Source organism: Chelmon rostratus, chromosome 4 (genome assembly GCF_017976325.1).
Source record: "Chelmon rostratus isolate fCheRos1 chromosome 4, fCheRos1.pri, whole genome shotgun sequence".
NCBI lineage: Eukaryota > Metazoa > Chordata > Actinopteri > Chaetodontiformes > Chaetodontidae > Chelmon > Chelmon rostratus.
In genome coordinates, this window is record NC_055661.1 from 4,928,965 (window position 1) to 5,052,750 (window position 123,786).

Consider the following 123,786-nt stretch of genomic DNA (forward strand, 5'->3'; position numbering starts at 1 on the left):
CCTTTGATTGTCAAGACACCTGCAGGCCTTGGAAGAAGGTCTCTCTTGTGCTCATCTTCCCAAAGCAACTTTCTAACTTTTCCAGATACAGTTGTTGGAAGCTTTTCTTTGCTCACTTGAGAGAGGTGTCAAAATATTCTGTTTTGTTTTGCTTTTGCTTTTGTAATTTTATTTTCTCTCATCCTTTTTTGATTTGTATAATTTCTTTTTTATGTTTTCTTCATTATGTACAGACTTGTTCTACTGTCATTGTTTTGTGAATGATTATTGTGTTTTTTTTATTGTTAATGTTAATATACCCGCAAGCGTTGGAATATGGTCACGATTGTGTATGCCTTTCCCAAGGACTTCTGCAATTTGTCACCCCGGTCAGGGTGGACTTCCCCAATCACCGGCAATCTGAATGAGATCCCAGTCACTGTGCATCGTACATTAAATTTTCCAAAGGAATTCTGCAATGTGACACCCCGACAGAATGGACCAGCCAAATCACCAGCAATCTGATCAAGATCCTAGTCAATGTGCATCGTATGTGCTGGTAACCTCTCCACAGTGATGAACCTCTACGGTGTGTACAGCACCTGGGTTGAGAAAAAGCTCCAGAAGACTGCTGCAACTGCATCCACACAACAGACCAATCATATTGAACAGCATGTACTCATGTAATATTTTCCCAAGGAATGCTGCAGGTTGACACCCCAGACAGGATGGAGATCCACAATCACCCCCAATCCAAATGAGATCCCAGCATCTGTGCATTTTGTGTTTCACAATCCCAAGGTATACTGCAATTTAATCCACCAACAATTTCTTTTTTACTGCTTGCTGTCAATTTTGTTTTTTGAATCATCATTATTTTTGATCCTGTGATTGTCAAGACACCTGCAGGCCTTGGAAGAAGGTCTCTCTTGTGCTCATCTTCCCAAAGCAGCTTTCTAACTTTTCCAGAAATAGTTGTTGGAAGCTTTTCTTTGCTCACTTGAGAGAGGTGTCAAAATATTCTGTTTTGTTTTGCTTTTGCTTTTGTAATTTTATTTTCTCTCATCCTTTTTTGATTTGTATAATTTCTTTTTTATGTTTTCTTTATTATGTACAGACTTGTTCTACTGTCATTGTTTTGTGAATGATTATTTTGTTTTTTTTATTTTCAATGTTAATATACCCGGCCGCAAGCTTTGGAATATGGTCACGATTGTGTATGCTTTCCCCAAGGACTTCTGCAATTTGTCACCCCGGGCAGGGTGGACTTCCCCAGTCACCGGCAATCTGAATGAGATCCCAGTCACTGTGCATCGTACATTAAATTTTCCAATGGAATTCTGCAATGTGACACCCCGACAGAATGGACCTGCCAAATCACCAGCAATCTGTTTAGATTCCAGTCACTGTGCATCGTATGTGCTAGTAACCTCTCCACAGTGATGACCCTTTACGGTGTGTAAAGCACCTGGGTTGAAGAAAAGCTCCAGAAGACTGCTGTAACTGCATCCACACAACAGACCCATCATATTGAACAGTGTGTACTCATGTAATATTTTCCCAAGGAATGCTGCAGGTTGACACCCCGGACAGGATGGAGGTCCTCAATCACCCTCCTCAATCACCCCCAATCCAAATGAGATCCCAGCATCTGTGCATTTTGTGTTTCACAATCCCAAGGTATACTGCAATTTAATCCACCAACAATTTCTTTTTTACTGTTTGCTGTCAACTTTGTTTTTTGAATCATCATTATTTTTGATCCTGTGATTGTCAAGACACCTGCAGGCCTTGGAAGAAGGTCTCTCTTTTGTGCTCATTTTCCCAAAGCAGCTTTCTAACTTTTCCAGATACAGTTGTTGGAAGCTTTTCTTTGCTCACTTGAGAGAGGTGTCAAAATATTCTGTTTTGTTTTGCTTTTGTTTTTGTTTTTGCTTTTGTAATTTTATTTTCTCTCATCCTTTTTTGATTTGTATAATTTCTTTTTTATGTTTTCTTTATTATGTACAGACTTGTTCTACTGTCATTGTTTTGTGAATGATTATTGTGTTTTTTTTATTGTTAATGTTAATATACCCGCAAGCGTTGGAATATTGTCACGATTGTGTATGCCTTCCCCAAGGACTTCTGCAATTTGTCACCCCGGTCAGGGTGGACTTCCCCAATCACCGGCAATCTGAATGAGATCCCAGTCACTGTGCATCGTACATTAAATTTTCCAAAGGAATTCTGCAATGTGACACCCCGACAGAATGGACCAGCCAAATCACCAGCAATCTGATTAAGATCCCATTCAATGTGCATCGTATGTGCTAGTAACCTCTCCACAGTGATGAACCTCTACGGTGTGTACAGCACCTGGGTTGAGGAAAAGCTCCAGAAGACTGCTGTAACTGCATCCACACAACAGACCAATCATATTGAACAGCATGTACTCATGTAATATTTTCCCAAGGAATGCTGCAGGTTGACACCCCAGACAGGATGGAGATCCACAATCACCCCCAATCCAAATGAGATCCCAGCATCTGTGCATTTTGTGTTTCACAATCCCAAGGTATACTGCAATTTAATCCACCAACAATTTCTTTTTTACTGTTTGCTGTCAATTTTGTTTTTTGAATCATCATTATTTTTGATCCTTTGATTGTCAAGACACCTGCAGGCCTTGGAAGAAGGTCTCTCTTGTGCTCATCTTCCCAAAGCAGCTTTCTAACTTTTCCAGATACAGTTGTTGGAAGCTTTTCTTTGCTCACTTGAGAGAGGTGTCAAAATATTCTGTTTTGTTTTGCTTTTGCTTTTGTAATTTTATTTTCTCTCATCCTTTTTTGATTTGTATAATTTCTTTTTTATGTTTTCTTCATTATGTACAGACTTGTTCTACTGTCATTGTTTTGTGAATGATTATTGTGGTTTTTTTATTTTTAATGTTAATATACCCGCAAGCTTTGGAATATGGTCACGATTGTGTATGCTTTCCCCAAGGACTTCTGCAATTTGTCACCCCGGGCAGGGTGGACTTCCCCAATCACCGGCAATCTGAATGAGATCCCAGTCACTGTGCATCGTACATTAAATTTTCCAAAGGAATTCTGCAATGTGACACCCCGACAGAATGGACCAGCCAAATCACCAGCAATCTGATTAAGATCCCAGTCAATGTGCATCGTATGTGCTAGTAACCTCTCCACAGTGATGAACCTCTACGGTGTGTACAGCACCTGGGTTGAGGAAAAGCTCCAGAAGACTGCTGCAACTGCATCCACACAACAGACCAATCATATTGAACAGCATGTACTCATGTAATATTTTCCCAAGGAATGCTGCAGGTTGACACCCCAAACAGGATGGAGATCCACAATCACCCCCAATCCAAATGAGATCCCAGCATCTGTGCATTTTGTGTTTCACAATCCCAAGGTATACTGCAATTTAATCCACCAACAATTTCTTTTTTACTGTTTGCTGTCAATTTTGTTTTTTGAATCATCATTATTTTTGATCCTGTGATTGTCAAGACACCTGCAGGCCTTGGAAGAAGGTCTCTCTTGTGCTCATCTTCCCAAAGCAGCTTTCTAACTTTTCCAGATACAGTTGTTGGAAGCTTTTCTTTGCTCACTTGAGAGAGGTGTCAAAACTTTCTGTTTTGTTTTTCTTTTGTAGTTTTATTTTCTCTCATCATTTTATGATTTGTATCATTTATTTTTATGATTTCTTTTTTGTGTACAGACTTGATCTATTGTCATTGTTTTGTGAGTAATCATTGTACTTCTTGTTGTTAATGTTAATATACCTGCAAGCTTTGGAATACGGTCACCGATGTGTATATTTTCCCAAGGAATACTGCAATTTGACCTCCCCAATCATCCCAGTCTGAATGCGATCCCAGTCACTGTGCATCGTACATTAGATTTTCCAATGGAATTCTGCAATGTGACACCCCGACAGAATGGATCTGCCATATCACCTACAATCTGATTAAGATTCCAGCCACTGTGCATCGTATGTGCTAGTAACCTCTCCACAGTGATGACCCTTTACGGTGTGTAAAGCACCTGGGTTGAAGAAAAGCTCCAGAAGACTGCTGCAACTGCATCCACACAACAGACCCATCATATTGAACAGCGTGTACTCATGTAATATTTTCCCAAGGAATGCTGCAGGTTGACACCCCGGACAGGATGGAGGTCCTCAATCACCCTCCTCAATCACCCCCAATCCAAATGAAATCCCAGCATCTGTGCATTTTGTGTTTCACAATCCCAAGGTATACTGCAATTTAATCCACCAACAATTTCTTTTTTACTGTTTGCTGTCAATTTTGTTTTTTGAATCATCATTATTTTTGATCCTGTGATTGTCAAGACACCTGCAGGCCTTGGAAGAAGGTCTCTCTTGTGCTCATCTTCCCAAAGCAGCTTTCTAACTTTTCCAGATACAGTTGTTGGAAGCTTTTCTTTGCTCACTTGAGAGAGGTGTCAAAATATTCTGTTTTGTTTTGCTTTTGTAATTTTATTTTCTCTCATCCTTTTCTGATTTGTATAATTTCTTTTTATGTTTTCTTTATTATGTACAGACTTGTTCTACTGCCATTGTTTTGTGAATGATTGTTGTGTTTTTTTAATTGTTAATGTTAATTTACCCGCAAGCGTTGGAATATGGTCACGATTGTGTATGCTTTCCCCAAGGACTTCTGCAATTTGTCACCATCGGGCAGGGTGGACTTCTCCAATCACGGCAATCTGAATGAGATCCCAGTCACTGTGCATCGTACATTAAATTTTCCAATGGAATTCTGCAATGTGACACCCCGACAGAATGGACCAGCCAAATCACCAGCAATCTGATTAAGATCCCAGTCAATGTGCATCGTATGTGCTAGAAACCTCTCCACAGTGATGAACCTCTACGGTGTGTACAGCACCTGGGTTGAGGAAAAGCTCCAGAAGACTGCTGCAACTGCATCCACAGAACAGACCAATCATATTGAACAGCATGTACTCATGTAATATTTTCCCAAGGAATGCTGCAGGTTGACACCCCAAAGCAGCTTTCTAACTTTTCCTGATACAGTTTTTGGAAGCTTTTCTTTGCTCACTTGAGAGAGGTGTCAAAACTTTCTGTTTTGTTTTGCTTTGGTTTTTGCTTTTATAGTTTTATTTTCTCTCATCATTTTATAATTTTTATCATTTCTTTTTTTATGTTTTCTTTATTATGTACTGACTTGTGATTTTGTCATTATTTTGTGAATAATCTTTGTGATTGTTTCTTGTAATGTTAATTTACCTGCAGGCTTTGGAATACGGCCACCATTGTGTATATATTCCCATGAAATATTGCAATTCGAGACCCCGGACAGGATGAACCTCCCCAATCACCTACAATCTGATTAATATCCCAGTAACTGTGCATCGTGTGTTACTTGATCCCAGGGTATACTGCAATTTAATCCACCTACAATTTCTTTTTCACTTGATTGCTGTCGACGTTGTTTTTCGAATCATCATTACTTTTCATCCTTTGATTGTCAAAACAAGTGTAGGCCTTGGAAGAAGGTCTCTCTTGTGTTCATCTTCCCAAAGCAGCTTTCTAACTTTTCCTGATACAGTTGTTGGAAGCTTTTCTTTGCTCATTTGAGAGTTGTGTCAAAACTTTCTGTTTTGTTTTCCTTTTGTTTTTGCTTTTGTAGTTAGATTTTCTCTCATCCTTTTATGATTTGTATCATTTCTTTTTTATGTTTTCTTTATTATGTACAGACTTGTTCTATTGTCATTGATATGTGAAGCATCATTGTGTTTCTTATTGTTAATGTTCATACATCTGCAAGCTTTGGAATCCGGTCACGATTGTGTATGTTTTCCAAGGACTTCTGCAATTTGACATCCCGGACTGGGTGGACTTCCAGTGAAAGCGGAACCCCTTTTGTGGTCTGGCAGGTGGCCGGCGGTGACAGCGGAACCCTTCTGGAGGTCTGGCAGGTGGCCGACGACGATGTCAGAACCCCTCTGGAGACTGGCGTGAATGTGGAACCCTTCTCGAGGACGGCGGCGAAAGTGGAACCCTTCTGGGGGCCGGTGGCGAACAACAAGGCTGGAAGCCGGCGACGGGGCAGCTGGACAGGAGGTCAGCGACGAGGCAACAGGACAGGAGGCCGGTGTCCAGGCAACAGGACCGAGGAGGCCGGCGATGGGACAGCATGACAAGCCTGTGAAGATTCTCATTCATCCAGGTCATTGTAAGCTTCAGGGCCTTCAGTCGTTCGCAACTGGTCTTGTCGGTTTTCTGTCTCTAGAGCTGTCCTATCGAGTCTGCTGCGCATGAACTGATGAAGCCTACTCGGATGAGAGGCGAAACATTTTCCAAGACAACCAACAAGTCCAGTTGCGAATGACTGAAGGCCCTGAGGCAACAGGACAGGAGGCCGGCGACAGGACAGCATGACAGGAGGCCGGCAACGGGACAGCATGACAGAAGGCTGGCGTCGGGACAGCATGGCATGAGGCTGGCGTTGGGACAGCATGACAGGAGGCCGGCGTCGGGACAGCATGACAGGAGGCCGGAGACGAGGCAATAGGACAGGAGGCCGGCGACAGGACAGCATGACAGGAGGCTGGCATCAGGACAGCATGACAGGAGGCCGGCGTCGGGACAGCATGACAGGAGGCCGGAGACGAGGCAATAGGACAGGAGGCCGGCGACAGGACAGCATGACAGGAGGCCGGCATTGAAGTTACAGGACCGAAGGCCGGCGTCTGGACCGCAGGACAGGAGGCTGGCCAAGGGACAGCATGACAAGCCTGTGAAGATTCTCATTCATCCAGGTCATTGTAAGCTTCAGGGCCTTCAGTCGTTCGCAACTGCACTTGTCGGTTGTCTGTCTCTAGAGCTGTCCTATCGAGTCTGGTGCGCATGAACTGATGAAGCCTAGTCGGATGAGAGGCGAAACGTCTTCCAAGGCAACCGACAAGTCCAGTTGCGAATGACTGAAGGCCCTGAAGCTGACAGCATGACAAGAAGCCAGCGACGAGGCAACAGGACAGGAGGCCGGCGACAAGACAGCAGGACAGGAAGCCAGCGATGGGACAGCATGACAGGAAGCCGGTGATGAGGCAACAGGACAGGAGGCCAGCATCGGGAGAGCAGGGCTGGGAACAGGCGACGAAGCAACAGGACAGGAGGCTGGCAATAGGACAGCAGGACAGGAACCGGGGACGAGGCAACAGGACAATAGGCCGGCGACAGGACAGAATGACAGGAGGCCGGCAACGGGACAGCATGACAGGAGGCTGGCGTCGGGACAGCATGACAGTCGGGACAGCAGGGCTGGGAACCGGCGACGAGGCAACAGGACAAGAGGCCGGCGACAGGACAGCATGACAGGAGGCCGGCAACGGGACAGCATGACAGGTGGCTGGCGTCGGGACAGCATGACATGAGGCCAGCTTCGGGACAGCATGACAGGAGGCCGGCGTCAGGACAGCATGACAGGAGGCCTGGCTCTGGCTGAGGTGGTCGCTGCAGCTCTGGCACAGGAGGCAACTGAAGTTGTGCAAGGGAGGCTCGGGCACAGGAGGCGAGAACAGCAGCAGCAGCTCATGTTCAGGTGGCAGCGGCAGCAGCAGCGGCGGCTCGGGCTCAGGCGGCTTCGACCACCTCCAGAAGGGTTCCCGCTTCGCCGCCGGCCTCCAGAGGGGCTCCGCCTTTGTCGCCGTCCTCTAGAAGGGTTCCACCTTCGTCGCCGGCTGCCAGAAGGGTTCCACCTCAGTCTTTGGCCACCTGCCAGACCTCCAGAGGGAGTCTGCCTATGCCTTCAGCCACCTGCCAGACCTCCAACAGGATTCCGCCTTCACCGGCAGCCACCAGAAGGGCTCTGCCTTCTCCACCGGCCACCTGGCAGACCTCCAGAAGGGTTCCGCCTCAGTCTTCGAACACCTGCCAGATCTCCAGAGGGAGCCCGTCTCCATCTTCAGCCACCGGCCAAAACTGTTTCGGGGTATTGATGTCATGATGTTAGGTATATGTGTGTGTTATCAGTTATCAGTATCGGTTTTAAAAAACAGTGATCGTGCATCCCTAATCACGATAACTGTGTACACCCCCCCCTCGGCCGAAACTGCAGCAGCATGCAAGCTCCTACACACTGTGGTCTCACAGCTGCAGACATCGCACCCCCAGGTCTTCCTCCTCATCTCTCTCTCTATTTCAACCACGCTTACCTGTCTTCAACTCTCCCCACATTCACCCAGTATCTCAAATGCCACACCAGAGACAATAAAACACTGGATTTACTCTATGCAAACACAAAGGATGCTGACAGTTCTTCACCCCTCCCCCCACTGGGCAGATCTGATCACAACCTGGTTCATCTGCTACCTTCTTACATACCCTTGGTGAGTAAACAACAGCCAACCATCAGGTATGTGAAGACATGGTCAGATGAATGCAGTATGGCACTGAGGGACTGTTTTGACACCACCGACTGGGAAGTGTTGTGCAGCCCTCACGGAGAGGACAGTTTGACAACGTGCATCACAGACTATATTAACTTTGTGTGGACAACATTGTGCCCTCCAGGAAAGTGTTTCCCAAACAACAAACCCTGGGTGTCCCTGACAACTGAAAACCCTACTGAATGAGAAGAAAATGGTTTTTAAGTCTGGGGATAGAACTGAGTTGAAGAGGGTGCAGAGGGAGCTCGAAAGAGAGATCAGGAAAGGCAAGGAGAGCTGTCGGAGGAAGGAGAGGTTTGGAGGGGCCTGAAAACCATCTCGGGCCACAGCAGCAACAACGGCAGGGGCCCAGAATCTGGAGACTGGGAATGGCCAAATGAGCATTACCTCTCAGCATCCCCTCCCTTCCCCCCAGTGCATCCCATCCCTGACACCAGCAGCCCATCCTCACACCACTTCACCCCCCCCCAATACACATCACAGACTACAGACCCAGCCCCCCTCCTCACCCAACAGGAGCCACCCCCCTGTTCCCCACCTGGTCTCGACATGACAGCAGATCAGGGGAGGAAAGCCCAGGAGGACAAATGCGAGGAAGGCTATGGCCCTGATGGCATCAGCTCCAGACTGATCAGGGCTGCGCAGATCAGCTCTGTGGGGGTTGTTCAGAGCACATCATCTATCAGCCTTAGTCCGGAGAGAGGTCCTGCCCTGTGGAAAAAATCCTGCATGGTTCTGGTGCCTAAGACTGTGCATCCCAGGGACCCTAACCACTTCAGGCCAATAACCTTAACTTCCCACCTGATGAAGACTCTGGAGAGGATTACACTGAATCACCTCCATCACCTGGTAAGCAGCGAGCTGGACCCCCTACAGTTCGCCTATCGTCCAGACATTGGTGTGGAAGGTGCCATCATCTACCTGCTCCTGGACAAACTGGTCAGGAGAGCTGGCTCTGTCCTGCACTGTCCTCTGGACACCAGTGAGGTTGTAGGTGAAAGCTGACATCCATCATTGACAACCCCTGCCACCCTCTGCATGACACAGTGCACTGTAAAAAAGTTAAAAGTTGAGAAAACTTAAAATATCAAGGCAACATGATGCAAGAGATTTTTGAGTTTTCTCAACTTATGCCTACTGTTGTTGACTTACCTAAGTTTCACAAGTTCAAAGAAATTCTGGTTTCAATGCCATGTATTTCTGCCTTCACCAATTCTGCCTTGCAGATATTCTTTTTGAATAAACATACAATTATTCCTTCAATGCCGTATATTCCTAAAATCCACCAAACACAGATATTCTTGTTGAATAATCAGAGTTTTTTTTACTCCAGGGTTGAAAATTTACATATGTAAAAAAAGGAAAATGTATGTTGCTGTCATTAATAATAATAAATAATAGATTTTATTTAAAAACACTTTACATTGTAGAAACAATCTTAAAGTGTTACAATTTGGAATTAAAACCATAAAAACAAATAAAGACACAACAGCCAAAAGACATTGACATTTCAAAGATTAAAATGTCTCCTAAAAAGAAAGGTTTTTAATCCCTTTTTAAAACTTTCAACAGTCTGTGGAGCCCTCAGGTTGTCCACAGGCGTGAAGCGGCGGAACAGAATGCCCTGTCCCCCATTGTGCGGGTCTTGGTCCTGGGGAGGAGGAGGAAAGAAAAAGAGGAGAAGGGGGAAAGAAAAAAGAAAGAAAGAGGAGAGGGAGAAGAAAGCTGTCGGTTGCTCAACCACAATTCCCTTTCCCCCCTCCCTTCCTTCCACCCGCATGTTTGGACCTCCCTTATATTTTGACGTCAGATCCACGGACACCCCTTTCCCGTCCTCCCGTCCCCGCCGCTCCATTCCACGCCCCTAAACTCCACCATCACCCCTACCTCCTTCCCCCCTTCCTCCCACCCCCCTTCCCCCATCCGTCTGTCCTCTAAATTTCTGGAGAGCAGGATGGTTTACAATTCGGCATCAATTAAATTAATTAAAATCATATTAAATCATATTAAATTCAATAATTAAATTAAATTAATAATTAAAAATCTAATAAAAATCAATGAATTCTGCATCTGTGAATAAAGATATACAATAAAAAACATTATGGTGGTTATAAAGAAGAAGTGCTGCTGTCTGTCATCAAATACTGAAACAATACTAAAATCGTGTTTGAACACGATGAACTTCAGCTCATTAAATTTGTTTCCAAACGCTCAGTAACAGCAGCTGCTTCTGTACTGGTCAGTGGTGGAATGTAACTAAGAGCATTTACTCAAGTACCGCTGTGAAGTACAAGTTTGAGGTAATTGTACACTGTAAAAACGGTCACTGGGTTTAATTACTATTCAGTCAATAAACAATAGTAAACTATACGCACTAAACATACAGTGCTGTTATCAAATACGGTTGCCTCTTTGTGGTCAGAAAGGAGAGACGATAAGATGTTCATGGAACAAATATAAAATGAAGGACTGACAAACTTCTCAGACGTGTTGTGATGGCGCTCCCTCCTGCTGCAGGTATTTGAACGGCCTCTGGCAGCAGAAAGAAGTCTGTTCTGTGTTTATGTCCCTCAGAAATGAAAAATGAGGCAAGTGGGTGCAGAGAGCAGGGGCAGCCACTGGGGGGCGACACATACTGACAGGTTTCCACCCGAGAGGCGCTTTTACACCGACACACACCACTGTCAAGTTTCAATGATTTATTCATCACATTTAACTCAGTTTTGTCTCAGTTTTGCAATACGATTAGCTACCTTTTGTCAGTAAGCTAACGTCATACTGCCACTCAATTAGACGGGACAAAATAAACAGCAGAGAGGGAGACATTATTAATACGGGAAAACAACAATAATACGTTGAAAAGAAATCTGATTTCTGGTTTGAAGCCTTGGCTGAATGAATTTAAGTCTGAATAAAACGAGGTTAGTGGTGAATAGCGTGTGTATCATTTTCTAGCTCTATGAATGCATCACGGTCACGTTTGCAGAGATTCACAATTCACGTTCGTCAATTCACACAGTCGTGGGGTCGAAGAAGCCATAGACATATAAACGCAGACGCCTCATCAAGCGGGTTGGCCCGTTGCAGCGATACGTCAGCGTGTCCGCCATATTGGATGAGGCAGATCTGCCCGTAAACCAATGCAAGGATGGACCGATCTTTATATATAAGTCATCTACATTTCTGGCTGATCTCCTCAGACATAGATGATAAGGTGGAGTCTGTGCTAATAGAACCTACAGTTCTTACAGATCATCAGGCCGTCACAATTAAGGTCAATATGGCAGCAATGAGATACAACTCTAATGGCGACTATTGGAAATTAAATAGAACATCATTACAAAATAAGCAATTTCAAAATGAAGCCTTAAAAATAATTGAGAAATACTGGAGGCAAGCAAAGTCACTAAACAGTTTTGGGGAATCTTGGGAATTAATGAAATATGACATTAGAAAGATAGCTATTGCATCTGGGAAAAAAAAATTGCCACAGCAAGAAGAGAAAATGAACATCAGATAATTACAACATGAATAAAACTATCAGAGAAATTTAGTCTGTCTGGAGAAGAACTAAAAGAAATGTCAGCTCTACAATTAGACAGAATGTATGAGGAAAAGGCCAGAGCAGCCTTTGTCAGGTCTTGAAGGAAGTGGCTAGAACAAGGGGTGAAGTGCACCAAATACTTTTTTAATTTGGAAAAAAGGAACTTTGACTTATCTTCTCTTTGTAAACTTACAATTAATAACCAGGTATGTAGATGTAGATGATTTCTACCAGAAATTATATGTGGCTGATATTGGAAATAAAAGTAACATTAATTTATTTCTTCAAGATATTAAAAAGGACATTAAAGGTATAGATGACGGCTTCAGGACTATGTGCGACCTCAGGGTGAACTTAACAGAGGTACAAACATGTATCGGCCCACTAAAAGATAGCAAATCTCCCGGTAATGGCTAATATCTGAGTTTTACAAAGACTTTAGTCAGGTATTGGCCCCCGTTTTTGAAGAAGCCATAGGGAAAACATAATTGGAGACCAATTAGCATATTGAATAACGATGCAAAGATATTTGCCATGGTATTTGCAAAAGGTTAAAGTCTGGACTGGATGAGATTATCGACGAAGAACTATCTGGGTTCATGCCTGGAAGAAATATATGTAATAATGTAAGATTTAGTATGTATTAGATATGATTGATTACAGTGAGTATATATTGGGTGATGGTTTTATTTTATTTGTTGATTTTAACAAAGCATTTAACATGATAAGTCACCAATTTATGTGTGTTGGAAGGTTGGTTTTGGAAGTTATTTTATGAAGGCCGTTGAAACACTGTTTTGTGGTTGGAACAGCTCTGTTAGGTCGGCCCACAGGACGACTGCTAGATTTGATATCTGTAGGGGAATAAGACAAGGATGCCCCTTCAGTCCTTTTTGTTCCTCCTTGTAACTCAAATTATGGCTGTGCGCATCAAAAATGGTTTATTTCACGGTATAACAGCCTTTGGGAGAGAATTTAAATTAGCCCAAGTGGCCGATGATACCACAGTTTTTTTTATCTAATAGGTCCGAGGTGATCAAAGCTGTTAACTGCACTGAAGAGTTTTCTGTTGTGTCGGGTTTAAAAATGAATCTGAACAAATCCATGTTATTACCACTAAAGGAATGCAATCAATCTGAAGTGAATGGTATCTCTGTGAAGAATACAGTTACATACTTTGGTGTCATCATTGATAAAAATGAAAAACTTAAACTTTGCCCCTATAGTGGAACAAATAACGGAAAAGTTCAATATGTGGCTGATGAGAGAGCTCCCACAGAATGGTAGAGTTTTACTCTCTAAAGCAGAGGGGATATCTCAAGCTGTATATGTGTCCTCATCACTTGCAATGCCTGCAGCAATATACAAAAAATTAGACAAAACTTTATTCAATTTGCTTTGGAAGAACAGATCTCATTATCTGAGGAAAGATATTCTATGTAACATAAGAAGGGATGGTGGTCTTGAGGCGCAAAGTAAAATGGTGAACTAATTTGATCCAAGAAAAGACAATATATGGAATACTTTCCCTAAACATATCTTTAACTCAGTTGGTGGTGTTAAAGTGTGATTATAAGATTGAAAAATTGCCTGTTAAACTGGCAAACTGTCATAAACAAGTGCTGCTGGCTCCTGAGCATGGAGCTGACACCGTGTCCTCTGCTGCTGCTGCTGCTGGGACGATCCAGGGAAGGGAGGGGGGTACTACCAAGGTCAACACCTATAGAAGATTGATGCTGTTTTCGCTTAAATGCACTAGATGTTTCCAAGTTGTTTTTTTCTTCAGTAGTGTGACGTGTAGGGTGCAGAGAGACGCAGGAGCGAAAACGGAGAAAGTTAACAATGATTTATTCACTCAGAAAACAGTCAATATAAGCTCACGAGGCAGGAGGTCCACAAACAAAACTCAAAACGGAGGTCCAGAGAGTGCTGGGCTGTGCGGGCACGGGAGGCACTGAAAAACAAGAGAGAGGAGACCCAAAATTACTCCACATAAAGATGTACAACACAGAGAAGTAGGTTTACCACAAGCAAGTTTTAGAGCCGACTGGTACCACAATATGACAGTGTATACTCTGGCGTCGAGGAGTGTCTCAGCAGGCTAGAAATAGGTGTTCTGATTACGGAAGTGATTTCAGGTGTGTCCAGTCACTCCTCGACGCAGCGGGGGAGAAGGGTGCCTCCAGAGACATGAAAGAAAGTTAGCCACACACACAACAATACAGGAAGTGGACCTTAAAAATAAGTGCACCGGAAATACAAACCACAGCACAGTAGGGGTCGTTGAAAGGGTAGTGAGGATGTCCTGCATCCCTGGGAACACGTTCTCCTTCCACCTGCAACATACAAACCAGAGCTGATACAGTTCCCTCTGTTCCTCAGTAATGTCTTTATGTTCACTTGTTCAACCTGGCAGTTTTTCAAAGCCAGTCAGGTGTTTTCCATTATACACTAACTGCTTTTCCTGTCCACCAAACTGCTCAAGAAGGGCTCACCCAGTGCAATTCTTTCAGGACTTAAACTGATTTTTTGTCATTTAACGTAAAACTTCAGATATCTGACATTTTGTGCCATTATCCTGGGAATTTAAAACTGATTTTACTTTTGCAGCATAAAGAAAATTTTCACCACCATAGAACAGTACCTCTACTTTACGACACTTTATTAATGTCCACATTTAAATGACAGGATAATGTGTTCATAATGCATCAGAGCTTCGGTTTCAGTGTCCCCAAGTGGCCAAAATATGTAATTGCAAATTATTACAACAGCTCAGGGGATCTGACACATAATCATCTGTCATAGCAAAGTCCTTTTTCTCCTTCCCACCTATTCTGTGGTTGCCTCCAATACTGATTTGAGAAAAACATTTTTAATGAAACTTGGAATCAATTTAAAAATGTTAAATACAGAAACAAAAAAATAGGCAATATCTGTCTGAGCTTGATGCAAAACTACAAATGTGTACATTAAGTATTATATTCCAATATTTAGTGAAGCAGCTGTGATCCATATTGCAAAACATATTGTAAAACCACTGGATTTAAGACTTTTTAAAGACTTTTTTAATGAAGGGATTTTGTCTAAGATAGCCCATGTGATAAAGTGTGTTTGCATTAGGATACAATCTGATCAGTTAATTTAGAGTGAAATCACCTCAGGATAATCTGAGCAGGGGACTTTTTGTATTTCTCTGCGAGGGTCTTCGTCTTCGTCAACATCCTTGTAAGCTTCAGTCTCGTCCTCTCCGGGCTCAGAGAGGGAGACCAGTGGAACAATATCACTTGCATGCTGTGATAATTGATAAGGAGGTGGAGTGGGTAATTTACCATTAATGGCTGTGGTAATCCACTTTAGACAGAGGTGCCTGATGCATGGTCTGCAGCAACATCCACATAAGATTAACAAAGTCACTGCTGCAACTAGTAAAAGAAACACGGACATAATTAATGTTTTCCACTTGCCAAAGATTCTGTCTAGCCATTCGGTTAGCAGATTGTCTATCCCTGAGTGTTCTGCTAACTCTTCAGACATAGTTTTAAGGCCAGAGATTGCTCAAGTTATGGAGCCATCTGGGGCTGTGTTATTAGGGATGAATACACAGCAATCTTGGGAAAACATAGCACACACACCACCTCTTTCAGCTTGGAAAAAATCAAGGGCCATTTTATGATTAAGTGACATTAGTCCAATCAGTGACGCTGACAGTAGTAACACACCAATCATCAGGAATTTTACCAACACATGAGCATCAGTTCTCTCTAGACCGGTGTGGTTGTTTTTGACAGGGGTAAAGACTTGTGGGAACGCCCTTGGTGGGGCCAATGGGTAAGGTACTTCTAAGCGTTAACAGGTCTGTTGTCAGAGCTCAAGGACCGTTTAACCAGATGTTGAGCAGCAGTGGGGGGAGGAACTGGTACTGAGTTATTGACAATACTTTGGATTGATGGTGCTTTTGATGGTTGGCTCTCCCACCTCAAAATTTGTGTTACAATGATCAGTTTTAATGTAACCAATACAGTTATAGCCACTTGAGTGCTACACCTAGTCTCCATAGTGGAGTCTTTTTTGGAGGGTCAGTTGAGGTCTGTCCAGACTCTGGTAGGGTTTCACTTCTAGATTTGTAGTCATTGTCAGTCAGTGAGGTTCCTAACTCAGTCCAAACCTCAGTCAGTGTTGTCTCACAGTGTGTCTTATGGATCCAGTTGCTCCGTCTGTTGGTGCAGTAGTAAATGGACAGGGCATTTTCCTACCTGTCAAAAATCTCATGTGGGCTGACATTCATTGTTGCATTTGGAGTGGATCTCAGGTTAAATAGCACTTCCATCCAGATTTGTTTTGTGTCTGCGCAGACTTTAGCCAATCCTTCTTTAATGGTATGATTAGCCCTTATTTTAATTTAATTTGGTAGGTGTGGCTTCAATCCACCTTGAGAAAACATGGATATACACAGACTAAGAGATTCCTCTTTCCCTCAACTCTGTGATCTGCACCCATGTCAGTGAAATCAATCACTATCTCCTTCCATGGGGCATCAGGAACTGGAAAACGTCTGGTCCTGCCTTGAGTGAAACCTGTGGATTAACCTGATTACAGATTTCACATGACTACTCAAAATATTTGGTGATGTATTTCAGGTGGGGGTGCCACCAGTGCTGAGAAACGAGAGCTGTTACTTTGAGCTCGCACAGTGACCTCTGCCGTGGGCGTCTTGGCATAGCAGATTTAGTCGTCCAACCGGTGCTACTATCTTGCTGTCACGATTTCAACTGAGCCCTTGTGGCTGCTTTTTCTTTCTACGCCTGTTTTTCAGACGAGAGAGCTTCTTATTGCAGCTCTCTGATGTTTTGTACATATAGGTCCCAATATGGTTTATCACTTACTGGTTTTTGTGTCATTTGTCAATATACATTGACACAGACAGACAGACAGACAGACAGATAGATAGATAGATAGATAGACAGATAGATTACTTACTTTATTAATCTCCAAATCGAAATTTACATTTCCAGTAGCTCAAAGGGAGGAAACACAAGGGCATGAAACAGAACAACTTTCAAGTAAGGAGGCAAAAATACAATACAGAATGCAAACTAACAATATAAGAAAAAATAGTGAGATAAAAATAAAAATACAGAACTAGGCTATACAAGATAGACATCTGGCGGTTAAATGTGAGCACAGCCGGCATATAGATATGTGTGTTATAAAGTCCAGCATTTAGATGTGTGTGTGATAAAGTGTGTGTGTCCATGGTGTGTGGTGTGAGTGTGTAGTTAATCCGGAGTTGTTGTGTCGATTATTGCTTCTATCGCCCTCCCCGAGAGGTGTTGAAGAGCCGTACGGTGTGGGGGAGGAACGATCCTTTCAGTCTGTCAGTAGAGCAGGACAATGACAGCAGTCTGTCACTGAAGCTGCTCCTCTGCCTGGAGATGGTGCTGTGCAGTGGGTGATCTGCCACAGATGTCAAACTGTCCAGCTCTGTGCCAACTACAGAGCCTGCCTTCCTCACCAGTTTGTCCAGGCGTGCTGCGTCCTTCTTCTTCACACACACTACTGCATACAGGAGCGCACTCGCTACCACAGACTGGTAATAAATCTGCAGCAGCTTTCTGCAGATGTTGAAGGACGCCAGCCTTCTGAGGAAGTACAGGCGGCTCTGTCCTTTCCTGCACAGAGCGTCAGTGTTGGCAGTCCAATCCAGTTTCTCATCCAGCTGCACTCCCAGATATTTGTGTATTATATGGATTAAGCTACCCAGCAGTATATAAAGTCATTAAAATCAGCTTTACTTTTACCAGCTGCAACATTAAAGTGATGAACACATTAGTGTATCGCTAATTAAAATAATATAATATATATCATTCTGAAATGGGTAATTCTGCATCATGAGTACTTTTACTTATGGTGTAATAAACATATTTTGTACTTTTACTTAAATAAGATTTTGAATGCAGGACTTTTCCTGTACTTATAATTAGGTATTTTTGCACAGTGGTGTTACTACTTTTATTTCCAGATCTGGACACTTATTCCACCACTGTATGTTGGCATGTGTTTTTTTTAAAAAGTAACATAAACTGTTTAGTGTCTCCACAGGGAGCTCTGTGAACTTGGGGCTGAAGCCTACAAGTCTGAAAGTGAAACACATCTTGTGGTGTGGAGGTAGAAAGAAGTGAGTTTACCAGACCTCTGTAGCTGCTTCTCATCCCATCACCTCTGCTGCAGGCTAGTCAAGGCTGCTTTAGCTGCTTCGATTGAGCCCTATTTTTAAACTGTCCATCATGAGGCCTACAGTGTCATAAGAGTGCTGTACTAACTGGCATTACTACACAAGAAATCACACATACTTTATTTTTTATAATAACTGGGAATTCTGTTATATGTACACTGTTCAAGGCAACTTTCAAAACTTTAAAATAAGACAACGCCAATGAAACTTCACATATGCACAGCAAAATGTTTTTTGTTTGTTTTCTGAGGTGTTTCTGAGCTGATTTGCCATCATCTATGAAGAGTTTTAGTTTTATTCCTCTTTCATTTACATTCTAGTATTGCGTTTTGGGAGGATACTGTCCCTCAACAGCACACACGCCTTTAGTGGTCTAAATTTTACCATGTTTCCAGTGTGAACACACAACATTTTCAAAATCTGATTATAATGAATATGTAGCGTTCAAGCACAATGGGGTTGATATTTCTTTCTCTATTTAAAAAAATTGAAAGACAGTTGAATCATTCTGTCGTTGATGAAGTGGATGAAGTTTATTGATATTAAAGGCTCCAGGTCTTCAGTACTGCAGCATAGTCTGACAGATAAAAAAGGAAGAAATATTAGTAAATTAGGAATTAGGAAATAAACAGATTACCTTCACAGGTCACATGAAAGGAAACTTTTATTCTGAGGTGCTGCAGTGACTGTTTTAATATTACTAAAACATTGCTATTACACCTTTGCATATTCTTTGTGCCAGATGAAGGATACTACTAATTTGGGAGAGCTCTCAATCATCATGAAAACACCAAACCAGTGCATATATACTCACATCAGCAATCCACTCGGTGAAGAAAGAGGTGCGAGTGAACACCGTGGGCTTCTTGATGGTGTTGCATCCTAGGGAGGAGACGAAGCTCGTGACCCCGTGCACGTACCACTTGCCATCAGCACCCCTGCAGTTCAGGGGGCCTCCTGAATCTCCCTGCAGACACAGACAGACAGTTGAAGGCAACAGGAGGATTCAGGGTGAACCTGCAGGTCTTATCTTGTCATGATGACCAGATGAGGGGAGCGGTGCGTACATGGCAGCCAGAGCGAATGTCACCACCACCACAGATCATTGTGAGCTTCACACTGCTGCCCCACCAGTCGTTGCTGCTGCAGATGTCGTGTCCGACCACAGGAAGGAGAGCCTGCTGGAGCTTAGAGGCAGCGGGGCCACCAGCTGCAAGAAAGGCATGAAAGTTATAAATCTAGAACAACCTCAGGCGGTGCATGAAAGGGTCACTCTGTGCATCATCATGTTAGTTTATAAAAAAAATGTTCCTTTTAGAGCCTTTGACATTTCATAGTTCTGCAGTTAAAGTAACGTTGTACTACTGAGGCCAGGGTGTCAGGACTTTTATTGTTGTTATATTATAAAGCTATATTTTTGGATATTTCTTCTAACTGTCTGCAAAAAGAAAAAAAGAAGAAGAAGAAGAATAGAAAACCCTGCAGTGAAAAGATTAATGTAGCCTTTTGTAATGACAGCTGCTTTAGGGACAAATATGTTTTATTTGAAGGCATGAATGTTGTAGGAAATAAGGAGAAAGTGCTTCTTTATTTAATTTAGTTTGAAATGAGATAAGCCACATGTATTACGTCTCTACAGTGTGAATTTCTTTTATTTATGCTGCACTTATAATTGTTTGGCTGTTTGAACTCCATACTGTGTTGTTATTCTGAAAGCAAATCTGGCATTTTACATTTCTAAGTTCAGAATAAACTGATAGTAAACCATTGGAGTACAGTCACATCATGGGCTGTCTAATGCATTCTACATCAGAATGAGTGTGCTGTCACAGTCCAGACACTTACAGTAGAGTCTTCCCCAGCCAGTGATGTAGCAGGGGTCGTTGTGAGGAGCGATCTCTCCGCTCTGTGGCACACAGGAGGGCTGCACCTTGTCGTTCAGAATGGCAGGTGAGGCCAGTTTGATCATCGCAATGTCGTTACTGAGCAACAAGAGAATCGTGTTAAAACAGAGAAACAGTGTCATGTCCCGCCGTGTCTGATGTGTCTGTTCACAGTGTTTAGTCTTGTCAGGCACTTCCTGTTTTATTGTGAAACCCTAACTCTCCTCTCGTTTCAGAAGTCACCTGATGTGCTTCCCGCTTGTCTGATTGTCTGCCCCGCCCTGATTGTCTCCACCTGTTCATTGTTACCTCATGTATATATAGTCCACGTCTCCCTTTGTCTTGTGCCAGACTGTCTTGTACGTCATGTGCTCCCTGTATCTCGTCTTGCTGTCAGTCCTGCTAAAAATACCTTAGTAGTTTATTGCCTTGATTACCGTAGCGTCCTTAGTTCTCTTTTTGAAAGCCTTAGCGATTTTTTTTCTTGCTTTTGACTCTGAGCCCTGAGTTTTTTTCTGTATTGCCTTCTTGCTTTTTGTAAATAAATCAGCCATAGCGCATGCTTTTTGTTGGAACTGTGTTTGGTCTCCTGCCTTTGAGTCCTGACTCCTTCGAGCCCGTGGGCCTTTCAAACAGCATGTGGAAAGAACGTACTTAATAAGAAGAAGAAGAGGAAAACAGACAAGATATGGTTGGCATCAGTGTGCTGGCATTAATTAAAAGCATTTGTAAAAAAGATGTTACTAATTCTGTAGATCATCAGGCAGGAAGTTCCAGAGCAGAGGAGCAATGACTGCACAAACCAGGTCGCCTGTAGTCCTGAACCAGGTCTTACAAACAGCCAGCAGAGTCTGGCTCATGCCTCATAGGGGGGCAGCAATTCAGTGGTATAACTGGGAGCTAAGCCATTAGGTGCTTTAAATCAGTAAAATATCAATTTGAAAACTGTTAACCAGTGAAGAGGTTAAAGCAGGGATAGTTTTGTTGATCATTATAAAAGATGATATAGAGGGAAAGACCAGGTTTGAGAGATGTTCCTCAGTTGATAAAAACATAATTTAACAACTTTTGGAGCCTGTTTTTCAAATGAAATGTCACATTCGATTATTACGCCCTGGTTTCTGTCTGCAGGTTTGACTTTTGTTGCCAGGCAGCCAGTGTTTTGTAAAATTGGGATGGACTTTGAGGACCAAAAAGAGGGGAGCGGTGCGTACTTATCCTTTCTGGAAGAAAGGATAAGAATCAAATGGAAATGTCTTCTTCGTTGGTTTGTAAAGGGACATACATTCATGAGCATAACAGTGGGCAGAAAAATCAATTAGTGTAAGTTTGTGAAATGTCACAGCTTGTTTTTCGATTTGACACGAGCTAAAAACAGCTGCATGGAGGGGTTACACGCTCTTACCCACAAGCCAGGCAGTTCTCGTTCCACTGAGGGTGAACCACGATGTTCTCCACACTTCTTATCTGCTCATAGCCCTCCCCTGTGGTGAGGTCGTAATCGCCCAGCACCACACGGTAGGTGCGAGGTCTGGCGCGAAAAAGAGGCACACGCAGAGTTTAGACGAAACCATCACCTGACATCACGAGAGTGAGAGTGAACCGTGACCCACCCGATGCAGTGGCCAGCAGTCATGACCCAGTTAGGACTGAGCAGAGTGCCCCCACAGGTGTGATAGTACCCAGAGCCGCTGAGGTACTGCAGAGAGATCTGTGGAAGAGACGTTTAGAGCCACACATCACTCAGAAGCATTCAGCAAGCATCTTATTTCAGAAATAAAGCTGTTAGAGCCATCATCCTGGTCTCTTTTGAAAGGTGTTCACTATCAAAAACTCAATGTGGATCGATCTATAGTACATAATATATCTTCTATCAAGGCATGCATGTAGTTTCATTTGTAGTGGTCATATAGAATATTTTCTGGAAACATTTTGGAAATTGAAATAACCAGATTGCTAATTCTGATAAATTATTGTACTTAATCACATACCTGTGCTTCGTTTAATGTTTGTAATTGTCTTTCATGAATCACTGTCATTTCATTCCTGTTAATTCATTGTAGCCAGTATATAAAGCAGACCTGCTCATTTATCTGCATCACTGTCTACAATCAACTAAAACAATGCAAAATATTCTGAGACGTCTACTTTAAGAGATATGTTTAAAGTAAAATGTGAAGTAGTTGGCAAATCATTGTCACCTCTTCTGTCATATTGCCTGACTGTCATCAGCTCACCTGCCAGGGCCAGCTGTAGGGCCGAGCATCTTCCCCGTTCACAACACGGCTCACCAAGGGCGCGTGGGAGGGTGTGCCACACCCGTAGGCTGGGCCGCAGAAAGAACTGGCAGTTACAAAGGCTGACTGAGCACAGCAGTGGTTTTCCTATGCAAACTTTAGGGGGGGGATTCATTCTGAATGAATGAATTGCAGCAGCAGGTTGCAGGTTGCATATTCAGAAACCCTAAAACCCATGGCAGTGTGTGTATATTGGATTCTGGGCACAAAACCCTTTTAAAGATTCAACTCACTGCTGCAAAAACGTTCAAAAGTAACATTCAGGTTTTGCCCCCACAGTTTGGGGCTGAGGCCACACTTAAAGACTCGAGGCATGATCGGTTTGAAATCACTGGCATCATTTTCCTTTATCTTCTTGCTGTCCCCTTTTTCTAATCCCTCCTGGACATAAGGTTGACCAGCTTGTCAGGACAGTTATGATAATGCTGTGTGTATCAGTCTGTACATCTTAAATCCACAGCTGTAAGTCTCACAAGTCTAACCCTGCTGGTGGTAGACATGTCCCGTTTCAAAACCACATGGATGAGACTCACCGTAGGCAGCAAACAGCAGGACAAGGCCAACTTTCATCATGATTCCTCAGAGTGGACTGTCTCAGTGTGTTGAATGGCTTTTATACTCTCAAAACTGAACAGTAATCAGAGACAAACACACACAAACACACACAGTCCAGTCTTTGACCTGGGAATCTACCTGCTGCATGTGTTTCACCTGTCCTTACACAACCCCTCCAGAGCCAGAACAAATCAGCACAGGTTGACAGAAATATAACAAAAGACTTCTGGTGCTAACTTTCACTCAGGTATACTACAAGGGGAGAGCAACGTAACTATCCTGCAGTCATCAATAAACACATTCCTACAATTTAATGGAGCTTTTGTTGCTGGACCTGAAGAAAAGCTCAGAAAAAGAATCCACAATGCAGAACGGACCCAAAGTGACCTCATGTCATGTCAATCTTCAAGCTATATACGATGTTTTTAGACTTAATTTGAATTGATTAGTCAAATATACATGACCTACCACATGATCTAACATATAACCTGAACTCACTGATGTGCTCGGCACTTACAATATACTTATGCTTTTTTACATGAAGGTATGTGTGTATATGTATGTGTTTTCGTATGTGAATATGTGTGCTTGTACCTTTTTTTCAATAAAGTTTTTTGAAGTTAATTGAATTAAATCCACATTATAAGGATACAATAATACAATAAAGCAAGTGAACGCATGGATAAATAAGAAATGTTTAATCACAATAATAGAGAATTAGTTTTAGTTACATCATAGTAAACCAACCCTAAAATTAACTGTAATGAAGTAAAGGTTCATCAATCTTATCTGGCTGTTAAACTTTTATTATAATTCATGTCACTGCAGCTGAGCTGTTTTCTGTCCCCCTCCAGTCTATTACAATCCTTTACCGCAGCGGTTTGATCACAAGTTTGAGTGTGAAGTCGACAGACTGCCACTTTCTAACTAGTTAGTTTTTTCACACCAAACTCTCCGTCTCTGCTCTGTTTGGGACTGCCTCTCTACTCCAGGGCGACTCCTCCTGAAAAGCTGAGGGAGGTGGTTATAGGAGGTTGCCGGAGGTGGTGAAGTTCACATTTGTGTGGACAATCAGCCACAGTTCGTTTCGGAGGACAAGGTAGGAAAAGGTGACTCCTCCACCTCTGATGAAGAGAAGCTCCCCAAGCGTGTGGGCAGCAAACTGGACACTCACCAGCTTGCGTGTAGCTGAAATTGTAGCAGAGGAGATGCACTTGCAGCACTGACACACCCATCATTGCATTTAAACAAGCCTAAAACTGCAGCTTCTTAAATGCTACGTGTGGACTCATCAACCAGACCTCTGATTGGTGAGGAAGGTTCAACTAGATACACATACTTAAGATGCCATTGTTACTAACTCTCCTGTGGAGACTAATGTGTGAATGTTAAAGTGAGTGATTACATCAGTTGTACTGTAACTACTTACAGTATTTGTAATGTATGACGTAATTAATGTTTGTAGCGTTTTTCAAATTAAATTAAACATCATTAACAATTCATTGATCATATACTGACTGCTTCATATGCAACATACACACATTGACATGATGTTGTCAGAGATTGTTCTTATTAATGGATTACGGATTATTAATGCATTTTTCCGTGTTTTGCTTGTTTAGGCAATAAATTATTCCTGTTATTGACAGTTGCATCTAAATGATTAAGATTTCAATGATTAAAGGATTAACAGTGACAGACAGTGTTAGCGTCACTGGAGGTGTAAATCCTGGCTTGCTATTTGTCCCAGAACTGTGTGTCCTTGACATTTCTGTCAGGGAAATCTGTTCAGCAGGCGCAGGTGGAAAGAACGAAGTCGTGCCAAGACCTCGTCCAGGGTGGCAGGAGGGGCCAAAACACACATCCTGTGAGAGAAAAGAAAACACACACAACACTGCAGTAACATGTAAAGTACATACAGACCCTCCAGCAAGCAACCCTGACTGAACCTGACTTTACTCTTGTTTGTGACAGGTTAGTGCTCAACAGGTTTTACACAGTGATCCTCGGGCAGGAGCGCATACTGTAGCAGCTACTTTCCCTCAGGGGACAGGCTCACTGCACACAGACATACAGGCTTCCATAATAATCAGCAGCTCAGAATACAGGCTGTAATACTGCTTCACAATGCAGCCTCACCATGAAAACATAAAATAAAATAAATGTTAATTAATAAAAATTAAAGGTGCTCTTTAGTTCTTGTGAACGATTAGACCTTGGAGCTTTCCAACACTTTCCAGGATGTCCTCAATTTGCAAAATGTCTTGATTTTCCCAAAACCTTGAGTGAAAGAGCAAACTCTTTCCAAAAGTTTACTTCAATTTCAAAATGTCCTCAGTTTCCACAGGTGACACTATTTTCCAAAACTATGCCCGTTTTTAACAAATGTCCTAAATATATATTCTCTTGTAAGAAAAATACTGACACTCTGAAATTTCCTGATTTTCCAAAATGTTCTCATTCCAAAACATCTTGATCTTCCCAAAAACTTTCAAAGTGAAAGTAAATACTATTACTAAAAAAACTACTTGTCATTGCTTGAAAGTAGTTCTTGTTTTTATTTTGCATGCCTTTGTGTGTCCACCTTTTGAGCTGCTAGAACTGCAAATTTCTCTTTGGAGATGAATAAAGTATCTATCTATCTATCTATTCTCTTGTACGAAAAATACTGTCACTCTTCTCATGTTCCAAAACATCTTGATCTTCCCAAAAACTTTCATCAAGTGAAAGTAAATATCCTGTTTTTCCCAGAAAATTTTCACTTTCCAAAAGTTCCAAAAATGTCCTCAGTGTGGTCATCAAAGAACTCAAATAACTCCGACACACACAGCTGCTTTTCTTACCTGATGTGGTAGTTTTGATCTTCTTGTCCGTTCTCACAGCCCGCTCCCAAAAACAGACCTTCCTCTTCCAGCAGCCTCTGACAGTAAAACACATCTGGCTCCACTCCCAACACCTGAAATCAATATCAGAAAGTGTGTGTGTGCGTGCGTGTCCATAACTGAACATATTTACTTTTCACTCTTGGTTTACAAACTTCATTGATATGATTAATTATAGCATCAGGAAATAGTAAGAACTTCAGTTTAAAGTAGTGCAGCCATAAACTGCAGTAAAACATGAGGACTTAAGGTCCAGGGGAGATGGCTTCTGCACAGTTCTCTGACCTTGGCCTCTTCTATCATCTGAGGTGGTAAATGCAGACGGGCATAAAGGAAGACTCCCGCCATCGTTGGCGGGCAGCTCATCCCTGGCAGATCGTTCAGGAACTCACAGGCACGCTGAGCATTCTTGGCCAGAGTTGTCTGAATGTGATGAATCTCCTTCGATTGAGAAAAAGGACAAACATCGGTTACCTTTTGGAAAAACATAAGCACAGCTGGGTCTGAAGAGTCCCTTAAAAACTCCATGGTTATGTTTAGGCAAAATCCGGCTCTGATTTAGTACGGAAAAGGTCTGCATCAATCAGGATCTTTCCCTGACCTTAACCTGACCGCGGTCTGGATTCTGGTGTCACAGTGCTGCACTTTGAACACCTGCCATCAACCCTGACCACCTCCCTGCGACTGCAGCGCGGTACATAAATGTTGTGTTTCACTTCACTGTTTGACTCTGAACACAATGCAGGCAGCGATTACCTTTGTCGCCGCTGTGTCATTGTGAACGCAAGCTGCGTATAACAGAATTTCTTGGCGACATGGCTGCCTGAGGTAAACAGAGCTAAAAGCTGAGTGAATAACGAGCTTAGATTTGTCGACGTGTTGAAATGCTAATGTGGCTTTGTGTCTGCTGGATGCATGAATGAATGAATTAGCAGCTGTTTGCTATCATGTCTTCCCTGTCAGCTGTAGAAAATAGGCCAGACGTTGGGTTTACTGCTGATTTGACTGACTTTGCCCTTACCTCTGTGTGCGTTTCATAGGAAGGATCTCCGGGTGATGGCGGATTGACCATTATCTCCAGACAGAGCTGAGGCAAAACTGGAGGGCTGGAAGTGGCCTGCATGTTTCTGAGATACTTATGGACTGCTGGGTCCAAGTTGATTACCTCCATATAAGCTCCTCTCAGACCACATCTGGGTGAACACAGAAAGGACAGTCAGTCTCTTTTTAGGCTGAATTTAAAGTTTTTCCTCAGTTCATTCACTACAAGAACACAAGAACTAGGACACTGGGGTTTATTATAACCCCATACTGTGTTTATTTGGTTCACTGTTGGTGAGCCTAGAACACTGTAGGGTTACATATGCCAACAGGAGATCACAGGTATGGCAGTGTAGCCTACTGGGCCTCATGAGCTCAAAAGTACATTCATCTTCCTAAGAATATGTCCTTGCAAGGGTCATTTGAAGGCAGCAATAGGCTCTGTGGTCAAATCACCAGGCAACAAATGGGCTCGCAGCTAAGAAAAGGTATACTCTTATTCTCTCTTCATATAGTGATACTCACTCTCCCATGCAGGCACTGGATATAGAGTTGAAGGAGATCAACTCCACTGTCTCCGAGTACTTTTTTTCCATCTCAAACAGGACTTTCTTATAGGAAATAAACTCTTTGTCCTGTCCATACACACTGTCCTGGTATACCTACAAGGTGCAAGAAGAAATGAAAAGAGGGAGTTTGTGTGAGACTGCAAACAGATCAACAAACGTGTTTTAGAGTCTTATGCAGCTTGTAATCACCTCTTCAGCCAACAGGACGAGGCCCTCGGTTGCAGCGAAGCGAATCACTTCTTCTATTGTTTTCTTATCTTGCACATGACCTGTCAGGACAAACAGCAGTGAGCATCAGAGACTGAAGCAGGGGGATGAGGGAACGTAGCTGCTGTATGCAGTTTACCTGTGGGGTTTCCTGGGTTGCTGATGTAAATGGCTCTGGGCTTGCAGCGACCTTTTGCAGTCTCCAAAGCTCGGCGCAGCTCGTCCAGGTCTAGAGCCCAGCCTCGGTCCTCCATCAGCTGGTACGGCACCAACGTCACTTGGCACGTATCCAGCAGCATTGGCAGAGTGTGTGGGCAGGGCATCGGGGTCAACACACCCGTCTGGGTCTCCCCCTCCCCACTAGCCATCAGGTGCAAAACCAGCTTACACAATAAAGAACAATACAATTAACTGTTAGCAAGACAAGACCACCACAATTGTTAAATAGCTGATTATAAAGGTGGATATATTACGACTTCTTAATTAACAGGGCTGACTGACGACAGATTCTACAGCGAGCACAGGCTAGAATTACTGCATTGTTAGATGGAAAAAAGTAGAGGCTAATACTTTATTTCTAATAATTAACAAGTTGTGGTTAAGTAGAAAAGGTAGAGGTTAGTCTTGTAAATCTTTTGCCAATAAAAAAGTGGAAGTTTTGGTAATATTTAGCATGTTTACTGTCTTAGTTTAGTGTGTTGCATGTTAAAATTAACTAAAATGCAATTCAGCACAGAGCGCATACCCAAAGCTGATGAGAACTGAACTGAACTTGTGTTAGTGACCGTACCAAGTCCTGAGAGTCTGAGCTTTGGATGGACACGCCAAAGAGCAACATACAAATTTTTTATCATCCAACCTCAGTGAATATGATCTGCAGCTAGAAGAAGCAGCTCTTTTAGTCACACTCGCAGGGATGGAAATGTCAGTGAAATACCTCAACATCTTTCACAACAACGTTGCCATTAGATTTAGGTTTACATTTGAGGTTTTGATTGAAGTGTCTCAACAATCACTGGATGGATTGCCTCCCTCATGTTGAACTGTAATAACTTTTGGCATCTTAAACGTTTAAAATAGCACCATCATCAGGCAAAAAACGCAATTGGTCCAATACTTTGATTTATGACTAAATCCCTGCAAAATGCATGACAATCCACCATTCAGCTGTATACTGCGGTTAGTGCTAATTTGCAAATGTTAACATGTGTCAGAGCTGTAGAATGCCTGTAGACTCAGTCTAACTAGATGATTTCCCAGCTGATTAACAGACTTTTGTTCATAATGGACTACCGCGATTGGACTATGAACTACGTATTGCTGCCCTTAATAACTACCTTACAGCGATAAATCTACTAATAATGTTCCAAAAAAACCTACTGACAGAGTCTTCTGACAACCACTAGAGATGGAGATGTTTTCTGGCTGTGAAGTCACTCCACCATCTCGCCTCATGATGAACTCAGCAACGCTCTGCTGGACACGCGGGATGCCACAGGATGTTGTGGAGTATGAACCTGTCATCGCCAGAGTGGATAGACGAGCCATGAGAGCAGAGAAGCCAGTCAGAGAAATTCTATGAACCACTTTGCATCAAACGTCTTCAAATCTGTGCAAGTAAATTGTTGTTATTCATTCTCACCCAGGCTCCCTCCACCGCAGACCCCCAGAAGCTTCTGTGCCCTCCGCCTGACGTCCGAAGGAAGGCTTTGTTTTTTGAGGAGCTCAGGGTACAAACACACTGCCAAGACCTGAGGAAAGGAACAGGGAATGACAGGTGCAGAGCTGCTCAGTTTGTAGCTGTCAGACTGATCACAGGGGATCAAGGCAGGAGCTGCAGCAGGGACAAACACTCACAGATAAAACATAAAGCACCAACCTGCCGAACAAATGAGATGGGAGCCATCCCTGCGCTGTGGGGGTCACCTGCACTGATATCAATCACCTTCTTGAAGGGTTTCTTTGCTCCCTGAAGAGGAACACAGTTAGACACAAGCTCAGGCTGGTTGTATTTTTCAAACCTGACAGTCTAGTTTCATCCTTCAATCTCTTTAACTGCCTGACATCCAATTTCCCTGTGTTTGAATCTTGTTGAAACTGAATCCGTGACACTCGCCCCTGGAAATCTGTGCGAAACAACAACCTCTAATTATTCAACGTCCGGTAATTGAAGCAACCCGGGGATGAAGCGGATCACTGCGCCACTGGCAGGACGGAATGCGAGCAGAGTTGAAAGGTGTCATTGACGCGATTCATTCAGAGCTTCTGGGTTTAATGATCAACTAGGGGAGGAAAGTCCTATTTTTCCACAATATCGAATCTCTTTTGAAGTAGAATATCATCAACCTGGGTTGGGCTAAAAGAACACTTTTGTGCATGCGCTGGCAAGCTATCCAGCTAATAGAAAACATTCCTGACAGGTTTCTATTTGGCAGCTTGCCCACAACGCCCCAAGAAAGTTAAGCAGTTCTTGTTCAACGTAACATTCCCAAGACCTTCCCATAACCACATGAAGGAGCATTTTTGGGGGTAATTTTAAGATCGTCCCCCCTGAGGTTCCCTGCTAGTTGCCTTTTTGCTGGTAGTTTTTCAGTTATTCTAAATGTGTTCTCATATAGTTTCATGGTTTTTTTTGTTATTAATATTGAAACAAAGGATACTTTTAACAAGTGAATAATACGAGTATCTGCCAACAACACATTTAGGCTTAGTGTGCAGTGTGTGTTTTACAAGTTTGGACCACCTCATATACAGTGCAGTACAGCATTCATGGGATATTGGATTTTGGACTTGCTTTAAAGGGAAAACATTCACTTCTTATAAAGGTCTGGTCTTACTAATTTCTTACTATTTGCAAAATGTGTCGAAGAACAAAAAAAAGTTCATCAAATATTTTGACTTTGTTTCAATTTAGGATCAGCAGATGTAGACTGCCGTTTAGATGATGGTTAAATCAATATTGTTTCATGTGTGGGATGTGGGATATTTTAAGGTTTAAATGAAGTTTCTGCCTTAAGGTGTAAATGAGCAGCCAACAGTTGAAAAGAGTATGAACAGGGATGCACGAAGAAACACTTGGAGATGGGAGCTATATGCCATCAGCTACTATAAATTTATAGTAAGAAGAGTGGGAAAATTCTTCAAAACGGTATGCCAGGATCCAGCGACGTCGTGCGGCATGCACGTCAGCTGACATTCTTACATTTAAAAGCAAAACGTTGGAACATTGGAAAATTTGCTTATGTGCTTTCCTTCCAAGGCAGTCAATACCACTCCCATGCCTGTAGACTTAATAAAAAGCTGCAGCCTGCAGGCAGTCAGTTTAGCATAGCAGAAATACTGGAAAGAGGGGGGGGGGGGCACTAGCCTGGCTGTGTGAGGATGTGCACGGACTCCAGTTAACTACATTTCCTGTTTTTCGTGTCTTATAGTACCTCTGCTTTATGCATTCCTGTAAGTTTTACTCCTTGGCATTGCTCAGTTTTCCAACCAGTTTTACCTTTTATCACCTCGATTACCCAGTCAGTCCTCCCAGTGCATGAAGTCTTAGCTATCGACCACCTGTTTGTCAGGTTGTCTCTGTTCTCCCTGCAGTCCAGCCTTTATTATTCCTGTGGTTGTTTAGTTGTGTTTTATCTCTTCCTGGTGTTTGAATTTAGATTTGCCCAGCTAACATTCGGTTTTGTCTATTACCTCGGCTTTATTGAACTTTTTAAATTTTTGGACTCAAGAACGTGAAGGGGAAGGTGTTGGTGAGCTGGAGCTGTCAGGTGTGGGGCATCTATACATGAGGCTGCAGAATCCCATAGTTTAGCAGCATTTTGCCATACAGGGTGTGAGGGTCAGTTTTCCTGTGCCAAATACAACCAAACACTGCACCACATAATAGATCGAGCAAAATCTAGCTGCCATACTTCCACACTCATCCTAATGACCTCAAGAACATGCTCTTTGAAAATCCCAATAATAAAGCATAAATAGAACCTGCATAGGTTAATAATAAGATAACAGGCTATGTTCAGAAGACATAATAGTCTGCTCCTACATTTTTCCATATAGCTCTGTAATATTAGAATGAACTGAATATTTTGTACTGGATAGCCATGAGAAATATCCACAGCTGCTTTCACTAATGGAAATAATAGATTTCCATTACCCTTTACTGTTCTCCATGAGACTTTTTACCTCGGGTAACTCAGGTAGCCTCCATGGTGCAGTTAAAGCATTAAAGTAAAGTAGCTGAGATTGTACTGGAGTGTTTTTACATTGTTGTATTTCTGCTTTTGTTGAAGGATCTGAATAGCTTTGTCTACCACTGATGAGAAAAAAAAGCAGAGGACAATATGTCGTTCCACCACGAGCCCACCTTACAGTGGGAAACTCAAACACTGCGAATATTGCACAGATTAGCTCAGGTGTGTTCCACGTGCGCCTCACCTGTCTGATCTCCTTTGCGATGCGTGCAGCCAGATTTTGCAGGCTGGTCGGGGCTCTGATCCCACGCACCATGGGGTTCACATCCTGCACGGAGCTCATGTCTTCTGTGTGACCGGCGAGGTTGAAATGACGAGCTCAACACCGAAACCTGAAGGCAACTCGGTGATGCGGTAAAACCCGTATGCCGAGTTCAGCGCCGCGTGCACGGGGTGGGAGAGCGCAGCGCGCGAGTGGCTGTCAATCCGGGCTAAGTAATACAGACAAGGCAACTGTGTATAAGACTAATAATTGTAATGATGTAGGACATTTTGCACTGTGCCAATGAGCAGAAAACCACCAAAGAGAAGGATTCTTTTGATCCACATACCCAACATAATAACATAATATATGTGTGTGCGCGCGCGCGTGTGTAGCAACACTGACAAGATACACCACTATACACACTTCACCTTTTTTTACATAAAGGTAAATGTACATAAAGTATTTAGATTGAAAGCAGTCGTTCAGTAGAATGGCCCTGTCACTGTTTTATCTGATGTGTTTGCATCAATGTTGCCAATAATATTACATTTTGCTGCTGCAGAAGTTTGAGGTTGGGCCCTTTTTAACTGCTTTCTATACTGCTGGCTACTTTAATAAACAGCAGTGCATCATGTTCTGTCCTGTCAGAACCAGGTATCTCTAAAAAGTCAGCTTTTCATGAGTTAAGAAAAGCTGTTCAGTTTCAGTTTTGGGAAGATAATCCAAGAGGATTTTTTTAGTTCATAGTAGGAGAATTTCACCTATGATTAAAAAAAAATACCATGTGATCAATTTCTGCATCCAAATAGTTGAAAAATAGACAAAAGATGCCTCAAAATGTCAAGCCAATTTTCCTGTCAGTTTCATAATATCAGTTGGATGTTTGACTCAGATTACTGACAGGTGAGTATGTGGGATTTTTTCTGCTGCAGCAAATTACACAGGAGAACAAAATAGAATAAAGCTCCACCAACATTAGCATAGATAAAGACCCTCCAGGGTGAGCATAGACTCGACAGAGCGGGTGGAGACTGGAGGAGCAGGCTCCTAGGTATCTCAGTGAAATGTGGGAAATGCTCATGTTAATGTTTTTAACCACACAGGCAGCATGATCAGGCATGTGGTCCACCCCATTGGCCCAGACTGAAATGTATCAAACAACTACTGGATAGACTGAACATTTGTCGAGACGTTCATGGTCTCCAGGGGATGAATCCAGCCACCTTTGCTTCCAGCATCACCATGAGGTTGATGTTTTTTATTGAAATATCTCAGGTATTTGCACTCCTCCACGATCTCAATGTCTAAACCCTGGATGCTCACCTGTGTAGTCTGTGGTGCTTTCCTGTGGAAGTCTATCACCATCCTCCTTGCCGGCATTGATGTGCAGGTGGTTTAGTCCAACTCATTTGACAAAGTTAGTGATGACTTCCCTGTATTTAAAATTGTTCCCCTGTGATACACATCAAACGACGGCTGTATCGTCGGAGAACGGCTACTTGTGTGATAAGCACCAGTCAGGACTGGTTTCAGCCAGTTCTACACCTGTGAATGGGGTGGTAATTGTAAACCATGATGTTTATCAGCCAGGTCCTGCTGAGCAGTGGTGTGATGATGGTGTAGGAAGGTCTCAGCTGATACAAGCCTGAGTTAAAGAGAACTTTATTAACAAGCAGTATCAGATCAGATGTCATCTGAGATCAGACCATCTGAGAGAGCTTCCGGGTCAGATCAGAAGACTCTGCCCTTAACATACAGACAACACAGTATATAGCATGGCATTTTTTTCAATTCCTCCCATAACCTTCTTATCTCAAAGACCAGATTATGTTCTGATGGGCATTGTCCCACTGAGGAATGTTCTCCTTTGTGACAATCTACATCTACCTCTATAGGAGATTTATGTCCTATAGCCCCCTCTTTAAACATTTACCACCTCTGGTTTCCCTTTCCCTGCTCTGGCATGGCATGGCATGGCACGGCTGGCTGTCACTTTGTAAGACCAGTTGCTCCACTGGAAGCTGTGCTGAGGCGTCTCGTATCGCCCCATGGGCCTTTGCGGCTTTCCCCCATCAGCCTCTGCTAGGTGAGGCAGTGAGTGTGTAGCTACCACTCCCTGGACTCCCTCCCTCTTCCGGTTTTGGCTCTGGTTCTGGTTTTATTTATTGTGGCTCTCCTGTGTCCTTTTCCGTGCACTGGCTGCTGGCTCGCAGCTGTTTGGCATTTGGCCCGCTGTTGAAGCCCACGTGAAGGCTTGGCTCCCAATCACCCTGCAAAATCACCTGCATGAATTATTCTAAATACACCAATTTGGTATTTAAATGTAAATGTGTATTTGGTTGAATTAATATTGCTTTCATTTTTGGTTAATTAAGTTTATTACTTTATATGGCGTAAACTGGTTATTGGGTGTGAATGGGTTTTTATGAGCGTCTGTCACCAGTGATTGAAGCATTTCATGGTATGGTTTTAACTTGTTTCCTTTTGTTGGACAGGCACTGTGGCCGAGGCGACAGTCCAATTCCCACAATCCCCTTTATGGTTGGTGTGCAGTGTCATGAGTGGCTACTTTAATTTCCCTGCCTGAATGTTAGTGCTATCATTATTACAATCCTGTTGTTTTAATATTTAGTTAAATAACCTTTTTGTTTGGAACATGTTCTCTTGCCCTGGTGATTTCTGGACCTGTGCAGCCTTACTAGCTTAGTTCCATGGTAGAATTTCCAGGGAGTGAAATTCCCCTAGGTGGCGTTGTCACAACAGCTTAACTTCCCCCGCTCACATCACACATGGGATACAGGAAGTTGTTATCATGAACACAGAAATCTAAGTACAACAAAGTAATTTTCTGTTACGCCTGCTGGGCCACTGTAGCAGCTGTATCCCTCCACCTGCTAGTCAAAAATCAGCTTGTTAAAAGCTTAAGAATTCCTGTGTCCCTTTGAGCCTTGAGCCTTTTAAATTGCTTTATACTGTGTGTGTTTGACTAATCTGTTTAATATTTACACTTGAATGGAGGATCTGTCCTTCACCACAGAGACCTACATGTGAGGTCACAATATTATGCCCCGTGTCTCTGTCAGTCACACCTCCAGCAGGGTGAGGAAGTGTGAGGCGAAGGTGAAAGGAAGCAAGTTGAGCCAGGACCTCCTGCAGGGTGTCAGGAGGAACCAGGATGGCTCAACCTGAGAGAAATCAGTCACTTTTTGAGAAAATAGAACAAACCTGGCTAATGTGATTAACTTCATGATGTATTCCTGCTCCAGCACACCTGATTCAAATGAATGGCTCGTTATCAGCTGAGCATTTGAATCAGGTGTGTTGGAGCACAGAAACATCTAAAACATGCAGGGCAGTGGTACTCCAGGACCAGGCTTGAGAAACACTGAGTTAGGGAACATGACCTGAAGTAAACAATGTCTCAAAATAAGTGGGCGTCTGTCACATCTGCAAAAGTATAAACTAATATTGATAGAGGACGTTGCTGTGAACATCTGCATGTGCTGAACTCAGTATATTAAGTCCTGCTGTGGCTGCTACACTTGTCTTCAGTGTCATTTCTCTCCACCACACTACATACACACCTTCTTCCTCTGGGAACCTCTGGCAGCACACAACATCTGCCTCCACCTCTAATATCTAAAAACAGACACAATAGGACACAGACAGGAGAAAGATGGAGGCCAGGTGACAGCAGGATAACAGGTGTGGAGCCACAAGGGGCATCACTGGCAGTCATGGGGGTTTCAACAGCCCAATACACCAACACACCCCTATAGTATTTACAGTATACTATACTATAGTATACTATAGTGTACTATATACCCACTATATACCCACCAATGAAAAAGTCCCCAAAAATGTGATATTTCTTCCTGTTTGCATAACATTTGTTAAAAACTACAATGAGATGTTTTAGGAAACTACACCTAACGATAATGAAAGACTGTGTGAGCTAAAGGCTGCCAGTCAACAGGCTGAATTAAATCTCAACCTGAAGATACAGTCTGTGATGACCTCACCCACCAACAATAAGAGTCTCTCAGCAGCTGAAAAGTGAATCACCTCCTCTCTTGGTTCCCATCACATCTGACATATCAGAATCCCATAGTTTTAATCCAGCCATTTTACAGGGAACAGTAACCCCTGTCTCAAAACTAGAAAATGGCTAACTAGTCTGTCACCGATCTGGAAATGTAGGGTTGGGGTTAATATCACCCAATTCCTCTGATTTATGAGTAATCTTTCAAGTTCATTTTCTGCTGGACTTCAGTACAAAAACCTCACATACAAGGTGAACTTTGTACACTTGAAACCTCTCCACTAAATTCTCACTCCTGCAGGAACATTTTTGGTGGTCAAAGGTCACTATGAGAACGAGAAACACATTTTTGTCCATAACTCAAGAAATCAGACATTAATAATGACAAAATTTCACGCAAATGTCTCAAAGGATAAAATGAAGTGATGGTGTCTAAAAGGCCGTGTTCAAGATGTGTGTGAAGCATCCACGGCTTACAGTTTGTAGTCATGCACCACAAGCTCATTGGTTCTGCTGATATTGAGCTTCAGGTGACTGTTGTTTCTCCATGTGATGCTCTCTGTCAGTCCTCTGTTCTTTTCTGGAAAAACAGTCTCTAAGTGAAGACAGCATGTTTCTCACAGTAAATGATCCACTGGAATCACACATGTCAATACAGTGAGAGCTTCCATTTCACCACAAAATGCACTTAATACCTTTGATTATATATGAGTCTGAACTGTAAACTGCAACTTGATTTGTTGGTGGAGGCGTACAGCAGTTCTAGTTTTTCATTTTCCCGATGAGTCCTACTTCAGCACGTTGACTTCATCAGGAGTCTGACCTCTCCAGGGCACACACACACACACACACACTCAAAGCTTTGAGTGATGTTGCACTGACCACATTGCACCACTAAGGGGCATGACAGTTCAACCTACCAGTGTTTGTACCTGTGCAGGTGTGTGTGTGCTTTCTGCTACACTTTTACAATGACAGTGACAGATGTGTATTCGTGTGCCTTCAGTTGCCAGCGGTCAAAGTCAATTCCACCAGTCAAAGTCCTTCAATGACCCAAAATTCACACAATTATGGCTTTAACTTGCTACCTTTTCCTTTATTAAGCATTTGTAACCCACATTAAAATAAGTCCATATAAATTAATAAACAAGTTCATAAATTCAGCTGCATGAAGAAGTTAAGTTCATTCTGTCATTTAAACGAAAGGGGATTAATAAAAGATAATGAAAAATGCTTAAAAATGTGCTTTTGTTATTTTAGAGTGAGAAGTAACTTCCCCTTTAAGACTCACCTCCAGATCCTCTTACCATGTCAGTGCATGCAGAAGAAGAAGAAGAATAAATTATAAATAATAAATAATAATAATGGGTTCAGGCCATTTTGGGAACATGCATGGGAAACCAGAAAGAGGAAAGACGAGTGTAAATGTCCATGGTTGTTATTTTCCATCTTATAAAGGAACCAAATGGAAAAACGAACCGGATTATATCAAAAGTGCAAAGGTGTAATGTATTTCAACGGTGTAATTTCGTGATGTTTTTTTTTTTTTTTGTACTTTTTTTTGTGATATACTATCCAGTCATTTTCAGAAATGAAAAAAAAAACATGGCTGCTCTGGCAATTTGTGAGTGAAATATTTTCCATCACACACTTCTTCATCCACTGATAGGGGTGTAGTGGAGGCATCGATTGTGTAAATGTCCTGTGAAACAAAATCAAAGTTACTTCTCAACAACATTGTACTTTCCTGTTGGAAACAAAAAAAAAAAAACACATGTTGCTCTTCAGACTGTATCCTGCACATAAATAATGTTTCACGCCTCATGAATTATGGTATTTTTTTACATGAATACAAATAATTTTGTAAAACACATAAGAGCATTTTTGTGCTTTCAATGTGTACATGTAACTGATATATCATGAACCTCAAACACTGCTAACATGCTACTTCAAATGCAAATCCCACTTATGCATTATAGGGGGGGAAAAGGATCAAATACAAAATCATAAACTGTTTAGTAACAGTCTTGACTTATTAATATTTATGCCCAAAAAAAGATATACACCCACAGTGACCTATTTCCACATGTTGCTTCTGTGTGAGCCATCGAGGTGCCTTAATGAAAACCAGCCAAACAGAGCAGAGCTCTTCAAGTCTTCATGAGCCCAATAAAAAAGGGAGAAGTTTGCATGTAATTCCAGGGCCAAATGGTAGGGTTATAAATGTGCACGTAAAACCGCATATGGCCATTTTTCATCCCGACCAAACTTACATTCTTTCTATGTAGAGATCCAAAAACAATTTGTAATACTCCTTTAATAACACTTAATATTCCACTTCAATAACCTGCTTGGACAAGTAAAGATACATCAATGCAGACATAAACAGAAATTACATTAAGGACTGAAAACTGGCTTTAAATAAATATGCAAAATGCAGTAACTTACCTTTTGATGTTCGAGGCACACATTTTTTAGACTCACCCTCTTTGTGTGTACATTAGGGATACCTAAATCAAGGCACACATCTCTCCAGAAGCCTTTATCTGAATATGTGCTCTCATCAGCAACAGACACATCAGCTGATTCCTGCAGACTCAATTAAAAGATTAAAATTTCCCTTTGTTTATCAGTATTGGAGGGATACCTACCCACTCTTTGCAGCCGTTATCATAAAATCTACTGAAATGTGATGAATCTCAGGAGAACAAAAACAAAACAAATAGACGGCCAGTAATTATGGGAGATTGCATTTGGATTTGCTTAGCCTTACAAGCTCCATATGCAAAGGAGAAAAAATTATGTTTATGTCGGTCAATGTAGATAGATAGATAGATAGATAGATAGATAGATAGAAAGATAGATAGATAGATAGATAGATAAAAAGAGAATTAAACAATAAGTTTAATTTTCTTCATATGAACTATTTCTGTTTTAATAGGCAGCCTAAGGGGTGAAAAGATTTCCTGTATAGTGTTTATTGATATAAGGCTGTTTTGGGCATGCTTGAGGTTGTACAAGTGGCCAGTGGCCAGTTTATTATGATTGATTATTGATTGTGATATGCTTTGATTATGTAGTTAAATTCACTAATTATGGCTACATGAAATGCCCAAAAAGCAGTCTTTTGTTTACATAGTGGACTTTGGCTGCTGATTACTGAAAACTGCTGCAGTGAAACTTCATTTCAGCAGCTTGTACTTAAAGTGGCCTGGAACTCAAATCTATAATCTATAAGTCTTTTTTTTTTTTTTTTTTTTCAAGATAGAATGTGAAATGGAGCAGAATTGTGGCACACCTATGGATGGACAGGTATGTAGGAAAATACCAAACCAGACTGGATGTGCTGTAAATTTGGTTTGTAGTATTGCGTTTGGTTGAAATTGGGAGGAGGTTTCAAATTCACTACAGGCTGAGATTTCATCACTTTATAGTGCACTAGATATGTTTCAAAAAGACAGCACACACAGGAAGTAAATGAAAGAGCTTTATTAAATGGAAACTTGCACAGGATTTGTAATGCAGAGTAATAATACTGGACAATTAGCATAGATATGGAGAGAAAACACAACGTGGTTCAAATCGCCTAATACACAATGTCTATAGGCCAAGAAGACAAGCTTTGCATAGAAGTCCCTACCCAGTGCAACCGTAGCAGAGGGACAAAGAGAAGTTTGTGTCTACAGGGACAATTAAAGGGAGCTCCAGGTACACAATATTCATTTCTACATAAAGTTATAGCATCTTCAATCTGAAGTCCATGATCAGTCTTCTAGTGTGTTCTTTCATCTACAAAAACAGGATCTACACCTGTTTGATAAATAAAAGAAGTTATATACACTGAGAAATTAAACAGGAGGATGATGGGGAGGTGAAGCAGCTACAGAAGGTGTGTGTGTGTGGTGGGGGGGTTATTAAATATGGAGCCATGCAGTCGAACCAGTTGAGCCACATCTGTTGATTAGAGCCAGATGATGGGACCTGATCCTGGTCCTGAGGTTCAGATGTGAGGTGAGAGAAATCTGAACCGGCAGGTAAAAGAGTGCTTTGCTAGTTTTCTGTGATAGCCCTTGGTTGTCGTGCGTGTGCGTCCGACTGCAACAAACACACCTGAGCCCCTATGCAGGGGCACTGTGAGGAATGTCGTCTTCGCTTTCCTCCTCCCCCTCCTCTTCTCCTGCCTCTTAGAAGGTAGTATCGATATATTTAGAGCCCTTTGAAGAAGTATTAAAAGACCTTCTGGCTGTGGTTTGGTGAGGATTTGCTTGTCCGGTTTGTGCTCTCCCAGGCACAACAGGAACGACTGTGACAGCCCCTGCCACCTGGGGACAGAGTTCATGTGATCATCCAAAAAAGACTTGGTCTTGATTCCCTTTTACCCATTTCATGAGTAGTGGTCTGAGCCTAGCGAGTGAAGTCCTCCTCCAGGTTGATAGTAGTTTTCCCTTAAAGGGTCACTGTTCCAGTTGTAGAGAAAGCAGTCAGTTTTCTTTTCCTCTGTTCAGCACTAGAGTAGTTATACTCCACAAAGCACAACATCAAAGGCACATACATGAGATTAACTTTTTGCTACGTGTGCCCACTGCTCCCTTTCTCCATCCTGATAGCTGAGTTTTTTAGTTTCCATCCATCTGTGTAACCTGAGTTTTCTTCTCCCTTATATCCTCTTTTTCCTACTAAAGACCAAAACACAGTAAGAGTCAACTTGAGGAGCTTCAGACCTTATTTCCAAAGGCATCTCTCGTTATCAGATCAGTTTTGTGGCACGTTATGCAAACATCTACACTAAAAAGTTTCACTGTCTAGATGCAGCCAGGTCAAACAGTTTTTTTGTCTTGTAGTCTTTATCTATTGGACAGCATTGAGCTTTGTTGTAAAAACAAATGACAGAATGTGCTAAAAATGTCTACATTTGCAACATTAAGTATCTGAAACTCTTCCAGAACTACTCATTGTGATTAGAGCTGCAACTAGTAATTATTCTCTCGATTAACTGACTAATGATTCTGTTCAGTAAATGTCAGAAAATAGTGAAAAATGTCTGTTACTTGCTAAAGCTGGCATCTTCAAATAGCTAGTCCAAACCCAAAAATAATCAACCTATGAATCATATAATACAAATAAAAGCAGCAGCTGATATTTTTGCTTGTAAAATGCCTTGAACGATTCATTCTCAAATTTGTTGCAGATGAATTTTCTGTCCATTGACTGATCAGTTAAAGTAATTGTTTCAGCTCTGACCAGGATCAGAAATCTTTGCCTCGACCCTCCACCTCTCCTGTCTGTTTCTATGGAAACATGAGAGGAAACCATCTCTAATTTGCTCTTAATGTGTTTCAGCCTTCACTCCATGATTGTTTGTATAGCTTAGTAACATGAGGTGTTTTTATTCGTCCACGAGATGCTTCTGTTTCTGTCACTTTTTCCTCTGTTGTTAGTACAACAGTGTGCAATGAAATCTCACATTTTATTGTGAAGGAACATGTTTTCGTTTCCAGTTAGAAGTGGATAGCATGCCGCTGCAGCAGAGAGCCCGCTGTCCTCTCCGGCGGTCACTGCACAGCACTGGTGGCAGAGAGTGTGAGGCACCGTTTGTGTCTTTAGCGCTCTCTGGTGGACGGGAGGATTAGCTGCGCTTTGCTGTCACCTGCTGCCTCAGCTTCTCCCTCCTCTTCTTCTCCATCAGCCTGGAAAAGCAGAAAAAAAGGATTATTTTGCATGTGAAGCGTTCTGTTGGATGTATGTGTGTGTGTGTGCGTTCATGCTTTCATCCTTTGCCTGTGGTTATGAACATCTTTGTGAGTCTTCAGATGTAAAAGTTCTTATTTTAGGAATACATGTTGAGGGCTGAATTCAGGTTTAAAGTTAAACCAGCAGCAGACTTGCATTTAGATCAAATAAATGTCACCAATTTTAAAAAATCCACTTGAAGATGCCACATTTTATAGTAGCACTACTGTAATAAATACACAATAAATAAAATGAAAAAAAGGTCTCCTAAATAAGGCATTTATTATACTATTAATGCAAAAATATCTAATAAAAAAAGAGCAGAAAGAATTAGCTGATTAATCGAAGAAATGGCTGAAATTCACTGATTCCAACATCTCAAAAGTGAATATTTTCTCTTTTGTGTTAGTCTTTTATGACTGAATATCTTTGGGCTTTGGGTTTGTGTGATGGCCATTTTTTTTTATATTTGCTTACATTATGTTGATCAAATGATCAATTAAGACTAGAACTGCATCATAATTGTGAGTTGCAGCCCCACAAAAATAACAAACGGGGCTACAAATGACTAATATATATCATTTTAATTCTTTCTTAAAGTCATTTCAATCTATTAAAGGTCTGACAATATAAAACAATCAATGCAGGTTCACTTCACAGAGCTCATTTTGTCCAATTAAAAGTCCAAAGATACTCATTTTACAGTCATATTTAAAAAAAAAAGCAGATTCTCACAATTGTGAAGCCGAAACCAGAACATGTTTTATCAAAAATTTCAATTCATATTCTGTTGGATAGACTAATCAAAGGACTTATTATCGAAAATACATGAAATTTAAATGGACATCTACACAAATCAACTGATCCATGCCTCTATGGAAATCTTTTTCCTCAGTGTGGTGCTGGATTATCAGTCACCTGCGGTTTCGAGCCTCCACCAGCTCACTCAGCTGATCCTGAGCCGCTCTGAGCTCCTCCAGACTCTGCTGGTAGCTGAGGTCTCCTGAGCCCGACCTCTCCAGGAGGGAAACCTGGTTCGACAGCTCGCTGGTTCGATCCCGCAGCCGCTGGATGGACATGTACAGGTTCTCATCGTCTTCCTCCTGCAGCCACAGGGAGGAATGGAAGACAGCAAGGACAGCGTACGTTACAGCTTGTGGATGGATGAGCCTGCAGTAGGGCAGGTTGATTTAGTATTATTAACTTTTAGTACAACAAGCATTTTGTTTTGTTTTCTCTATTTTCTGCCGCTTTCCCGAGGCCGGGTCTCGCTGGTAGCTGGGTAAGGAAGCTGTCCTTCTCCAGCTCTTCCTAGGGGATCCTGAGGCTTTTCCAAGCCACATAAGATATATAATCTCTAATGCATGTTCAGGAACAACCATAGGGTCTCCTACCAGTTGCTAGAAGCCTGAACCACCACAACTGGCTCCTTTTGACACAAGAAAGCTCCCTCTGGACGTCTGAGCTCCTTTAGCTTTATCTCTAAGGCTGAGCCCAGCTACACTACGGAGGAAACTCATTTCAGCCACTTGATGCGCAATCTCATTCTCTCGGGTCACTACCTGAAATCTGATGTCCATAAGTGAGGGCTGAAACGTAGATCAACTGGTAAATTGAAAAGCTCTGTGACACCGGCGTTGTGTACCTTGGCATTGACAATTTCTATATGGACCAGAAGAGAAGCCAACTCCAGCTCTTCACTGTAGCTGTTTTTCAGAGGGACGCTCCTGTAGCCTGGCAACACACAAGACATAACTCAATCAACAGATGAATATTTATCGATCTGAATTTGTCAAAACATTGGCAGGAAGAATTTACGACTCTCAGCTGTAGCTTTGGTGTTCTTAAAACAGGGGTTTTCCCAAACCGTCCAAAATCAGCATCCGTTACTCCACATTCACCTGTTCGCAGCAGACGGACAGGGTAGGTCGCCTGGGCCAGGAAGTTAGGATCACTGAACATGTCCTCCTCGTAGACAGTGAAGCGCAGAAAGGAGAAGGTGGGGTTGTGGATGTCAAACACAAACTGCTTCTGCACCCACACAGGATTCAGACCGTTATCAGCTGGGAGGGTCAGGAGGAAGAGACGGATAGCACGCAGGCAGTGAGCGCTCCACTCTCAGCGAACATGTGACATGAATGGAAATCAAGGGGGATGAGGTCGGCAGCTGTCTTACCTACTACGTCTGTCTTGCACTTGCAGCTGTCGTAATCAGCTCCACAGATCTCCACCTCCACAAAGGGACAGACGATGCTCCGGCCATTTTTAGGCAAATGGCGAGCTCCCAGCACCTGATACACACACACAAGACAACAAACTGTGACAAGACTGTGGAAACAAAGTGAGTCTCACAGCTAGTTTAATCCGGGCTTTATTACGGGTTTTATTTTCTGCTCTCTCTATGATGGAGCTGAGCTGACCTGTAACTGGATGGTGATTGGCTCCACACGTAAAGTGTCCTTGTCAAAAGGGTCAAAGGCGTCGTCCCTCATGATATCAGGCTGGGGAACAAAGCCGCTGCCACCGCCGAGCATGAACAAGGCCTGGTTCAGCTGCATGGGTTTATCTACACGCACACGCACACACACACACACACACAGTCACTTTCATATTTTATTCAATACACGTTTTTTGTCACTAAGACCAAAAGTAATGATGCATTCAGGTGCTGCTCTCCTCTTAAAGTCTACTGTGAGTGACTGTGTAAGCAATGTCTGCTGCAGACATCATTGTGACTTTAGCCTTTAAAAACTGGTTTCTGTACCAGGAACATTGTCTGTTTTGTCTGATTTTCTACCTTGTAACCATCTCTGGACCCCCCACATTTATCACTAAAATGGGATGCAGCATGTTGAACTAACACAGATGCTACAGTATGTTGACATCTCCCCCTGGTGGCCACTATATTGCAGACATTTGAACGTGGAGGAAGATGTGACGATTTCTGTTAATTTGCCAATAAGAAGATACATAATTTAAAAAGAAAAGCAACACGTGCCAGTAATGGGATTTTTTCATTTTTTTGGGAAGTTTTTCACTATTGTGAACAAGCTACTGAACTAGTAATTAACAACTTACTCATCATCAAGCACCAACTGTAACACTAATTGCAATTTCAAGATTACAACTTGCACAAAGAGGCTGATTTGACACGAACGAGGCTAAAGTTCTAGCTAAAAGAGGAAAACGACCACCAAGTTTTCTTCAAAATCATGCTTGTTTGAGTTTTCCGGGATAAAGACAATAAAGCACCTGATGAATCAACTTGACGTCTGCCCCTGGCTCTCTGTAGCAGCCTATACGCTCTCTATCTCTTGGTGAAAAGAGCGATTGCTACTGTGTGGACTGACCTGGGGTCTGGAAATTGAGCGCGACTAGCTGGGAGCCACAGAGCCACATGGGCAGCGGGTCGTAGTTGGATGAGTCCAGCCTCTGTCCTCGGGGATACACTCTGGAAAGCTGACGCCGGTTGTACTGCAGGAAGCGTTTCCCTCTGCCGCGTGTCGCAAACTTCTCTGCCTTTGTCTCTGGGAAGGAGGACATGTCCCGGTAGCATGCCCTCTCTGTCCCGATCTCTGGAAGCAGCAGCAAATCACACAAATCAAAAAATGACCCACAGAAACAGATAAAACGTGAGGCGAGAGAAGAAGAGAGCAGTTTGATCCTTACTGTCCTCATTGAAGGGGACAGGTCTGCAGTAGACCACGAGATCAGACAGCTCCACTGCAATCTTCTTCCTCCTCTCCATTTGCTTCTCCTCCTGCATCTGTTACCATGGAGATCAGAAAACCATACTCTTAAGCCACAACTGACAATATAAAGTTATTCCCAAAACGCCAGTTACATCATACAGACCCGTGCGTCGGCGTTCTGTGTGGCCTCTCTGATCTTGGTGACCCAGCTGGTTAGGTCCTCCATGCTGTCGGCTGCCACATCCAGAGTCTGTACCGGGTGAGATGACAGGTGCTGGGAGTGGATTGTGCACACGTAAGGCCGTGAATTCTTCCCATCCTTGTGCACCACTGGACACAGACGGATGGAGCAGTGGAGAGAAAAACCAACACGGTTTTGGTGAGCTTTATTATTTTTCTGTTGAGTATGGACAACATGATTTAATTAAGCTCGTGTTTATCAGTCCTGGCGCCACAGGAAAGCAACTGGACTAGCATTTATGTTAACAGACTACCATGAAGTGATCACCTAATTTACTGTATATTTTAAAGATGACACTTAAAATTTGGTTCAGTTGAAATTAATAATAAAAAATAATTATGACCCGATTGTGCAGCCTATTATTAAAAAAGGCAAAATATGCTAAAGTCATGTAGCCTCACCCACTATTGAACCTTATGATTCATATACAAACAGTCTGAGGCCTAATAAAATCACTAAAGCAGCGATATAGTGACAGTTGTATCAGCTTCATGGACACACTACACATCAAACAAGCAAGACAACGACAGCTCAGGGGAATTTTGTACACTGATACACTGAAAAGATGTCTGCACGTGTCCCTGCTGCAGTTGCTTGCATGATGGTAACATCAAAGCTAGTTCCTGTTTCATTACTGGGTAGATGACAGTTGTAATGTGGCTGCACCTGCTGATGACCATCCTCATGAGGTGAGCTTTTCTGCTGGTAAACCACTGTATGTCTATTTCCAGAGAAATACAATTGCAAACACTTAAACCAAACTAGCCAGACGCTGGCTGAGGTGAAGCTTCAAGACCATATCATCAGAAACAGAGACAATTCCTTCAGACTTTCATCCCACAATAAAAAAACATATGTTCCATACACTCATGGGAGTTATCACCTCTGTTTGCCTCAGGAACAGCTTTGTCTATGAGACTCACCTACATGACAGGTGGAGACATCAATGAAGCCCTTGAGGAATGTTCCCAGAGGACTGTTCTCTGTGGACTGACGCAGCAGAACAACGCAAAACAAAAGAAAGACTCATTATGATTGGAAAAACACGTAGACTGCTGGACACTCTGCTCGGCGTAACGACGAGAACTCACTGCTTCATCCAGCTCTCTGGTGGGAGAGCTGGGAACCTCCTCCACGTAGTTTGCAGGAAACCACAGCTGTTTCTTTCCTCCGTAGTCACCACGCCACCTAAAGACCACGCACAGGTTCATGACAAGCTGCCCTACGTGTGAAGGAGACCGTGTGATGGAGCAGACTCACAGGAGGAGGTTCACTCACCAGCCGCCCTCCTGCTTATCCACATTGAGGATGAGCGCCTGTTTGGGGAAGCAGAGCTCGTCCTCCCTCTGAGCCCGATAGTCGTACAGAGCTTTGACTGTACACTGAAACACACAGCAGCAAGGAAATACCATCAGCCTGCCACAGTATATATCACAAATGACCACTGGGGGGCACAACATTCAACAGATGAGTGGTTTCCATGACCACATGCTTCCATTACTATTATTTTCTTTTCTTTGTATTGTTGTCTCCCTTCTTTCTTTTCCTTTTCTCTTTTTCCTCATCTTTCCTAATTTCTGGTTTTGTTTTTTCTCCCTTTAGCACAAAATCTTTCACCCACAAACTCCACTTTTCTCTTCAGGATTAGTCATTTTACTATTAATTCTTAAAAAAAGAGTACATTATGCAGCCTATACATCTCCATTTGCATTACAAAGCTGAGCACATATTTACTGTACTTTGCACTTCCTGTACTGCTGTTTCTATGGGTTGTTTACTCCTTTTACTATTACATATAATGATCTTGATTTCATTTGCACATAATTTCCTAATTGTTATGATATTCACTGAATAATAATTTACTGATTAAACTGGAGGTCCATAGTACAAAGGGCGTCACTCACCCGTGCAGTGGGCATCTTATTGGCCTCCACATAGAAGTGAGGAGTGCGGACCTCATACAGCGCCCCATAGTCAAGCTCCTGGGAAACAAACAACAAATAATTATTACTTCTCTAGTTATTGTTTTTAGGGGTACAGCAGCAACATGAAACACAACCAGTCACAATATTTATGTGCTGCAAGTTAGAGTTACTGTTTGCTGCTACATGCTAACGGCTGACTGTTTGGAAGCATGCTGTGTTGTTTGAGATTTTTTAGATTTTAGTTCAATAACATCAAATCTTTTATCAAGAAACAATGACAGTTGTTCAGTGTGGAGGATGTTGCCTCAGCTTTGTAAAACTGTGCTGGACATGTTGTTATTGTATTCAGTCTGTGAGACTAACCGTGGTGCCCATCCGGTCCAGAGTGTCCTCGTTGATGGGGTAGCGGAGCCTCATCTTGCGGTACAGTGGATGTCTCTCGTAGTAGCTGACAAGGTCGACGAGGCTCTCGAACTCTGCTGAACTGCCCAGCATGAAGAGACGGCCTTCCTGCTGGATGCGACAGTGTTTGATCTTCCCCTCCGCCCTACGGACAGAGAAAGAAAATCAGCTGCAAAAAGAAAGAGATGGAGCAGAAAACCGATGAGTTGATGCTGTCATGCGATCGTCCTCAGTGCGCCTTGATTTGTCTACCTAAAGGAGATGGCGTAGGAGTTGTGTTCGCTGCGTTTCCGCACCAAGAAAGCTCCGTCTCTGGGAACACGCATCAGCATGTGTTCGGCCTGGACTCGGGATAGACTGGAGTGGTACCACCTGGAAAGCAGACAACTCTTTTACGACAAACTAATCTCATTTTGGCTTTTCTGCACGACCCTTCCTTGCAGACACTGATCACTCACTCTCTGCTCTCGTGTGCATTGGGCTGAGGCACGGGGCTGCCCAGCCTCATTTCGAACTCATTGCAGCGCAGAGGTGTGTCTCTGTAGTGGCAGATGAGGCGGTACAGGCTGTCAAACACCAGGTTGTCAGTCAGGTAGAAGCGGGTGGAGCCAGACTCCTGACGTGAATGGATCCTGCAGTGCTGGACTCGACCTGAGCGCCTGGACGACATGAACAGGACTGAGTTAGAGCGCTGATCTCTGCTAATCTGTTATGAGGCTCAGGCTGGAGACCTAGAACTAATTCAAACTTTCAGCACTATAATTTACTCCTATTTCACCTGAAAAAAACCTCTGTTTGATTTGAAAACTGATTTATAAGTGCTGCTGTACTTGTAAAGGTTCATTCTGCCTCCCTCACTCTTTGACTTGTTAGATCACATGATAACAGCTGAACCATCTCCGTGACAAATGAACAACTCATCTGCAGGGTAAAGGCCATAAGAGGTGATTGAGATGTAAATTCGTAGTGGATGACTTGTGGTGCTTTTATCCCTTTTTTGTTTAAATTTACTGTATTGATTTTTCCTAGAAATAAACGTTTCCATGGAATGCACAAAAAATAGAAATCCTTCCATTACTATTAAGTGCAATTGTTATTTTGACTGCAGATGTTGTGATGAATTTGTTTTCTATCTATGTGTAGTGTTCAGATTTTGAATCAATGCTGAAGCATTCAAATCTCTCTTTTTCAGCTGGGTTTCTGTCCTGCTGTATGCAGCTATGATCACATCTTGTTCCTCTCCTCCACTGTCTTATAAATGTGTCTCTACAATTTCTTCCGTCACTGACCAGAACGAGAGGGTGTAGTCTCCGACAAACGTCTCACTCTCCCGCACCAGGAAGGTGCCGTCTTTGGCCCCGCCCTCGCAGTACTCCTGCAGGAGCTTCTCAGCCACCTGTCGACCATCGCGACCTCCACCCAGCTTCCCGTGGAACCAGCGCTCGGCGCAGTGTTGCTCGTTGTTGTTACACTCCTGGCAAATCACAGGAAAGAGAGAAGAAACTGAGGAAAAGACTACATCACCTTCGTCTGATAAAGTCTTTTTCCTTATAGCTGTCACAATCAGCAACACCATTCTAGTCACCATCATCATCATCCTACCTCTTTTCCTTCATCATCCTCCTCTTCATCAGCTGTTTGGTAGTGAGACGTCTCCTCTGAGTAGTATATCTTATTACTGGTCAGGACAAAATAGTGTGGAGTCCACGTCTGCAGATCACACCAAAACCCATTTCAGTATTACTATACAACACCCTGACTGTGTGTTTCATGAATAATCACACATAATCAAGCACTGAAGACAGACGCACGTGGTCGATGGGGTCCTCGAGGTAAAGGATGCCGTTCTTCAGAGAGTTGCTGATGTCGTTTTCAGAGTAGCTGGCTGATGACACCTCCTCATAAAGCGTGCCTTCCACCAGTTTCTTGTGCTGCAACACAAGAAGTAAAACATGAAAGATGTGGGAGCATTTTACAGTGTACATCAAACGACGTTCAAAAAGGTCTTAAACAGTTCGGACCAAGTGTCTCTCATCCACCATGTGTTAACGGTGGTCAGGGATCTTTCTCATGGACACTGTAACTTTACCTAGTATCATTAGGGGGAGTGATGGTTGGTTGTAGGCCACCTTACAGCCATACCAGATAACAGCTGCCCCCTGCTTGATTTTTTTTAAGGACACAGCCTACAAAGGTGGGTCCAGTGAAGGGTCTAAAGCATAGGCTGAGCCTGCACCTCCTCTCCAAATGACAGTGGCTCTCAAACCTACAGGTGGTTATAGGTGCGACAAAGCACACTTTTCACCGCTGACAACCAGAGAGGGCAGAGAAACACTGCTTTTCAGCATGGTGTTAAGTGACAGAGGACCTACCTGAACCAAAATCTGGACTGACAACAAGATCATATTACATCTTTGTATTGAGCAGTGTGCCCCTTTGAAATGTGTGTCTAATACTGCTGACTGTGAAGGATGCAGCCTCCGCTTTGCAGTGAAATGCAGATGTGTGTTTGTCTGTGTACCTTGATGAGGATCTTCCGGCGGAGCTGGTGGGGTGAGGGAAGCTCCTCCGCGTTGCTGTCGACTGGCTTGGTGAGCAGCAGATCTCCAAACACCTTCTTAAAGTGTGTGGCCATGTTCCTCTGTTGGACCACGCTGCAGTGGTCCTCGATGGACAAGATCACAGGATACCTGCACAAGCACAGCAGTGGGCGGGCGAACTCTTGTGTTAATCTCTAAAGGCGCTGCTGGTGTGCAGTTTAAATGTCAGCACACTAACCAGACAACATGAACATCAATGTATTTTTACTCTGATGAATGTTAGGACAGCAGTGGTCTTGTCACCTGGCAGGCGTGACCTAACAAAGCCAAGTAACATTTCTCACATGCATTTTCTTTTTAATTAAATCACCACACTACACCAAAATGAACTATACTACTAGGTTTCAGACTGAAACCTGTGACGTCAATGGCATCTTAATCCACTTACTCAGATGTGACGAAGGCGTGTTCTTTGATGGTGTGCAGCACATCCAGGAATTTGATCTTGGAGGTTAGGGTGTGTCCGTGGTAGATGATTGGCAGGTCGTCAGGTCCATCCCAGCAGTCCACTAAGATCAGAAAACACACACTTAGGTACAAACCCCCCAGTGCTCTGAATCGAGGCTTTTACCTGTGCATAACCTGACCGGGGTCATCAGCCAGTATTTAAGGGGGTACTGCAGAAGACATTTGAATATGCGGCAAAATATCCTCAATGTCACAGAAACAGGCCCAGTGGATTCCTTCAAGACACCATTTCATTTTCCTTGTGAGTTACATCAAATGTTGGAGACTCTTACGTTCAATGCAGCGGCAGCCCATCCTCAGGCAACGGGCGTAGGCTTCTAGAGATGATTCACTGGAAAACTGGTCACCTGTCAAGTACCTGAAAGAACAAGAACATGGAAATGAGTTCATAAGAACAGAGGCACTCAGAAAATGCCATCAGAGAGTTCCTTCATGGCTTAAAGGCTGCAACTAATGATTCCACTCAGCTGTTAACATTACATTGAACAGTTATATGTGGTTGGTTTTTACATTGGCTGTCAAGACACCATTGTATTATGTCATGAATATTTTCCTTCGAGTGGAAACAGAAAATTTTCAACTAAGTTACTGGTTGAATTTCCAAGTGGCGCCAAGACAACCGGATCGCTTTCCCTATTCCTCAGAGCAACTACCAACAAGACAGGACGCTCTGCATTTGTTGCCAAATTTCCACGAGTTCCACAAGTTCATTCATTCATTTAATCTATAGTGGAGACATGAAAGCAGATAGAAATGGCGGCAGCCGGACTGAAGCACCAGCCAGTCAGTCTATGCTGTTATTATTCATTAGTCATTACATTGTGCAATCAAAATGTACTTCATAATGATACATTAAAACAAAAAAAACCCTGTCTATTGCAGTTTAATCTCAACTGTAGTGGCATTATTTGTGCTATTCATTAACATGACTGAGCTTTATCACACTCTCAAATGACTTTATAGCTCATCATCAATAATTTCCTTGACCTCAACTACAGTGGTACAATCTTGAACTTTTCACTGAGATGTCATTAAATGTTATATGACCAGTTTGACAACAGGGAATACAGTACAGAGGTGATTCAGCTTTACTTGTTGCCAAAGCAACCACTACCTTCCGCTAACCGTGGCTGCCATTAGCTAATTAGCTCTGTTAGCCATGCAGCTAGCTGTCCTGTTAGGTGACTCAGCCCTGGTGGCAGGAGACATTGGCAGGTTTTGTTTTCTTGGTTAATGTCAACTTGTCACAACAAAGACATCTCAAAAAAAATGTAGACTTTGAATTAAAAACGATACAATTGACAGAATTACACTTAATGACAACAGTCAGAAACATCATAAAGACTCCTTCATGTGTCCAAACTTCTGACTGGTACTGTGCTAATTGTTAAGACAATATTCAATATAAACATGATGTGGTTAGCCTAGTTTAAAGACTAGCAATTGTCAGAAGGAAAGAAAAAGAAGCACATTTTATTTTGGTAAAGAAAGCAGAACGTCATTAACACATTCAAGAAGCGCTTTAGCTCCAAAAGCATTGAAAGCTGCTACGAGCTGCTAGCTGTTATTGGCTTCATTGGTGTTCACGGTAACTGCTAATCAAACCACGGCTCATTCAAATTTCTAAATCATTAAGCCTTCTTACACAACATGTCAATAAGACAGACATTTGAACTGTTGGAAGGCAACATTTATTAAACAAGTTCAACTAGCAGCTTTTGTGCTAGGCTACGCTAAACATTAAAGCTAAGCTAGGCTAAACTATACGTGGATAAGACTGATATCTATCCTTTCAAATTAATCTTAATAAGACAGCAAATAAGCAAAATGTGGTGTTTAAACCACTAACTACAAATATTTCCCTAAAGCTCCTTATTCAGTGTGTCTTTATGAAGGTCTAACATACTGTATGAACATTACTGAACAGACACAAATGTTGAGACCTACGTGTTGTGTGAAGAGGAGATCCAATACTGAGACAGCGGCCTTTTCATGTCATCAGGAACAACAGTCGAAAGTCGAGGGTCGCACACAGAATTCTCTTTAGAGAACAGGAAAGTCAGGAACTAGAAACATAAAGGCACATGATCAGACTGCAAGGTAGGGAAATATCTCCACAGTTAATTTCAGTTGTTGTGCACATCTGCGTCTTTGCAGTGTTTCACCTCGTCAAGCTGCAGCATTGGCTCAGGCTGCGGCCCACCCCTCATGTACCCCATGAGGAAGTCCCTGACGCGAGTCAGATCGGACGCCCAGGAGTCCTGAGACAAGCCGGATGAAGCAGTGAGCACAAAGCAGTTTTAACAGGGCAGGTTTGTGCTGTGCTGACGGGTGAATTTGCTCTGTACCTTCTGGTCCATCTGCAAAAACTTCTGGAAGTCGTAGAGGGAGATCTGACAAAGCTCGGGTCTGTCAACATTCCTACAAACACAACCGTTTTCAAGAGGTCAGACAGCAGAGGAGTGCAAGTTAGAGTTCAACTACATGAGACATGATGCATAAACATACAAAGGGCTGTCTGGCTACGAATCTTATTCATCTACCTATGCCTGAGCTAATTATGCCATTTTTAGGTTAATGTCCCATAACATGAAGGAAAAGGTTTCACATTCACAAAGTACCATTAATGGCGAAAAACATATGGAAATGTTTCACTTTCCTTAAACCGAAACCTTCCCTCGGACACTGATAAGCGTGTTCTAAAGACAAGCTGGACCAGTAGAAGAACAAGAATGGAGGACGTGAAGACAAGGGAGTGGACAATGAGGACGAGGTGAAGGTGGAGGTGGAGGGACTCACCGCAGAGGGAAGGAGAGCTCCAGCTGCTCAATAATCTGGGAACAAAAGGGGAGGGACCAGGTGACAGACAGGTGGGAGGGCGCCAGGTGAAGCATCAACAGAAAAGGAAAAAGTGAGCATGGTGTGGTGCGAGTGCAGAAGTACTCAAATACGGTACTGAAGTGCGATTCTGAATCAATCATTGCATGTCCAGACTGAGAAACAGGAAGAGTTTTGCGTACAAGGAAGTTGCTCTTGTTGTTGTGGTGCATCAGAGTCATAATACACAAAGTAAGAGACAAAACTTACTTACTTGTAACGCAGTAATCTTTCCGTTATGTCAGTAAAGGATTTGAGTACTTCTTCGTGACTGTGTGACTGTGTTTGTGTGCAAACCCAAAACTGACACTTACACTCTTCTGGGCGTCAAACATCAGTGTCCTGTAGAGCTGTGCGAAGTTGGGGTACGATAGATCGCTCTTGGCCTCCACCTCCTGTGTGAACATGGAGGATGTGCATTAGTGTAACACAAAACAGTGCTGCGGTCGAGTCAGAACATCCAGCTGCGGGTGGAGAAGCAAACACATTAACAAACAGACTTTCTTGTCATGCATCACTCTGGTCTGACCTGTAGCTTGTCTTTGAGGAAGCGCATGTTGGGGACTCTGTAGTTGACCTGAGGCAGCAGGGCTTTCACATCCTTCACGGTGATGCTGACAAAAAAGCAAGGAAGGAAATATACATTAGAGACATTAAAGGTCCGAACGTGCTGACGTAGAAGAATCATAATTCCAAAATCAAACAATATTTGAATTGCACCTTTACTAGCAAGACTACCAGGAGATGGCGCTGTACGGTTTGACGAGCTGATGTCAATGTCAGGATTCTACATTTCCACTCTGAGCATGAAGTAAAGAGAGACTCTTGTAATGTTTTCATTGTTCAGGCTCAGACAATGATGGCAGATGGCAAGAAGGTTTATGAAGATTATATTCCAGTGCTTTCAATAGATACTAATAAATCCTACACACTGGAGGCCATTTAAAGAAAGAGGCTGGTGTTATTCTATCCTTTAGTTATTGTCTCTAAATACTTTCTGATTTCCCAACCCTGACTGTGGCTCTCAGCTCCATGCCCTTTGGTTCCTACTACAGATGTAAATCTTTGTTTTTAGCAAACGTTGCTTAACAGAAGGAAAAAACATATTTGGTAGGGACTATTTTCAGTGGTGGATTAATACACATTTGGCGCTCTTGTGAAAGGGTGTGGGCTGGAATTAAACCGAGGCCGCTGCAGCCAGGCCTCAGCCTTAATACATGACATGGGCTCTACCAGGTGAGCTACCGGGACGCCCGATGCCTCTACCTCTCCTTATTTTCTAGGACAACCACGTGTATAATCACTTTCACTTATTCACAAAACACATGCAACCATCAGCCGTCAGCGACAGACTGAGGAAGGAAGCGAGAAAAGCAGGTAGAGAAAGAAAAAAATCCAGGTCATTGCTCTGAGGCAGGGCAGATCGTTTGGGGTCAACGACCGCTGCTGCTGCCAGGTCTGATTCGTCTCTCCACCCACTTCCCTCTGTCTAGCTACTGCTACTGTTGCTATTTTCACAGGAGACGGGAAGCTGCCCTCTCCCAGCCCAACGCATCACATCCTGCTGCTTATCGGGCGGCGGCAGGCTGTTTGTCCTGGAGCGGCTTCCACCCAAACAGAAGCTTGGATGCATTAATGAGAGCGCGAGAGAGAGAAAAAGACGGAGAAAGTGCGTGTGTGATATGTGGAGTCTCCGGCTGTGGACGTGTGTGGCAGGCTGTGGAGGTTAAGGTCAGGGTAGATCCCTGACAGGGGTGCAATGTGCTCTTTGATGACATCTGGATCGAGTTTCACCTTCGCGTTCCACCTGCTGTGACGGACCGGCCAATGGGCATCCATCACAGGCTGCTGTAAAAGCTACGATAGGGTGTTGACGCGTTTGTGGCAAGTCACCCACCTGCCCTCGTGGCTCCTGTCCATGACTTCAAACTGTTTCCTCAGCCACCTACAGAGGGAAGGGTGGAGAAAGAAAACATGAGACTGAAAGAGTCATTATTACAAGAATTTAAAGTCAAACTGAAATTAAAAATAGAAATCACGTGTTTCCTGTAGAAAACGGGTCTGATGGCTGACAGGTGAAATGCATGACGACAAACTGTGTTTACTGACAACAGTTTTATGAAGCGTCCTGAGCCCATATATGTGTTTCACAATGTGGTGAACCTCGCTCCAACCTCGCTTGTGAGCGACTGAGCCCTTCCAGGACGCTCCTTTCATACCCAATCATGATACTATCACCTGTTACCAATCAACCTTTTTACCTGTGGAATGATCCAAACAGGTGTTTTTGGAGCAGTCCACAACTTTCCCAGTCTTCTGTTGCTCCTGTCCCAACTTCAAATTCAAAAGAAGCATATATTTACAAAAATCAATGACGTCATTTTTGTAACAATTGTTTCCATCTGATGGAAAACGGCTGTTACATATGCACAGTTTCATAACTACATACATGACACTGTGCGAAAAAGCCTGAGGCTAAAGCTACCACACACCAGGCAAAGAGTCAGCATTGTACAAGTTGTTGAAGAAATGGAAGTAAAGACATAACTTTATTCTTATACTGCAGTTTAGTTAGTCTCTCTATTATTTGTATAATCAGGAAAGATGAAAAAGCAGACTGTTCATAACATCTGCTGGGGTTGCTGGATTTTACCCTTCTCCTGACAGGAGTCGGACAGCTCGGTCAACTCTGAGAGCATCCAGGACTGGATTCCACACCGCTGTGTGAACTAGCTTCCACTTTCAGGATGGAATAAAACCTAAAGATGGATGGATCCTCCCAAATGCTGAATGTTGCAAACGAACACGCAGCTTAAATAACTGATAATAACTGATAGCTGATGTAGCTAATGCTATGTGGGCTTGCTGAAAAGCATCCACCTACAGGCTTGCAGGTTGGACAGACACAAACACATTCATCCTATTTTGTAAAGTGGAAAAATAACATGCACAATAGCTGTAGCATCATTATAGTTTCCATTTCCGTACACTGTCGACTTAAAGCAACAAGTCGCAGGTAGATACTGAGAGTTGTCTATATTTGTCGAACAGAGTGAAAAAAAAATGCCATTCATTGAATCTATTCCCCAAACAGTTTACACAACTGTCATAAACAGACAAAATTAGCCATTTCATTTCCTCTGACCATTTCCAAACATATAGCGCTCGCATTATGTCAACAACAAAGCTCCCTCTGCACACACTCACAGCCTCTCTCTGTTCTCCTGCTCGCGCCACACGAGCCAAAACTGCCTCCGCACATTCATCTGGAGTAAATATTTTCATCCCAAAACTAATATTTGTCCCGTCCTCCAACCAGCACCACCCTTCCCCTTCCAGGTCGCCACTTCGTTTGATGTGACCAGACGTCGTCATCGCCACACACGCAGGGGGTGCAGGAACGTGTGAAGTGCTTTACAAACACACAAATAAATGCTGCAGCTATGCATGTCGATCGCTCAGCCCGCTGAACTAATCGCAACATTTCTAACTTTGACTAAATAAACTGAGAAGTCTGCGTCGAGTGTTTTCAGTGACAACTGGAAAAGTGTTTTCACTCCATCAGTGTATGCAGATGATACAATTTAAGGAATACTCCACTGATCTATCTTTCAAAATTAAAATGCTCACACGCCTGATGAATTTCTTTCATCATTCCACTAATTGGTCAATAAAGTGTCTTGTTTTTTGACCAACAGTCAAAGGTATTCAGTTTCCAATCATATAAGAAGAAAAGAGAAGCAGTGAATAGTCATGTTTGAGAAGCTGTAACTCATGATTTTCTGGCATTTTTGCTTCAAAAAGTTGATTATTGAGATTACATTTTATAGTAGTTGATCAAAGGAAATTTAACTGCCAATACTTTTGATAATCAAATGTTCCATCACTACAAACAAGTTCCAAACTAATCCATTTTCAGGCCCACGTGGCTCAGATTTTGATACTCAACCGAAAAGACTGTCAGTGAAGTATTCCTTTAAGTAGCTTTCTAACAAGTTCATGAATACATAGAGTCGGACAGGTCGACAGCACCTGTCTGTCTGCTGCGGTGCGGGCGCTCTCTGAGTGTCAGTCATCAGCCAGTTGAGACCAGTGAGCCACATGTTGACCTCCTCCTCGCTGAAGGCTGCAAAGACACGAATAAAGACGACACAGGGAAGAAAAGAAAAAAACGACTTGAATCCTTCAAATTTCAGGTTGTATGTCTGGGCAACAATATGCTTAAATCACCATTTATTTACATATATAAGGTGAATCCCAATTTATTGGAGCTTAGGTCTTATTTTTGTGAATTTGTCCTAACTTTTAATGAGTTACAACAACTCACAAAAATAATAATTAAGAGATCATCTAGACCACTTTCATGGGCTTTCATTTTATGTGGAGGTAAAAACGGGGAAATATCCCTCATTCCACGAGGAAAACTGTGTGCACACACTATGGCAAGCACAGTAAGTCAAATTTGATGAAGAGAGTCGGTCTGTAAACTGTGGATGAATGTTGACAGCAGACACTCTGGGAAATAACTGATCATGTGACTGCTCGTCTTTCTTGACAGACAGAAATGCTACTTTTTTTTTTCCAAAACAGTATCTGTGAAAACTCACTGGGAATCACCAGCACACACACACACACACACACACACACGCAGTATGCACACACTGACCGGCCACGCTGAGCGTCCTGAGGCGAAACTCCAGCCCATAGAGTACGATGAAGCAGTGGGCGGCATCCAGTTTCCGGGCCTCCTCCGGGTAGCGCTCAAAATCACGGGAGCCCTTCCCCAACCGCAGCTCCCGGATCTCTCGTATGTCGACTGGAGGAGGGAGGAAGGAAGGAAGGATAGTGTTGCATGAAGACAAATATGTACAACCATAAATCACAGTGTGGCACGTTGTTCGTTTCCTTGCCAAACACACAGAAATCTGCTGCCGGAGAGCTCAACAAATGTACTGTGTGTTCGTCCGCAGAGGCCAAAAACAGACGCACAAACATTTCAGCTGTCGCTGACGGGACGCTCCAAAAGCCTGCAGAGGTTTTTAGCAGCAGCAGGCAAACAAACCTTTGCTTCACATTTCTGAGGAGAAAGAATCCCCCGACCTGACAGCTCAGAAGCCCTGTAAAGATTTGATGGAATAAGTCTCTTAAAGTGGTATAAAAAAATGAATTTGATCCCTAAGAGACAAAGTGAAGGCCTACAAATGTTGCTGAGGCTCAGTCTGCTCTTTGATTAATGATCAACATGTTTATTGACTCTAGTTTGCACCTCTCATGTATCACCACTGTGTTCAAGTGACAGAGCTGAGCCTCTGTTCAGCAGTCCCTAGCAGCTCAGCAGAGTGGTGCTTTGTGCTAAATGCTAACCACAACAGCCGGCATGGTCACAGGATCAACGCTAACATCCGAATGTTTACCACCTTATCATGCTAATATTTGAAAATTGGCACTAAACACAAATTACTGCTGGCTGACAGGAGAGTATCAAGAACAATCAGTCATGTGATCGGTCATGTGATGACTCATCGGTTATCAGTCACTGCGTGTCGAGCCGAGCCGACTGAACTCGGCGCCCCGCCGGTCGCAGTCACACCACTCGAGGAGGGGCTCATTTATTGGAGCACAGCCATCATTCAACAGCAGCTTTTCATGGCTGGAGCCCACTCGAGCAGAATACAACGATCACAACCTGCCCAAAACAATTTTTACCTGTCTGACTGCATTAAAACAAATTCAGAGTCTTTGGTGGTCTGGCCTCTGCGTTTTCTGCCCAATTGGGCTTCTTGTTATGCAAAGACGTGAATCTGTGCTTTATTTTGGTAATTTTATCAAATACATTTACGATGCCAGGCCTCAGCATTTCAACGACAGTCTCACTCGCAGCTGCAAAGTTGCAAAAGGAGAATTGAGCCTTTATGAGTGATTAAAAGATCTGAACAACAACAACGAGCCAAACTGTAACCTGCAGAGACCTTTTTCCAGAGCACTGTTTGGAAATTTTTACAGGTTTGCCAGAGAGTTGTATTGAAATGGCTTATATCTAAGCCATTGTAAGGCACAAGTGGATTTTTTTTTAATGGAAAAACTCTTCTAAATATGTAATTTTGATGAACACAGATGAGTTTTAGGGGTTTAATTAATGCCAGCAGAAGAACTTTAAGCTCTAATTTTGTCCAGTCAATTTGGTAACACCCCTTTTTGTTTTTACTGTAAAAACTGGGATAACATTTCAAATCTGCACTTGTGGCAGGTTTTGTCCAACTGATTCTCCGTTTAACACGTCATCCATAGTTATTGAAAGCTTACATTGTACCAGAAGGGTTAAGAGCGTGGCCAAGTCAGGCCACTGACCACAGAGTATGATGTAAACTCTGGACTCCACTTCGACACTTGCAGCAGTCGATGCTGGCGCAGAGAGAAGCCCGGCTTATTGACATAACAGATGTCCTGTGCAAACACACATAAACATACACTCATGGATGCCGTGGCATTCACACAGCAAACACAGGCCTACTGTAGCACGCACACACACACACACACACACACACAATTGCACTGAAAGTCAGTCTCGTCAGCCTGGATGCGATTTTCCATCACAGGAACTTCAGCCAAATGAAAACAGGCATTAAGTAGAGAAAATAGACTGAAAAACAGGTAGACACCAGGGCACGGAGAAGAGCAGTCCAAGCCTGTTGCTGGTCTAAAGCAAGCTGCAAAATCTGGTTCCTATCTGAGCCTCCCGCACGTGGAGACGACAGGGAGCGCGCTTGGCGTAAGATTTAAGAGAGAGGTCCGTTATCCTCAGATGGAAATGTGTCCATACTTTCAGTGGGAGGGGGGTTCAGAGCTGGAAGCAGCAGAAGCACACATAACTAAATCTGAATCCTAACCCACAGGTGACCTGCTCTTTGATGTTCTGAAAGGAGAATTCTGCAATGATTCTGCGAAACCCAGCTCATTCCTGCCGCACAGCACAACCACTGCCTGCTGAATTACAGGAGAAGACTGATGATATTCTATATTTTCCAGTTATTGTCAACAAAAGTCCAATAAAAAAACAAGCAAAACCAGCGATGAACTGAAGTATGTGTGTAACCAAAGCCTCATATATTTTCCTCCTCTGTGCCATAGAGCTGCATTGTTATTAAAAACACATCAATGAGCCTCAAATACTCAACAGAGCACCAAACGTGGATTAATCCACTGCTGAAAAACAGCCCCAACTCTTCCTCCCTGTCTGAATAACTGTTCTTTAAAACTACAGTGAGCACTTCATCACCTGTTTTAAAGATTTCTATGTTTATGTTGTGGTCCGTCCATGGCAATAAGAAAAATACAAACTAACATCAGCCTTATTCTTTCATCAGACGAAACCCTCCAACAGAACGCTTGACCACTAAGCGTCTGGAAAAAGGCTGCAGAGCATCTGGACCAAAATCCACCCAAATTATTAACATTTATAACTGCAGATGACTTGCTGACTTTTGCTGCTAGCTTACAACAACGCGAGAAACCTCTGACCCTTTATTAATAACTCTATTAACATTTGCAACCGCAAGTCAGCCAGAGAGATGCTTTACAACCTGGCAACCCAAAGCTGACGTTCTTATTAATGGATTATAACTGATCTATTGAGCTTTGGTAAATGATTTATTAGCCATTACAGCCTCTACCACATTAGCAACAGAAAGCATGAGAAGCACTGAGTCTTCTAAACCATCTACCAAAACTGGCATCAGTTCATTCTGATTCGTGTTTAGTCAGATCTGGATCAGATATTTCCAAGTCTAACTTAACTAACTACATTTCAAGCTACTTGTTTTTCAGGCCTTGTGACCGCATCTCGAGAGCGGCTCACTCCGTGTTCAGACGCATCGAGTGCATTGAACTAGGAATTTGTTTTGTCAAGATGCTGCATTCAAGGGCAAGAATGAACCTTGAAGCTAAACCGTTTTGGCAGTTTTAGACAGCAGTCCTTTAATGTTCATGCTTACTAAATAGTTGTGTTTAAGTATTGGTCCTGAAAATCAGGTTTCGGCTTGACATTGCCATCCAACAATTTCAAATAATATCCAGCCATAGTAAAGCTTTTCACTGTGTTTGTACAAAGTGCTTCATAGTCAAAGTTGACTCCTTTTCCTCCCAAGCTGAAACCTGGTATTTGTTTTTCTCTGGTCTCTCCCTTTATTATTTCCTGCCATTTAGTCTGGACGTTGGACAATCATGCAAACAGATGCACGGCTCGCCAAATGTCACACTTCACTCACCATGACTGCGTTCACACACACCCAGCCTGCCTCACTCCTCAACACGCACACACACACACACACACACACACACACACACACACACACACACACACAGCACGATTCCTCCCCTTGTGGCCTTTAATCCCGGTCCAGGCTGTAAACATGGTTGTGATAAAGACAGACACACACAAATGCTTTGGTCTGAGGGAGAGGTGAGGGGAGTCACATAGTGAGCCAACTGGAGACACATCAGAGTATAAGATACTATAGATACTATAAATACTATCAACGATCTCATAGGAATAAAAAAGCAAAGAAAACACACTGTAATCCATTCTGTGATACTACATTATTATGCTTCATCTTTAGAAAAGATGGTCGTGAGCTTTTCTCTCAGTTCTCTGTGCTGCACAGGCACCGTCTGAACCGAGTAGTTCCTGAACGCACCACGAGCTCTGTACACTGCTGACCTGAAACCACCAGCCGTAGATAATTGCAGTGCGCTTCCAGTGAAACAAACTGTTCCTGGTACAGCTGGTGACATCACTTCCTACCAGATGGCAGAAGTCGACTCGGAGATTGTAAATTACAGGGAGGCAAAGGATATGAGACGAGAATGAAATAAAGTCGCTACTAAATAGCAGAGGGTCAGAACAGAGGCTGACAGAGTTTCACCAAACAGGGCTGACTCTAAACCTGTATGAGGGCTGATGACGGAAAGACTGATGTGGCCCTTTAAAGACCATATGATATATGAGAAAATACCACTTTCAAATGCGTGCTAGACAGGTTTTTCTTTTTAGATTTCTAAGTGTACTTTCACTCCCATACTGTTGTGTGAGATTGCAATATATTGGACATTGGCGATAAAAGTGTGTACAACTTGTCGTCCCTTAACCCGGTCTTAACCAGCTGTTTCATTCATCACAATAAACATCACGTGTCACAACAACAATGGATCACACCGTGTCATTTTTTTTTTTTTGTTGCCTTGAAGCCTGACCACACCGGATTCATCATACAGACAGAAGCAGTACAGCAGTGACGATGGGTTTTTCAGAAGAGTTGAGATGCTGGGAAATAACACAGGAGAGAGTGTTGCCCTTTACAAAACTATGACTGATTTGAAAATCATACAGAATTAAACAGAAACCAACGACTGCCTAGGACGGAAGAAAAAATATATGCAAGTGATTAAAAAACTCTATTGTTGGTTTGCGAACTGATTATCTGCATGTGCTTTGTCTCGCTTTGGATGCTTGCTGTTTGTAACAATTTAATTTCCCCAGTGTGGGATTAGTGAAGTTTTATCTTATCTTATTTCATCTTTGTGGTACACAGGCTATAACATACCAGCTCTTTGCTATGGTGCTAAGAAGGAGATGGAAGACTATTGCATGGCGGCTGACTTTACTATTATCATTATTCAGATGTACACATACAGTATAGCAGCTTGATATTTCTTTATTCATTTCTTTCTGTCCACATTAATTGCTTTGGATGAAATAAGGACCTTGAGTATTGCCATGGCATCTTTTCTCTGAATATTTTTTTTCCACAACACTGGGGTTTCTTTCAAGTCATTTTAAATCTAGATATGTTTTCAACATTTTCAGCCAAGTTAAATCAAGCTTTGGTTAACACTGACTGTGCTTTAAATTACTCCTTTTTGGTGCACACCAGTATCTCAGGCATCCAGCGCCTCATTTGTGGTCCATGTCTCAACTTCCTGCAGAAGATGCTGGGCCTTTTGTTTTCCTGCAGCCAGCCAGTTCTTCAATCTAAGACAGGAAACGAGACACTCCCTGATAACCCCACACTTCCTGTGCCTCGGGATTTAATACCTCCACTCTTTGCCAAAAGCGCTCATCTCAAAGAAAAACACTGATTTGGAGTGTGTGCAGCAAAGCTGAGGGAGAAACTTCATTTGAATGCGAACAGTAGGAAAAAAGTATCAGGCAACAAGAACAAAGGAAGGAAAAGTGGGAGAGACGGGGGAGGTGAGAGGAGACAGCATTAAGGGGTCACTTAGATAAATATGATTTCTGAGAACAAAAGACCAAAGCATCAGATGAATGACCCTGAAATTCAAAAAGAAAGTGAAAGAAAATAGAGTGAGAAAGTGTAATGGGAGGTCAGAGAAAATGAGAAGGGAGTTTAGGTGGGTGTGTGGGGGGAGGAAGGTGGGAGAGGACAGCTGGAGGAGGAAAACGGAGAGGCGCGAGAGGAGGAGGATGAGGAGGAGGGGAAAAAAAAGTATGTGGCTGAGAGATAGAGCTGTGGGAGATAAAGTGAAGGAGAGACCCGCTGAGTTCCTGGAATGTACCGCTGGGTTTGTCCGGGGGGAGGCTGCTCGTAAAGGGCCGTTTGTGGGTTATGAAAGCGCATGTGTGTTTGTGTGAAAGCACTGTTTTCATCAGCGAGGGATTGTGTCGATCTGGTCTGAATGAGCGGAGTAGGTGTTCGCTGCGGTTTCGTGCATGCTCAGACTCATAATTATTGTCCCTTGGATTAGCCGAGGCGCCGTTTATGTGGTTTATGATCATGGATAAATAATTGACGAGGCTCCCTGAGCAGAAACAACACCTGCATGTGTGCAGTGGCCAATAATCTCCGAGCTTTCGTAGAATGACGGGGGGATGGGGTTATTGGAGATGGAAGAGAAGAGAAAGCTCCAGTGGCCCTAAGAGCTCAGTGCACTGGAACTTCAAAATGCAAATCCAATAAGGAAAACATCTTCACTGATCAACAGATCAGAAACTCACTGTAATTATAGCAACAGGCTGCAGAGAGACAACTACTGGTAACGGTGTTGGCAAAAGGGCTAATGAGCAAGTTTATTCCAAACATTCTGATTGTTTGACAGATTTACTGGAAATAATATTGCAGATATTTCCAACACGCCAAGTGTTAGACTTTAATTAGCCATTAGCATCCAAATGTAAATAAACTGCTGAATTACGCACATTAAATGACTTGGCATAAGATGCAGGCTGCTAACACAGTCGGCTAAAACTGGCAGCCGTGTTCATCAGTTTTTAGTGTCCCCTGGAAGCCATTGTTTGCAACTCAGTTGTAGTTTGTTCTGTGCAACTTGCAGCGTTCCTGTATTCATTTGTGTTTTCTGTATTTTCAGCGGGTTTTGCTGTGACGCGTGCACGTGAATGTGTTTGTTCTTCCCTGTGATTCAATGCAGCAAGAGAAGGTCAATGCACACTGCTCGTGATAACTGTCGATATCTGAAATACACCATCCAGACAGACACGCAGCATCACACTGGATTGCTCTGAACTCGTGATTGACCTTTATTTTGATAGACTGGCTTTTGAAAGAGCTGCGCTGTGCATTGTGGGACAGCGAGAGCCACGCAATCAACACACGAAGCACAGGAGCACACATGGTAAAAGCTTCCCCTGTGTCTTATGCTTAAGTTTTCCGGTTGTTAACACCTTGGTTAACATGTTTAAGTGACCTTGGTCTACCTTCAAAGTGTGCCTGTTTGTTAGCTTGTTGACGTGCACATCGGCATTAACAGTAGTTCATTCTGGTGTTGCACTGATGCTAATTTACCATAACGTTACATGCTAATGTACTGTGTGACAACGTCAGCAGATGATTTTCTCGTAATTCTGATGACGGCTGGTGTTAGCACTTGCAGACCAGCTGTGTTGAAATCATGCAGGAACTTTGTTATGATTGCTACGAGACATTCAAAGTCGATTCTGCTTTTTGTTTGTTACAGTTTCTCCTGTCATGCCTGAAGACGGTCAATGAAGGAGCACGGCGTTCCTGGTTGGTGGACATCGAGTTTGACTGGCCGTTTAATTATTTCACGTGCTGGTTGTACAGTTTTGAAGATGTTTTCTTTTATTTGCATGGGTTTTCTGAAGTTAGGGCAAAAAGAATCACCTCAGCAGGGTGATGGAAAACAAACCTTTGTCAGTAAACCTATTTCTATCTCATAGAGGAGGAGTCTTTTTTAACTGTGTGCTACCACAAAGTCTGAGAGTTAGAATAACACATGGCAGACAGAAGGAAACTCTATCATGCCAGTTGTGAATGCCGTAAGTTTTCTCTGTGCTAACAGACACTGTAACAAATCCTCCCCCAGGCCACAAAATCCAGGGCGCAGACAATAACCTCCACACCCCAGACAGGCACATTCAACAGCACGACAACAGCCTGCTGCTTTAAGCACGCCACTGCCACTTGACTCCACTCCAGCAGGCCGCCCCAGTCGCCTCAGCCCACAGCAGTCAGTCAGTCAGTCAGTCAGTCAGCCAGTCAGTTGGGTGGTGTGTCAGGCAGACAGGCAGGTAGCTCAGGGCAGGGCGAGGACTCCATGTGGCAGCAGCATGCACGCTCTTCTGTCTGGAGAGTTACGGGAGGCTGACATGGGGGAAGCAGAGGTCACAGGGTCGTAATGCGTCTGTCCACTGAGGAGGCCATGAAAGCAACTCGGCTGCAAGTCAGGATAGGAGGGGAGGCAGCCTTCCACGGCAACATGCCACAAGTAGTGATGCTACGTACAGAGGAAAGGCCAAAAACAAACCTGCACAACTTTCTTTTGAAAGTGTCATTGCACCCAAACCCCAAAAGACGTATTTTTCTACCACCTGAAGATGTACGCGGGCATGGATTTGGTTTTAAGTGTCAAGGTTTTGACACAGATTCATTCTTGACCTTGGAAGTGACATCTTGCAAGAGTTTACCATCTAAAATTCTGTATACGAGGCTGCAATTCTGACCAGATATTCATGCCAACTTTTGGTACTTGACTGTTTTTGATAGTCGGTGCAACAGAAATATTTGGGTTGAGTGCAGTGTTGACTTTCATTATCCAGCCCTGGTTTCTCCATGTGAATAAATAAATGGTCAGCCTGGTCTGCTGTCACACTAATACAGTGGGGGTCGGTGGTATTTTGTCTGTGGTGCTGGCAAGATTGAATATTGAAAATGACGTGAAAAAAGACAAGAAAACAACGTTCCCATTACTCTGGATGATCCACAGAGCTCGGTGTGAACAGTTTTTACTGGATTTCTGGTTACTGTTTTTTTAAGTGTCAATTCTGTGTGCACCACAATCAAATTTCCATTCACCTCCATTATTTTATCACACTAAACACTGCACAAACCTGTGATGATGTAGGGATGCAGAGACATTTATTTTAGGTCAAAGGCCAAACAGTCTGACAGGAAATAAGCTATTGGTATAAGCCTGCCATTGGCCGGCTATTTCAGTCAGTATTATGCTCCCCTTCCGCTATCTGCATGTCAAAGTCCCCGATGCCACTGGAAACAAAAACAGCCACCTCAGAGCTTGCAATCTACACACAGAAAATGGCAAGTTTTGATGAAGGTCTGGAAACAGTCGACATACGTCTATGTCTTTTCTTGTTTTCGATATCTTCTGCAAGACTTTATCCACTTTAATGCAGGGCTCACCTCCTCACATGAAAATGTTGCACCACAGCAAGTCACCCCCTCAGCGGTATTTTGCAAGTGCACCATCGCTGCATCCTGGGCTTATCGCTGCCCAGGAGGACTGTCACTGGATTAAAGAAATACAAACAAGCCAGAGCGTTTTTTACCCTATACCAGAATGGTATTTCCTACATGCTGGCACGACGCTAAAACAACGTGTGGAGATAGGTCTGACTATGCGAGACTGCTGGCCAAAAGGTTGGGATCCACCACTTTAAAACATGCACACAGAGAAAAAGAAAGAGTCCCTGGTGCTCAGTTTCTGCACTCATCAGCATGTTCTCAGATACTTCAGCCTCAGCTGACATTTCAGCATCTTCTGATACAGAGTCTGTGACTGACAATAAATTATGTGATGAAGCAAAAACAAAGCGAATGTGACTGAGACACAACAGGGATGCCACACTGTAGTCAATACCTTGTCTTTTCTGCATGTAGTGATTCTGATATAATGGGCCCCTGAGTGCAAAAATGTAAAAGCTCCCAGCCCTCTGACAGAGGAACAAGACCCCCAAAGTTTTTGTGGTTCTTTGGCAGCTCTTTCTATTCAGTCACTTCATGCACAGACTCTGTATGAAGGTCTGTGAGTGCAGGCCCGGGGGCCCTAGGGGTCCCCTGGCCTGCGCCCAGTAGGCCCACTCAGTAATCGATTCATGTTTTTACGGCAATACTCACGCTCTCCTTCTATTTTGTCAGGGTTTCGGCTCCACACTATCTGCCGCATGTCCTGTTTTATCTGGAAGGTCCTCCTCTCGGGCCGCTGGGACTTCTTCTGGTAGAAGACGGTCATCACCGTCCCCATCTCCAGGCTGTGGAGGATGCGGGGACCGGCCTCTGTCCAGTCCAGCATCCTGGAGGCCACGACCGGACCGGCAGCCCCCGCGGCACCAGCACCGGCCTCCTCGGCACAGCCGTTGAGGCAGCCACTAAACCTGGCTGCACACATCCTCACTGCATAGCTACGAGGTAACCTTGGAGAAATCTGTACTGGTTCCTGGATGAGGATGCCTGTCCGTTAATCACTTACTGAATGCACCAGTTATCCAACATGTCCAAACGGCTGGTGCAAAGAGGAAATCTTGTTCTGAACCCACAGCAGGCAGGGCTGTTGTTTCACATTAAAACACAAGCTAAAAGACTTCAGAGCTGAAACACTGAAATGTCTGAGATGTGAATTATCCTCTGGTCCTCTGGAGGGGGAGTGTATCCCTGTGTTATCCTTTCCAGATGCTGCTGGCAGCACACCAGCGAGATCCACTCGAAAGGAGCTCTCATCACCGCTGGACTCAGGTTTCCACCCTTTACGTGTCCTGCTGAGTCCTTCAGTCCACGACAGCAGCGGCTTGAAATCCAGCCGCGTCGCCGCTGGCCGCTGCTGCCGCTCGCTGCTCCTGCTGCCGGGGCGGTGGACAAGAGGCGGCTGTCCCACTCCTGGCTGTGGCCAAATGAAGTCAGCGCGAGCGACAAAGACGCCGAGTTATGTAATGACGAGTCGGACAAACACCCGGAGGTGGGAGCAGCGGGGCGGCGGAGAGGAGGACGGGCACCGGCCGGCACTCTGCGGCGGCTTCACGGAGACGCAGCGACGCGCGGACGGAAGGGCACGGAGCGGCCGCGGCGAGAACACTGTGCGTTCCCATCCGCCGAACCATTCTGCTCTCCCCTCACACACTCCTCCTTCCCAGGCACATTACACCGCCGACTGGATGCATTATCCTACGCAGTCACCCGGTTGGAGTCACCGTACAGAGGCGTGCGGGGTTGCGGTGGTACGCGGTAATTTCTCCAGTTCCTCCTCGCTGCTCCTCGTCCAGGATCTCGCTCTCTCTCTCCTGCCTGCGCGTCCCCTCCGCTCCAACGCCAGAGGTCTTGAGAGGAAATTAGGACTAGCAGACCGGAAAAGCTTGATCAGATTTTTTTCCCCCTTTCTGTGCTGTAGTATATCAGAGGGAGGATGAGGGGAGTGGAGAGAGAGTCGTAGCGGAGAGGAGGAGGAAGGAGAGGAGGCAGAGAGCAGAGCGACCTCCGCGGGTCTCCAGGAGATCTGCAGCTATGGAGGAGGGAAAGGACAGGTTTGACCTCGGCAGCGCTGAAATCCACGTTCAGCTCTGCGGGTGACGAGTCGAGTCAAGAGGTCAAGTGAGGTTCAGGTTTCAAAGGTCACTGACAAGTCAACGAGTCATCAGCTGAGAAACAAGTCATCTCAGCCCACACTGATCTACACTGGGAGGCAATGTTGTTTCCTTTATGCCACGAGAGAATTCCCAGATTGTATAATAATAATAATAATAACAATAATAATAACAATAATAATAATAATAATAATATAGTAATGTGCTATAGAAACAAAATAATAATTGAAAAAGCAACGACATTTTACACTGAATGGTAAGTGAATGGTAGTGATTCTAACTATATTCATAATAAATAAATAACACTAATGAGAAAGCTTGATGATTTGCTGGAAAAACAGTGTCCTGATAAATAAAAAGCGAAGCTGACACAGAAATATAAAAATAAGTGCTGAATGGTATTTTTCAAACCTATCAATGATCCAGAAGACACTTATACAGAAATCTGAAACTGTGCTGTCAAATTTGTGAGTCTCTTGCAAAAATAAAGTCTTGTCATGATGAGGTACAATTAAGTGCTGAAGCTGAAAGTCCTTTGGGAAGCAAAGTTGACTTGTGGCCAAAGAGAAAAGCTGTTGAAGTGTCGTTGAGCAACACTCCCTGAGCTTCAGGAGGACAGTTTCCTACTTATGAGCCTCCTGGAGGAGGAATCTCTCTGTAGATATTATTACATAATCACTTCAATATGAAGAAGGAGACTTAAATGGTGGAAAGAAACTCAGCACAATCAGTCAAGTAGAGCGTTTGACTATAATTTTGATGTTATAGTCTATGCGTGAGCTCCTTTTAATACTACACTGTACAAGATTTTCCTCTACAGTGCAGAAACCATGACTTGATGGACTGAAAATTAACTGGTAATTGTTTAGTTGTTTACTGTAATGAGCAAAAAGTCCAAAAAAGATGTTTCCGGCTTTGCAAATATGAAGTTTTGTAGAGTTTATCGGTTTTGTAAATTTGTACATTTTGTACATTTTTAAAATTAAATATTTTGGGGGCTTTGTACTGTTGTTCAACCAAATTAAGGAATTTGAAGATATTATTTTGGCTCTGATACCTTGTAATGGGCTTTTTTTTTTTTTTTTTAAATCATATTATAGATATATAGATAGAATATAGAAAACTATTTACTGATGTATAAGGTGAATCATTAGTTGCCCCCTTTTTCAATTCTAAGTTCTAAATATTTGCCCTTTTTCTCAGCTACATTTATTTTGACAGCTATAGTTACTCTACGGATGAGGATCAGATGCATCTTAAGACATACAATTGATAAACTGTGTTCAGTCGTATGTCGAGTATGTTTATATCATGTTACTCAGTGGTGGAACAAGTTGGGTTATCTTTCACTCAAGAAAATGTACTAATAGCACACTTGGAAAACACTCCTCTACAAGTACCGAGCACAGATCCACATCTGGCCTGAGGCTGTAAAAGGACAAACATCAACTGAGTGTGAGATTCACCAAGTGTTGACCAGCCATGAGACAGTCACATGGGTGATGTCGCAGCCTCTCCATGTCTAATCAGCTCCATATGTCTGCTGGGTGTACTACCACTGGTCAGCAGGCAGCCAATCAGAATCCACGGAAACACATGTCCTGTGGCGGAGCGGCGGGAGGGTGGAGAGTGTTGCAGAAAAGAGTTGTCATGAGTCAGAGTGGAGAGGTGATGAAGAGCGGTGTGTGACCCTTCAGACAACGGCTGAAGCACAGGACACAGAACAACAGTGCACGATGAGGGTGTTTGTCCTCTGCAGTTGCCTTTAATGGCCCACACATGAGCAGCAAGAGTTTGAAATGACAGAAAATGCACCTGTGAGACATTAGTCGATAGCATGGCACTCGGCCGCCTCCTGTAGAGGTTGCACATGATCAGTTCCTCCTCTCGGCAGTTTAATAAAAAACAATCAGGTGTTCTGTTTGAAGGACGGTAGGACAACTCTGGTTTAAAATGAGTGCAGTCGTTTAGCAGCTTGCATTATCACAGTTTCCAGCAGTGACGACTTTAAACACAAACCTGAAAGCACCCAGTAAAAGATACTGGGAAACTTCAATTGTAGTGTTTTTTTCTGTTTTAAAAATTGGTAAGAATACAAAATCTTGGCTAAAATTAAAGCTACATGAATCCATTTTTGGTCGCTAGGATCAGAAAAACTCAAATCAAGAGTCGACGTATTCTGAAGTTGTTCTGGCTGTTGTGTTAGCAGCAACGTTATCGTCCCACTGCGGTCGTGCTCGTGTCCCCCTGATGAATCCAAGTCCAACATTCACCCCTTTTTGCTCTGATTTGGTCTCCACCAACCAACTCCTGAGAGAAATATCTGACTCGTTAGCTGCTAAGTGCTCCACTGTGTTCCCAGCTAGTTGCTGACTGTGTCTGCCTGTTTGCTGGAAACAGCTGATTAATGCATCTTACGTGATCTTACTATAAACTTTGTACGTTTCAGCCAGCCCTTAATTCAAAATATCGGCCTCTCGTACCCCAACGTTCACAGAAGTTACTGACGTATGAAAACCTCAAACCTAAAATCTCAGCTTAAGGTCTTCTTCCAAGCTTTTTCAGTTGATTTCAACCATAGTTTGCAGCCTCCCTCAGGAGATCCTGTTAGAGCTGAAGCTTTTACATCAACTGGAACTGTTTTCTAGACATTGGCTTTGAATGGCAGAGGCTCCAGCACATTAGTGTATTCCTGTTTGGAGGGTGTGGTGTTTACACTGTAACACTCGGTTCATTCGGACCAGGTTTCACAAATGTCCTGTAAGTGTGAGGCACTTCTGAAAAGAGGGTCAATAAAAAGGCAAAAAAACAGGAGATGACTCTTAGTTGGCTAATAGAAAGTTGCTGTTGTTGGAGCTTCCTCTTCCAATCTCTGTGACCAGGTTGTGGAGTTTCTCTGACAGCGCCACCTGGTGGTAGAGAGCCACAGTCGTAGATAAGAACATATAAAGTACATATGGTGTAATTTTGGCACGTGCGTCTGTGAGAAGGTTAGAACTCGGATAAATCCAGTCCAGGTTTGGATGCAGATTTTGTGCTGGTGTATGTGTGAAACTCACTGTATAAGCGTCTGGCTCCTTCAGCCTCTTGTGTCGAGGGTGCAGAGTCTGGAGGGAGCTCTGGACCTTTGCTCTAGTTTCTGCAGCGCTGCACAGAGGGTGTGTGACCTAGAAAGAGTGGGAGACACTTTCAGACAGACTCAACTCCAACACTGCCCTGCAGCATTGTCCTCTTTTAGAATTTCTCAATGCCTTCCAAAACATACTTTCTGATAAACGATATATACAATATATGGTTTTAAAGGCAGTATACTGGATGGATGTGGTTTATTGTTATTTGTGGACTAAATGCCAAACAGTTCACAGCTTACTGCAACTTTAAGAACCACACAGAAGAAATTAGTCTTTTTTGTGCTTTATCCTTGATGCAAAAAACATGGTTGAACATTCGGCTTTCAGATGTGGTTTATGGTATCAGTGGAGAGAGAGAACGAGGCTGGATCCAAATGGCAGATTTTATGGGTGTGTCCTCCCCATGAAGTCCAGGGCAACTGCTGCTGCGGTCAATATATTACAGGTGTCCACAAGGGTGCTCGTGCACACTTTATACAGACTTCCGGGTCACTTCTGGTGTAGAATTCACCAGACTTAGCTCACCCGACAACCCCAAATCATGGCTGTGATGATGGAAAGGAAACAAGCTACTAATGAGGTTTATGCTGTGAGGACTTTGAACGGCCCGTCCTCACCTGTCCGTTGACAAACACTTCCTGGCGCAGACAGGTGACCTGAGCTGGGGTGACAGAGATAGAGGCGCTATCACACCCCAGAGGGAAACAGCGCAGAGTGGCTCCTGCCTCTGGAGGAGGCTCCACAGCGAGACACACCAGGTCCAGAAAAGGATGGCCTGCAACAGAGAGAAGAGTGGGGAAACATTTGCAGGCACAGCAGCAGCCTCATGACACTGCAACACCCACAATGCACAGGGAAACCAAACTGATGGATTGATGAAAAACTTTTCTCGTCTCACAATCGCTTCTTACCACTTGCGAAGGAAATAATGGAAAAATTATATCAAGGGTGATGCCAGCAGAAAGGTGATGGTGCTGCCTATATCGCATGGGTCTGTTTACCAAATGGTGACTTCTTAACTTGTTGGGCTCAGCGCCACATAATCAGAGCTGGCTCAGCCTTCATCAGTCTTACGCTCAGCAAAATTGCTAACATCTGCATCCCGGGTGAGGAACATGGAGAATATAGTGAATTTTTTATCCTTGGAAAAACATTAAAAGCATGATAATGGATAAAATAAGCAGATGTAATGTCTGTTTTTTGGGTAATCCAGCTAATTAAACGCTGCAAAATCAAGGTACTTTATCTCATTGATGCAAAGATCACATAAAAAACTAATATTGCCATAAAGCAGACCCGCTCTTTGAATTGCAGCTTTGCCAATGACGGCCTAAAACACCCAGAGATATTAACGGGAAGGCTACCACAGCCCTGACGGCATATGAGTCCCATTACAGACTCGCTGTCAGTCCTGGTATGTCGATGTGGCAGAAAAACATACAGAGGAAGACTATAAGTGTGTAATCGGTTGAGATGAATCCTCACCCTCAGCGTCTACTAGCCTGTACACATCTTTCCTCCCGGGGACAGTGCTTTTCTCAGGATCCTCGCTGATCTTCATCTTGGGCCTCCCCCTCACCTCCACCAGCTAACACACGTACAAATGTTAACATGTTAGTGTGGCGCACTTGGAGGGACAGTTCAGTGCACTTTTGCTTTTACTGTTACCTTATACACACAGCCCAGCGAGGGCTGTTTTGTGCAGGTGACCAGATGCGTTCCAACACCAATCACATCAAGCTCGTTCTCCTGAAACAGGATATACAGAACATGACGGGGAAAGAGAAAAAAAGCCTGAAGGCAGTAAAGATTACAGACGGCAAAATGAGCTCCTTCTCGTCATGAACCATCCAAGTTACCTTGCCGTTAAGCTCTGCCATGCTTTCCTCTGAGATGTTATTGGTCCCGACAATGATCAGTGAATCGAAGGCAGAGACGGAGAAACTGTAGAGAGGAAGCAAACAAAATGCATGATCAGAGCTCTGGAGGAGTAAGACAGGTTTTAAAGACATACAGATGGACACATACAGCATGGCACCTCACTCACTGCTCACTGCAGAGTCTGAAGACGCGACGGACATCGATGGACTGCCTGCAGAGGTCCCCGCTGTCCAGGCGAATCCCCACAGGCCTGTATCCCAGCTCACACAGCACCAAGGCCACAGCGCAGAAGTTCAGCAGACCACTACTGAATTCAGACACACACGTTCCATCTCATTATACATATAATATTAATCATATGGCTATGCAATGATTAAAAATACAGATAATACTGCACGGCAGTCATTACAGACATTAAAAACACTCCTTAGATTTTACTCCGTGTGCGCTACTGACACCTGCTGGTAAAATAAGTTAGTGCAGCAAAATCTTGATTATCATACATTATCTGCAGGGAAGCTTGTGATTTCCCCCCCAGGAAGTTTTCATCTAATCTCTAGAATAATGACTCAATATTTATTTGTTGATTCTATTTCGCATTTATAATCTGAAGTACCTAAATTTGTCGAATAAGTGGAACAGAAAGTATATTCTTTGTCATCTTAATTGTAATGGAGGTGTAAAGTAGCAGAAAACAAATATACTTAAGTACAACAAAACTGTACTCGTACTTGATATCTATATATATTTATATCTATGTACTGATTAACTTTCATTGTATTCCTGTTAGGCTAAGTATGTTCTTGTACTTGCAGACTGATTTAGTTTAACAAATCAAGTTATTAAATTAATACTGATCGATACTGATGCATCAATGTGAAGAGAGCGTTTTACTGTTGTAGCTGCTGGAGATGGAGCTGGTTTATCTATTTTATAAACAGACAGTGGAGTCCAGTGGTCACTAAAGCTAGGGGTCGGCCGGATGTTTGACAGGCATCAGTGTAAGACACAACTTCAACAGTTACCAGCCAACGCTGTAGCTGTCAATCACAGGGAGGAAGTTGTGAGGGTAGGCGATGGCGTAGGACAAAAAGGCGGCCAACTCGCCCTCACGGATCTTCCCAGGCTCTGCTCCCAGAAGCTCACAGACACGACTCAACCAGCCCCTTGTCAACGAAATGAAGTCGACCGGATCTGGGCCCCCGTTCGCTGCCACGAGAGTCTGAGGGGACACAGACGACAGGGACAAATGATTCAAACTGAATATTACAAAGATGAGCAGTAAAATCTCTTTGAATGCACCTACAGGGAGCGTTAGAAAAAGAGTTCACTTGAAGCTACTCTACTTGACAATAACGCCGTGTCCCTGCACTGTGATCCTCGTCACAGTGAACTCCACTGTTAGCAACAAGCTTCCTGGAACACGCACGGTGCCTCAAGCCCATCTTTCCATCATGAGCTAAATGTGCAAAAGCTGTGGTATGAGCCTGTAGGGATGGCTGGAGGAGGGAACACATACTCACTCGTGGCACGACCTCATCCAGGGAGCTAAAGGAAGTGACGTACGAGTGCGCCATGGTCCCTGCGACTGGGATCCCAAACAGGAAACCAGCCTGAACGTTACTGGTGAGATCAAACCCTGGAAGGCAGATAAGTGATAGCTGATTGTAATCCTACCTCGGAGAGAAGTGGTCCGGATGCTTCATACAGGCGTGAAGAACAAAAGTGTGGACAAGAACTGTACAGAATTTAGACATAGTGAGGGTCAGAACGTGAAGGTTTGACAGACGTTCACCTCCAATGAATGTGTATCGTGAGGCGGTGAGTCCTCCATCTGGTCCCTGAGCCCTCCTGAGGCCCATCTCCAGCAGCTTCCTCTGAGGGCCGGCCGCCAGGCGGAAACGGGCAGCGTTACTGCACACCAGACTGACAATGAGAGACAGAACAGAGACGGGCTGTCTTATGACTTTTATACAGTGATGAAGCCAACGTGAAACACAGCACAGCTTCAATTTTTACACACTGTACAACACTTGCTTCTTGCTACAGTATATGATTCTTACACTGAGCGACACAATGCAAATATTCACATATGTTATGGCTGCTTCTTTCTGTGAAACACAAATATTCAAAATATCTTGCGTATCACTTTATACACATTTCCTCATAATTCATCTGGACATGTTCAGTATGTTAAGGTAGTTCTCAGTCTCAAATGTGTTTGCAAAGCGTGAACCGAGCAGAGGCAAAGAGGTCACTAAAGTTAAAAAATATATCCACCAAGTATAGATCACTGAAACGATTTCTCAGTTCACTGATTAGTTGACCAAAGGATCAAAATCTTGACAATAATTCATTCAACACTTTCTGGTTCCATCTTTTCAAATGTGAGGATTTGCTGCTTTTGTCAGTTTAATATCATTGTAAATTGATGTCTTTGGGTTTTGGACTTCATGACTTGGCCTGTGTGGACAGTATATAATATTTAATACAGTGAGACTGGGGGAGCAGCGGCGGAGAGAGTGATGAACAACGGTACCCGGACACAATTAAGGATGAATCATAGGCCACTGGACTGCTCGGATTTAAAAAATGAATCAATTTGTCACATAAAAACAATATATGAATTCTTCATAAAAGTCATTTATTGTTTGCAGCCCTGTGTGTGTGTGTGTGTGTGTGTGTGTGTGTGTGTGTGTGTGTACCTGGCGTAGTTAACCAGACACAGTAAACTGGTCTCCAGCAGTTGAACCACAGCCAGCGGGCCTGCCACCTCTATCAGCGGCACCTGCAGATGTTACAGACAAATCATCGACCTCTGTTTTACTTCAAAAGACCGTTGAGGAGGTATCTTCATTTACAGTTGACACTGGTGTCCAGATGTAGTACAGGATGCTCCCTCTGACCCCCGACAGACCCTGTATGTGACCCCCCAGCCCTGCAGCTCACCCTGGCAAACACCTCTGTGCCCTCTGGGACGGAGCGCAGCGTGACGCCGGAGCAGTCCAGGCCTCGCAGGAACTGGAAGAACGCCGGGTCGGTGGCCGGGGGCAGGACGGAGCGCAGGAACTCCACATCTGGATCCATAAAACACAACGTTACCACAACAGCTGGAGCACTGTCAGTGACCAACAACAGAGGGCATCATTCATCCCACAACACATGAGCTCTCACACAAGCACATGTGCTCCACATGTCCTCCCTCCCTCACATGTTTCACCACACACACACACACACACACACACACAGAGCTAAATCTAATAACTGTGAAGTTAATCCAATCCAACAGCGACCAAACAGACTTCTTTGCTGTCATTTTGATGAAGTCTACGTTAAACATGTTGAGTGTGGCCATGACAGCTCGCTGCTGGAAAATAACTTTGCTGAAGTACAATTAAGTTACTTGTACTTTATTTGAGTATTTTAAATTCACTACATTACTCACCTAAAACCTCTTACTTAAAGAAAAAGTACCTATTCAACTATGCTCCATCCTAGTCCTCCACTTAACAATCCTACCTCCTTTAAGTATCAGAGCAAAAGTACACTTTCTGTAAATAACCCATCAGAAATATATTATACATTCAGTCATTAGAAGATGAATAATACTGTTGCATCAATGTGTCAATAATAATAATAATGGAGGTGGAGCTAGTTTCCACTTCATGACATACTGGCAGTTTAATCTGTACATACAATACAATATATAAGTTTGTACTCCGCTACGTTCATTAGACAGCTGCTCTAGTTACTCTTCAGATGAAGACTATATCAGGCATGATTCATTGTTGTAGATTGAACTGACCACAGTACAGTGTCTAAACTTGTTCAAATTAGGTCCAATTCAGCATTAAACGGCTGCTGACATGTTAATTAATCTGTAATAATAATCCGATAATATAATGCACTCAACAGTATAACACTGGGAATCGTGACAGTCTGCATAATGAGCACAAATAATGCATTTTGCTACTACTACTTAAGTACAAATACTTCTGTACTTCTACTGAAGTAATCCTTGTGCAGCAGAATACTTTCACATTCTGATATTTCTGCTTCTGAATATTTCTTTTATCAATGGCTGCCTCATGGAGTACATTTACTCAATTACATTGTACTCTTTCCGGTACTTCCTACTATTTCAGAGGGAATATTTGACTTTTTACTCATACACATTAATCTGACAACCAAAATCACTTTGCAGATCAAGATTTTACATACAAAACATAAGAAGTGATTATTACAGAATAAACTACCCAACAGTATATGAAGTACAAGTTAATTAATTAGTTAGTTAATTCATCAGTCCCATAATATATTAAGTGTTAGGTAACACAAAAAGAGTGCTTTGATTTTACTTTACTTAAGTAGGCCAACCCTTTACTGATCATAACCACTGATGTACTTTTACTTAAGTACAGTTTGAATGCAGGAGCTGAGCTTGTAAACTTTGGTAAAGTTGGAAAGATATTCACTTATTCCAACTTCCCGGATCACCCATTCTTGAACAGCACACAAACCACGCCTCTTTCAAACCTTAGGAAGATCGACAATGAATAACAACCTATTTTCAATCAAAGGGAGTCCTGTGAGAGTGAGCAGGGACCGTCTGCAAAGTGCCAAACTGAAAAGAGATACTAGAAAAATAATCAATAACTTCACTATTATAAAGTGCAGCGTCTACAAGATGACTTCAGGAGATTCGGGGGAATCCTGCTGTTTATACTGTAACGCTTAATTTTAAAACTGTTGTGGAAGTGGCATTGTTTGTAAAGATAATGCAGGATACTTCTCACGTTTCGACTCGGAGGCGTTTATTCATGTTTCAACACCGTTAAAACATGGCGCTGCGCATGAACAGTAATGCCGCATGTGTAAACATCACCGGAACATATCATAACCAGAACTCTTAAAGTGACCGCACGTATTATGCGCAGTGAAACATTAAAACCTACGAATTAACACAGAACTGAACACAAGTGTACAAAGGTGAATTATGCATATATCTGTAAACGCTAAGAGCGCTACACATGTCCCCCCAGAATTCACTGTACAATCAAAACCTGAGAAACAATTTAACGATTAGGCGGGCGAATCAAACGTCCACAGCGGCTCCGCTGAATGGGAGGTAATGGAATGGGAGGCAATGCAACTGCCTGTGGGGCAGCCCCGGAGGAAGGCGTTGGCCTTCATAAGGTGGGCGGAGAGGCCCACGGTGACCATCCACACGGATGAAAACGTATTCAGTGGACTGTAGGCCACTGGGGACATGAGTGTTCGGTGAACCATGGCAGGACGTAGGGAGTGGAGCAAACAGCCTGGCATTGTCTAATAGGTTAGACCGCTGGTGTGTGGCTGACCAAGGGGCTGTGGCGCTAGGCATGAAATCCCCAGGGACCCGCAATGGCTGGCCGTAAACCAGCTCTGCTGAGGAGGTCTGCAGGTCTTCCTTCGGCGCTGTCCTGATGCCAAGCATGATCCAGGGGAGCCTGTCTGCCCACGAACTGTCCTTCAAACTGGCCCGCAGGGAGGCTTTCATGGATCTGTGGAAACGCTCACAGAGGCCATTGCTCTGGGGATGATAGGCCGTAGTACGGTGTAGTTTAACTCCCAGGTTTTCAGCGACGGCGTTCCAAAGTTCGGAAGTAAACTGAGCACCACGGTCTGAGGAAATGTCTGACGGGGTGCCAAAACGGGACACCCAGGTGCCAATGAACACACGTGCAACGTCTGCTGACGTTGTGGAGGACAGTGGAACGGCCTCTGCCCACCGTGTGGTCCTGTCTACCATCGTCAACACGTGAGTGTAGCCCTGTGAGGGTGGTAGTGGACCGACTAGGTCAATGTTGACGTGGTCAAACCGCCGCTCCGGCACTTCGAAGCACTCCAGTGGAGCTTTTGTGTGACGGTGTACCTTAGCACGTTGGCATGCCACACAAGTGCTCGCCCAGTCCCTCACGTCTTTCTTAAGCCCATGCCACACAAACTTTTCTGCCACCAGCCGCTGCGAGGCTTTGGTGCCTGGGTGCGAGAGGCCGTGGACGGCGTCAAACACAGTCCGCCTCCACTTTGCAGGCACAACAGGCCTTGGTGAGCCCATGGAGACGTCGCAAAGCAGAGTGGTGCCAGCATCGTCGAACGCCACCTCTTGCAGTTGTAGACTAGTTGTGGATGAGAGGCAAGCCTGCACGTCCGGGTCTGTGGCCTGATCTGCTGCCATGCTGCTGTAGTCCAGGCCGAGGTGGACTGCCCCCGCAAGCGCACGGGAGAGGCAGTCTGCGACATGGTTGTTCTTTCCTGAGATGTGTACAATGTCCGTTGTGAACTCAGAAATGTATGTGAGCTGACGCTGCTGCCTGCCCGACCATGGCTGAGTGACTTTGGACATGGCAAAACTCAGTGGCTTGTGGTCCACAAAAACGGTGAACCGGCGCCCTTCCAGTAGTGAACGAAAGTGTCTGATGGCCAGGTACACGCCAAGTAGCTCTCTGTCGAAAGTGCTGTACTTCTGTTCACTGGGGCGCAACTGCCTGCTGAAAAAGGCCAGAGGCTGCCAAGCGTTACCCACCCACTGCTCGTAGACCCCACCCACCGCAAAATCTGAGGCGTACGTGGTGAGTGCAATTGGGGCGGAGGGGGCAGGATGTGCCAACATTGCGGCCTTAGCCAGGGCCATCTTAGCATCCGCGAAGGCCTTGTCTCTCTCTGCTGTCCAGTCCACTGCACGTTTAGGTTTTCCGCCTTTTAAAGCTTCATACAGGGGTCGCATGGTTTGGGCGGCTTTGGGCAGAAAACGGTGGTAAAAATTAACCATGCCAAGAAACTCCTGTAAGGCTTTGACAGTGACTGGGCGTGGAAAGGTGGTGATGGCTTCCACCTTCGATGGGAGAGGGACAATCCCGTCCTTTGTGACTCTGTGTCCCAGAAAGTCAATGGCGGACAGGCCGAACTCGCACTTGGCTGGGTTGACTATGAGCCCGTGCTCCGTGAGTCGCTCAAAAAGTGTGCGAAGGTGTGACATGTGCTCTGACAGGGATGAGCTTGCCACAAGGACATCATCAAGGTACACAAAAACAAAAGGCAGGTCCCGTAGCACAGAGTCCATGAGCCGCTGGAAAGTGAGCTCATTCTTGAGCCCAAAAGGTGTGCGCAGGTACTCAAACAACCCAAAAGGTGTGATCACAGCTGTTTTTGGGATGTCGCTGGGGTGCACGGGCACCTGATGATAACCTCTGATTAAGTCCACCTTCGAAAAAATCACTTTACCAGCCAAGTGTGCAGAAAAATCCTGGATGTGCGGAACTGGGTAGCGGTCAGGCGTTGTCGCGTTGTTGAGCCGCCGGTAATCGCCGCAAGGGTGCCAGCCTCCCCCAGGTTTGACAGCGAGGTGAAGGGGTGAGGCCCAAGGACTGTTAGAGCGTCGAACAATCCCCAAGCGCTCCATGGCCTCGAACTCCGCCTTTGCTGCTGCAAGTTTCGTTGGCTCGAGGCGCCGAGCGCGGGCGTACACAGGCGGGCCAGCGGTGGCTATGTGGTGCTCGACGCCGTGCTTGGCAGTGGTGGAGGAGAAGGTGGGTTGCGTGAGTGCTGGGAACTCGGCGAGCAGCCGCTGGAAATCGTTCGTGTTCGAGAGCAGACTGGAAAAGTGCACTGTGTCAGAGTCAGTGGGCATGCATGCATAAGAGCAGAAAGTGACAGCGTCGATCAAGCGGTGATTTTTAACGTCCACCAACAGTCCATACGCACACAAAAAGTCGGACCCTAAGAGTGGTACGGCCACCTTGGCCGTCACAAAGTCCCAGCCAAAACGCTGCCCCCCAAAACACAGTTCAACGTGTCTTGTGCCATACGTACGGATGGGACTGCCATTGGCGGCTTCCATGGGGGGGCCGTGGGTATCAGCCACCACGTCCACCTGTGAAGCAGGCCGAAGGCTCCGTTGTGCCCCTGTGTCGCAGAGGAAACGCCGGCCAGAGATGGAGTCGCGGATGAAGAGCAGCCTGCCAGTATGGCCGACACTCACGGCCACTCGTGAGCGCCGGCCTTGAAGTTTCCCACTCCACTGTAGCTGCATGGAGAGCGGCAACGTTTAGCCTTGGGGCCAAACTTCGCATGGTAGAAACACACACCTGAAGAATGCTGACCTGAAGGCTGCTGACGACGAGGAGCTGCTGCTGCGATGAGTAGGTGATCATCCCCTGTCTCGGAGACGCCCCCTGCAGGGAGGAGGGCTGCTGCACAGGGCTGCTGAGAAGCCAGAAAACACTTATCAGCCTCCGCGGCCAGTGCTCTGCAATCAGTGGTCGCAGTGTTGGCCAAAGCAGCTCTCACGTGTGTAGGCAGTTGGTGCAGGAAAAGGTGCATGAACAGAAAATCCGGGTTGTTGTCCCCCAGCAAGTCGAGCATGCGGTCCATTAACTCGGAGGGCTTACTGTCGCCGAGCCCTTGAAGAGAGAAAAGCCGGTTGGCTCTCTCCGCGTCAGACAGTTCGAAAGTTTTAAGCAGAAGTCTCTTCAGTGTTTCATACTTTCTTGTCGTAGGAGGACGTTTAAGAAGGCTCACCACTCTCGATGCCGTAGAACTTCCGAGGGCAGACACCACGTAGTAGTATTTAGTGTCGTCGGCGGTAATCTCACGCAAGGCAAACTGTGCTTCCGTCTGAGCAAACCATGCAGAAGCCGAGGATTCCCAGAATTCGGGGAGCTTGAGAGATACAGTGTTGGCCGTCATGGTTAGGCGATCTGGATACGTCCAGCAAACAAACTTCGTTCGGGGTCACCAGTGTGGAAGTGGCATTGTTTGTAAAGATAATGCAGGATACTTCTCACGTTTCGACTCGGAGGCGTGAGTCTCGTTTATTCATTTTTCAACACCGTTAAAACATGGCGCTGCGCATGAACAGTAATGCCGCATGTGTAAACATCACCCGAACATATCATAACCAGAACTCTTAAAGTGACCGCACGTATTATGCGCAGTGAAACATTAAAACCTACGAATTAACACAGAACTGAACACAAGTGTACAAAGGTGAATTATGCATATATCTGTAAACGCTAAGAGCGCTACACTGTCTTCATTTTTAACAGTCTTAAAATCTTTTAGAGACCCCCGATGGTTAAACAAAACCGTCTGTTTTTAATGATGTATGAATAATGTTTTGGTCAGTTTTCATTCATTTTAACCAGAATCTCTTTAGCATTGAAACCAGACATCAAGGTGTCACACCTGCTTTCCACAAACCAGAACACTGGTTTATGCTGCTTTCATGATTTGACTTACAGACTCAAACACGATACATCTTATATTTGTGATGTCATACAGTGAGTGAGACACTGACAGTCCTACAAACTGTGAAACACACTATATCTATTTCAGCGTGGAGAGTGCTGAACCCGACAAACCCTGGATTACTCCTGACTGAAAGGCTCTACTTAAGGAAAAACAGGGTCGTTAGGTCAGAAAATACAGACTAGCTGAGGAATGTGCAGAGGGAGCTGAGGAGACGTGACAAATGGGGAAAAAACAGCTACAGGAGGAAGATGGAGGAGCAGTTGGAGCAGAACAACATCAGTGGAGCCTTGAAACCTTCTCTGACTACAAGGAACCCAACTCCAAGACTGTGGGGGACCACAAGGGGGTGAATGACCTGAACCTTTTCTGTAATAGATTTGATCAGTCATCCACCCCTCCTCCTGTCCAGTCCTTGCTGCTGCAACCCCCACTGCCTGCAGCCCCTGCATGGTTCCCCACCCCCACCCACACCCTCCGTCCTACACACTCCCTGTGCATCCACTGCATTTCCTGCCAAACACCCAACCTCCCCACCCACAACCTCCAGCACACAGCACACAAGAACTCAGGAGGATTAAGGCGAGTAAGGCTGTGGGTCCGAATGGCATCAGCTCAACGTTCCTCAAGTCCAGTGCAGAGTCGTGGGGGATAGTTATAAACATGTTCAACCTGAGTCTGAGGCTGGGGAGAGTGCCACAGCGGTGGAAACATCCTGCATGGTACCAGTGTCAAAGACTCCGCTACAGCCTTCTGGCCAAAGCTTCCACTGCCGAAGTAAGAAAAGGTGGCCCAAACATTAAAGCTACAGTTGCCAGTTTAAACTAACAGTACTTGATCGTGTCAATACATAACTAACAACTAAAAAACACGTAATAATCACATTCCCATCCCTAATTTGTAAGATGAGCAACACAGGGATATTGATAGATTAGGCACATCATGTGTCTTTGTCTTTGTAGCCTATTTATTGATAGATAAAGGGATTTGGATTTGGAGCTTAGCCTGCTTGTGTTTGATATTTGGCATTAGGATTAAATGTCGTTGTTACACAGCTGCAAAGTAGTTCAGGGTCCGTCCGTCATAACCGTCAGAGCAGCTATGAATATAACCTTTCACACCGTGTTGTATAAAATTGTCTTTGGCTTGTGTTACATGAGCGCAGCGCGTGCTGCCTTTCATTAAACTCGGTCGGATTACGCAGTGTGTGCCCCGTGGCTTCTCACAGCCCTCAGCAGGCTGTGGATTACTCTAGTATGCTGAAGTTTAGAGCTAAATGGCAAAGTTCACTGAAAAAACGCCCTCGACATTCACGTTTCCACACTCTTACGGTGAAGTGTTGCGCAAACGCCACTGAATGCGTAAAATGAGTTTGGAAGAAAACGATGTCGCGCAGACCTGATGAACAGTCTCATGTCGGTACAGAGATCTGGTAATTCGCTGCTGTTGTTGTAAATAGTTGTAATATAGAGATATTTGCATGTCGACTCCCTCACCGTCGTGCGTGAAGCGAAAGCTGCGCAGGAACAGCAGGCAGTCCTGCAGTCCAGCGAACAGCGAGAAGCCGCCGCCGAACGGATTGTCCCTGAAGAAGAGCTCGAACACGGCGGGCTCCTGGTGTCGGCCGGCGCGCCAGTACGCGTACGCCATGGTGAACTGGTACAGGTCCGTCAGCAGCGGGGGGACCCGCTCCCGGACAGACCGCTCCATGACCCCGCAAGTGTTGCCGGACGGCGCTGCCATGTTATTCAAGCCCTGGTTCCAGCTTCACTGAAGCCGAGATGTCTGGGACTTGCAGTTTTGCAAAGCCCCAGTGACTCCTTCACCGACTGAGGAGGGAACAGAGCGGAGACCGACCTGCCCCGCTCACAGAGAGGCGTGGGCAGAGGAGCCATGCTCCGCTTCAGTTTCAGATCCACACTCAACAGGAAGCAAACGTTAATCAGACGGCGTCTCATATAAGTTTATGTGTAAGGAGCATTTCAGAGTTAGAGCTGGCCCTTGTGAAGCTAATTAGGTTAAAATCCAGTGTTGATGGATCAATGTCGTCTTCATCTGCAGCAGGAAGATCAGTGCAGGGGAGTACAGGAAGAAAACAGCCCCAACTGAACATACTGTCATCTCTGCACGTGACAGGAGGAGGTCACTTTCAGCTAAAACATGCCTTGTAATAATGTGACATAAACAAAGAAAACAACAGCTGAATAGTCTGTCACTTTAATCAAAGGATCATACATTCAGTCTTATATTCTGAAGTACTTGTCATAACGTTGTTGTTTTTTGCCAAAAACTGGTGGCATGCACAGAAATAAATATTAAAAGGTCAAATTCTGTTTTCTGTCGATCATATTTCAAGAAAATTAAATACTATTTGATTCATATTATTATCTTCTATGTAAGTACAGTAATACAACCATGTTTAAGTTTGTATAGAGCCAAATCCAGCTGCAGACATCTGTAAATTCGCCAAAGCAGACACTTGTTTTTATACAGACAACTTATATAACACACATATATTGTTATTTGATGTATAAAGATCTGCAGGCTACTCAGTGTGCTTCAGTAAACTGCTCTCTTGTCTTCAGCAGATCTGCTGTAATTACTGTTTACTTTGGGCTGATCTAAGAATCTGATTTGCATGTGACTGAATCTTCTCTTTCAACATGCAGAGTGCCACCGTGAATTTGTGTCACAACATTAAAAAAAGAGCAGCTTTCAGCCTCTTACTGTCTCTGCACCGGTCTAGCACCAGGCTCTCCAACCTGAGCTCAGGGTGTCAAACAGAACACGTTCTGAGATGATTAACTTTTCTTTTTTACTGTGACATACTGGATAGTTACGCCTTGTCAGAGCCATAAATATGATTGAGATGAATCCGGGGAATCTAAAGTGAAAATGTGTTTGAACTGCAGCCTGTCATGATGGGATGTAAGAAGACACTGTTGTGTCTAAGGGGAGCAGCTGCTTCAGCTAATGAAACTGCATCATCAGTGAATCCGACCGTCCGCTTATCACACATCACATAAATTAGGACAAGTGGTCACATTGGCCCAGGCTTCAAAGGTAACAGTCACATTGTGATCACGGCTGTGAGCGAGTAGCTGTCTCTTCCCACTGCCTGTGTGGGACAGTGATCTGGACAGCTTCTCAAAATCTAAGGCACACGTTTGACCGGTTGTGCTCATTATCCCAGGTCTCCCTGCTGGCCGCTGCCCTCCTCTGCAGAGGGGAGGCATCCTGCAAGCTCATTGGTCAGTGTGTGCTTCTGTCCTCCCCAGAGAAAGTGTGTAGGCTGAGCTGATTGGCCGTCCCCCTGAGCGTACACAAAGAATGGGCTGAGCTCGATGGCCAGAGCCGACCTGACCAGGCCGACCCCCCCTCCGCGCTCTGAGCAGGGGTGGTAAACTCGTCCAGTGACAGGATGCATGTACAGCGCTTCAGGGCGGAACGGGACGGACAGCTTTTCCGCCCCGCCGCAGTACGACAGCAGCTCCTGATCTCCCATGATTCCCGGCGTCTCTGCGGGACTCTGCAGCAGGTGGGTGAAGACCACAGGACGATCATCGCAGCGCAGGAAGTTCCTCTCCCTGCCACACAGGGACAAGTAGGGGAAGTCCTCCTCGTAACGACCACTTTGATTTGACCGCAGCCGACTGAAGAAGAAGACCAGGAACTGCTTATCTGGTGATAAAGTAATAAGTAATTACTGCTGCGTAATACAGCAACAGAAGATAACGCAATGAAAAATCTGATTTTTGCTCAACTGCTAATAATCAGATCAGAAATTTTAGCAAATCTGACAACTGTAATTTATGTTTGGGAGCATGCAGCACTAAAGGTGGGTCCTGTTTGACTACCTGCTCTTGAGGCCTTGTTTTTATGGAACAAGTCTAGTCATATTCTCTCATTTCCTGACTGTCAACAAAATCCATGAAACAACTGAAACCAGTAACAAAACTAACACTGTATGTTTATCAGAGACACATCTTGTTCCTCTGTGCCACAGATCTCCACTGCTGCCCAATACCTATTAAAAACACAGGAGTAAAGGGACAGGTGACAGGTTCCTTCGTTAGCATGAACACACCCACATTTAGTTTATTTTAAGTCAATCTCACATACACCATCCTACTGCAACAAATAATTACAAGAGCATCGAATGTGGATTAATCTGCTGCTTAAAATAGTCCCCAACTGTTAAAAACTACAGTGATCAGCTGTTTTAGGGAAACGATTGAGTCTTTGTTAAAAATGAAAGCATATATTTATGAGCTGGAATATTGACCTTAGAGCTGAGAGACAGACTGACAGACTGTTGGTTTTAGTCTTTTCATGGGATCTGCTGACAATTTCAGAAAAAGAGAATATTGCCATTCTTATCTTTTGAGTGTCCGGTTGTAGAACCTCTGCTACTTCCCCCAGATATTGTAGTTGTATAGTGCATTTTGCTAAATAGATTTGAGTTTTATCTTATTTTCACACAGCAAACCTGATGCTGTGTAACATTCCAGGATAGGTCTCCTGTGCACAGTGTGTAGAGATGGGAGGTTGTAATGGGCCTATTTGCCCTGAGGTCCACCAACAGGTTAATCCAGTAATTATACTTAATATATACACAGCATACTGTTTGTTCTAGACATGCAGGAACAGTTCACATGTGACAGTTTTGTTTTCAGAGCAGTCGTGGAGCTGCAGCTTTGCCATGCTTTATTTTGCTTGGTTCCATATATTATCGATTCAATCTCATGTTTTCAAACCAATATGCTCTGCTGCAGCTAATGCCGTCTCCACCTCACTGTTGCTTTCATCTACATGCAACACTTGCAGATTCACAAGCTCCAGGTCGGGGTGCATTGGAGCAGATTTACGCTGTTATAACCTTCAATCCGTGATCTACACTTATGTTAAATTAAGCACTTCATTCGCTGTGTGTGTCCATTTCTACCTTTGAAGCAGGTGACGAAGTTCTTCACTTTAGTGTCATCGAGGAAAAGCTGCAAGTCGAGCACACACATCATGTCATGTTAGCAGGAGAGTCTACACTTATGTGTTATTTTTAAAGGTTTTGATCTGTGTCAGTCTATATACCGACCTGTCCTTGGTGGTCAATGTAGTAGAAATACTCTCGGATACGTGGTTCCGGGCTCTGGCCCTGGATATATGTAACGGTGGTTCTGGAGGTGGTGAAGCCGGAAGGCACGCAGCGCAGAGCGGCCAGACCTCTCCATCTGAGAGCCGCAGTTCTGAGGAACAACATGGCCGAACAAGAGCACACGGAGGACGGGTATGATCCGGAATAAACACGGTAACAGAGAGGACGACGTGTTAACCGGCAGTCTCAATTATAATACGAAGTAACACAACTTCAGCTTTGTCCTCATGTTATTGTTTACAGCTGCACCTGTGCGGCTCAACAACCCGGAAGGATTTAAGTGTTACAACAGCGTCTGTTTTTGACTGTGGCCGCCTAGTGGTCACTGAGGATACTGTTGATTTATACTGGTTGGATTATAAAAATACGGCAATGGACAATTTCAGTAGATCACATTAAATGTCAAAGGCTGAAAAAATAATCAAAGACACATAAGAAAAAACTCTGTTCCTTTTTTTCAAATGAATAAAAGAATGAATGGATTTTTGGTTACAAATGGAAAGAATTTGCAAATGATATGAAAGAAAATACCAATAATTAAGAAGGTGAAAATTTAGAATTGAATGAGATGCTGTCTCTCGCCTGCTTTAGCCTGCTTTATTTTATTTGGATTTTTTTTCGATTTTTATTATTAATCAATCAATCTTTATTTGTAGAGCACCTTTCATACAAGTTTGTGTAATTCAAAGGGCTTAATGTGTGAATGATGAATGCACACACATAAAAAGAAAAACTGCAGTGGTGAAATAATATTTATAACAATAATAATAATAAAATGAAAAAAAAAATGAAATAATAGCCACAAACAGTATCTGATTTTTCAATAGATAAGGTTTTAAGTTAACTTTTAAAGATATCAGTGGGAATGCTTTGTAAGTGTATGGTTGTTTGACCCTGATGAAGACCACTGTGCAGTCCACACACGCTGGTTGTCGCTGAAGCCACCATCTATTATATGAATAACAGAATGGCAAAAAATCAGTGAGTTTTCCTGAAAGCCAGTCACAGTTATGAGGATGCGGAAAGGGATTCAGATAGAGTTTTTTTTGGGAGGAATCCCCTGATGTATTGAAACTTTGAAAGAAAAAGAACACCTAATGAATTAGCCTGGAAGATTCAGTCTATTTTAAGTCAGTTGCTCCTTTTCTCTGTTGGTAAATGATTGACTAAACATAACTCCAGGAGCTCTGTAGAACCAAAGTGACACGTTTAAAAGTCTGTCAAAAGCAAACATGTATGTATATTTGACAAGAAATATGTGTAGGATGGACTGTTGGACAATAATTGTGTGGATGTAGTGGGTTTTTAAAGCTCTTGCAGCATTAACACTGAAAAGAGAAAAAACACCCAGTGCGTCACACATTACAAACTCACAGTTCAAACATGACCTTATTTTCAATCCAGTGGAGATCCCAAAGTCTCCAAAGATACCACATGTGTCAGGCTTCTGAGGAAATCTGTATGAAATGATGTATGGGACATCTAGATTGAATGGTGCAGCTATGAAAAAAGGTGCTAGGGTTTGACGCTATATGTAAACACATGGATTCAGCCTTATTACTTTTCACATTACAATTTCTCATACACTTTGCGTCCAGTGAAAACCAAACATCTCCAAACGTGTTGATTCTGTTTGTGATAAAGTGAAGGATGAAGTGATCTTTCATGGGTTGAGAACATTCTTCTTAATCTTAATAAACTCAGACATATTGGTTCTTGACTGATTTTTATTTGTAGTGGAGTATTTTCACAGTGTGGGATTATTACTTTTACTCAAGTGAAAGATCTGAATCTTCCAAGGGTGGTCCTGTCTGCTTGAATTACGAGTAAAACCAATTAATCATAGTTGCCAAATCATTTTCTAGATCAAACGATCGCTTAATCGACTAATTGTTGGAGCTCATAGTAGCAGCAGAGTGTCACAGGCGCATGCATCTAGTCAGTGACTTAGAGAGTTTAAGCCGTGGGCGATAAACAGTGTGAGCAGCAGATATACTGTATCACTGGAATGTGTGGGAGAAATTAATGCCAAGCAGAGAGTCGTACTGTGGTGAACACAACACGGCTCCTCAGGAAGCCTCATGTAAATCTGTCTTACAAGAAGCATGAACAACAACATTCCTCCACAGCACAGCAGCAGACAGACAGACAGGCAGACAGACAGACAGACAGGCAGGCAGGCAGAAAGACAGGCAGGCAGGCAGACAGGTAGACAGACAGACAGGCAGACAGGCAGGCAGAAGACAGAAGACAGGCAGGCAGGCAGGCAGGCAGGCAGATAGACAGACAGACAGGCAGGCAGACAAGCAGACAGATAGACAGACAGACAGACAGATAGACAGATAGACAGGCAGGCAGGCAGGGAGACAGACAGATAGGCAGACAGACAGACAGGCTGCTGCTCATGCTAAAGGCCACCAACAGTCTCTACAACAAGAGTATAAACAGAGGCTTCTTTGGGACTGACAACACACAAAGCGGCTGATTCAGACGAGCTGCTAAAGACCTGGACTTCATCCAAAGACCCGTCAGTGTGAAACTCCAGCTGTGACCAGAGGATCCGTCAACCTACCACAACCTGTGTGCCTCTCTTCCGCCTTCCTCCGCCCTCCTCCTCCTCCTCCAGGTAGGGTGGAGTTGTTTCTACCTGGACTCTGACAACACACGACAGTGAATGAAGGATTCAATAATGGCGTTATAGTCGGACTTTGGAGCGCTTTCATCGACAGATATTCACAGTAAGTTTGTCTTTGAAAGCTAACAGAGTTTTATCTGCGCAGTCATTAGAGAAACGCTTTAAGCTAATTTACGTTGTGTTAACCAGCTAACATCATGAAGCCATGTTTCTTTTCACCACTTTTGAAACTACAAACCGGCTCCGCTGTTTCTTGACATGAGCTTTAGACAGCTTCCTTGTTGAGACAAGTCTTTTTCTGTCTTTTTGGTTTGTTTTTCATTAAAAATGCTCTTTGTTGATGATACTAGCTTGCGCCTTTGTGCTACGTTAAGTTTATGGTGTTCTCTGTAAGCTAACGCCAAAGGTAGCAAAGGTGATCTTCAGTGAAATTAACGTTAAGAATCGAAGGTAATAATCGTAAAACACCTTTTGCAGGTTAACTGTTAACTGCTCAAAGGTCATTTTCTGTGTCCAAACGTATCGCTTTCGGCAGGTATGAGCCAGCCGCCCCGTTCAAACCGGGGACACCGGGAGAGGAACGGAGACCAGCGACACTACCGAGAGTCTCGCGAGGACAGACGTTCATCCCCGGACAGGTGTGCTCCATCCACAGCCACGAGACATCATCACACCCCCCTCTCCTCTAATGATACCAGTATCATAAATGAATGGATGGCAGAGCCGAACAGTCTTAGTTTTAAATCATCTGTCCCTCATTTTTGTTCATTTGCAGTTTTATTAAATTGTCTCAAATAAAATAGTACGTATATATCTATAAATTAGATAGAATTAGAAACAATTATTAGATAGATACAGTTAAAAAAAAAAGCGTGACCGTAAACGATTTACATGAAAGGGTCATATGCTAGAGTCCTGTATACATCGACTTCATGTCAATCTGCAGTTCATTCTGGTTTAACTACAGCTCAAGCCATCGTTTCACACCACTAATGTGGAGTGTATTATTATTATTATTATTATTATTATTATTGTCAGGTACCTCCTTAAACGTCCATGTGTTGTTTGTTTTTGTGATCAATCATAAAAGTAAATAAAAGGCCTTGGGTTTTGACCATTTTGTTTTAGGAATCCAATTTTCCTGAACTGAATTACAAATAACATCTTTTTCTACCATATTGTACTCAATAAAACAAAATCTGAAGAGATTTAGTGCTACAGCAGTGCCCATGTTGAAACATTTTGTGTTTCAGTCCTTAAATATGCTGGAATACAAACTAGAGAACTTGTTGGAGTTCTGTGGTTCTGTGTCATTACACATGTGTTTCCTGTGTTCCAGGTCTTCCTCGCGACCCCCATACTACCCCAGAGAAGCCGACTCCCCGCCCAAACATGTGCGGGAGGTCCATCGAGTGGAGCACCATGAGTCCAAATGCACACACGTGTGCTCCAGGAGAGGTGAGCCGGGATCGGAGCGGAGTATCTGGGTCAAATCAAATGAAAGCTCTTCCAGTAGAAGCTGCTGTGTCACAGGGCTGACTTTGGTTTCGGTATCGTCACAGCTCAGTCCTTCCCTGTGTGGATACTGGACAGACCGGTTTTCTGCTGTTTACAGGCTTCATTTCTCACAGCTAAGACTTTGAGAGAGTCACATGGTCCTTTGATGAAGGAGAAAGCTGAACTCTAGTAGATTTATCACATGGTCCTGGCCGTTTTTGTGTACCTAGTAACCAAGAGTTGATCCTCTTGGAATGCTAATAACATGACATTTTGTTCAGTGCTCAGAGTGTTAGTCTACCCACAGAAAAAGAACTACTATTACTTTGGTAATCAATTCCTCACTTCTCTCTGCTTCATATCATTGTAAATGCGTTATTTTTGAGTTTTGGACTGCTGAAAACTGTGTGTTTGCCAAAAGTCACCACTCATAGGAGTACTTAACAATGACATTTTATTTTTTATATCCATGGTTTTGAAATTATCAGAGATGCATCGAACTTCTTGTTTTAATACAGATTCTAATACCTCAACTCAGGATCTGATCTCTGAACTTTCTTCTTCTTAAATCTAACATCGGTATGCCTCACTCCATGGAACGTATTGTCTGTGGCCAACATTCAGCGGCCCGCAGTGACTGCATGAATGAAGTGACTATACTGAGAAATATGCACCATATTTCCGGAAAATAACCTCAATAATTATGGCCTTCAAACTAGATTTTGACACAAGACCACAGGGTTAGGTAAGCCTGATTGAAAGAAGGGGCACAGTGATTAAATAATAATGCAGGACCTGCCTTTGTTCATGTTTACTTTCAATAATGCAGGTTTCCAAATATATTAGCAGCTATTCATATTACAGTAAACATGGGGAATTTGGTGCTCCTGGGCTCAGAGGCAGTGTGCCCAGCTGGTAGTCTCCATATCCATAATAAAAGTAATTATTAATTATATGCCAGATTCTCTGAGTGGCACACTGGTGCAGCACACACCTCAGGTTCTTCAAATGCTCTTTTACAATTAGATTGCAGTATTGTGTCATTTAATACTGTTTTTCTCACTTGTTTCTTCATTGTGTTCACTGTGGCACTGAAGGAACACAGTTTCTTTCCCCTCTATAAGTACTGTATATGTAGAGAGTGACAGACTGTGTCTTGACCTTGATTTGAGTTTGTGATTTAATTCCTCACCTGTCTCCTGTGTCGTCCCTTCGTAGGCATCGTGCTGATCTGCTCTGTACTGACCAACGGCCTGGTCCTGATCTGCGTGGTCGCAGCTCAGATGGTGACATCAGGCATGTCCTCCATGGGCGGGCTGGGAGGCTTCGACATCAACTCCAACTTTAACCTGCAGGGCACCGAGCTGCAGAAGGTGCGAGATCTGGACATGCAGTACAGCCAGATGAGGGCGCCGGGCATCTACGGTGGTATCGCCTTCAGCCTGACCCTCGGGGTCATCTCGCTGCTGTTTGTGGTCGCCGGGAACAAACCGCCCTACCTGATGTCCCGAAAACTTCTGATAGGAGCGCTGGTGTTTCAGGCGGTGGGTGCAGTGGCGTATGTGGTGGCTGTGGGACTCTACCTGCACTTTGTCATCAAGGTTAACTCCACAGATGTTTGTCAGCAGCGCGAGAGGCTGTACGCACGAAACGGCTACACCTGGATGAGCTGCGAAGTGAGCGGAGGGGACGCAGCCGTGGCTCTGTTTGGGCTCATCACGGCTATCCTGTATGCCATCGGCACAGTGTTCACAGTCCAGACGATCCGAGGAGTGAGGCGCTACCTGCAGGAGCGCAAGCGCAGAGAGGCGGAAAAGCAGCAGGCCCGAGCCCGCCCACAGAGAGCCCCACTGAGGGCGGAAACCACCTCCGTGTGACAGAATGAACATCTGGGGTCTGTATCACAAATAAGAGCAGCGGGCTAACCAGCTGTCTTTGGGCTTGACTGAAGTTTCAGGTATCATGGAGCTGGCTCACGTGTAACCGGAACAGATCACCATGGAAACCTGTACTGCATGGATCTGAACCTGATCCAGCCCACCAACTGACCAATCACATCACTGAAAAAATGGAGTCATCATTCCACAGGAAGGATCAACACAGGGATAAAAGTTCGGAGTTTACAATAATGTGACAAGTAATAAATAGAAATAGAGACAGTTTTGTACTTTAGTGCTCTCGTGTTAAGTTTTACGTCACCTCTCAGTACTTTCTGCTTTTACTCTGATCCATAGAGGCAGCCTCAGTTGTGACAGTAGCACAGCATGGATGTATTATAATATTAGTTACAGTTGCTGGCACCCTTTGCTGTGGGGCAACTATTCTGTATCACTGCAGCTAATGTTAAGTGGTGGAGGCCAAGTAATCATGTTCTCTGCACTGTGACCTGACCTGCTGCCGTGGCTGCGAGGAGAACTATATTCATTGGACAGTTGTAGGCTAGCTTTGGCTGTTGCTGTGGGGCTAACATTGAACTCCTGTGGTGTATACATTGGCAGCACATCTGTCATATCTGATAGAAGCTCGGGGGTGTCTGGCTTCATGATGCTTTTTTAGCTAATGTTAATACATCAGGGGCTGTAAAGACCGTTCTCTATGGATCAGAGGGAATGCAAAAGTAGCTCGGAGAAAGAAAAAAAATCCCAACTTGTCCTTTCGGGGGCTCTGACTGTATCATAATTATGTCAAAGATAGAAGAAACATTTTTTTCACAACCTTGTGTCCAGGCTGGGTTGAAAACAGACTTTAAAAAAAAGCTGCCTACTGTTTTGTTTCTTTCTTTCCTGACAGTGTTAATGCTTTTGCACTTTCACTCCATCACTGCAGCTCAGGATGACGTAAGGTTGAGTATTTAAGCTTTTTAGAATCAATGCGAGAACTTGAGATAAGATGTGTACCCACTGTCATCGTTTATCATCCAAAGTTAGCTCAGCAAATTATAAATGCAACCTTTGGAACTACATCTCTGGCAGTAATAACAGCATTACTGTACTTTTGTTTTATGTGTGTCACATCGTTCATTGCATGTATTTCAGCTGGTTAAACATCAGTTTTTACTGCTGCATCCTGTCACACTAAATGCTCCACTCATCCTTCTGACTGTGCTGCAGCCATTAGCTTTTCATTTTCTGTGAACACACTTGTGACTAGATTAGTAAAGTGAACCAGTTAATAACCAGCTTCTACGGCTTTAGTTAACCAGGATCATCAATGTTAGGTTCAGTGAAGCCACGTACCTGAAAGAGAGCCCAGCATAAGTTTCACTTGCCTCGTGATACAGGTCCAGTCTGGGGGGACCGGGGCTGTGAGTTCATTTTCACATCTAATCAAGACTGTGTGAACTCTGACAGAGATTTATATAAATGTTTTTAACACGTATACTAGTTTAATTAATGTGTGTTTATGACAAAGTTTGATTTTATAATGCAATGTTTTTGATATTGAAACTACAAGAATGTATCTACTCAAATTAAACTTCCATCAATGTGACTCTTAAAGACTTTCTGTTAATGGTTAACAGAACAGCCTGTAGGGGGCACCAGACTTCTGTACAGCTCCTGTCATGCTGTGGTGGCCCCTCTGTCCCCTCCAGAGGCATCTTGCCAGCCATGACATCACTGCTGTATGTCCCCTCTCTGCTGTCACACAAAGGACCACACATAGACAAAGGACACAGCGGTGATGTAACTGTTGGACTGTTCAGTTAAGACTTAATTACCAACAAAAGAAATTCTGCAGAGTGAGGTGATTACCCAAGTTCTAATTTTACCCCTTCAGATAACACAATGCAGCGATTGTATCAGAGCAGCGCAAACTAGACAGCGTGACAATAGCAGAGAGAAATGCATGGTTGTTGCTTGTTGTGCAGTTCTTTACCTTATTTTGTTCTGTGAGACCTTTAAAAAGGTCAGTTCTCACAACTTCTAAACACATTTTGGTAGTACGCACTACAGAGATGCAGCTTCAATGTTACGTCATGAGTTTTGATCCATTGCTAAGATTTATGCTGCCAATTAAAATCGGAATCGGGCTGCAACTATTGATTATTTCCATAATCAGGTAATCTCAAGCAAAAATGATAAGTCGAAAAAACATAACAAATAATTATCGTTTGATTTTGTGTTTAATTCTTCAAGCAAAAACACCAAACACTCGTAATCCAGCTTCTCAGTTGTAATGATTCGGTGTCTTTTTTTGTTCTATGCAATAGGAAATTGAGGATTTGAGGGAGTGGATGGTTGGTCAGACACAAGAAGCTATGTGAGGCATCAGCTTGGCCATTTTCCACAACTGTTGGACGTTTCAACTGGTAGCAAAGTTGATAATGAAAACACATCACAATTTCTTAAAACTCAAGGTGATGTCCCAAAATATCCTGTTTTGTCTGACCACCAGTCCAAATTCCCCAAAGATATGAAAAAGAGAGAAGCAGTAAATACTCACATTTGAGAAATTGAATTAGAAAATGTTTAGCATTTTTTTTCCCCTTAGAAAGCTCTACAAGAGAATTTTGACATTTTTTACTAAAAACAATTAAAAAATAAAGATCTTGATGGCAACTTTCTGGAAGAAAAATCAGGCCAGGTCAGCCGAGTGTTGGGATTATCCTGCACTGTTTTAAGGAAGTCATGTTGCTGTTTTTCAAATGTAGTGTTTCAGTGTCTTTAGCTCTACAAACCAAATCCCACTGAGCTTCACTGTACTGAATTCAGAAGCAAAGCATGGCTCAATACCAAGACAGTTATTGTGAGAAAAGTTTCTTTCTGGTCATTTCTGTGACTAGTGAACACTGCTTTGAAGTGGCTTCACAGAGTGTAAGCATCCTCATAAAGAAGTCAAAATGGACGTGATGTGGTTATCTGAAAACTTTCATTTATTACATAGCAAAAGTAGCTCTCTTGTGCAATTTGCTGTTGTCAAGAAGTCTGTAACACTGTTCTGAGAACATTCATTGAGCTGGTAACAACTGTAAGATCCCCCGTTCAGCATTTACTCACCACTGCAGCACCACTCTGAACTCTGCACACCCCCGAGAACACAAACCTGGAGTATCAGCCTTTTGAAATAATCATCTTTTCTCTCAGAGAATATTAGTATGCTTCAGTGACTAGGTCACTTTAAAGTAAGTTAAACTCCTAGGAGTTAGTTTAACAGTTTTACTAACTCCTACAACTAACTCTGACAACTGTAAGTCCATGAGCTGCAAACAGGGGAAATGTCTGCTACAACACAAAAACTGAATGGTCCATATCTCAAAGTACCACTTAACATAGAATTAATCTCAAAAGTCTAATAAAAAGCATTCAAAGTGCTTCTTCAAATTAAAGATATGGTAAAAATCAATTACATGTGAAGATTTAATCAACAAAGTGTTATAAAATTGCATTGCGTTTCGTGGGGCATAGAGTTAACAGTAGAAAATAAAGTAAGTAACAAAAAGCATACCAAAAAACAGTCTGTGGTCCTTAAGCATCTTTAGAATACTCAGAGGATTTTGGGAGCGGTACAACTTCATGCAGCGCAGAGCATCAATACCGGCAGTCCTGATTCTGCAGTTCTCCATCCCTGAAACTGAAATCCTGGATGAGAAGTTGACACCAGCTGTTGCGGGTTGGGGGCGCAGAAGTTAGAGGGGTGTGACAAAATAGTCTGCAGGTTTCTGGTAACTGTGTGCTTGCTGGCTGTGTTTTTGAATTTGCTCCTGCTGCTGCTGCTGGATGATCTGCCGGACTTCCTCCTCCAGCTCTGGCGGGATGATGAGCTGGTCGTCAGGGTCCGGCTGAGCAGGAGCGTTGAAGTAGCCCCCCTGCTTCCTGACAGGGGCGTCGGCCGCCTCCTCTATGAGGTCCTGGTTCCTCCCTTGGCAGGCCACAGAGCCGTTAGCTCGGGCCCTGCGGCCCAGAGTCCCTGGTGGGGTCTCCCTGCTGAGGCAGGGGGAGGAAGGAGGGACAGGGGACGGAGACGGAGACGGAGAGGAGTATGGAAGGTGTGAAGGCTCGTGATGTGAGGGGACAGCAGGAGAGATGTTTGTGCTTGCGTGGCCATGTGTTTGAGGTACTGGGCAGTCATGGCGGTGGAGACAGTGGACGTCAGCCTCCACCTCTACACGGCTGCCGTTAGAGAATACGCCAGCGATGGGCTCCTCGTCCTCACTGTCGACCCCATGGTCAGACAGAGCTCCGGAGAACTGTCTCTGGAAGCTCCCGCCTCCACAGGCAGGTCTCCGCATGCCGGCTCGTCCTGGCAGGTTCAAGTGGGACGTCAGGGGCTCGTTCTGAGGTGGCGGCTCCTCTGAGGACACCGTGGATCCCACTTCGCTGCTCATCTCAGACGTGCTGAACTCGCTGCTCAGCTCGCTCACTGTCCCTGAGGAGGCCGGCGGCAGCGGAACGCCGGCATCACCACTTGCTGAGTAGGGGTGTGTGCTGGTGTGTGCGCCTAGGCCGGGGCTGGGGGGCGGAGGCGGCGGCTCACAGAAACAGCAGCAGTCTTCTGTGATGCTGAGCTGGACGACAACAGCGCTGAGGCTGTCGGAACAGCCGTAGCTCTGAGCCAGAGTCACCAGCTTCTTAGCAGCAGCCAGAGCGTCCGGTACGTTCCTGACCGCCTCCACCGCCTCGCTGGGGGACAACAAGTCCCACAAGCCGCGGCTGCCCAGGAGAAAGAACTCATCCTGCGGGGTGAGGGTCACTGTGGAGATGTGGGGCCTGGGGGTCACAGACGGGCACAGGAAGGAGTAACCCAGAATCCTGGTGCAGTCAGTTACACCACTGACTTTGTTATCCTGCAGCAGAGTAGGATAAAGGACAAAACCTCAAATGTAAATGTAAGAGCTGCAACTACTGATGCTGTTTATCATCAGTTAATCTCTTAAACTGCTGAGACCATTAGTCAACTGACAGAAAAGTAACTGGCAACAATTTTGGTAATCACTTGTCTCAGTACACTCTGATGATAAATGAATTTTAGAAGTCATTTATTAAGCAAAAATACCCAACATTCGCTGATCCCAGCCTCTTAAATCTAATGATTTTTCTTCTCCTGTACTTAATTTCAGACTTAGTATGTTTGAGCTTTGCAGTGATCAAATTAAAATAACTTATTTATTATCAAAATGTGCTTGCTGTCGATTGGAAATCTATTAATCAACTCATGTTTCAGCACTAATATCAGACGTCAGCACAGCCTCTACAGGCACAGTCTTTACCTCGGTGATGATGGCGTTATGCTGCCGGACCCTCTGGTACTCCGGTTCCTCTTTGACGGTGTGTGTGGTGGAGAGTTGCATAGCTTTGCCGTCGCGGCACAGAACGGCCTGGCACCTGCCCACGTTGGCAGCCTTCAGGGTGAAGCAGCCGCCGTGCTCGCCGGGAGCCACCGGGTCGTGTCTGATGTGACATAACGCTGCTGAGCCGCCCATCCTCTGGCCCGCTGTGCCCAGTTTCCTGCAGGAGAGCAACACAGAAACACACAGTTCAAGAGAGTGTGTGATCACAGTCACTGCAGTGAGCTGTGGAAGTATTCAGTGTGATAGTGTTACCTCTGTGCGTTGTTCCGGGACTCACATGAGGTGTGTGTTTACCTTTGCATGGTGAGGAAAGTGTTGGTCATGTAATCTTCCTGCCTCTGGCCCCTGTGAAGCTCCTCTGCCAGCACGTCTCCCATGGTGCACTGCAGCAGGTAAGGCACCTCGACGTTCCTGTCTCCGTCAAAAACCCCATACAAGGCTTCGCGAATCCCGCAGAAGCTGTCGAGGGCCAGAGCAGCCACACACAGCCTGAAGACACCGACAAGAAAATCAACAGGTTGTTTATGTATTGTGCAGAAAGTAGGACATGTAACATAGAAAAACATCGCTGCTTTCATCTCATCCTGCCTACCTGAGTTAAGTGTTAATTAACATGTCTGCAGTGCTCATTGACTGCATGTTTGCAGCAAGCTTTCGGACCAACACGGTGCTAAAAACATGGCTGCAGTCCTGCCTGCACTGCATTGACTTTCACTGTGTTCGAAAAAGATCTTGTTCATGACAGTTGAAAGAGTTTAAGGTTTGATTCTCTGGTGTTTTTTCTGATCTTCAAACTCCACGTTCTCCAAGGACAACTGATAAGTAAGTCCAAGGTTAAAAACTACAACATTTTATTGATAACGGTTAACTTAGACAGCTGCATCCGTCAGACCTCCACCAACACAGATCTGCTGACTGAGAGCTTTCAAAGCTTTGCTGTCCGGGCTAAAAACAAACAACTATCATATTTTTACTATATAGCTATAGCCCGAAGGAGTCAGGTCGGCTGAGTCAGTGCTTTTGAACAAAACATTTTTAATGTTTTCATACTTTAATTGAATTTTTATTATTTCATTACTATCGATTGTATTTAGTGTGCTTGTGTATACTCTGAAACCACTTGAAAAAGTGATAAATAATCTAAAAGTTTACTCACTCACTTAATTGTGTCCTTATAGGCCTCAAGAGATCAATAAAAGACATAAATTTGGGAGGAAAAAATGCCCGTGAGGTGAGGGTTAGAGAAAAGAAAGCGAGGGGGGAGGACTGACTTGTTCTTGACTCCAGAGGCCTCTGTGTAGCCGTGGCTCCAGACTGCAGGGGCCCCGTGTCTCTCATTCACACACGGAGCTGAAGGTGATGGATCGACCCTGAAACATCTGATATTACTGCAGAGAAGTAAAAAAACAAGGGTTAGCCAGTTGGTTTAATAATCCATTAAAAAAAAAAAACACTGGATACTGTAGGATCTTTCAGGCTCATACTTGAGCAGCTCCAGGCTCTTGTGGTCCAGGTTGAGGCGAGGGTTGCCTGTGAGGTCCAGCTCCTGAAGCTTCGGAGGAAGCGCCTCTGGCAGGGTCACCTCAGTCAGCTCGTTGCAGCTCAAGTCGACACACTGAGGAAGTGACGGACAAAGGGTCAGTTCACTGGGTCAGTTCACAGGAGAGGGAATCATACTTTTTCAATCTGATTTCAATTCAAGAAACTATAATTTGAAAAAGTGATAAATAATCTAAAAAGTTTATGATTCTAAATGGATCTTCACTGATCTCAGTATTTGTTCCCCATATTTTCTTCTTACTATATGACCACACTCCCAACAGCAATAGTCAATGACATCCTTAAATGGACTTTCCACAACGGTATTACTTAGAGTGCAGATTTTGCAGTTTCAGCAAAGACTTGGATGCAAATCCCATTAAAACTTGCCTCAGACCTGCTGATTTGTTTTGCCCTTGCTGAAAGTTCACTTCTGTAGCAACAACCGAAAGTTGTTTGTTCTCCAAAGCTGGTTGAAAATGTGATTTCACTTGTTCACTTGTGTTGCAGATATAATTCATCATAACACGACACTTGGATGCTGTACGTTTCCTATCACTTTAACGGCTCTCCTCTATAGGCCTTGTGCAGGGAGGACATTTCACCATGGCAAAGCAGGGAAAGCACAGGTGTAATTCAGAACGTTATTGAGAGCTATGTTCCATTTAAGGGAGCCAGTTTCCAGGGTTTTGTGCTGTACATGCTGCCTCACTCCAGTGGCTTCCTGGGACACTTAATGAAACAGAGCCGTCGTTCATGTTAGTGGTTGTCAAAATGTCTGCGGTGAAAAGTGATTGGATGAACTGTGTCCAGAATGGAGCAGGTCTGTCAACATCTTCCTTTTCTGTGAGACAACCGACATGTGACTGTGGCACATCTGTTACTAGTTGATATTAGACGATGTTAAACGCTCCTGTTTTTAGATGTTCTCGTTCTCTTTTGTACCTACTGTTTTGTAACATGGTCCCACCCTTATTTCACACAAACTCATGCACAGACAGGAGTATGGAACTGACATTTGGGGCCAGAGAATGGCAGATTAGGGAGTAACTAGGAGATTACAAAGGATTTCCTAATCTGGCCCAACCCAAAAAAGATGAACAGAGAGGTAGACAGACAGACAGAGATATAACAAGAGACACAGGGGAGGACGGCTTTTTCAGAGTAGAATGATGCTGTTGTTCATCTTTAATTTCCCAAACTAATTCCACAAAGCACCTAACTCGGACAACAGCTAACACTCATCTGCTAAAGAAAGTGTGTGATAGTTTTGTGTGAGTGTTGCCCTAAAAGAAAGAAACCTACACATTTACATTTCCAAGCTCCAGAGGACCACCACAGCTAAATGAATGAAAGGAAACGGTGCCTTAAATACCTGCGTGTGTCAGACTAACCTTGATCTCTGGCAGCTGGAGAACCTCTGGGAATGCATTGATGCAGTTGGAGTGGGCAGAGAGTGTGTGCATACGCTGGCAGCTGAGGATGGTGGTGGGCACAGCCCTCAGTTTGTTGCCGCTTAGGTCCAGCTCCTCCAGCTGCTCCAGTCGAGCCAGTTTACTGCAGGTGGTGGAGGTACGGTTATATCAGAGCACTGGCACAGCAAACTTTATTTTTAGGAGCCACATTCATCAGACCCATCTCTCTTGTGACCTTAGCCTGATTCTGAAACAACGCTCTGATTTTAGACTGGATGATAATGTACCACGTTTAACAGCAAATGAATGGGAGTTCGCCTACACTTGGCTGGGCCTACAAGCATACAATTAGGTGCACTAAACTAGGTGATGTTCTACAACCTAACCTAGGCCTCCTGAAATACACTTTAACAACTAACGCGTCTGAGGGCGACAGTGCATCTGAGTTTCCTGTTTCTTCATTTAATTTGTCCGCATATACTGGCTAAATCTTTTGTGAGCCCACTTCATGAACAGCACTGAAATGCACCTGGCAGTGAAGGTCTGTAGCTGGTTGTAGGCAAGGTGAAGCACCCTGAGGTGTCCGTGTCCAGTCAGCAGAGGGACACACTTGTCTGTCAGGCTGTTGTTGGTCACATAGAGCTCCTCCAGGCTGCTGAAGCTTTCCTCTGATAGGCTGGCTGCAGGGAGGCTCTCCAGCTTATTGGCTGACACATTTAGGTATCGCAAGCTGTGATGAAATCCCAACAGAGAAGACAAACTTAGTACTCGAATAAATGACTTGATGAAAACTAAAACCGACAGATGGGAAGGGAAGGGAAAAGTAGATGGATGGAGAGAGAGAGATGTGGAAAAAACACAGGTGAAGAACAGATGGGGAAAGCGTGTTATTGTGCGCACCTCTGTGCTTTAATGAACAGGTTGTTCGGGAGCTCAGTCAGATGGTTGTGTTGGAGGTCCAGGACCTCTAGCTGTGATCTCTCCAGCCTCTCAGCCAGCCGACACACTTCGTTCCAGCCTGCCAGCAGTTTTCTCAGGCTCCCACTTGACATCAGCCTATAACACACACACAACACAGCAAGCTCATTCTCTCTATGTGTACTGTAAATGTGCTGAGGACACAGAAGTATATTGTGTACCCCTATATTACAGTAACCCAATAAGTTCACCATTTGTGAAATTCATTCTTGAATCATGACCGGCTAGATAGAGGAGGAAAGGATGAGCTCGAACTGGAATTACTTGTGTGCATCATGTAGCCTATTGTTGGACACAATGACCACCATCACCATATATGCCCCAAGAGAAGCTCTGACCAAATTGTCTGAAGGCAACATGTGCACATTTTTAATTGCTGCCAAAGGCTGTACACAGACTGAAAATAGCTCTGCATCGGTGTGGGCGTGTTGCTACAGGTAACGATGAAACCTTTTAGAATAATACATCTGAGTTTAGAGACTTAGCCTCTTGCAGGGTGCTGCACACTATTACCTTCACAGTTATTAATTACATATTTTTTATTGATGTGTCTTCTTTTTAGGTCATTTTTGAACATTTTTTGATAATTTATACTGATACTAGTGCACCCCACTATTACAGTGGAAGTACAGTACTCCCACAGTACCCACGCAGTGATCTCTTTGAAATGAGTGAGGTGGCTGATGAAGGTACACCTTCTTCAAGTCTGATGTGTCTGAACACCGGCTTTGTGTTTGACACCTTTAAAAAAAATCTTTAATTACTAACTTACTTTGACTGTTAGATCCTAGCAGCAACCCACCTTTCCTCTGGCGTTTTAAGAACCTCGTTCTACGCAGTTTGCAAAAAAACGGTCTATGCTGCAGGTGTTTGTGTGATGCTCACCGTACAGGCAGCTCTGCAACACAATTGTGGTTGATGTCCAACACCTCGAGTTTGCTGCTCTCACACACCCACTCAGGGACACATCCCAGCTTGTTCCTTAATAAAACAAACACAGTCAGCGGCCAGTTTACAACAGGCCCACAGCCTTGTTTCCCACACAGTAGATAGGATAGTTAAGTATTCATATAGTCTTCATACCAGGACAAATCTAGAACAGTCAGATTCTCTGGCACCGGCTGCACCTCCAGTAGCTTCAGCTCTAAAAACACAACATGCATATTCTTGGTAGTCTGAGAGGGAATGTATATTCAGCATTCAGGCATTGTCTTTTTAGCATCTATACAACACATAAAAAATGTTAGTACCATTGTGTGCAGCGTGCAGGCTCTTGAGGGCGTGGCCATCGACTCTGAGGAGGGAGAGAGTGTTTCTGTCACAGCGAAGTAGCTCCAGTCTACAGAGAGGCCGGACATCCAGCTCCTGTAAACCAGTGTCCCTCAGGTCCAGCTGGACGATGTGAACCAGCTGCTCCGAGTCTCCCACGGTCACCTTTTGAAGCTGGTTCAGCCTGGACAAGAGAGAACATGAGCATAAGGAAAGAGGGTGGAAACAAGGTGAAACACTGGTGATGTATTCTCTGTTGATTAACAGTCAATTAATCAATTTCATTTCATTTCTAATCTGAGCCCCTGTTGGTTTGGCTGCAAAAATAAAAACAGCTAAACTGAACAAGTATTCACTGTTAAGACTTCAAAAAGACCAGAACCAGCAGTGATGCAATAACAACACAGTCCCGACTGTTCCTGCAGCATCTTGGGAAGTGTTACATTTCAGATGAGCTTTGTTCGAGCACTGCGTCTAAAACTGTCAGAGTCCGTGTGGATTTGTTTACCTGAGGTCTATGTGGCGAGCAGGCAACCACTGCAGCCCAGCTATATCCAGGACAGAGAGCTGGTTCCCTGCCAGACAGAGTCTCTCCATGCCTCTGAGCTTCTCCAGGACGGGGGGGACGCAACTGAAACAGTTGAAGGACAAGCCGAGGTAGGTCAGGCCCTCCAGAGAGCCCAGCTCCACAGGCAGAAAACTCAGAAAGTTACCATCCAGGAGAAGAGTCTGCAGGCTGGACACAACAACAAGAAGGGAGCAGATATTTAAGCTCGGGCCGATGATATACCCAAAACAAAAACAAAAAAACAAGCAGAAAATCTAAAATAAAGTGCTTGACTTCAGTCTGCATCTGTTTTAAAAATATCCATGAAACTCACAAAGACAATGACTGGGGCAATAAGCAAGCCGGTACTGAAATTAAAATTAATCTTTGTACTTCTCTAGTACTTCTAGTCTGGTCTAGTTACCATTTTTCTGCAGTGTCAGTGTCCTCTACATTAAGGTCCAGTGGGTGTGAATTTTTGGTGAAGACTGGCGAGTAAGTACTGCAATTTGATTGGTCCACTATCTGCACGGACGGGCACTTAAAATGGTTTGTAATATCACGTCAACAGCCACAGGGACAGTTGCTTTTGTTGGATTGTTGCTAGCTGAAGTATTATTAGAGTTTATATTCATTATGCACAGCACGTTTAGAGAATTCAAATTTCATTTTTTAAAAATTACAGAAACATGACTGAAACAAGATGCTCATGCTAAAAATCTGACCCACCATCATCATATAAGATAAGGTAAGATAAGATAAGATAAGACTTTATTTATCCCCAGCCATGGAAATTTGGCCATTACAGCAGCATGTGATAGCAGGGGGAAGAAAAATAGCAGCAGAGGTAGAGAACATTCGAAAAAAAAAAAAAATATACAAAATAAAAGTAGACTATTTATATATACATATTATACAAGCGAAATGAAAATCGACTTAATAATAAAAAAATCTGTAAAAAGTGAGTATTGCCCTTATAGCTGTGGAAAAAGAACAATGTAAGATGCCTTCAGATTAAAAAAATAAATAGTGTTACTAATATTGCACAGAAGAATAAAATATACAAAACAGTAAATGATAACTAATATTGCACACAATGTAAAAGGAAATATGAAATATTGCACAAAAAGTATGGATAAGAGCGTAATTTGTCAAACACGTCAGCACAGTCTTATGTATAAGTGGTGCTGGACTTGAATAATCTGACAGCTGATGGAATGAAGGACCTGCGGTAGCGTATATAGGTATATGCAAGAGCAAGTGTTCATATGCACACACATACGCACAATTTGCTGGTGGATACAATAACTAAATGCTTGACCCCAAATTCCCTGTAATGCAGACACAGCATCAGCATGACTCTGCACTCTGATCACCTGGACAAAACCTGCACCGTCAGGACAGAAGTCTGGTGCACAGCCAGTTGTTCACTTAATACAGAGACGGATTAATCTGCACTGATGGAACCACAATGACAACAACTCCTGTCTGACGTCTCTGTCAGCAAAGGGCAGGTCACTGAGGATAAATTCTGCTCTTGGATAAATATCTGGCAAATGATAATCACCATTATCATTAATAACTGCAGCCCATCACTTTCTCTCAAGTCACTTACTTGTGCATGGTTCCTACATCTGCAGGCAGAGAGGAGAGACGATTTCCAGACAAGTTTAGCTCAGTAAGCGAGGAGATGTCACACAAGGCCAGAGGAAACTCTGACAGAGCGTTATTTGACAGACTGAGGCTTCTCAGTTTACAAAACCTAGAGAGTTAGAGAGAGAGAGTCATTGAGAGAGAGAGAGAGTGGGAGAGAGAGGGAAGGACAGGAAGAAAAGGGCAGACAAAGAAGGACAAAGATATTAATTTCTCAGTGCTATAATCAGACCTGCTTCTGAATTGAGGCTCTAACGAAAACAAATAGTATGCGAAACTTTTTTAGTTACATAACACCTGTCTCACAAAGAAGAAAAAATACAAAAGGGGAAGCCAGCACAAGGTCTCGAGGATACAGCACCATAACACTGATAGCAAACATGCTATTTAAAGCTAAATGTTTACACAACAAAGTGTTCACCATAACAATGCAGCATGTGGTTCAGGTAGGAACTCGTTGGGTTGTGTGTGTGTGCGTGTGTGTGTCTTCCCTGGCTTTCTTGGCCAAAACTAATCCAGTTCACAGAGGGGTCAGGGTGAAAGGCTGAGCCGGACCCACGTCCTTCCGAGGGAAAGTCAAGGCACACCACAGGAAAAACACATTCCTCCAAACACCACATGGGAAGTGTGTGTTTACAGAGGAACAATGGCAGCAGGTATACAGTATGCTTTATATCTATTCATTTTCATCAAGTTCATTTCTGGTTTCAACATTATGTTCTCTTGACGTAAGGTGGCTGCAAAGATGCCAGAAAATACTTTTAAAGAAGGAACTGAAACATGATACAAATGCTGAACTGCTTCTTTTGGGAAATATATTTGTTAAAAATATATACAGCTGGGCGTTCACATACTCTAAAGGCTACTCCTCCCTTTATCATAAAATGTAACAATGTTAGTCAGGTCAGTCGTCACTTGACTTTATCTGAAAACAAATAACACTGTGTGACAGTTTTTCACAGGAGTCACAGTCCTGTAATAAAGTCAGAGTCTGTATTAGGCCATGTGCTCTTAAGTGAAGGAAACATAGGTATCTATTCAGCTAGAAAGCTGTTACACCCTGATGACACCACAGACATGAACCAGGAAGCTCTGCCCTATGTTTTAAGTCAAAACATAGCATCAGTCATCTCTGCTGCCACAGAGGGCATCAATGTGCAGAAACATTCTGAATTTATCCTTGAACAGTATATGTTTTTCTTATTGGCAACAAATACAGTGAAAAGACTAGAACCAGCAAGAAATTGATCCTACTAACAAGTATTGTATAGAGTTCAATCCCACAAACACTGTCCTGCTGCCCTAAATACTCAATACAATACCAAATGTGTACTAATCCACCACTGAATTTTGACTAATGTTTTAATAATGTTTGCAAAAAACTGCAGTGCTGAGCTGTTTAAGGAAATAACTGAGTTATTCTTTTAATCAAGGCATATAATCATGACCTGTAGATTTACATCTTCAGCAGGAACCAATGGACTTTGGGGCAGAGAGCCACATATACAGGACTAACACATTGTAGGTTGTTTTGTTGATGGGATCTGTTAAAAATAAGAAAAATGTAGAATATTGTCAGCTCTGTGCATTAAATATGACAGAGCACAATGTTGCTCCTGTTTGAAATCATTATTGTAGCTACCTGATGTGCTGGATTTTACCCCTGTAAGCATTACAGCTCAGCATAATCCCTGTGAAAAAGTGCAGACTCCAACCATTGTTTTTGTATTTAAGCATTTTGATGGGGCGCTTGGCCCATAGCAGATGACAAAAGGAAGCGACCAACTGCACAGACCCACTGGCATTCTCTTATAAAGATACAATGGTCAGATTGTAATAATCTAATCAGAATGCCGGTCGATCCCTGGCCCCTGCAGCCTGCATGTTGAAGAGTCCTTGGGCAAGATACTGAACCCAGTGCTGTGCCCTCACTGTGTGAATGTGCATGAATGGTTATCACTCCTCGTGAGGAGGTGGCACATTGCATGGTGGCCTCTCTGTCTAAGAATGTGTGTGTGAATGGGTGAATGCTGACTAAAGAGAATGCTGTAAAGCTCCTTGAGTGGTCGGTAAGACTACAAAAGCGCTATATAAATGCAGTCCATTTACAGCAGTGAGCTGTTGGACAAGCTGATCTAGAAAACAAGGAAAAGCCCTCAGTCCCAGAGGTCAGGTGGCTGGATGTCAAATCTCTCATCACCAGCGTAGCACACTTTTAATCATCCAAACCACACAGCCGCCCACACACAGGCAACACACACATAGACGTCATCTGTAATTTGATCTAAGCTGCCTCCTCTTTACACCATATGGTGGCTCCTCAAGAGAGTAAAAACCATTGAGGGGCGTGCTGCATCCAAAAAAGGGAATAACAAAGAGGACAATACTGCTTTTCATTTGTCGGCTCCTCCTGTTGCCTTGTTCCTAAACACACAGGATGGTAGTAGAGCCTGATTCAGTGTAGTGACTGCAGGAGTGTTGATAACAAGCTCACCTGGTGAGTGCTGGAACCCCTTTATGCAGCGAAATGAAGTTGTTTTTGAGATTGAGGTGTGTGAGGTCGTGGCTGTAAAAGAGCTGAGCAGGCAGCTCCTCCAGGCTGCAGCACGACAGGTCGACTGAGTTCACTCTCTGGGACGCAATCTGACAAAGAGGGAAGGGTGGACAGGACAAGGTGATGAGCAACTTGTCGCAACAAGTCCACCAGAGGCAGTAAAGATGTGCAAAATCTTCACCATCATGATAAAGTGTGAATCAATAAGGAAGTAAAGTTAGTGTAGAGACAAATATATACTGTATATATGACACTTTAAGTACCTTTGAGGCTGTCCTGTGCCAGCGGAGGTGCTCTGTGTAGGAGTCGTAGCTGATATAGTAAGTCTGACTCTGAGGGCCCGCTGAGCTGAAAGCCAGACAGTGGCTGTGTCTCCTCACTTCCTCCACCTGCAGCATAAAACATGTTTTAGTTTCCTTCAGTCTTTTTATGCTTCTTATAGATCCTCTTTAAACAAATCTTCAGAGTTTGCTTTCAGAAATGGCCGATATAGCACAAAACCATCTTTTTCTGCTGGGTCAAGATACACTACAACTGTGAGAACCTGCACATTCACTGAAGTGCAGATGAGAGTGAGCTTTAATAAGTCCATCAAAATTAAAACATGACAGGGTTGTGCAATGTGTTTTTCATTTTGGTCAAAGATGCCACATTTCTGCTCCAACTGTTACTTCCTCAGTCACCTTTGGTCTGGATTTTGTCCGTAGGGACTTGTGTACGTACAGGTGTGATGGGACAGCAACTCTTAAGGGATAATATTGCCACACATATAAGAGACTTTCCAAGAAACATTAACCAAATGATAAAGTGTTTTACTTTATGAGTATCCTGAGGCAATGACACAACCAAAGAGGGTGGGCTAGTCAATATTTAAATATGTTTCAAGATTGAATATTAATATCTTGACTGCTCAAATTTATTGTTTTACTAGAACAAAATACAATGATTAGGATTTTCTTGAAGGAACAGTCAGAGAATTTGGGAAAATGCGCTTATTTGCTTTCTTCTTCTTCGTCTTCATATCTGTACACTAAATATGAAGCTGGAGCCAGGACATGCGCAGCCCAGCTCGGCTGGGACAAGCTGGACAAGGACAGGTTGTGTTTTACGAGGAACTATTTCATGGCCAGGTGCAGTGACTTCCGGTTAGTCCAGGAAGCCGCTGTGCTCAACCTAGAAATGGTCCAGGAAATAGCTCACCATAAAACCAACAACTGTGTTAACTTGACATTATGGTATTTGTACAGATTAAACAAACATGATACAACATGTTTATTAGTTATTATAAGCAGTGGTAGGTGGAATTTCTTTTTATAACCTTTGAACAGAACATGACTTGCGGTTTCTGACATTTCCAGTGTTTATGCTAAGTTAAGATAACCATCTCATGGTTCTATCAAATTTACTGTACAGATATGAGAAGTTTGCCGAGTGCTAAGCAAACAACTGTGAAGTAATTCACAATAATGGTGTTAGAGGTGAAATTGTTTTTTTTCTATTGTAGTTGTAAATGTAATTTATGGTGCTAGACCGCCCTGTTACACAGACTTAAAGGGTGACTGCAATGAAAATCTTGAAGCAGAATAGTCTAGTGTCGAGTCTAGTGTTAGATAAAAATATGCTGTGGCTTTTGGAAAGATTTACTTTTTTGATTTTCCAACGCTCTAAAAATTATATTCAAACCAATCGTACACAGCGACCACTGGCATCTAATTATACAAAAACTATAATGCTAAAAATATTGGAGAAGCTGAACCTTTATCTGCAGCTATGAAGAAATACCGTGTTTAAACAGATTAAAAAGGCAAAAAAAAAGAAAGAAAAGAAAGAAAGAAAAAAGGAAAGAGCTGCTGATGTATAACAATAAGAGTTATCTCAGCCCAAATCTCCATGAAGACATGTAATTAGGAATTGTGTGGCTGCAGGAGAGGCATAACCTGGTGGAGCATGTGGGAGGGAGGGGGCAACACCCAGCTACACTGGCAGTGAACCACCACTGAGCTTCAATACAAACATGCTTTGTACCACTGCTCTAAACCACAGGGAGGATTTCTGTCACTTTAATACTGATAAACAGGAACCAAGACAGAATACTAATGAATAAAGGTAGAGACATGACAGCACTTCAGAAAGTACCTTTCCTCCGATGAGAGGGAGGATGTGCATCTTGCCGGTGTGGGCGTGTTTCACAGATGAGACGATGAGGCAGGTTCCACTCAGTGTGACCTGGCGCTTCGACCAGCGGTTCACCGGCAGCGCCAGCTTCCCTTTCCGCACGTTGAACACCCCCGAAAGCTGCACGCGCTCAGAACCACCAACACTTCGAGGCTTACCTGGAGAGAGAAAGAACCTCGTTATATGAGACTAAATGAGATTGCTGATGATCATGGGTGTTATGATGGTTACACAAACTGATCTTTTTTTTTTCAGAATGGCCTTTTTGCACAAGAGAACATGTTATTTTTAGCCTTCTGGGATTTTGTGAATCAACTCTCTCACACTGGGTTTCTCTTTCAGAAAGTGGGCGACAAGAGAGCTATGTGGTTATATAAGTGAATTGTAGCTAATAGCCCGTGGGCTGAGAGAGTGAGCAGTCACTCAGGCGTGATTTGTAACATTAACCCCTTGCTGACACAAAAAGCAGCTACAGGGGAACGCAGGGGATCGGCCAGAAACACCGTGCGTGGAGTTCCCCCGTATTAACTTTGTGTTTAAACACAGTGAAACCAGCTACAAATGATAACATATATTCTCTTAAAAAATGTTTTCCAGTCTGTGTGTTTTAATGTCTGGTGATCACACACACCAGAGAACAAGAGAAAGGGAGACACGTGAAGAGTCTGAGCCGCTGAGAGGCCTCAAATCAGATTAGCTTGTTATGTAATGTCTTATAACACCAGCACCGTCTGGGTCCTCACTGTTGCTTCCTCCAGTGACTTCAACAAAACATCAATAAGGGGCTGGGTAGGGCTGGGTGTCGAAGCTCAGTTCTTTTTATTAGTATGAATGAAATCTGAAGTCTTGTTTAGTTTAATCAGATTTAAATCAGAACTTTAATTTGGACAATATCTAATATCTGAGAACTTTCAGGTACTGTTTTAGCAATAGTGTCAAAAATGTAAAATGATACCCAAAACTGGAGTTAAAACTTTTACAGAGGTCTGATGGACACCTTCTGTATATTCAATATTCAAGTTTTCTTTACTTACCAGGATCTAAATCTATTACGTCTCCACCGGCATGAAACGCCAACAAAGATCCAACACACAGAAAGGTCAGAAAAGAGGAAAACCTTAAAAGCAAGCACCTAAAGCACAGTTTCATGAACAAATATTCATAATGACTGTGCTTTGGGTGACTGCCATCTATAATTTCTGAGTTTTCTGTAGTTCATTTCAAGATGAAGGATTTAGTAAGGGTTAGGGTCGGTTCTAACAGGAACAGAGAGCTGTGACAGCGCAGACATTGATGAAGTAAGTAAACATAAATAAAGATATGGTGGAAGCTACTGAAGGAGAACAAGTCATGATTAACTTAGATCTGGTGGTTATAAACTCAATCCAGTGTCATGATTCAAATTTAGTCAAAACCTCAAAACTTTGCGTGTGTGTATTTTCATACATCCTTGATGTAATTCAACAATCAGTCAGTGAGATCGTATGGGCTCTTTTACCACAATTACGTAAGTGTATGGAGAAATGTGATGTAAATGTACATTACAACCAATGGAGCAGATCAATCTGATTCTTTCAAACAGACCCCTTTTTAAACTAAACAATAAAGTGGAATCTGTATTGTGTGGGTCCACCCTTCCCTGGGCGGTGCAGGCGAGGCGTAGTGTGTTAATATATACACGCATACATGCCCTTTCCTTCCGGCTATTTCTCTGGATGGGGAACATCCTGTCTCTCATCAAGCAGCCAATAGCCATTGCCTGTTCATGCTACAACAAAAACTGTTTTGGTGCATCTTGTCTCTGCCAAACCCGGTGTCCTGAAGTGCACCAAGTGTCTGACCATTTCCAGTTTGCAGTTTTAAGACTTTGCTTGAGGCTGTATTTTGTATTTCAGCTAAATCTGAAGCAGCACTGCAGTTCTCAAACAGCATCACTTAGTTGTGTATCTGGTGTGGTGCAGCAATGGCCACACCGCGAGGACAAAATAACGAGTTTGCTTTCACAGCCTGCAGGTATTCAGTGAGTTTTGGGCAGAAGTATCAGAGTCTTTAACCTTGTCGAGTAAAGCAGTGACCTCTGGGCGCTGCAGTTCTCAGTCTGCTGCTGCGACTGTCTCAGAGAGATCTGAAACACTGAGGAGGTGAAATCTGAGTTCCACTAAGGTCACTTTTCTCTTACTGTCAGCACATTGTGAGTGTGTGCGTGAGAGAGAGAGAGAGAGAAAGAGAATACTTGGCAATGTGCATTTTGTCACAAGGATTATGCTGAGTCAAACTCCTCTGGCTCGACTCTGCAAATCAACATTAAAAAACAATTCAGAATGGACACACAGAGAAGATGGGACGGAGTGGAGCAAAAATAGTTTCTGGTGAATTAATGGATAATTTTTCCTTTTCAGGGCCATAAAAGTGTTTCAAAATAACAGCTGGGCCCATGGATTTACAGTGGATGTCTTGTGGTAAATTATTCCAATTCAACTTGAAACTTCATGAATTTGCAGTCACTTCACATCACCACACCACCTCTCCTCCATAATTGTCCTCGTCATGCCAGGAGCACTGTCACTGCAGCCTCTCAATGCTTGTTTCATGCCTGTGTGTTTATGTGCAGTAGCTGGAAGGGCCCCTGCTTTCAGCGGCCTAACTCTACGTCATGCTTTGTTCCTCTGTCATGTTACTGTGGGAGTCAAGAGCATGGGGGTGTAGGGGAAGGCAGGGGAATTTGTCCAGCTCTCCACACCGCATTTTCAGGGTAGAGGAAAGCCTGTTTTTTTACTACGTCTTGAGTATATCTCTGTTATTGCTATGTGTAGTAAAGGTATATTTCATACTCTCTTATAGAAACTAAAAATAATAAAGGAAGAGGGGAAGAAAAAGTGTTCTTCAATGAAACAAGACTGGAGTGACACGCCCAAAACATTTCAAAAGGACTGAGAATGTGACTTAAAATGAATTAGAGTAAGTTAATTTTAGTACAACTGATTTACTGTTTCTTCCTCCGTCATCATGCCACAACTCTTTACACCCACTGTCTTTGCTGATGGTGTAAAAAACGAGGTCAAAAACAATATCCAGTTGTGCTAATCCCATAAGAGATCATGGATGTTTTTCCATCCTCTTACCCTGCCTGTCAGCAAAACAGGATCTTTATCAATAACAACAACAGCAGAAGAGAAACAGCATCATAATGCCTCATTACTTCTGTGACTGCTGTGCCCAAAGAGCACACCTGTCACCTCCAGATGTGTCTCCCTACAGGCTGACACACAGAGGGGTTGGGTGGGTTTACAGGATAAACACTGGGTATTGTCCACCCAGGACAATTGAATACACTTGTTTAACAGTCCGACTGACCAAACACAATGACAGCGCTAACGGTACACCGAGAATGGATAAACAATGAATGAGCAGAGACAAGGCGAGCACAACTAACGTGGCGCGGTGGAACAAGCGGCTAGCGGCTCTCTGACAGCTAAGGTGCAGTATATTTGAAAAAGAATTATGATTAAACTAATAAAAATGTCCAGAAATTCTCACAAAAACATGCACATGCTTGCTGATCTTTCCTTAGGAATAAGTCATTCAGCTATACATAAGTGCTTTGAATTTTGATTTTCCAACAATACTCACCAAAGTAGAAGCGTAACAGGCAGCCAATTTCTGGATTCATCCCCTCCCCCTGCACCCTCCATGGGTCTTCAAACCCCAAATTAGTGAGGTACTCATTTATTATCTGCAGGGGCCTCTCATCATCTCCCAGCCGCCGCACAGCTCCACCGTGCAGCTGGATGAAGAGAGCCGGGGTCGGACTAACATTGGTGGGCTCCGGCCATCCTCTGCTCCCCCCAGGGATCTCCGGGTCAGGCTGGACAGATGCTTGGCTGGTCAGAGGCCGAGTCTGAGAGCTGCTGGTGCAGTTAGAGGAAGGTTTGATTAATTTGGGGGCAACTGTGTTGTCACCAGTTCCAGCTTCAGGGTCGTCTGGTGTGGCTGTCACTTGGCTGGGGGCGCTGCAGGAGTCTGTGGCGGGCAGGTCCGCTTGCTGGTCTGCAGTAGAGTTGCCTATTGAATGTGTTGGAGAAGAGGTGAGGTCTACTTCATCTGAGGAGCTCTCAAACGGGTCAGGTCCCTCTGTGGCGCTGTCACAGTTAGGGCTCAACACTGAGGAGTCTGTGCCCAATCCCAGGCCATCACTGAGAGAGTCCCGGTGTTCTGTGCTTCTGGGTCCACCTGGGCTGAAATCCTCACAGGTGCTGCTCTCCATATCTGAACCAGAGTAGACTCCACAACAGTCTGCCATGCTCAGGCTCAGATCCATCCCAATGTCATTCAGATAAACCTCAGATGAAGAGTTACTTCCGGGTTTATCATCCAGTAAGTTGGAAGACAGTTTAGCGTCAGGATAAAGCTGCTTTGTGTGTTCATTCTCCTCTACTTTGGAGGTTTTGGCGTCTACACTGTCACTAACACTTTCAATTACATCAGTATGTCCATTACTATCTTTACTATTATCATTCAAGTCAACTAAAGCAGTGTTTTTTAAGTTCATTCTCAGCACAGCCCCAGCTTTGCTCCCTTCCAGCTTGCTGGCTACCTCCCTCGCAGTGGTGTCAACGGTGCACAGCACCGGCCGCGGGTAGGAGGGCGTGAGCCAGTCGTGGACGTGAATGCAGCCGCGCCGGAGGTCCGACCTCACCCATGTCTTATCCGAGGCCTGAAGCTGCTTTGACTGCTTCTGCCGAAGAAAAGTCCTTCTATCCAGACTGAGGGTGCTCAGCGGCGAGACTGAGGGAGCGGGACTGGCCGCCTCGGCAGAGGACAGGCCGGGCGAGCTGCTGGTCGGCGGAGCCCCAAGCGACAGATTCCTCTTGTGTCTCTGCCGTCTCCTGCTCAGCAAAGAGTTGACAGAAGTGGTGCTGTTGACTGATGCAAGACCATAAATGTTGGCTGTTTTCACGGCGGGCATGTTTATATTTTTGGCGGCACCGCTGATAGCGTTGGCAACTTGGCTCTGATAGATGCCGTTCCTTATCGCAATCTGAAGAAGGGAGGTGGCTGCAAGTCCCTTCCCGAAGAGTTTAGCCTCTGCGCCCCCACCGTCGTCCTCCCCGATGGAGGGTCTCTTTCCCGCTGATAGCGGCGTTAATCCACTTGTCTTCCCGGAATTACAGTCACTGCCAGAATCAAGTATCCCCTGTGGTGTTGGTGAAGATGAAAGGGCTCCAGACTCGTTTTCCTTCACACTTTCCATCATGTTGGCTAGCAACGGCGGCTTCAGTTAGTTAGCAAGAACACTCTGCAGGTGAATGCTAGCCTGCGTTAGCCTACAGTCGTTAGCTCAGTCTAGTTGCTGGCCAGTTTCTCCAGGCAAATGTGTATGGCTCCACGTTAGCTTAGCATGCTAAGGTACTGCGTGGCTCGTCCGAATAGTTATTCCGCTACATCATCCCGTTTCATAATACGCCTGTTAGCTCGCTTATGGGAGCTAACCGGCTGGTCGACATGAGAAAATGCTCTTCTAGTTGGTCGCCATGGAAGCTAGCGCGAGTAGGCGCGACTGCTGCTGTACAGACAGATGAGAGCGACGGTCAGCAGTACACGGTGGCCAGGGCGGGGTCTCATTGGATATGAATTATGAGACCTTAACGTGCTACCCGAAAGCTCGGAATATGTAATGGTGCGTACACGACGGGGGAATCCGGCTTCACAGCGTGGTTAAAACAACTGGGAAAGTACGAATTCCCCTGTGTTTATTGTTATGTTGAGAGCGCTGTTTAGAGCGGCTAGAAATGTGAGTATATGATGGTTCTTAGTCGACCATGTCGGTAAGTTGTCTGTCGGTGGACAAAACAAATGGGAGTTTAGGAAATTGTGAGGACCAGTTTTGCCATGTCGGTATTTTCTTTCACTCTATAGGCCTAAGGCACAGTGCCAGGGTCATTGAAGTACACATTTCACTCCATTAAAATGAACAGTATTGGTTTGACGCACGGCAGAGTTGGCTTTTACGCATGGGGACGGTTGTTGCCACAGCCACACTACATACCACAACTCGGTTAATTTCCTCAGCTATGAAAAGCAACAGTCCAGTCTGCCGGATGCGAGGGTCGCCGTTGATGGAGAAGCGGTCGGATAGAGCAACGCGTTATTTCTTGGTTGCAGTACTTTGGATGGCTTCCATCTGAAAGGGATTGGCGTTACAGTACTGACTGGGAGCATTTCCACCACAGCATCATCAGATGCGACACAGCAATGTGGCCTCTGCACACGTGGGGCTTTCCTGCATTAATGACACCGCCGGCAGCTCTGGCCTCTGAGTAAGCGAATAGAAATTGCGTGAGTCATGGCGCTTATCAAAGACACATTTTGTAATGTTACTATTTAATCTAGTTAGTATTCTTATATAATCTACTATGAAGCTTCCCAAATGAAGGCTGAAATAATAACAAAAAATACTGGTGGTAGTAATAAAATGAAATAAAAATTAAAGCATCCTCCTCTGTTCCCCCTCCAAAAGTCACAGTACCCTCCCTTTAGCATAAATAAAACAACAATATTCTCCTCCTTTTTCAACCCACAACAAAAGCATAGGCCTGACCGCACGACAAATGAAAGTTATTGCCAGTTTGTTTTGTTAGCTCCTTTATATGATTTGATGGAACGGGTCTTGTGGCGCCACCTAGTGGGGTAAAGGCTCTATCACCATGGCCACAAGTAATTCCTGCAGAGATGTTGAGGAACAATTTATTACTTTGCACTCTACAGCTCAGTGGAGGAACAAATATTCAGATCCTTTATATAAGTAAAAGTAGCAACTAGACAATATTTATGAAAGTACTCCATCACATTACATTCACAAACATTACACATTACATATACATTTATGTGATGTATCAAAATTCATAATGCAGGCCCCTGTAAGTGTTACATTACTAGATGTTAATTATTTTATAATTTCTGATGGATTTCTGTGTAAGCAGCACTTTAATGTCATAGTGGGCCATGGTGAAGAATTATTTTGCTGTTTAAAACAGCAGGTCATGCAGTGAGGTAGAAGTGTAAAGAGAAAATGGAAATACTCAGAAGTTTGTACTCAATTACAGCAGACGAGTAAATGCGTTTAGTCACATCCCACTGCTCCTCTGTACCTCAGTATCATAAATCATTCATATAATTCCGTGTAGTTACTGTCTTATCAGATGGTCTGTGATATAAAACGCACACGTTTGTGCTTGACATTAAAAGCTGATCGACTCTTTGTGTTTCTAGGCCTCTCTGGAGCGCAGATACAGCAGATCAGTTTAATCTTTAATGAGCTATTCTGTGTGTGCAAATGAGAGGTATCATCAGAATGTTATACCTTATAGCCAGCGTAGGTGCCAGAGTGGACTGCTGTGACTTTACAGTCCAACAGAGGGCAAAGTGCAAGCTGCACTGTGACAGCAGAGTTTATCATGCTCGCTCTCTTGCTCTCTTTCTCTTTCACCCTCCCCTTGTGGAGTCTCCACCTTGTTTTCTACACCAGTCACACACAGACTTTCACTCTTCAGACTTCATATTGCTGTGATTTTCACTTCTTGTTTATTGCAAAATCAGCTAAGGTAAGACCCCTTCCTGTTGTCTAACATGTTTAACATCTCTCCTTCTGCTGAGTTGATTTACAGTAACGTTTGAACTACAGTAAAGTTAATCTGCTCCCTTCAGGCGTCTCACTTTTTCAGCATGGCCAGATCAATGTTCATGCATGGAGGACAAACTGGGCGTCATGTTCCTCTTTCCTTGAATGTTACCAGCCACTGATGCTGGTCCAAGTTTTAGTGTTGGCCACCACTTTCAGTAAACAAAGGACCATGTGATGGATGGTGACTCTCGGGGGGATTAGCAGTGAAAAGTGTCTCCCTGCAGATGCACTGAGAGGGGGAGATTAGCCTACTGACACATTAAGACACTGAACCCCAGGAGATGTATTCCCACTGGGATTCAGTCCATTTTAAGAGGTCATTTAATCTTGCATCAAGTCTTAAAAGCCGGCTTTTCTTAGGACAAGTGAAAAACCTTGCCAGTGGGGGTGTGATAATTACACCTATTACCAATGCAAATGAACTTCCTACAAAAACTGGCTTGAATCAAGTGACATGAATTTGACAGAGTACTAACTGGTTGAGACATATTTTGAAGAAATTACAATAAAATGAAATTACCTCACCCTGCTGGCAGATTTAATTCAATGTATTTATGAAAAAATAAGATGGTGTCGCCTAATAAGTGTGGATCAGGTGGACTAAAGAGAGATGAGTTTACTGCTCTAATGACACGCTTTCAGGGAAAGAAAAGAACAGAAGACGTGCAGCTAAATGGAGACAAAGAGGTGAAGGTCACTGGAGGATGATAAGTAAAACAATAGCTGGTCACCGAGGCGTTGCCGTCAGTTTGTCCTCTGGTTTATTTCACAAACACTTTCAATTTCAAGTAATCTTTTAGCTGAATTACTGACCGACTGATGCATCGATCCCTGCTGCTCTAACAAAGGCGGAGGATGTTTTTCACTACCAACTTGTGTCGAAAGGAGCGAGAGGAAAGAAAGAAAGATGGCTAATCCTTTTCAGAATGCCTTCCTTTAAAATGGGAAATAGAGACTATAATTTGATGTGGCTAGTTTAAGCTCAAGGACTTTCCTAAGCAGCTTTCCCTATAGCAACGTATGTGTGTGTACGTGTGGTTGAGTCAACACTTCCGTTTGTTTTGGTTCCTCAGGCGGAGCGCTGACAAATTTAGATCGCAGCAGTCTAAAAATGTTGAAAAAACACACCAGAAATACATAATTGGAGAGTAGTTACTCATTAAGATTGTTTGCCCAACCCTGTCAACTGTTTCAGCAAGGAAACATCAGATGCTCCAAAACAGAAGAACAGGACAGGGCAAATGAAAAGGACGTTTTTCACACATGTGCAAAACAGGCCTGGACCCCATATGTGTGCCATTTGAACCAACATATAGTAGGTGAAAGTTACTTCTAGTTCATGGTCCAAATTTGTATCAATTCAGCCTCAGCTGTACAGTTGGTAAAGTCAGTAGCTTTGTGGAGCCTGGGTGCACAGGGCAGAGTCCCGGGTTCAGTCCTCAGCAGCGCTGCTTCTGGCGTGGGCCCCATCGAGCTTGGGTGGGAAGCTTGTGAGGGATCAGGTCTTTGTTTAAGCGCTACTGAGTGTGATTGGTCGGTCTATTTTACTTGGTCTATTTCAGGAGAACATGAAGAAAGGAGCACAGTGATTTTCTGAATATTGCCTCATGAATAAACCAATGTTGATTGGTGCATTTTGGTGATAGTACACACTGAATCAGCATTTTTGCTCCAACATGTACAATTCTGCTGTATGTCAGGTTATGACAATGTAGATTTCATGATCAGATAAATGAAATTCATCTGAATTGAATTAACTTCAGTTTTACATCAGTACAGTTCATTTGTGGATGCAGGAAAAAACAGATGCATTTAAACACACATGCACACAGACACACACGCATTTGCACACATGCCTAGTGTAAGTGTAAATCCCATTCAAAAATAATATGGAGCACCGAATATCCACCCAACATCTCTATTCCATCTAATACACCATTATAAACACATACAGTATATTCCAATAAATAATCTACTGAAAAATAATGTTAAGCACTAATATTGATTAGCAATAATCTCTATATTTAACAAAGAGAGAACTTGAGTACACAAGACTGCAATAAAATACAACAGAATATAGAATTTGGTGTTTTTTGACACTACTCAATAACTTGTCAGATCCTGTCATGATGATGCTAAGTTAAGTTTTCATTTGAGCGCCTTGGCATCCGTTGTTATTCTTTACAGAACACACACTGCACTGTGCACAAATTATCAATATGTACTGTATGTATCGATGGACCTCTGACTGACTGGAAACCAATTTTATGCTACAGTATTTTTCCATTCAACACTTCATCAGCACCCTCAAAGGGTCACCACCTGCATAGTGAACTTGTTCGTATGAGAGAATAATAGTAATCGGATGATCCTGATGCGGAGCTGCCTTCGAGACGATGCAGCTGCGATTCGTTGAGTCAGTTCTTGTACAACGTAAAAATCTGAGAATCCTCATTGATTCATCCTGTTTTCTGAAGCTTGACTGTAATGAAACACAATTGGCAACCTGTGACAGAGTTAAGCCTGAAGTCTCTTTTCATTCATGCTGCAGTGGTTCCCAGTAGGTTATTCTTGTATGTTGCTCTGGTGAAAATGGTTTTATCACTGTTTACTCTGCTGTGGTCACATGGTCAGGGTGAAGGCGAGGTTAACCGCAGGTCTTTCTGCACTCTTCTCTGCTCCACTGTCTGACTGGCCTCGCTCCCATACACATGCACTAACATGCATGCAATGGCCCTGGTCCATTTGCTAACATAGAGCTCAGATACCACAAAATGATCCAGTCCATGGTTTTTACAGAGGAATGTGGGCAGGATATCATATTCTTTAGGTCTTCAGGACTTGGAGTTATGAGGTCAAAATAACAGTATAGGCTCTAAATATGTAATTTCAGAATCCATCCCATTTTTATGAGGTTTTCAAGAACAGGTTTGTTGTAGGTAGAATGAGAACTCAGTATTGGAAAAAGTAGACCGTTTGCTCTTTGTTTAATATAAAACAATAAAATGAATGAGAGTTATAAGGTATGTAGGCACAACAGTCCAGCAGCATGGTCTCATCTGGACACGAGGCACTGAGCTGATGAGCAATGAGGTTACCGTCTGCTGTTTCATTCTTCTGTGACTCATCACCACCTCTCCTCCGGTCACAAGGATGAGGGATTC

At 43.7% G+C, this 123,786-nt stretch overlaps 7 protein-coding genes across 8 annotated transcripts; 1 reads left to right on the forward strand and 6 right to left on the reverse strand.

Moving 5' to 3' along the window:
- Positions 1 to 18,764: 18,764 nt before the first annotated feature.
- LOC121604979 (proproteinase E-like) lies at positions 18,765 to 22,958 on the reverse strand. The gene is made up of 8 exons (XM_041934666.1): positions 22,919 to 22,958; positions 22,326 to 22,414; positions 21,702 to 21,799; positions 21,494 to 21,619; positions 20,051 to 20,187; positions 19,273 to 19,415; positions 19,020 to 19,172; positions 18,765 to 18,782 (listed from the first exon to the last, which is right to left on the reverse strand). The coding sequence occupies exons 1-8, from the start codon at positions 22,956 to 22,958 to the stop codon at positions 18,765 to 18,767; spliced, it is 804 nt and encodes a 267-aa protein (XP_041790600.1).
- Positions 22,959 to 24,714: 1,756 nt separating this feature from the next.
- LOC121605349 (alanine aminotransferase 2-like) lies at positions 24,715 to 32,175 on the reverse strand. The gene is made up of 11 exons (XM_041935226.1): positions 32,077 to 32,175; positions 29,519 to 29,608; positions 29,282 to 29,390; positions 29,020 to 29,156; positions 27,779 to 28,022; positions 27,622 to 27,701; positions 27,389 to 27,525; positions 26,844 to 27,015; positions 26,108 to 26,263; positions 25,784 to 25,860; positions 24,715 to 24,805 (listed from the first exon to the last, which is right to left on the reverse strand). Exons 1-11 carry the CDS (start codon positions 32,173 to 32,175, stop codon positions 24,715 to 24,717), a joined length of 1,392 nt encoding a protein of 463 aa, XP_041791160.1.
- A 7,451-nt stretch (positions 32,176 to 39,626) lies between these two features.
- Positions 39,627 to 69,361, reverse strand: LOC121604927 (1-phosphatidylinositol 4,5-bisphosphate phosphodiesterase gamma-1-like). The gene is made up of 32 exons (XM_041934562.1): positions 68,480 to 69,361; positions 58,741 to 58,890; positions 58,107 to 58,200; positions 55,972 to 56,019; positions 54,604 to 54,688; positions 54,389 to 54,469; positions 53,997 to 54,031; positions 53,546 to 53,618; positions 53,363 to 53,458; positions 53,145 to 53,263; positions 51,470 to 51,555; positions 51,118 to 51,238; positions 50,651 to 50,819; positions 49,941 to 50,060; positions 49,732 to 49,839; positions 49,419 to 49,603; positions 48,588 to 48,788; positions 48,382 to 48,501; positions 48,091 to 48,274; positions 47,707 to 47,784; positions 47,081 to 47,184; positions 46,894 to 46,990; positions 46,726 to 46,792; positions 45,725 to 45,891; positions 45,539 to 45,635; positions 45,220 to 45,444; positions 44,290 to 44,435; positions 44,046 to 44,160; positions 43,771 to 43,932; positions 43,515 to 43,603; positions 42,788 to 42,972; positions 39,627 to 41,826 (listed from the first exon to the last, which is right to left on the reverse strand). Exons 1-32 carry the CDS (start codon positions 68,748 to 68,750, stop codon positions 41,766 to 41,768), a joined length of 3,939 nt encoding a protein of 1,312 aa, XP_041790496.1. The 5' UTR covers positions 68,751 to 69,361; the 3' UTR covers positions 39,627 to 41,765.
- Positions 69,362 to 71,685: 2,324 nt separating this feature from the next.
- On the reverse strand, positions 71,686 to 86,342 carry naprt (nicotinate phosphoribosyltransferase). The gene is made up of 13 exons (XM_041934563.1): positions 85,736 to 86,342; positions 77,898 to 78,025; positions 77,654 to 77,736; positions 76,744 to 76,874; positions 76,472 to 76,587; positions 75,974 to 76,170; positions 75,115 to 75,255; positions 74,927 to 75,011; positions 74,736 to 74,816; positions 74,553 to 74,655; positions 73,685 to 73,842; positions 72,996 to 73,103; positions 71,686 to 72,845 (listed from the first exon to the last, which is right to left on the reverse strand). The coding sequence occupies exons 1-13, from the start codon at positions 85,980 to 85,982 to the stop codon at positions 72,759 to 72,761; spliced, it is 1,665 nt and encodes a 554-aa protein (XP_041790497.1). The 5' UTR covers positions 85,983 to 86,342; the 3' UTR covers positions 71,686 to 72,758.
- A 108-nt stretch (positions 86,343 to 86,450) lies between these two features.
- On the reverse strand, positions 86,451 to 89,653 carry c4h8orf82 (chromosome 4 C8orf82 homolog). Of its 2 annotated transcripts, none has more exons than XM_041934565.1 (3): positions 89,332 to 89,653; positions 89,185 to 89,233; positions 86,451 to 87,892 (listed from the first exon to the last, which is right to left on the reverse strand). In XM_041934565.1, the coding sequence occupies exons 1-3, from the start codon at positions 89,494 to 89,496 to the stop codon at positions 87,492 to 87,494; spliced, it is 615 nt and encodes a 204-aa protein (XP_041790499.1). In that variant the 5' UTR covers positions 89,497 to 89,653; the 3' UTR covers positions 86,451 to 87,491. The 2 variants fall into 2 exon arrangements, with proteins under 2 accessions (XP_041790499.1, XP_041790498.1); XM_041934564.1 differs by having other exon boundaries at positions 86,451 to 87,920.
- Positions 89,654 to 92,008: 2,355 nt separating this feature from the next.
- On the forward strand, positions 92,009 to 97,012 carry si:ch211-191a24.4 (uncharacterized protein LOC100150331 homolog). Its single transcript, XM_041934994.1, has 4 exons — positions 92,009 to 92,129; positions 92,562 to 92,664; positions 93,366 to 93,484; positions 94,742 to 97,012. The coding sequence occupies exons 2-4, from the start codon at positions 92,564 to 92,566 to the stop codon at positions 95,398 to 95,400; spliced, it is 879 nt and encodes a 292-aa protein (XP_041790928.1). The 5' UTR covers positions 92,009 to 92,129; positions 92,562 to 92,563; the 3' UTR covers positions 95,401 to 97,012.
- Positions 97,013 to 98,094: 1,082 nt separating this feature from the next.
- On the reverse strand, positions 98,095 to 118,514 carry LOC121605180 (PH domain leucine-rich repeat-containing protein phosphatase 1-like). The gene is made up of 17 exons (XM_041934993.1): positions 116,572 to 118,514; positions 112,903 to 113,099; positions 111,030 to 111,155; positions 110,707 to 110,855; positions 108,175 to 108,321; positions 106,521 to 106,748; positions 105,994 to 106,196; positions 105,827 to 105,887; positions 105,629 to 105,724; positions 104,666 to 104,821; positions 104,295 to 104,495; positions 103,745 to 103,907; positions 102,296 to 102,426; positions 102,083 to 102,199; positions 101,106 to 101,300; positions 100,731 to 100,968; positions 98,095 to 100,307 (listed from the first exon to the last, which is right to left on the reverse strand). Exons 1-17 carry the CDS (start codon positions 118,193 to 118,195, stop codon positions 99,150 to 99,152), a joined length of 5,190 nt encoding a protein of 1,729 aa, XP_041790927.1. The 5' UTR covers positions 118,196 to 118,514; the 3' UTR covers positions 98,095 to 99,149.
- Between the last annotated feature and the right edge of the window lie 5,272 nt (positions 118,515 to 123,786).

What these genes read in the sequence shown, in the direction of transcription:
- LOC121604979 (XM_041934666.1), bottom strand. Translation starts at nt 22,958, where the DNA reads ATGATGAAAGTTGGCCTTGTCCTGCTGTTTGCTGCCTACG. An exon ending in ACTGCTGGCCACTGCATCGG is followed by an intron (nt 21,620 to 21,701) that starts GTGGGTCACGGT and finishes TTTTCGCGCCAG; the next exon opens with ACCTCGCACCTACCGTGTGG. An exon ending in TGGCTGGGGAAGACTCTACT is followed by an intron (nt 19,416 to 20,050) that starts GTAAGTGTCTGG and finishes CCTTTCTTGCAG; the next exon opens with CTGGTGGCCCCGCTGCCTCT.
- LOC121605349 (XM_041935226.1), bottom strand. Translation starts at nt 32,175, where the DNA reads ATGAGCTCCGTGCAGGATGTGAACCCCATGGTGCGTGGGATCAGAGCC. An exon ending in TCGCAAAGGAGATCAGACAG is followed by an intron (nt 29,609 to 32,076) that starts GTGAGGCGCACG and finishes GTTCCTCTTCAG; the next exon opens with GGAGCAAAGAAACCCTTCAA. An exon ending in CAACCCAGGAAACCCCACAG is followed by an intron (nt 27,702 to 27,778) that starts GTAAACTGCATA and finishes TTGTCCTGACAG; the next exon opens with GTCATGTGCAAGATAAGAAA.
- LOC121604927 (XM_041934562.1), bottom strand. Translation starts at nt 68,750, where the DNA reads ATGTGTGCAGCCAGGTTTAGTGGCTGCCTCAACGGCTGTGCCGAGGAG. An exon ending in CAGGACGCTCAGCGTGGCCG is followed by an intron (nt 58,201 to 58,740) that starts GTCAGTGTGTGC and finishes GTGTCTTTGCAG; the next exon opens with CCTTCAGCGAGGAGGAGGTC. An exon ending in CAATCACCATCCAGTTACAG is followed by an intron (nt 44,161 to 44,289) that starts GTCAGCTCAGCT and finishes TGTGTGTATCAG; the next exon opens with GTGCTGGGAGCTCGCCATTT.
- naprt (XM_041934563.1), bottom strand. Translation starts at nt 85,982, where the DNA reads ATGGCAGCGCCGTCCGGCAACACTTGCGGGGTCATGGAGCGGTCTGTC. An exon ending in TGGATGAGGTCGTGCCACGA is followed by an intron (nt 76,171 to 76,471) that starts GTGAGTATGTGT and finishes GTGTCCCCTCAG; the next exon opens with ACTCTCGTGGCAGCGAACGG. An exon ending in CAGGCTAGTAGACGCTGAGG is followed by an intron (nt 73,843 to 74,552) that starts GTGAGGATTCAT and finishes TCTCTGTTGCAG; the next exon opens with GCCATCCTTTTCTGGACCTG.
- c4h8orf82 (XM_041934564.1), bottom strand. Translation starts at nt 89,496, where the DNA reads ATGTTGTTCCTCAGAACTGCGGCTCTCAGATGGAGAGGTCTGGCCGCT. An exon ending in ACATTGACCACCAAGGACAG is followed by an intron (nt 89,234 to 89,331) that starts GTCGGTATATAG and finishes CTCGACTTGCAG; the next exon opens with CTTTTCCTCGATGACACTAA. An exon ending in CTTCGTCACCTGCTTCAAAG is followed by an intron (nt 87,921 to 89,184) that starts GTAGAAATGGAC and finishes CTTTATCACCAG; the next exon opens with ATAAGCAGTTCCTGGTCTTC.
- si:ch211-191a24.4 (XM_041934994.1), top strand. Translation starts at nt 92,564, where the DNA reads ATGAGCCAGCCGCCCCGTTCAAACCGGGGACACCGGGAGAGGAACGGA. An exon ending in AGACGTTCATCCCCGGACAG is followed by an intron (nt 92,665 to 93,365) that starts GTGTGCTCCATC and finishes CCTGTGTTCCAG; the next exon opens with GTCTTCCTCGCGACCCCCAT. An exon ending in ACACGTGTGCTCCAGGAGAG is followed by an intron (nt 93,485 to 94,741) that starts GTGAGCCGGGAT and finishes GTCCCTTCGTAG; the next exon opens with GCATCGTGCTGATCTGCTCT.
- LOC121605180 (XM_041934993.1), bottom strand. Translation starts at nt 118,195, where the DNA reads ATGATGGAAAGTGTGAAGGAAAACGAGTCTGGAGCCCTTTCATCTTCA. An exon ending in GGGGTTCCAGCACTCACCAG is followed by an intron (nt 108,322 to 110,706) that starts GTGAGCTTGTTA and finishes CTAACTCTCTAG; the next exon opens with GTTTTGTAAACTGAGAAGCC. An exon ending in CTGTTCATTAAAGCACAGAG is followed by an intron (nt 104,496 to 104,665) that starts GTGCGCACAATA and finishes ATTTCATCACAG; the next exon opens with CTTGCGATACCTAAATGTGT.